Source organism: Lygodium microphyllum, chromosome 5 (assembly GCF_053477565.2).
Source record: "Lygodium microphyllum isolate KBCC chromosome 5, Lygodium_microphyllum_v1.1.10, whole genome shotgun sequence".
In the NCBI taxonomy this organism is placed as follows: Eukaryota; Viridiplantae; Streptophyta; class Polypodiopsida; order Schizaeales; family Lygodiaceae; genus Lygodium; species Lygodium microphyllum.
The window spans coordinates 54170063-54314241 of NC_141139.1; the positions used below are offsets into that span (position 1 = coordinate 54170063).

Below are 144179 nucleotides of genomic sequence, written 5' to 3' on the forward strand. Positions count from 1 at the left end.
TAGACTTGAACATCATTTTAGAAAATTAATGTAAGAGTATGCCTTATGGACAAAGGAATTGATGTTCTACTCCCCCTTATTTCTCTCTCTTATTGAACCAAGTGCAATGTTAGCTCTACTCTCACATCTAATTGGTTGTAAAGTGACATTTCTTAGGTGAAGATTAGACTACTATTAAGGATGGCCTATTTATGCTTCCCTTGTAAAGTAAAACTCAAAATTTCATTTTCAACTAAACTCGATATATCCCAAGGGGAGATTGAGCAATAATATTTTAATCAACTACTAAATGACTCATCTAGGTTATAAAGGATATTAATGAACTCCCCTAGATTTATGGAGACACCTTAGATCCTAACAATGAAGACATCAAACAAAAAACCAATGAGTTTTTTTTTTTTTTTGAAAGGGGGGGAGGGGGGAACAAGAGTGGCCAAGGAAGAAAAGGGAGTCGAGGAGGGGAGGAGACGAAATGGTGGAGAGAGAGGGAGAGAGAGAAATGAATGAAATGATATATTAATGCCTACAAAAGGCCAAAATGACCTATGAGACCATGAGTTACAATCATGTGTATGATGGTACAACTGTCTGGGAAAAATATGTAGCACAATGCAAAATAAGAAAGGAAACCAACTATGGCTCTATCTAGTAACAATGAGCTCCAAATGATACAATCTCATGTGAGTATGGAGAGCCTAGCTCTAGCTTGAGCAGTAATCCCCTGTATTCGCCTATGAAGGTGTTGTCGATGTCTGTGTCGAGGCCTAGGACATCTGGATCGGCTAAGTTGAATGGCTTGATCAATCAATACTCCTTGTCTCTGTGTGGATTGTGGCGATGGGAGAGGCTCTTGTGTGGACTGTGGTTATAACTGTATTGAAGTCTTCTGAGTCTCCTTTGCAAAGAAGTCTCTGAGCTGCCTCTACGAAGGGCCTCGGTGTCCTGGAGCAGTTGTACTCCTGAGGCGCATGTCATGAAGTCGTCGTATCTCAAGAAGAAATAGACCAAGGCATCGCTGATCGGTTAAATCCATGACTCTTGATAGTGGTCCAAATTCATCTCTAAAGAAACTGTGGAAACAACCACGGACCCCATAATATGCTGGGCAGCAATATATATAATGCTCCTCTGTCTCTGGCTCTAATTGGCATATCTAACATATGTGCTCCTCTGGTGGGATGGATCTATATCTGTCGGTCTCAATCTCTAACTGATGTGAGGAGATACGCAACTGGCCAATAGTACATCTGATCCCATGGGAAATCAAGAGATGGTGCATCAAGGGAGTAATGGAAGGGTAACTTGTCCATACTAAAGCCATGCAGCTCAAACCAAGCCGACATCTATACATACCAACATGAAGTATCACCCTCTCTAGCAAGTTGCCTAGAGGACTCAAGGGACAATCGTACATATTTGTGTTTGGGTAAGTCCCATAGACTATGTATGTATGCGATCGATCGGGTGAGGGCTTTTACCACAATCGATGTAGCTGCTAGCTCGGCTATGATAATCTCATGTGGCACTAAGGCCTTACATCTTATCATCCTAGATATCATGGACACTAGGGGTTTCTCCATCGACCTCCATCCATCATAAGTGCGCCCTGATCTACTACGGTGGTCAAGACTGGGCCCCCATATTTGTACTCCATAAAGTAGTGTGGATGTGACCAATGTATCGAAGAGCCATAGCTTGGTGCGAGGTTCTTGGAATTGCACCTGTGAGCACATCCTCTCCGAACCACCTAGTACTGTGTATCCGCGAGTCAATCTAGTGTCTGCTGCCTCTTGAATGGAAAAGGTGGACCCTATGAATAAGACTCCCATGTATGTATAAAAAACCACATACTCCAATTTCTCAGATCCATATGTAAATTTAGGTGCTGATCTCCTGACCCACTGTGGTGTAATATTAAATACCATCTCCTTGGTTTTACCAAGGTTCATTGAAAGCCCATTGTCCCAAGTATAGGAGTGTAATGCATCCAAGTGTCTCTATAGACCCTCTCGAGAGTCAGCTATCAATACAATGTCATCTACATACAATAGGAGAGAGAGAGAGAGAGAGAGAGAGAGAGAAAAAAAATCGAAAAGTTAGTGTATTCTTTGGTTTATTTGATAAGACATTGGGACAAATGCAACTACAACTTTGAAAGACATCACAAGTGGAAAAAAGAAAAAAGAGTCTTCTTATTGTGCTAGGGTTAAATCAAAAGAAAAAAGAGAAGCCTCCTCATAATTACCAAGGTTAAACCCAATTGGATTAAAAAGAGAACCCAATGTACATAATATTGAAAGCATGGTTTTTAAGTTCAAACATAAATCAAACTAGTGTATTTTGAAGACTTATTATACCCACTTCTTAAAGGCTTATTATATTTTGGGATACACAATCCTCTCATCTAAGTGCAAAATATCCAAACACTTGGTGAATGATTGTTTCAAAGATGTGGTCCTCTTCCAATTTGAAACATCGAAACCTAAATATTTGACTTTTGGTAGTGTTGGCAAAAATCATTAATAAAGTCTAGATCTTTAAGTTAGGATCATAATCCTTAACACAATGAATATCGAGAGACTTGACACATCACTTTTGAGAGGAAGATAGCTTGCACTTTTAGATGGTGAAAATTAATATTCTCATACTCCATTGATCTTTACCCTTGGGGTGGTTTTACTTTTGCTATAGAATAATTCACTTTGTTAAGACCCCAAAAAGGCAAGGCATATGATGCACTTAAAATGGGAAGAGAACTTCTGACCTAACTAAAAATTGCAAGTCTGCATAAATATTTACTCAATATCAATGCACTCATTGTACAAGCAACATAGATGTACTTCAAAATAATTGGCCAAATTGTCTAATTGAGCAGTTCATGCTTCTTTGTTATGTAAATAAGTTTCCACAGTCAGTAAATTATCCAGCATATCTCTAATTTCTTGGACTCTGCTCATAATTGCATGGAAGTTTCCTCCAGCCACCTATCGTTGTCTTCTTGTTCCATTGACACAAGCCCAACCATCAAGGTTCAGTACTCGAACATTCTCCAAGTACTCGCCATACTTCTCTTGAACTTGCTCCACCTGCAAAGGTTTGAGAACATTAATGTAGTGGCAGCTCATGTATGCTTCATAAAAACATGCACATGGACAGACATTTGCACATGCAATGCATGCATGTATCTACACACATGCACAAAATGTGCACAGGCATACATTCAGTGATGCACATTAAGCAGAAGGACTGTGCATAAAGGGGTATGCACTGTTACCTGGCTTTCCAATATTCCTGAAAGAGCAAGCACCCCACCACGCTTCACATAGCCCAGAAGGCACGGTGAAAGTTCCAGAAGAGGATTTAGAAGAATGTTTGCAACAACTATATCAAAACCTGCATTTTCCAGTCCTGAAAGATTGGTTTTACTACTGTCAGCCAGGAACACCTGAAACACATCTGGTCCAAAGCCATTCAGTGAGGCATTCTGCTTGGCAGAGGAAACTGCAACAGGATCAATATCCACACCGACAGCCCGGCTCGCTCCAAGCTGCATATCAGCTCACAACTGTTGAGTCCTTATAACCAATTTCCCATAAAAATCAGCCATGCATCACGTGTTCCAAGTTGTATCAATTCAAATGCCGACCTTTAAACCAGAGATGGCCAAAATCCCTGATCCTATTCCATAATCCAAGATTGACTCACCACCCTTCACCACAGTAGCTACGCAATGCAGGCATAACCTTGTTGTTGCATGGTCACCGGTACCAAAGGCAAGTCCTGGATCCAAAATAATGTTTGTGGCTGAAGAATCCTGCAACATGGAAATCCCCACTAAGCAGCTTTTTCTTATGGTACTAGTTAGCCAGGCAGCTACATATGTAAATGCTGAAAGCCACTCTACATGGATGTCCCTACCTAAAGCTTGGGGTCTCTTACTTGAAGAGAATATTTAACTTTATGGAGATTCAGAAACTATTCCTCCACTCATGTCATGGACATCTCACATTTACAGATTTCCACAATTTAAATCCAATGAGGAGTGCAGCTTAACCAAAGTCTACGTGACAACAGAATTACTCTATGATCTACTTCAACAACAGAGTTTCAAATCCAATGTAGGCAGAGTATAGCCTTCAGACGCTGTGCACATGTGACTTGCATAAGCAGCATGCACAGAAGATTGTGCAAAATGATGCACTGTTGACCACTGGCTATGTAATGTGGAAAGATTAGACTCACTGGCCCTATAAATACCATAATATATTCAAACCATGCAAACAAATATATTGTCAAGATGTCACCAAAAAAAAAAAAAAAAAAATCCTAGAAACGTGTGTAAGATAACATACAGGTGGAGTACTCCATTTTGGAATAATCCATAAATTTTCTGTGATTTTCAGTGGTTGGAATTGATCCTGCAAGAATGGCAAAGTGTGTCATATTGATAGAATCATAACTGCCAGTAAAATAGAGCAGCCATACTTCAAATTTCAGTAAGACTAAAGCAGCCATAAATTTTCTGTAATTTTCAGTGGTTGGAATTGATCCTGCAAGAATGGCAAAGTGTATCATATTCATAGAATCATAACTCCCAGTAAAATAAAGCAGCCATACTTCAAATTTCAGTAAGACTAAAGCAATCTTGGTTGACGGCATAGAATCCAGAAGCAAACCAAAGTTTGGTCGCCCAATCAGGAGATATTTTGTGTCCATATTTATAAAGTGCAGGCAGCAACAACTAGAAATTGATTTATTCTGCCTGATGTGAAAAGTTGTCTTCCACCATCTGGCACTTTTTGTGTAAATTTCAAAATCTTATTTCCAATCTCAGCAAACCAAGGAGTTGTAGAAGTGCCTCCAATGTTCTGCATATCTTTTGTAAAACCGCTGCTCTTTCTGTTGTCTGACAGAGAAAATCCTTAAATTCAAAGGCTCTCCTTTATCCTATCAGGGTGGGTTATTGTGTGAGTGGGTGAGCTCTAGTGTGCAAGTGAACTAGTGTACAAGTGTATGTAGGCTAGTGTCTAGTGTGCTAGTGAGAGGGGTGGAGTACGAGGGTTAGGGTCTAGTGTGTATGACCTAGTGTGTGAGTGCTAGGTTCGTGTGTGTGTGTGGTAGTGAGTGATTTAGTGCATGCACTACAGTGAGTTGTGTTAGGGTGAGTGGGATTGGAGAGGTGGAGTTTGTGAATCCTAGTGCAGGAGTGTGTGTTAAGGCCTAATGTGTGAGTGCAACTATTAGCTAAGCCTATAGGGGGAAAGATAGAATTACACAGTGAATATACACAACATAGTGCTCCTTATTGATCTGGGTAGCTCGAGGGAATCATTTGGGAAACACTTGATGAAGCTCTGCACAGTGAGAACACGGGTATTTGTATTATGATAAATTAGGTGGTTAAGGCTGTTCCAGAATCTCAGCCAACTGAGGAAGTGGGAATAAGCTCAAGCCCTTCACCCCATGGTGTACAAAAGCCAAGTGTAAACTTTTCCAGGCAAGACTGTTCAAAGAGAAGAGAAAGACACTGCAGAAAATTGCATGTGTGATCACAACTTGAAGAATTGCAGAAGAATACTATGAGCTCCCAGGATTCAAGAACTGCTTAATAAACCCGGGTTTCTTGCAAACCAAGCAGGATTGGATATGATCAAGTCCCCAGCCTGAAAGGTCCAAGCAGTGAGAGTGACTTTTAATCATCTGCCTGCAACTTTTGAGAATGACTCAATTGGATATGGGAAAAGCGCTCATCACACCATGAAAAAGACTCATTGATCCAACTGTATGCAGAAATTGCAGAAATATATAGCATACAGCCTTGAACATACAAATTAAAAAGATGAGACTTCTCTGATCCATCTCAACAAAAGACAAACCATAGATATAGAGTACTGATCTAACATTGCTTGTGGATCTTGATGAAAAAGGAAGACATCAAGTTGGGACTTCGGGAGGAGATAGAAGTGCTTCTAAAGGGAAAAGAAACACTTCTAAGTATTTTATAGTTGACTTAGACTAATAAAATAAGCTCACAGGCTGATACAACTGAAATTATATGGATGGATACAACAAAGAGATCATACGACAGATCTCAAGGATTCAAAGCTAAAAGATTGGACATTCGTGGATAGGATAGGGGCTTTCAAAACGGTGCAGCAATGAAAGCTCTCCTCTTTACATGAAATAACAGTGATCAGAGATTATCACAGCCTCCAGGAGTTCAAGAATGTCACATTGCAAAATGGAATTGCTTCAGGCAATGGCTTCTCTAATCAAAGTTCAGAGTCAAAGGTTCAAAGATCCTCTTCTGATTAGATGACTGCATGCACAGAAATTGCACATCCTACAGCCACAAAGGGTCTCCTCCACCACAAGTGCATCCAAGGACAGCTCTATCACAATCCTGGCTGTAAGTCGTGCTCATGGACTGATACACCAACATCCAGCTGCAACACCATCTGCAAGATCTCCTGCTGCCGGTCATTCTCTCTCAGAATTCCTCCTCCCTCTCTCCTTTTCCCTCCTACAATCTCATCCTCTCCTCCTGTAGGCACAATTCCCTTGAGTTTGGATGGTCATCCAAGATGCATGCTAAGCCTGCTCCTCCAACTGAGGTTCTTCCAACCCTACACTTAATGCCTTGCTTTTACTCCTAACCACCAGCAGACACTAAGTAACATCTATAAACACGTTTTCTCTGTGGGGCGAAGTGTCCATATCAGCAGCCTGCTGGTGGAACTATTATAAACATAGCTGCAGTGAAGACTGATGTTGGCAATTTTAAATCCTCCTTTCTCCTTCAGAGACTCCATTTTGAGCAAGGGCAGCAATGCAGTAAATCTGCCTTATCTTTGTCTTTCCAAAGAAAAGAACCTACTAGAGAATTATTTTCTTGTTAAGGTCCAATTCAGTCTCTAGACCAGCCAATTAGAGGCAAATAGAACAAGGAAGCAGGGAAAAGGAAACTGTTAATGAATTTAAGTTGCGCATGGAGGACCCAAATACTAGTCTGTCCAAGCCTTCAACTCAAATCACTCCATCACCCTACTGTTTTTGTCAGTCATAATGTTCATAGTGACTTGTGCCAGTTGGTTGTGAAGCCATCCATGATAGCAAACAAGTGCAACCTACAGCCAAAACTTTTGAGATATTGAGCTGAGAGGTCTGTTAAAAAAGAGGGAAAGTTGTCAAAAAATCCCTACTGAGCTAGTTGTTTGCCTTTAATCTGAAGACCATCAATGTGACCACCATTCTTTGCCAAGGCTTTGAGCTGAGAGGGCAGCCTTTCCAAGCAGATCTTTCAGTCCTAAATTTTGAGGAAAGAAAAGCATTAATAGAAATATATACAGGCAGAATATCAGTCATTGCAGATCTTTCAGTCCTAAATTTTGAGCTGAGAGGGGAGCCTTTCCAAGCAGATCTTTCAGTCCTAAATTTTGAGGAAAGAAAAGCATTAATAGAAATATATACAGGCAGAATATCAGTCATTGCAGGTTGATCACTCTGATACCCTTGGTCTTGTGTGAGGCTGAAGCAGTTACTCCCAGACCTGATTCCCAACACACATGATTTTTCCAAAATGGCATGCATCCTGATGTTCTTCACCTTCAATAAAGCAGCAAAGAATCAGACAGCTAAGTATCAAGATCAGTAGATGCTTTATAAAAGGCATCCTCACAGCCCAGCATTGATTTTCCCATGTGATCTCACCTACTCTTTCCTCGCTGAGACTATGCTATGGCTCAAACTTTTTTCAATGTAATACCTGTTTTATTTGTGATTGAGACACAATCCTGTTATGAGCTGCAGGTGACGAGAGACCTAAACCATGAAGATCATGCCAACACTGCTCTAGAAACCCATAGACCTTCCCCATTCAAGCAACTCGCATCACAAAAATCCGTGTCACATTCAGCAAGTCACACACTTGAAAACTTTCCTGATTTCTAGGATACAACAAATACCAATTTGAGCTGCATAAGTCAAGTGCAAAAGAATGTGGTGAACTAGAGGACGAATATTTTGATCTGATTGATGATCACAATTTGTGTTGAACCCAAATTAATCGATGGCAACTCTCAAGAAGAATTGAGGCTGTCACTATAGTTGAGCATCTGAAAATAGAGTGGCATACAAAAGGAGAAACATCTTTAGTGTGTACCTTCACTTGTTCTTCCCAATTCTGATGTTCAATTTTCTTTAACTCGTATGGAAGCTCCTCCTGAAGCTCCAATGTGTTGAAAGAAAATGCTAAACTTTCCTCCACATTTTGAGTAGGTGGAAACAAGGCTGTTATCTTGCACTGCATATAACCAACTACCATTGACTGACCCAACAAATATTAAAGAACAACATATGAAATAAACATTTAAAATTTTATAAACAAGTGCAATAATCAGTAAATAGCACATAACTGAATATCTACCACATGTACAACAGCTTGCAGACTCTTGCCTTCTAAAAGGAGATGTTGAAGTACATGAAATCTGAGTAGACAGCATGTTCAATGGCAAGTGCTTGAGCTGATTTCTAGATAACACGAGCAAATATCTGTGTTTGTAGGTGTGTGGAAGCTCAATCCACAACTAAGAGGTATTGCTAACCGCCATGAAAGCACCAAAATCAGCTAGAGACAGCAGCCAATGTGGAGGTTCTATTGAGGTTCACACACCTTAAAATATGGGACTACAAGTGGCCTATGGCATTGAAAGAGCAATAAGAGCCCCCTAAAAGATGCTTTTGTTGCAAAATTAGAAGATGCTAGAAGACTACCAGATTGCAAGGTTGTCCCAGTATGTCTGTTTAAACAAATCCCATACCCCATTTCGGTCCTTTTCAGGCAACCAAAAGACCACTGATGCCTTTTCACTTGGCCTAAGCATGCCATATCTGTAAGACAACATGTAAAGGTCACATGACCAAACAAGTAGAAATTCATTGTGGGTGCATGGGAGGCAAACCTCAAGAACACCCAGTTGACTAGTAGTTCATCACTCTAACATGTTATATATAACTGCAGAAGAGCTGTGAGCTTCCTATTAACTGCTGCTTCATGCTCTTCTCACCAGCTCCCTTGCCCATAATCTGCTTCCTCTTCTCCTGATCAGCTGCTCATAATCTTCCATTCCCACCCTTATGTAACTGGCTAACCTGTTCAACTCAACCTGCTGATATTCTCCTTTGTTCCTCACAAGTTATCTTCTCTTCTTGCTTTTATCTTCTACTACATTTAGTCTAACTGCTCTATCATCCATTCCTCCTATCATCTCTTGTACTACTGAGCAGAATAGAATTGATCTCATCCAGAACACTTCACTGGCCATTATATAGTGAACCTAGCTCGTCTTCTTTTTAATCATGTATACAATCTGTGGAAGAAGGTACACACACAGCAGTGAAGAGCTCCTGCCCATCACCACTGACCTGCCACTGCCCCCCCCCCCCCCCCCCCGCCTCTTGTGCCAGTCACCGTTGACCTGCCACCGCACCCCCCGCGACCCACCCGTTTCGCCGCCTGTCCCTCCCCGCGGCGCGCTGTGCCTCCCCCCCCCCCGCCAGACCTTGCCATCGAGCTGCCTCCCCCCCGCGCTGTCTCCCCCCACCCTGCGGCTTCTGTCTGCCGCTCCAGGCCCACCACCCTCTTCGCCCCCCCCCCCCCCCCCAATCTGACGCCCCAGTCCCCCCCCCCCCCCGGCTGTCCCCCGTCTCCTTCACCCTGCAGCTCCAGGCCCCTCACCCACACGGCTCCAGTCTGACAACATCATTCATGGCGCCCAGTGCTTCCATCATCGGCAGAAAACAAACCCCCCCCCCCCCCCCCCCAGCAGTTCAATAGTGTGACTGGCACGTTCTCAGTAGGGACGCGCGATGGAAACCTCTGGTCAGACGGCAGCACATTCTGCAAGTGCCCCCGCCCCCTCGCCCCCCCCCCCCCCCCCCAGTCAAACACCTTGCGCGTTGTCCTCTTTGAGGAACAACTCTTAGCAGTCCATACCACAAAGCTAGAGCTAAGAGAAATAGAGATCTTCGATCAGGTCGTAGGACACTCTTCATCCAGGGCCCAACTTAAGGATTGGCTTCACTCCACACTGCGCATTGGCACTGCACAGATTGTGGAGGCGGTTCTCATGGGGCAAGGGATCTTCATGGTACGACTCACCTCGGCAAACGCAACCCGTGAGCTAGTAGCCAGTTCACCCTATGCTTCCACGAAGGGGATCATCTACATGGTTCCCTGGTACACTGGCTTCACAGTGGAGGCATTCGCACTCCATAACAGTTTCCTCAAACATCCAGTCGCCCTACTCTTCCCTGGACTGGCGGTAGAGTATCGCCAGCTAGTGGAGGACTTTGGACGGCTCTTCAGCATTGTCCTTCCCGCCTCCTTCACGGATGCAGCGACAACAGCAAGAGTCTCGAAGGTATGGGTGGCATTGAAAGAGACAAAGAATATACCACAATTTTTGGAGATTTTGTGACTGGGCAGTCAAGGCAGTGCCTGCGTTGCCATGAGTTTGGGCCTCAAGCAGTAGATTGTACGCGCTTCGGAACCAAGCTGGCTTCGCAGACAAGCCCACAGGTGGACAAGGATGGCTTCACACAGGTCCAGAGATGACAAAGAGGGAGACGGCAGGGGGGCCGCAGCAGGAAGCAGGAGGGCGACAGCCACGGTAGCAGGAAGCAGGAGGGCGAGCATCCCTTCCGGCAAAACACCACGCGGTGACCCCCTCCTCGCCCCACCCGGCACGACCACAAGCCTACGCATCCATCCTCCACGGAGGCATCACAAGCCACCTCCCTCGAGGACCCAAATTCCCCACCCCCTCCCTACGGTTGCCCCCCCGACGCTAGTCCACAGTCAACCCCCCCCCCCCCCCCTCTAGAGCTACCAGTCCCCCCCGCCCACAACCGCCGTGTGTCCCCCAACCATCCCACCACCCCTTGAGTCTCCCCCTCCCCACCATCAGCCCCACCGACCAACCCCCCTAATCCCCACCCATTCTCTCTCTCTCTCTCTCTCTCCCCCCCCCTCCCCCACAGGAGGGGAGGAGCCCCATACGCCGACATCCTCCACTCACCGACAATCGAGTCTCCCCTCCCCCCCCCCCACAGCCACCAACTCATCCGTCCATGCTGCTCGTCACACTTTCCCAAGACAGGCGCAACTGCTACCACAGGAGTTTTTTCGCAGTGGGCCATGGTCTTACCTAAGAGTTGCGGAGCGCGGAGAGTTCCCATGTCATACAGACATGTATTTTTTAAACCTCACTTAACATGTGGATTAATTTTTAATCACATGATTAAGTAAATGTTGCACATGTGAGGTGCAACTGGGGTTAAACTAAATTTACGAGCCCAAGACTCCAAGAAATCACGGGATGTTAAAGGCAAAAGTTACTAAAAGTTATGCCGCACAAGTACTTGGTGGTATCGGGTGCCAGTTGTTAGCCTAGGTCATTCATTTGGCCATAAGTGTTAGTTGGTGACATTAGAGAAGTGGCGTTTAATGGTACCTAACGTCAATTTAATGGTCAAAGTTGGCACAGAGACACTCAGAAATGGGAGTTGCCTAGCCAATTTAATTATTGGCCAGTCAGATTATTTTTCAAGGCACCGAAATAATTATTAGATTAATTTTCAGTATTTAAAGATAAAAAAGTAATATTTAATTATGAAAAATGCTGGAAAAACCATTTGAGAAAGTTACCGCTTTTCAAAATTACCCATGCAAGACTAAAAAACGTCTTTAGAGACTCGAGAGAGGCATTTTTATGAATCAGCTTGCAAGAGAGGGGGAGGAGATGCTATTGGTCTGATTTACAGCCATTGGAGGACCTTTTGAGGCAGCCAAGGGCAGGAGAAGACCAATCAACAACAGGTGACAGCATCTAGAGGCTGTTGAGACAGAGCAACAACAGTAAATGACTCATTTTCTTCAGTTCTTGCATCTACAAGCTGTTGTGGCAAGGCAGTAGTTGCATTTGACTGATTTTCAGTCATTCTTCGCGACAAAACTCTGAATTTTCTCTCTCTACAACTTTCTCTCTCATCTCCCAGCCATTTCACAGCCTTGCTCCGAAAATCTCAGCATTTGGACCCTTGGAGATTGAGAAATTGCAAATTTCTCTATTGTAAACCCTAATTTACAATAAAAATTAGGATTTAGCAGCAGCCTTGGGAAGCATGCCAAAAATTGGAAGCTCCAAGACTTGGATTCGACAAGGCTGAAGGTGAATTTCAACTAAATTCAGGTGGAGGACTAGCCAACCATTGAATCTGGGGCATTTCCATCGTCTATGAAGTAGGTGAAGGCCAATTAAGTGCCCGAATCAAGGGGCAAAATAGATTGAAGACTTGCTGGTCACTTTGAACAGCAAGAGGTTTTTGGATTGAGAAGGGGATCAGGAGAATCCCATTGTAAATCAACTTCTTCTTCAATAAAGCTAAAGAAATACCGAAAGGGGCCCCAATTTTAGGGCCAATCGGATGTGCATTCTCCAACATCAATAGGTAAATTTGTATTTTCAGATTTGCATTTATTGTTTGTTGCTGTAATTAAGTTGTAATCAGGGATTTACAACCCATCCACAGAAGGAAGGCTAGTTACATGGTTCCATTGCCGGGATACCACTCAATTCCTTGATTAGGTGGGCCCAAGGCACTTGATTGCAAGCCAAAACTTTGTGCTAGTGCTGATTTTTACTCTCAGCTGAGAAATTACAACAATATGTCTTCATACAGTGAGATGGATTCAAGCAATGATGATACCTCTCAATATGAACGTTCACATGGGAATGAAGAAAATGCAATGCCTGACCTTGGACAAGGCTCAAACCATAGACAACAAGCTGAAAATGTTGTTGTTGGGCAAGATGCACGGCCTTCAGGGCATAAGGAGGTTGATGACCAGCAAAGTGAAGAGGAATTTGATCACCAGTTCAAGATTCGGATGAGGACAACAGCAAATCTCTTTGCTGAATTGGCAAAGGATCCTCAATTTAACCAATTTTTGAATGCTTCAAAGAAGGACAATAAAGGCAAGAATGACCTTCGACAAGGCTCAGACCATGGACAACAAGCTGAAAATGTTCTTGTTGGACAAGATGCACGGCCTTCAAGGCATAAGGAGGCTGATGACCAGCAAAGTGAAGAGGAATTTGATGACCAGTTCAAGAATCGGATGAGGACAGTAGCAAATCTCTTTGCTGGATTGGCAAAGAATCCTCAATTTACCCGATTTTTGAATGCTCCAAAGAAGAACAACAAAGGCAAGAAGAAGAAGACGTCTTCCACACCTTCGGGACAACAAGATGCACCAAAGATAATGCCAAACCCTTCATTTGAAGCTCCCAAAGATGCTAATGAAATAAAACAGTTGGTACCTACGGGGCAAGGAATGCAAGTGCAAGGCCATCATGAAAGTGTCTATCCAATGGATTATGGACAGCCGGGCATGCATACTATGATGGAGCAGCCAAGATATTTTGGTGGAAGCACGATTTTTCATCCTATGGTTGGACAAGGACCGCATACGGGAATGTATGGCACAAATCCTATGGTATGCAGCAACCAATGCATGGTGTGCAAGGTCCAATGTATTCGCGTATGGATGGAAATATGCAAAACCCTATATATGGCAGCATTGGCTTGATGTCTGGGGCACAAAGTAGCATGTTTGGTACTGCATCTGCACCCTCGAATGCTTATGGGGCTCAAGGAATGAATGTTGGTCATGTAAATGCTCCATTTGGCATTGGTTTGGATATAAATTCAGCAAATGCACCCTTTTTGTAACAACCAGTGTATGACAACTTGACGTCCAAAGAGGTAGCAAAAGACTATAATGAGGGTGGAAAGGGAGTGAAGTTTGAGTCCTTGAGCGATGTACAAGATAGGCTGAAAGCTTTGACTTTCATTCAGCAGTTTGATGCAGCCTATTCAGAGGGAAACTTCACGGAATCCTCAAAGATTCGAAAGGCAGCCAATTTCTTGAAATGGAATGCATTACAATGGTGGTCCACTCTTTCGATGCAAGATAGAGTACCGTCAACGTGGGTACAATTCAAGCAAATGTTTGCATCGAATTGGTTGACTAGTACCTTTGAGGTGGACATCATGACAACTTGGAATAAGTTGGATGCTAAGGAATGTAAGAATTTGGAGCAATATAATAAGAAGTTTTGGGATGCATTGTTGCCTATTACATCATTGCCCCATACCCCTTCATGAGCAAGTGGAAAAATATGTTTGTGGATTGCCCAAAGGAATCAAGGATTTTTGCATTAAATCCACCGTGTCTAGCATGTCTTAGCTTATAGAGACTGCTACTACAGCCGATGCTTTGCTGCGTAGGAAGGATTCGAGCTTCCTAGAGAGTGGGGAGAAGCCGAATAAAAAGTTGTTTAAGGCTGAGAAAAGGGGCAGATCTGAAAATCAGCCTGAAAAGAGGCCAAAACAATGAAGAAAGGGCTCGAAAACATTGGCACAACGTAGGGAATTAATGGCTGCAAATAAATGTTTTATTTGTGAACAAGAGGGTCACATTGCAAGGCATTGTCCTAATAGGCAGCAAGCTAGAAAATCAGAAAATCAGGGAGATTCTAAAGGGAAGAAGCCCAAAGCATCGATGGGATTGGTGCCCGATGTTATTAGTGATCAGCCCAATGATGCTACTGAGTTGTGCAAAGCATGGGGCAAATTTAGGGATCAGCATGCATTGATTTTCTTTGCTAATGGTACACGAGCCAACACCATCTTTGTTGACATGACCGCCCATCTAGGCATCAAGGAGGATGAGATGGGACCCATGGGGAAAGTTGGAATGGCATGTAAAGGCCATGCAGAGCCCGTCACACCACTCATTGGAAAACTTCGATTGCATATACAAGGATATGTGGACAACGAAGAGTTTTTCATTGATCCACTTGAGGGTTGTGATATATTGCTTGGTATGCCATAGTGTCACTGTATGCATGCAGTGATTGATTCTCGTGCAAAAAAGATCACTATTCAGCATAAGGGAAAGGTACTCACACTTGATGTAAAGTTGAAAGGTGAATCTGTCCTTGTTGTATCTACAACAACCATTTCCAAAGTAATGAAAAATCATCTTTCAGCGTATTTGATTTTTATTAAGGATAAAGATGATAGTGAGAATGTTGGAAACATGTCTAAGTTAGAGAAGGATCGCATGTCATTTCTGAAAATGTATGCCGATTGCTTCTCTTAGTCACTTTCAAGGTAGCTACCGCCTGAAAGGCTAGAAGATCATGGCATAGATATTATCCCTGGAAGTAGTTCACCTAATAAGCCACCCTACAGAGTCAGAGCAGCCCAACAGGAGGAGATTATGAGTCAGATAAATGAGCTGTTAGAAAAGGGGTTGATTCAGCCCAGCTCATCTCCTTTTTGTTCTCCAGTGCTTTTGGTGCAGAAATAGGATGGTTCATGGAGTATGTGCATTGATTATCGTGCTTTGAATAAGATCACAATAAAGAATCGCTTTTCGATTCCTCGAATCGATGATGTTATGGATAGATTGTAAGGGGCAGCCATATTTAGCCGTATAGATTTGAAAGTTAGATATCATTAGATACGCATTAGACCAGAAGATGTGTCTAAGACAGCTTTTAGGACATCTTTTGGATTGTATGAGTTTCTTGTTATGCCTTTTGGACTTACAAATGCTCCTACCACTTTTAATCGGATGATGGATCGTATCTTCAAGCCACATAGAGGATGATTGTCTATTCAAAGAATGAGGAAGAGCATAGAAAACATGAACTGCATGACCATAAGCTAGTTATCAATGACAAGAAAAGTGAATTCTTTTTGCATGAAATCCACTTTTTGGGGCATATTGTATTGGCTAATAGTATTTGCATGGACCCTGTAAAGGTTGAAGCAATATGATCATGGCCACCTTTGAGGAATATGCATGAGATCCGCAGCTTCTTGGGTTTATATTCTTACTACACGAAGTATGTACGTGGATTTGCTGAAATTGCATCTCCATTGCATATCTTGCAAAAGAAGGATATGCCATTTAGATGGACAGCAGTGGAAATTTCAGCATTTGAAAAGTTGAAGAAAAAGATAACTTCAGATCCTGTGCTTGTGTTGCCTGATCTAAGGAAGTCATTCATAGTTCAATGTGATACATGTGGTAACAAACATTGGGACCGTTCTTATGCAAGATGGCCGAATTGTGGCTTATGAGAGCCGAATTCTCCACGGTGCAGAACAGAATTTGCATCTCTATGAGAAAGGCTCTTCATGCACTCTCCACGTGGAAACATTATTTGTTGGGGGCTGATTTTACAATGCAGACAGACTATTAAACTTTAAGGTACTTTCTAACGTAGACAAAGTTGTCAGAGAAGCATATATGAGATGGGCAAATTTTCTCTCTATTTTTCATTTTCAAATTATACATATTGATGGTAAAAACAATGTTGTGGCTGATGCACTATCACGTAAGCCACAAATTTCAGCTGTCAACATGGTTTATCACATTGAGTTGGATGCCATGAAATAGCAATATGCTGCTAATTCAAACTTTGCTAATGTTTATGATCAGCTTTGCAATGGCCAAAGGCATGGACACTTTGTGTAAGAGATGGATTTCTGATGATGCATGGACGACTATGTGTCACAAAGCAGTTAAGGCCTAGAGTTATCACTGAAAGTCATGTTCCTCAGTATGCATGACACAAAGGTATTGATACCACGGTCAAGGTAGTTGAGCATTTCTTTTATTGGCCAGCTTTGAGGCATGATGTAGAACAGTTTGTTAAGACATGCATCGTATGCCAGAAGGTAAAGCATAATAGGCAAAAGATGATAGGTTTGTTGGAGCCCTTGCCTATTCCAAATAAGCCTTGGCAAAGCATTGCAATTGACTTTATTTTTGAGCTTCCTAAGACACCTACAAGGAATGATGGGATATAGACTATCATTTGCAGGTTTAGCAAACAAGCCTATTTCATTCCGGTGAGGAAGAAAATAAAGACTGATCATATGGCACGATTGTTTTTGCAGCACATCTTTAAGTATCATGGTATGCCAGAGTCAATCATTAGTGATCAAGACCCCGGATGACCAGTTTATTTTGAAAGGGCCTGTTTGAGAATATGGATACCACGTTGAAATTCTCATCATCCTTCCATCCATAGACAGATGGTCAGTCTGAGGAAGCAAATTCCACAGTGTTAGATCTTTTGAGATGCTATGTTTCAAACCACAAGACACAATGGAAGCACTATTTACCCTTGGTTGAGTTTGCTTACAACAACACAGTGCATAGTTCTACGGGCAAACCTCCATTTGAGGTGATTGAGGGTGGTAAGAAGGTACCACCTATTCCGCAAACTAGGGATAAGATATTTGAGACTGATCATTATGTGGAAAACTTGGATATAGCCTATGCAATGATAAAATATGCACTTCAGAGACCGCAAGAAAAGCAAAAGAGAGCAGCTAATCACTACAAACGTGCTTTGCAATTTACAGAGGGTGATTATCTATTGCTGTGTTTTGAAAAGGCAAGGCTAAAAAAGATGAAAGTAAAAGAAAGATTGTATCCGAAGTTGAGTATGAGATACTATGGGTCCTTCTAAGTGTTGAAGAAGATCAGCGATGTGGCATATCGGCTGAAATTACCTCCACATTGGTAGATACACAATGCCTTTCATGTCAGTTTGTTGAGGCCTTTTCATGGTGATGTGCCAGAGGATATGTCTGCTGGAATTCAGCATGAGGTTAAGGAGCTAGATGAGATTTTGGTACCTGAGCAGATTTTGGCACATAAGGAAAGAAAGGTCAAAGGTAAAGTTTCTAGGAGATACTTAGTGAATTTTTAAATTTATTCACCAATGGATGCCAAATGGATGGAAGAGGATGGCTTGGCAGACCATCCTCAATTGTTGCAACTTTACCTAGATGCCTTTCAGTTAGAGCCGACTTTAGTTCGGGCTTCGTCAAGTTCAACAGAGCAAGGGTCCGGAGTATTGCCAGATGCTCGAGGGGGAGATAGCATTTCCCCTCCTCCAGTTATGGACAGCTCTCGTATGCAGTGGATCTCGGATATATTCAGCATGCATCCAAGGTACTGCGCTGACAGTATGTTAGCCATGAGATCGCTACTTAGTGTACTAGTCACTATGAGATGTATGCAGATGAGTATGATTTTCACCCAGGCACTGGAGCTATACTTTTACATCACCTTATGATCAATTTAGCATGAATTTTGCCTCAATTTTGAGATAAAAATTATGATCAATTTCAGCTCAATTTTTTATCAGCTTGAGAACCGTTTATGGTCACCTTCTGGATCAGTTGTGCATCAGTTTTTACACTGATAGATTGTCAGTTTTTGCAATGAGTTTGTGATCAGTTTGGGCTACATTTGTAGCAGTTTGTGATCAGTTCTCAGATCAGTAAGTGATCAATTTATGATCAGATTATGCTCAGTTTTCAATGGTTTACATCTAGTTCCATGAACAACAACGTATGGTATGATGCCATTGATGTTTTTACTACTGCTGCCCTATCTCAACAGCCTATAGATGCCCTGCCTCAGACCAGCAGCCTCTCCTCCCTCTCTCTTGCAGTTTGAATTTATAAAAATGCCTCTCTCCAGCCTCTAAAGACGTTTTTCAGTCTTGCATGGGCATTTTTGACAAGTGGCAACCTTTCCAAATGGTTTTTCCAACATTTTTCATAATTAAATATTAATTTTCAGCCTTTAAATACTGAAAATTAATCCAAGTGTCTTTGCACCATCTTTGACCATCAGATTGGCATTAGGTACCATTAAACGCCAATTCTCTAGTGTCATCAACTAACACATATTGCCTGAGCATAATTCATAAACTGATCACTTGCTAATCTGAGAACTGATTACAAACTGCTACAAATTGACCCCAAATTGATCACAAACTCATTGCAAAAACTAACCAACCACAATCAGTGCAAAAACTGATGCACAACTAATCCAAAAAGTGACCATAAACAATTCTCAAGCTCATCAAAAATTGAGCTAAAATTGATCAAAATTTTCGTCTCAAAATTCAGGCAAAACTCATGCTAAATTGATCATAAGCTGATGCAAAAGTATAGTTCTAGTGCCCCGGTGAAACTCATACTCATCTGCATACATCTCATACTGACTAGTACACTAAGTAGTAATCTCATAGCAAACATACTGTTAGCGCAGTACCTAAAATGCATGTTGAATACATCCAAGATCCACTACATACGAGAACTGTCCATAACTAGAGGAGGTGAAGTGCTACCTCCCCCTTGAGCATCAAGCAATACTCCGGACCCTTGCTCTATTGAACCTGATAGATCCTGAACTAAAGTCGGCTCTAACTGAAAGGCATCTAGATAAAGCTACAACAACTAAGGATGGTTTGCCAAGTCATCCTCTTTCATCCATTTGGCATAAATTTGTGAATAATTCTGAAATTTCACCAAGTATCTCTTGGAAACTTTACCTTTGACCTTTCTTTTCTTATGAGCCAAAATCTACTCAGGAACCAAAATCTCATCTAGCTCCTCAACCTCAGGCTGAATTTCAGCAGACATATCCTCTGGCACATCATCATGAAAAGGCCTCAACACACTGACATGAAAGGTATTGTGTATCCGCCAATGTGGAGGTAATTTCAGCTGATATGCCACATCACTGATCTTCTCCAACACTTAGAAGAGCCCATAGTATCTCATACTCAACTTTGGATACAATCTTACTCTTACTTTCATCTTTTTCAGTCTTCCCTTTCCAAAACGCAGCAATAGATAATCACCCTCTACAAACTGCAAAGCACTTCTGTGGCAATTAACTGCCCTCTTCTGCTTTTCTTGCGATCTCTGAAGTGCGTATTTTATCTTTGCATAGGATACATCTAAGTTTTCCACATAACGATCAGCCTCAAACATCTTATCCTTAGTTTGCAGAATAGGTGGTACCTTCTTGCCACCCTCAACCACCTCAAATGGAGGTTTGCCCGTAGAACTATGCACTGTGCTGTTGTAAGCAAACTCAACCAAGGGCAAATACTGCTTCCATTGTGTCTTGTGGTTTGAAACATAGCACCTCAAAAGATCTAACACTCTGGAATTTGCTTCCTCAGACTGACCATCTGTCTGCGGATGGAAGGATGATGAGAACTTTAGTGTGATACCCATATTCTCAAACAAGCCCTTCCAAAATAAACTGGTCATCCGGGGGTCTTGATCACTAATGATCGACTCTGACATACCATGATACTCAAAGATGTGCTGCAAAAACAATCGTGCCATATGATCAGCCTTTATTTTCTTCCTTATCGAAATGAAATGGGCTTGTTTGCTAAACCTGCAAATGATAGTCCATATCCCATAATTCCCTGTAGGTATCTTGGAAAGCTCAAAAATAAAGTCCATTGCAATGCTCTACCAAGGCCTATCTGGAATAGGTAAGGATTGCAATAAACCCGGCATCTTTTGCCTGTCATGCTTTACCATCTAGCATACGATGAATATCTTAGCAAGCTGTTCTACATCATGCCTCAAAGCTGGCCAATAAAAGAAATGCTCACCATGGCATTAATACCTCTGTGTCCTGTATATGGAGGAACATGACTTTTAAAGATAACTCTAGGCCTTAATTGCTTTGTGACAGCATCATCATTGAACTCATCAAAGGAACAGACAAATCATTATGCAAATATATATTTTATAGAAATCAGCTATGGACGAGAATGATCCCTATTTTCTATCGATTGTTGATTTGGGTCATATGGGCGGGGCAGGATCTCTTCAAGTCCTCCCCTTCCCCCTGATGGAGCAAAGAAAAGTCTTAATATGAAACTATCTTATCAGAAAAGGCTATGCTTTCCCTTGATAAGATAAAAACCAATGATAAACTACCCTCGCTCACTAACAACATCGGGCACCAATCCCGTTGATGTTTTGGGCTTCTTTTCTTTAGAATCTCCTTGATTTTCTGATTTTCTAGCTTGTTGTCTATTAAGACAGTCCCTTGCAATGTGACCCTCTTGTTCACAAATAAAACATTTATTTGCAACAATCAATTCCCTACGTTGTGCCAATGTTTTCAAGCCCTTTCTTTCTTGTTTTAGCCTCTTTTCAAGCTAATTTTCAAATCTGCTCCTTTTCTTAGCCTCAAACAACTTTTTATTCAACTTCTCCCCACTCTCTAGGAAGCTCGAATCCTTCCCACGCAGCAAAGCATCAGCTGTATTAGCAGTCTCTATAAGTTGAGACATGCTAGACACGGTGGATTTAATGCAAAAATCCCTAATTCCTTTGGGCGGCCCACAAATATATTTTTCTACTTGCTCATGAAGGGGTATGGGGCAATAAGAAGTAATAGGCAGCAATGCATCCCAAAACTTCTTATTATATTGCTCCAAATTCTTACATTCCTTAGCATCCAGCTTATTCCAAGCTGTCATGATGTCCACCTCAAAGGTACTTGTCAACCAATTCGATGCACACATTTGCTTGAATTGTACCCACGTTGACAGTGCTCTACCTTACATCCAAAGAGTGAACCACCACTTTAATGCATTCCCTTTCAAGAAAGTGGTTGCCTTTCAAATCTTTGAGAACTCCGTGAAGTTTTCCCCTGAATAGGCTGCATCAAATTGCTGAATGTGCAACCGGTCTATGACTCACATAAAGCGGTAGTTCCTTCAACTAACACCTGGACTTTACATACACACACATAAACAGAGACCTCTCTCCCTCGCTCAACACCACATTGGCCCCGAAGACCAGCGCTCCTCTTTGTATTTCTTTATCAATTAAAAGATAGAAAATTACAAAAATGGTAATGTTCCAAAACACATAACCCGTGAACAGTTGGTTTTCATCTCTTCTTAGTAAATCCCAACTGCATAGGAACAATACAACATGTCCAGATCAACATCCCCTACTGTCCAACATGTGCAGAATTCATTGTTCTTATTGTCCAACACACTGTTCTTACTGTTCAGCATGTGCAGAGTTTACTGTTCTTATTCAACACGAGCAGAGTTCACTGTTCTTACGATTCAACATGTGCAGAGTTCACTGTTCTTATTCAGCATGAGCAAAGTTCACTGTTCTTATGATTCATCATGTGCAGAGAAAACACAGAATTGTACCTTCGATGGAATCAATCCATCATGCAAAGCATTTCTTCTGAGAATAGAGAGAGAGGTGATCAGAGGGAGCAAGCTCTACCTCCGTGCTCAAGTCAGAGACGTAGAAGTACTCTCCATGGCTGGTTTTCTTGCAGCAATCTACCCTCAGCTTCTCCAAACTTCATTCTCCCATCTGCCCCTTATGTCTATTACGTTTTTTTTTAATGCTCTCTCTCTCTCTCTTTTGGAAATTTGTGCCATATGGCATACATGTAACAATTTTCCGTTTAAACCTTCCAGTCTAAAATTCTCCATGATCGGTGCAAAATTTGACCTCGCACAGACCAGAGAATTAATCCTCGTGTAAAAACGAAGACAATGACGCGAACAGATTCTGGGGCCCAAAAATAGTAACCCCCTAAATTTTAGGGATGGTGACCCCTGCATTCCTCGAGTTGTTATGTGTAACTTTTATCATTGCGACCACATCAAAAGTGTAATGTGGCTCAATTACAGTGACTTTTATTCCGTGAGCATTCTCACATGTGCATCTTCTATCTTGGCCAGGCTCATTGTCCTGCACCATCTCCAGTGGCTAAGCACACAGTCCCAAACCACTGGCATTCTATTCTTCAGTGCCCATTCAATATGGAACTGGTCCTAAGGCTCAGACAAACCATTAGTCCAATTTGTCCCAATGGCTGCCTCTTCTGGCCATGCAAAGATCCCACTTATTCCAAGAGAACTCTGGGGATAAAAGGCAACAGCAACAAAAGAAAAGAAAAATAAAATATTTATATAAGTAAATAAAAAAAGCAACTGTAAAAAGTATCACCACCTGCTGACAAAATGAAAGTCAAAGCTTTCAGCCTATCTTGTACACCGCTGAAGGACTCAAACTTCACTCTTTTTCCACCCTCATCATAGTCTTTTGCTACCCCTTTGGATGTCAAGTTGTCATACACTGGCTACTGCAAAAAGGGTGCATTTGCTGAATTTACATCAAAACCAACGCCAAACGGAGCATTTGCATGACCAACATTCATTCCTTGAACCCCATAAGCATTCGAGGGTGCAGATGCAGTACCAAACATGCTACTTTGTGCCCCAGACATCACAAACATGCTACTTTGTGCCCCAGACATCAAGCCAATGCTGCTATACATAGGGCTTTGCATATTTCCAGCCATACCCGAATACATTGGGCCTTGCACTCCATGCATTGGTTGTTGCATACCATAGGGGTTTGTGCCATACATTCTCGTATGTGGTCCTTGTCCAACCATAGCATGAAAAATCATGCTTCCATCAAAATATCCTGGCTGCCCCATCATAGTATGCACGCCTGGCTATCCAAAATCCATTCGATTAGCACTTCCGTGATGGCCTTGCATGTGCATTCCTTGCCCCGTAGGTACCAACTATTTTATTTCATTCGCATCTTTGGGAGCTTCAATAAGGGTTTGGCATTATCTTTGGTGCATCTTGCTATCCCGAAGGTGTAGAAGACGTCTTCTTTTTCTTGCCTTTGCTATCATTCTATGGAGCATTCAAAAATCAGGTAAATTGAGGATCCTTTGCCAATTCAGCAAAGAGATTTGTTGTTGTCCTCATCCGATTCTTGAACTGGTCATCAAATTCCTTTTCACTTTGCTAGTCATCAGCCTCCTTATGCCCTGAAGGCCATGCATCTTGCCCAACAGTAACATTTTCAGCTTGCTATCCATAATCTAAGCCTTGTCCAAGGTCAGCAGGTATTGCATTTTCCTTCATTCCCATGTGAACGTTCTTACTAAGAGACATCATCATTGCTTGAGTCCATCTCATTGTATGAAGACATATTGCTGTAATTTCTCAACTGAGAGTAAAAACCAGCACTAGCACAAAGCTTTGGCTTGCAATCACGTGCCTCGGGCCCACCAAATCAAGGAATTGAGTGGTATCCCGGCAATGGAACCATATAACCAGCCTCCCTTCCATGGATGGGTGGTAAATCCCTAATTACAACTTAATTACAACAGCAAACAATTAGTGCAAATCTGAAAATACAAATTTACCTACTGATCTTGGACAATGCACCCTCGATTGGCCCCAAAATTGGTGCCCCTTTCGGTATTGTTTTAGCTTTATTGAAAATGCTGATTTACAATGGGATTCTCCCAATCCATTTCGGTATTCCAACTCCCCTTGCTATTCAAAATCACCAGCAAGTCTTATGTAACCAGCCTTCCTTCCGTGGATGGGTGGTAAATCCCTAGTTACAACTTAATTACAGCAAAAAACAATTAATGCAAATCTGAAAATACAAATTTACCTACTGATCTTGGACAATGCACACCTGATTGGCCCCAAAATTGGCGCCCCTTTCGGTATTTCTTTAGCTTTATTGAAAAAACCCACTTCATAGACGATGGAAATGCCCCAAACTCAATGGATAGCTAGTTCTCCACCTGAATTTAGCTAAAATTCACCTTCAGCCTTGAAAAATCCAAGTCTTGGAACTTCCAATTTCTAGCATGGGCATTTTTGACAAGTGGCAACCTTCTCAAATGGTTTTTCCAATATTTTTCATAATTAAATATTAATTTTTAGCCTTTAAATACTAAAAATTAATCTAATAATTATTTCGGTGCCCTGAAAAATAATTTGTCTGGCCAATAATTAAATTGGCTAGACAACTTCCATTCCCGAATGTCTCTACGTCATCTTTGACCATCAGATTGGTGTTAGGTACCATTAAACGTCACTTCTCTAATGTCACCAAGTGCCGCTTATGGCCAAATGGATGACCTAGGCCAACAACTAGCACCAGATACCACCAAGTACCTTTGCGGCATAACTTATAATAACTTTTTCCTTTGACATCCCGTGATTTCTTTAGGTCCTGCGCTCATAAATTTACTTTAACCCCAGTTGCACCGCACATGTGCAACATTTACTTAATCATGTGATTCAAAATTAATCCATATTTTAAGTGAGGTTTCAAAAATACATGTTTTCATGACAACAATCCTAACTCAACATTGAGTCCATCCATTAAGCCTACCTTGCATATAACAGTACGTTTAAGGTGTATGGAAATTATGAAGACAAGAGAATGTTTGCTGATTACCTTGGTCCAAAATTGTCGCTTTTCTTTATCCCAAGCGAGTGGTCCAATTTCCGAATCCTACCAGACATACATTAAAGCAAAAGCATAGTTACCACCCAAAGAACTATATACTTCAAACCATGTTAGTCTATGTTTCTTTTGATGATCATCACATATTATAATTTCATGTCAAATAAATTAGACAAGCTTGGGAAGAAAATAAGAACCAATACAAACAAAAATCACACATATCAACCTTGGCTATGCACTTCATAGTTCAAATCATTCCAAAAAAGACTCATTGTCGCTGAATTGACATTCAATATTACCATACTGCCACTTACTAAATTCTGATTTTAGCTAATACTGAAAAGGTTAAGGCCTGCTGTCTTCAAGAATATGGCCATCAGTCTCATCCTGAGTAGACCATTAGGGAGGGTTGACCTCTGTTTATCACTGATCAAGTCATGGTGTATGCCCTATAAGGCCTATAAGCCTCCATCTCTGAATGTGCAGGGGCAACTCTATGAAGGTTTGCCAGTGTCAAAGATCTCCAAACAAAGCTATCTAAGGTAAACAAGGTATTTTCTCTATAATGTGGCCATCCATGTCTCTGGTTAAATGGTTAAAAAGAGGGTCTAGAAGAGGGCCAAATATACTCCTCTCTAGGCTTAATGATAGCCACTAAAATCTGTACTCAAAGGCTCTCCTCATGCCTACAGCCCTACTGTAGTAGGAAATCCTTCTCACACAAGGTTCCTACAGCCCTAACAACTGTGGTATAAAGATAATGAGCTTTTTCCAAGGCTCCTATTTTGGAAGAAATCCCCCAATAATAAGCTCACCAATGCTTTGCTTTGGCAATTGGGTCTAATAATGCTGCAGCTTCCTTTAAACCTCAACTGAATTATGTGTAAGATGCTTGTCTCCTAAATGCACAACACAAAAGAGAGAAGTGAATCCAATGGTGGAATTAATTCTCTTAAACAAGATATTCCAGCTGTAGTATGAAGTGTACAAGCGTAAAGGCTGTGAATTTACACTGCGTCCTCAGCCCATCCCTCTGAGAGACAAAGGCCCCAGTGGACAGCACTCTACTCCTTAAGCATCTATTGTATTGCATACCTCTCATAGTCAATTTTTTCATTGAGTTGATTCTTTCATCCTCATTCCATCTATGAGTTCATTTGTTAGCAACTCCAAGCTCTATCCAACACCAAATCAGAGCAACAAACCCCATGAAACCTTCTGAACAAAATGCGACTAGGCACTATTAGCAATCATAGTCATGATTGAGCCATATTCTAATTCAGTGAGGAAAATTGGGAGCTCTATCGAGGTCCACTCATTTTGGCCACTTATCCAACCATAGAGCCAAATGGGGTTCACCCCTTAGCCTAGGAGGTAGCAAGAAACCAAGTCATGACCACATCCCAAGGGCCGTTGTCAAGTGCTTTCGTGTAAACTGAAACCCCCTAGGAAAACATTAGATGGGCAGGATTTTTTTAGTTTAGTTATTTGCGAAACTATTTGTTTTGTTGTTTTGTAGCTAGATTTTTTGTATTTGTCTAGAGCAGGACTTGTTTGAGTTGTTATTTTGGATTTGTTGAGCTTGAAAACTTGATAGCCTTGGTCGAGATTGGTGATTTTTTGGGCAGATTGGAGTAAGACTTTCATGGTACCTACTAGGCATTCTAAAATAGGTATATTTTCTTGCCAATATCTTTGTACATCATGAGGATTCTTGGATTCACGAGCACTTCATGAACATTACACTTGTCAAATACACTACACTCGGGAGTCAACTCTTGATTTTTTCAATTACTTCCATGCTATGGGTTGGGTAGATGCACTCTTTGCACCATCGTTGAGCACTAGCATGGCATGATGCCCACTGTAGCTATATGTAGTAAATCTTCGATGCACACGCACTTGAGAGGCACCTTCCATTTTGCACGCACAAGAGTTGGGGTATACATCACCAAATTAGGAACCTCAAGATGAGTGGGAAAGGTGATTGGGTGAGTTTAAGGATTGTGAAGGATGCCTACAATTGTAAGATGGGTTGCTAATTGGTCAACATTATGAGGACCATATTATTTTGAGTAATTATGAGATTTTGGGTGAGGTGAAGCAGAGTACTACATTTTTTCTTTGTGAGTGATGAGAGTGAGGTTAATGATCGTAATTTAACCAAGGAATTGCATTTTCATTTTGCATAACACATGGGCACTTGTAGGTAAGCTAGACACCAATTCTTCAATGCATCCATATCTTTGTGTGTAGCATTGCTTGTATGATTGCATGGCATGGATCCAATTGTGCACTTCTTCTCAAAGTCATGTGTAATTGAGCACGAAGTTTATTTTCATAGCATATTTTTTCTAGAACACAATGCATGAACAAAAACAGATATATTTAAACAAAATATAAGTTTCCAAAGACTCAAAGGGTGTGTACACTTCAATGGAGTTTATAGAAGAATGCTTTTGGAAAAAAATAAAGGAGGTTCCAAATTGGTTTGAGTACACATATCATACCCGAAAAAATGTTCATATGGGTACATACGATAACCCATTGTTAAGGTTGTCATATGATTTGAAAGTTATAGTCAATCACTCGATTTTTGTGGATATATCAAGCAATAATATTCTTCATATAAAAGTCAAATGGAAACTATACGAGTTGTGCTGACTGAAGGGACGAGATGTATGAGATGTCATGAGCCATGTGAGAAGGGCTTCATGAAGATATTGATTTCATCAACAAGGGATGGGTTATGTGGTCATGTACACTAGCGAATTATCTATCATGAAAGGCTTTTATATGATTCAAGAGCCTATCATAAAAAAGTGAGAAGTACATGTTCCTCGTGTTCCTGAGACTCTTGAGTTTTGTTACATGAAGAGATGGTATCTACAAGAGGTTTGTTGACATGTTCTGCAGACTAGTCGCCGTGCATCAAGCCCTGTGGAGACGACATGGTTGTGAAAGGATAAGTGATCGTAGTGAGGTTGGCAAGGTGGCTTGTCATGATTTGGGCCGGGGTGGTCATACAAGGGGAGGGGTTTTCAAGCTCCATTACCACATCTCATAGCCCTCTCTTGTGCCTCTATGCAATATCGACTACAGAATTTCGGAGAAATTTTTTGAGAAGGCCACAAGCCAATCAAAAGGAAGATGGTGAGATGAAATCATTTGTTGCAATTGCAGATCTTACCAATAACAAAGCCAACAAAGATAGAGTCGACTTCATGAACGTGCAAACTGAATGTGATATTAAGGAGAGGAAGTTTTGTTTTGAAGAAGCGAAAGGCCAAAGGATGGGCGTCATGAGTAAGAGTCAACTGCGTGAACAATGTTGTGATGATATCTTCGCAGCGATTTTGTCACCTTTTGCTAGTTAGTGTAAAGATGGCAAGAAGTCAATCTCAAACTAAAGCTGCACAGAGGATTGAAGAGTTTAGCAATGCATTTGGAACATGCAGGGTTCAGCCATGCTGTCAACTTCTCTCTGCATGATTGACACGCTCACTATAGCCACGAACTACTGTTTCAGCAGTGTGACATGAGTCCAGCAAGCTAACACGAACTACTGTTTCAGCAATGTGACATGAGTCCAGAAAGCTAACACGCTGGAATACATGCAGGAGAGAGAACTGCAGATATAGTGCTCATGCTAATGTAGAGATCGTATTATATACATGGCAGCTACGGCATCAGCATGACGGATAACCAAGAAGATTTGTGGAGAGATCGACATGTTGAAGGCCGCCTGGATTGCTGAGAAGAGACCGACTGATCAGAAGGATGCGTGTAGAGGAGAATGATAGCTAGTGCATGGGAAGGACTGCACATCATAGCAACTACATCGTCGCATGAGGGTGATCAAGGGACGCTATCATTGTCAGAGGAAGAAGAGAGAAGACATCGTTTGAAACCAGCAGAGAGAAGGTCGCAGCACGCACTGATTGTGCAGACTGACGGAAGTAATTTGGCCCGAGAGAAGGTCGCAGCACGCACTGATTGTGCAGACTGACGGAAGTAATTTGGCCTGAGCTCATGTGCTGAGCCTGCATTTACGAATTAAGCAAAAAACGTTTTGAAAGGAAGAACCATAAGATTGGCGCAGGCAGTGACGAATCCATCAACTTTCAAATCAAAAAAGCCTGAGGCTTTTGGCCAAACGTGAAAAGGAAGGAAAAGTTTCAAAAAAAGATTAAAAACGTAGTGGAAAAGCTTCATGCTTTCACATATACCATATAAAGAGAAGAAACTAGGAGTTAAGGGCCTTCTCTTGCTTATGTTTTTGGACCTGTTGTGAGAAGAGGAAGGTCACACCTAAAATCCTGAAGAGTTTATGATGCGTCAAAGCCTTAGCGAGCATAATGTATCACAAAGATAGAAATTTGAGGTATAGAGAATGTGTGTGCTTAACTCTAAATACATAGAAGTGTTTTCCACTTATGGAAGTGTCTTGATTGTATCACAAAGATAGAAACTTGAGGTATAGAGAATAAGTGTGTGCTTCTCTAAATACATAGAAGTGTTTTTTACTTATGAAAGTGTCTTAATCGTTTCCTAAATCGAAACATGTTTTAAGAAAAATGTGGAATGAGCTTGTTTATGACTCAAACTTAAAGTTCTTGCTTATTTGTATTGTGGTTGTAGAAGTTTTTTCTTTGTGTGCGCTCTTTGTGTGTTTCAAGCTACAAGCGGCATTGTCATCGTTTATTTGAGGATAGGGTTGCTGGTGTTCAGTATTGTACTGTTGAAGCTTCTAGTTGAGTTTAGCTCCCAAACAAAGTCATTTACTTTACTGGCACACCTTGTCGTCTTGTGTTCGAGTTGTGTGAGAGGATTCTCTTCGAATACCACTCGTGAAACACCGTCATTCCATACCATCAGCCCACACCATCCAACTGTACGGATGCGTGGCCTATGGGCCAAGAGTCCAAGAGTGGTGATCGCACAACAATGTGAGCAATAGGGCCTTGAGTCCTATAAATAGGACTCAACTGCCATAACCCTAAGCTGCCCTTCGAACATTCGCACTATTTTACTTCATGACCATTGTAACCAATACATTAGTGCCCATCCAAATGTCCAAGGATGAAACACCCACCATCTCCTCTAGTGGTTTCCTCGTATCCCCCATCCTTGTCAAAGGGGAACGATCTTGGAGAAGCATTTGTGAATGCCCTAGCCCTTGTTTTAGAGGGGGATTTCTAGGATCGTGAGGAGATTCTTTAAGGATTGAAATCTACTTTGGGCCTTTCTTTCACATGCTAGCCTCTTTTCTTCATCATTGAGCTACCATCTCCTACCACTTGCATACACATCCCATGGCCCTTTGTCTTTGTTCCTCTTTTTTGGCAAGTTATAGAACCTTTAATAGCTCGTTCCTATTGTCTCTTAAATGGGTCAGCCTTGGCTCATCCCTTCCCAACTAGACATCACTAGGGTGATCCATTTGAGGCCTCCCCACTCCCATTGTCCTATGGTGACCTCCTGTTGGTTTAGGCTTTCATTTGGAGAGAGGTTCTTACTCCCCAGCCAATGGCACTCTTCCTACCACCCTCGGATCCATTCCTTCTCCTTTGGCCTTCCACCACATCTAAGATTTGAGAGGGGGTGTTAGCAGCCGTGAGTGTCATGTAGGGTAATCTTCTACTTGTGAGCCTCAATCTCAATTAAGCAAGGACATCAGGAGCTTTGAGTGTATTCATCTGTCAATTTATTTGTCCCAAACATTTAAGGTGGAGATTCATCCCTACATTTGTCATCAGGGAGCCTATTTCTCTCATTCATGGGCAAGCATTTGTTGCCATGGATAGGGCATATTTTGCCTCGCAGATAGGCAGCATTTAGTGCATTGCATTTCGAATTTTTGGCACTTTAAGTGGTCCAACATGCATTAAAAGCAGATCAGCCAGTTTCAGCACTTATGCCCATTTATGGCAGCCTTGTCACTCTCTACATTCATTCAGTGGTTCATTAACTTTCTGTACCAGCCCTCATCATCCTCATCTTCATCTCCTACCTCTGTTTGGCACCCTCATTGACACTCCAAGCTGCATGTAGAGGCTGACTGAGAGCCTTGTATCCTTCAGATTTCTGTCAATTTTGTTCCTTTAGCTCACTGTGCTCTTTCTGTCTCCTTCTTCTCTTCCACTCCATGTTCATTGTTCCTTTCTACTATAGTCTCACAGACATTGTCCTAGAGGATTTGGTCACTACCCTAAAGGATGTTAGGTCAATCTTGCCTGTTTATAGGCCTCACCTGTTAGTTGGCTGGCATCACTTCGATCATTGTCTTCTTTTGCCTCCCACCTTCTCTCTCCAAGCACCCTCATTGCAGCTATAGCCCGCCGCATGTGCAAGGGCTGAGCCTTGTATCAGCTTCCTTTCATACATGACCTTTAACAAAGATAATCAGCGAGAATCATTTCTATTTGAAAGGTCCATCACATTTTGCATTGATTGCAGGGTTCCATTGTTCTTAGTTGGATACACTTTGCCTCCATAAAATGCTCAAAAGACCAATTGGAGGGATGATATGGGAATGGTAAGCTCGCACTAAGTGAAAGGGAGGACTTGGAGGGATTACATGGAAATGATAACTCCCATTGAGGGGAAGTGAGGGATAACTTCCACTACAGCCTCTACCAATGTATGCCCTTTTTTTGACACATGATCGAATAGTCGAGCAATCAGTAAGGCATGGAAACTAGAATGTGATTGCAACATCATCCCCTTTGTAGGAATAAAATCCCCCCCACCCCCTGGAAAAAAGAAAACGAACAACCCCCCGAACAATCTGTCAAAAAAGGAAATTGCTATACAAAGATAAAGTGGGCTATGGAAGTGCAACTCATCAAGGAACTATGCCCTTCCCAATTGCACCCTAGAACATCCCTAGACCCTTAAAACAAAATTAGGGACATGACTATGACCATGATGCTTAAAAGATTGATTATGTCCTCGAGAAGGCAAAGAGTGGACAGATATTGCATTTCAGAGAGGGTTGGGACACCCTTCAACATCTATAAACAAACGGGCTGCCTACCATTCAGCCTTATCCTTTTGTGCACGTTTCTCACTCTACCGTGCAAATTTCAACCATCACCCACCTACCTTACTAAGAATGCTCTTGAGACAAATGGTATTACAACTGCAAAAGCCTACCTCAATATAAAATGTATTAATGTTACTGATGCAACTAAGTCTATGAAAGATAACACATCACCTATCATTCGAGGATTGACCCACGCGATAACTTCAAAGTCTTATCATACACAAGCTACCTCCTCTTGTCCCAAGAATCCCTCCATGGAGAAGGAAAAGAAGAAAGTCAAATAATTGGCTATCTCCATGGTAGTTGAATCTCCAAAGATACTTTTAGCAAAGGAAAACGATGCCAAAAGAGACTTCAAGCTTGGAGGGAAGACCGTTAATTTTAACATTTTCTATGGTAAGAGAGATGCTCAAAAGGCAATGGCTTTTACTAGACAAATTTATGTTGCTTTTGGTGGCAAAGATTATATAGAAAAATCAAAGATTAGAATGGTTAAAATCCCACTTTAAATCGGTGGCTCACAGTTATTCAAGAAGAGAGGAAACCTTAGTCTTGAAAAGAGTTTAAGGAGATGTTCAACAAGAAGTTTCTACTTTCATCCTTTGAGCCCGATGTACAATAAGAATAGGATGAAACATTTATCAACAAGTTTGCAACTATTTCTTTGAAATTTACATCTCTTAATAAAGTTCCTTCCAATATGGAGATCAGAATTTTTATCCATCAATTGCATCCAATGGTACGGTGAGCTGTCAAGATGACAAAGCCTGATACTTTGAAAAAGGCTCAAGATGCGGTCATAGAAGTTGAAAGACTACATATACCATGGATACTTGGTAAAGCCTCAAAAAAAGAACCACAAAGAAAAAAGACCAAGATGTTTGACCAAAAGAAGTTAGATAAACAAGAAGCAAAGCATAAGGATAGAGGTACACCACCTCTGCCATCCAAAAAGAAGCTAACATATCAACAGTTAATACAATATACAAGAGAAGGGCGATGTTTCTCTTGTGGAGAAAAAGGACACATGGCTGGTCAATGTCACAACAAGGTAAAGAATGAAAACCAATCCCAAAAAACACCTCAAGCAACTATTGTGCCTAAGAAATCCTTGCAATTGGACAAAACTCTGTCAAAAAAAATGAAGCTTTTTATGGCTTGGGATAAAATTGCTAAGCAGCCCGTTCTCATTTATTTTGATACAAGGGCTACCTATCATTGTATCCATCCTCACATAGTTGAAGCTCTACATCTACCAAAGGAGAGGTTTGAAACACCAAAAATGTGAAGTGCTGCTTTTCAAGTAATAGAGTCTCAAGTTACTTCCATTTTTGGGAAACTACGAATTGAGATAAGAGATTACATAGATCATGAGAGTTTTGTCATGGGACATCTTGGTCATTATGATGTTGCATTAGGAATTCTTTAAAATAGATGAATAGATCCAATCATTGATTAGAATCAAAATAAATTTAGATTTCCTTTCAAGGGTAAAAATGTATCTTTTGATTGGATAGTGGAAGGAAACTCTATTCATATCTTATCCCGTATCCAAATTTGTACAGGGATGAAAAAGTCTATTTCCTTGTACTTGATTTTTGTCAAAGATTCTAACAAAGAGTCTAGAATTGAAGAGTCCATCTCAGATATGAACAAGGAGCGAATGAGTTTCTTAAAGAAGTATGAAGATTGTTTTGCAGACACTTTACCTAATGAGTTACCACCAGAGAGACCAAAAGATCACTTACCTCATTCCTAAGAGCTCACCTCCAAATAGGCCACCATATTGTGTAATCCAACACAAGAAGAGGAGATTATAAGGTAGGAGAAAAAGCTCTTAGAGAAGGGTCTAATAAGACCCATTTCCTCACATTTTTGCTCTCCAACCCTCTTAGTACAAAAGAAATATGGATCTTGACACTTGTGTGGACTATAAGGCCCTCAACAACATTACAATTCAAAATAGCTTTCCCATTCCGAGAATTAATGATATCTTTGATAGGTTAGATATATCCAAAATATTCAATCGGACTAACTTGAAGAGCGGCTACCATCAGATCAGAATTGCTCCCCAAGATATTCATAAAATAGTATTCATGATAACTTTTGGTTTGTATGAGTTTTTTGCGCTATCATCTGGTCTCACCAACACTCTTTGCAACCTTTAATAGAATGATAGAAAGAATCTTTAGAGCATACCAAAAGTTTACACAAACTTTCTTTGATGATATTTTGATTTATTCAAAAGATAAAGAAAAGTGTAAGCAACACTTGAAAATGGTCTTTCAAGAACTCCATAACACAAACTTTATGCGAATGGCAAAAAGAGTAAATTTTTCCTAAAAAAGATTCACTACTTGGGCCAAATTGTATCCAAAGATGGAATTCGATTGGATCCTAAAAAAAGTCAAGGCTATTGTAGAATGGCCAGAATTGACCAGTGTTCGTAAATTTCGAAGCTTCTTGGGATTATGCTCTTATTATAGGAGATTCATTAAATGGTTTGCAATGGTTGCTAGACCATTGTATGATTTGGCCAAGAAAGCAATGGCATTCTAATGAACCAAACTAGATAAGGAAGTTTTTGAAGCTCTAAAGTTCTATATCAATAAAGAATCTATTTTGATTACACCTAATTTATCAAATCCTTTCATTGTGGAATGTGATGCTTCAAGAAACTACATTGATATAGTCTTACATCAAGAATGGCATACAGTTGCTTATGCAAGCAGAAGGTTGCAAAATGCAAAAAAAAAGCTATTACCTATGAAAAGGAGTTCATGGCTATCATTCAAGCTATAAAAGATTGGAGATATTATCTTTTAGATGGAGAAAATCTCATCAAGACAAACCAAGACAATCTGAGAAATTTTCTCAACCAACCACAGATTTCTAAGAAGCATATTCAATGGACCAATTATTTAGCTCAATTTTAACTTCCAGATATTACATATTCCTAAGAAGCAAAACAAGGTAGTTAATGCCCTGTCAAGAAGACCTCGAATTCATGAAATGCCCATGATTCACCATACAAATTTCACTAGTATGAGAGACATATATGCTTCTAATGAAGACTCTAAAATCATTTGGGAGAGTTTACAACTTGGTAAAAGAATGGACTCTTATAATATGAAAGATGGATTTCTTTTTATGGAGAATAAGTTGTGGGTTACTAAAGACAAGTGAGCTCGCATCAAGAAATCATGGGCCATTTCAAGTCACTGAAAAGACAAATGATGTTTGTTACATGTTACAACTTCCATAGCATTGGAGAATTCACAATGTTTTTTGTCAAGGAGAGGACTGGGAGAGAGAAAGAGAAGAGAGAGAACTGCAAAAGAGAGTGACGAGGAGAAAGAAAGACAAAAAAGAAAGAAAGGAAGCCATGAAAGCTAAAGAGAGAGAGGGGAGAGAAGATGAAGGAGACTTGTTATTATAATCTGATGGAAAAATGTCAAGTCCCTTACATCTTATATACCTGCCAGTGTAGCAGGTAATTTTCCTCCATTATTTTATTTCCGTATTTCCCATCTCTTACATTCCATCCCCACCCAAAGGTTTTTGCCCTTAAAAACAAAATGGACACTTATTACGAAACAAGGCAGGGCAGTCCAAAGTACTACTCTGCTACATGATTACAAGGGGTTATTCAATAAATCATGTGGGGGTTATGTATGTATGTTGGGTCATGGATACAATATGATGTATGGGCATGATTGGAAAATAAGAAAAATCCAATTTTGACCCATATTCAATGAGGAATTGATGTCAGATGGGAGAGGATCGAGGTGCAGCTGAAGTGCAGTAGACAGTGTGAGAGTGAGAGACAGAGTTGAGCACGACACCCAATGCAATAGTACTGAATAGAGTGTAAGCTGAAAGTACAAATGATAACCCTTATACCTTAGAGTTATAAGGGGTTGTTCACACCCGAACACAGTAAGTGCCCGTAAGTGTGCACCACAAGCACATACAAAATAGTACACATAATCTGGGGGAAAAAACCTCTCCTACCGAGAGTAAAAAGTGCCCCAGTGTCCTAGTGATCACCCGCACACTCCCATATGAGCGTAGGCGTAAGTAAGGCGTATGAGATACCCAACAAACCCCCCTGGAGTGAAGAGTGATCAAGTGTACAAGGATCATCCGCCACCAAAGGGCGTCAAATTCAAAGCATCGCGAAATGCTTCAAATTTGTCTCGTGGAAGAGCTTTGGTGAAGATGTCTGCCACATTGCTGGTGGTAGGACAGTAGACAAGGCTGATATCACCTGCATGTAGCCTCTCTCTGACAAAGTGGTAGTGAATCTCTATGTGTTTCGTGCGAGCATGAAACACAGGGTTCCGTGCCACTGCAATGGCACTCTGACTATCAGTATATAAAGGAGTAGGCTCCGTAACAGATACATCCAAATCAGCAAGTAAGCGTCTAAGCCATACGCACTCAACTGCAGTAGTGAAGGCTGCCTTGTACTCAGCTTCACATGACGACGTGGCAACAGTGGATTGTTTCTTGCTAAGCCAAGAAATGCATGACGAGCCAAGAAAGAAACAATTGCCACTAGTGGAGTGACGAGTATCAAAATCACCAGCCCAATCAGAGTCACTGTAAGCATGTAACTGCAGTGGTCTTCCCTTGGCATAAAGCAATCCAAGAGCTCTAGTACCCTGCAAGTAACGAAACACACGCTTCACAGCTTGCCAATGCGACATACGAGGCTGATGCATGTACCTGCTCAAAACTGAAACGGCAAACTGTATGTCTGGCCGAGTGTGGCATAGATAGATGAGACATCCCACTGCTGGAGCATAAGTATGGATATCAAACAAATCACTGTCATCATGTAATGACAGTTTGAGCCCAGGTTCCATGGGTGTACAAACTGGCTTGCAATCCTGTAAGCCAAACTTCTCAAGAAGTTGCCCAATGTACCTTGACTGACATAATCCAATGCCTCTAGCATCATGTACAAACTGGATGCCCAAGTAATAGTGCAAAATACTCAAGTCAGACATGTCAAAAGTTTGCTGTAAATTATTTTTGAATGCTGAAATCTGATCAGCACGTGTTCCAGTGAGCAAAAGGTCGTCTACATATAGACACAAAATCAGCATGGATCCCCCCTCTTTATGTACATAAAGGGTAGACTCAGATGGGCTGTTTACAAACCCCTGACTAAGCAAGAAAGCATCTATCTTTGCGTACCAAGCTCGTGGAGCTTGTTTCAAACCATATAGAGCTTTTTTCAGCTTGCATACTAAATTTTCTGAGCCTTCAACTGCAAAACCAATGGGCTGCTGTACATACACTTCTTCCTGAAGTTCCCCATGTAAGAATGCAGTCTTTATATCCAGCTGATGCACTTTCCAACCAAAATGTGCAGCCAAGGCAATCATAGACCGAATGGTCGTCATACGGGAGGTAGGAGCAAAGGTCTCCTCATAGTCAATGCCCTTTTTCTGTGCGTAGCCTTTAGCTACCAGCCGTGCCTTGTACTTATCTATGGATCCATCTGCATTCCTTTTCAATTTGTAGACCCATTTCGTACCAATGGCACGCTTGCCAACTGGCAAAGACACCAAATCCCAAGTATAATTCTTATGAATAGAATCCAATTCAGCTTGCATGGCTGCCATCCAATGCACACTATGTCGTGCATCCTCAAAACATTCAGGCTCCTCATTATCATGAGTACATGCTGCCATAACAAACTCCATGGAATGTGCTGAATCATGCAGTCGAGTTTGCCTTCGAGTACGACCAGCCAAGGGTGTTTCCAAATGACTATCTCTCATAGTCTGCGTGTACCATCTAGGCACCTGTCTTGCTTCCTGACTGTGTAGAAGTTCCTGCTGAATTTCAGTTTCAGCAATGTGCTGATTTACTGCATGTTCCATAGGAGCAGCTGGCTGAACATTAGGTTCATTTGCTGAAGTACCAGCTGAATCACCAAATGTGATGGGCAGCAGCCCTTCAAAGACATCACGGGCAGCCTGATATGTATCAAAACCAGCCAAGGATAATTCTGATTTTTCATCAAATACAACATCCCTGCTGACAAAAACCTTCTTGGTCACGGGATCATAGAGTCTGTAGCCTTTGCTTTCGCTGCTATATCCCATAAAGATGCATTTTACAGCCTTGTTGTCCAACTTCTTTCGAAGTACCTGTGGAATATGGGCATATGCAAGACACCCAAAAGTACGGAAGTGGCCAACAGAAGGTTTGCGGCTGTGCCAAGCCTCAAAAGGTGTGACGGTTTTCAAGGCCGTGGTAGGGCATCTGTTCAAAATGTGGCAAGCGCACACGACGGCTTCCATCCAAAAACTATGAGGCAAACTCTTTGCCTTCAGCATACATCTGGCCATCTCCATGAGTGACCGATTTTTCCTCTCTGCTACCCCATTCTGCTGTGGAGTATATGCAGTAGTGTACTGATGGATAATGCCCTTCTGCTGCAAATAAGAATTCAGCATAGAGGACATGTATTCCCCCCCTCGGTCCGAACGGAGAGTCTTAATCTTGCAACCAGACTGAGTTTCCACAAGTGCACTGAAAGCCAAAAATGCATCATACACTTCTGACTTCTTTTTCAAGCAGTAGACCCAGCACAAACGTGTAAAGTCATCAATAAATGTTACAAAATAGTAACAACCACCCAATGACTGTGTCTGCATGGGCCCACAAACATCCGAATGCACAAGCTGCAATCTGGCTGTTGCTCTAAAAGCAACATCACGGGGAAAAGAGAAACGATGCATTTTCCCCAAAATGCAACCCTCGCATAAATGCTCAGGAGGTCTCTCCAAGAGAGGTAACCCATCCAACATCTGAGTACGCTGTAATAGCATCAAGCTGCCATAGTTTACATGCCCCAAACGAGCATGCCATAACTCTGCCTCTAACATAGCAGGAGTAAGAGTGGATGTCAAATATGCAGACTGATCTACCGAAAGAGCATCCAACTCATATAACCCATGACACAAAGAACCTGTCAAGACCAATGTCATGTGTTCCTTGTCACGGACCATGCAACGGTCATCATCAAAGGTGACCTGCAAACCACAACGTGCCATAGAAGAAATGGAAAGCAGATTCTTCTTAATGCCAGGCACATACAAAGCATCCTGTAGGCGGAGAATAGAGCCATCAATGGCTGTAAGCTGAATCTCCCCAATACCACGAACAGGGTATGATGCATTATTAGCACACTGAACAGACTTCCCAACGGGAGGTGCACCAAGAGAAGCAAACAAATCTCTACGAGATGTGATATGCCGTGAAGCACCACTGTCAAAGAACCAAGTGTCAGCATCTTCTGTAGAGCTAAATGCTCTATCAGCCCAAGAGACATCATAACTGCAAGTGTAAAAACAATAGTCCCTGTCTGCAACAAAGGACGCGGACTCACTAGCAGTGAAAGGAGCTGCAGAAACAGACATCCCTGACTCCTTCTTCTTCTCTTTGGCGATGCGCTTCCTGCACTCAGTGATGTAGTGGCCAGGCTTCTTGCAGTAATGGCATTTTCCTTTCTTGGCTTGCGTGCCCCCCTGTTTCTGACTTGTCTGTGAAGTGTTACTACTACCAGAACTCTGCGAAGCATTTTTCCCTTGGCTGTTTTTACCCTTCTGCCTTGACATAAAAGCCTGCTCCGAGGCTATACCATCCACACCACTGTTCCGTCTAGTTTGTTCCTCCTCTAGAAGCAAACTGACAAGCTGAATGAAAGTGATGGGCTCTTTCGAAATCCTCATAGTGAGGTTCAAGGCAGTATGAAAAGCCAAGTAAGAGGGAGGCAGTGAATTCAATGTCGTAGAAATCAGCTGCGCATCTGAGTAGTACTCATCCACATTCATGAGTTGCTCCCGCAAGTCCTGAATTTTGTTGAGATGATCCTGCATAGAATCACCCTCATTCATCTTTAGAGTCTCTAGCTCTTTCTTCAAGAAAGAGATGCGAGTCTCATTCTTTCCTGCAAACATCTGCTCCAATATCAACCAAGCTTCTTGTGAAGAAGCTGCTGAACGAATATGAGGAATGATAGAACGCTGAACTGCCAATGCAATCAGCGACATAGCCTGTGCATCCCGTGTATCCCAAGTTTTCTGAGCTGCAGTTCTTGGGGGAAGTGGCTGAGCGGGCTGAGGTGGAGGGGGCTGAGGTTGCCCTCTTGCACGTCCTCCTGGAGGAGGAGTAGCGGGAGCCACAACTCCCGGTCGTGCTTCCTCTCCACTGACATAATCCCACAAATTTTTTGCCACTAATACATTCTTCATCATGAAAGACCAAAGGGAATAATTGTTCCCGTCCAATCGGTCTTCCTTGGACACATAGGTGAATACATCTCCTCCCTGATTTGCCATTATTTCCCAAAAGGCAATTGAGCAATGTCAATGCAGTACGGGCTGGAAATCTGCAAATTTCCAGAAATTGCAGCAAACACAAGTCTGCAATTAATGTGCAAAGGGTACTCTGTCACAAAAACTGTCACTGATGCACGCTTTCCAAGGTGCAATTAGTGCTCAGCAGCACTAAAACATCAAAAGCCCCAAAATTTTCTGCCCAAAATTTCTGTCACAAATGTCTGTTACAAAAGCCCCAAAATGTGCATTCAATGTGTCACAGACAGACACAGCACGTTTCCCAATGTGCAAACAGTGCAGTGCAACACTGTTATGAATAAATCCCCAAAATTTTGCCAAAATCTCTGTCAAAAACAGTCGGTCTGTGACTGTATCAGCAGTTTAAATGCATCTGTCCTCCAAATACACAAAAGCCCCAAAATTTTCTGACCATTCAGTCAGAAATTTGCATGAAATTTACTTTTCCAGTAAATCTGTGCCAACTGCGTGTGAACCGCCGCTTCCAGAATTTTATTCTGGGCTGAAATAATAAAATTTTTGAAAATTTTACCTGGTCGTGTGGCAGAGTACTGACGTGGAGCAGGTCGTCTGACGGGCGGGCGGACTGGCTGACGTGGAGCTTTACAACGGCGGTAGGCAGATTGGCGGGCTGCGCGAATCTGAAGCGGGCAGGCAGGTCGCGAGTTGTGCGTGGTCAAAAACGGCGAGGTAAGACTGTCGCGAGCAGGCGTTGACTCCGCCTGCACGAAACAGGGCCCTGGCGGACTGGTGGAGCTGCTCGCGAGCTGACGAGCGACTGCTGACGGGCAGCTGCTGACGTGGACGACTGTAGTGAGAAGCCTGCGCTGACAAACGTCAGCACCTGCAGCTGACGCGACACGCCTGCTGGTGGCGCGCTGGGACAGGGCAGTGTTGCGCGCCGACTGTTGGAGCTGCGCGCAGGGCAGATGCAGAACAGAGGTGGCTCGAGTGCGGTCAGGACTGCACGTTGCAAGCAGAAGCTGAGCTCAGAGCTGAGCTCTGATACCAAATGTCAGATGGGAGAGGATCGAGGTGCAGCTGAAGTGCAGTAGACAGTGTGAGAGTGAGAGACAGAGTTGAGCACGACACCCAATGCAATAGTACTGAATAGAGTGTAAGCTGAAAGTACAAATGATAACCCTTATACCTTAGAGTTATAAGGGGCTGTTCACACCCGAACACAGTAAGTGCCCGTAAGTGTGCACCACAAGCACATACAAAATAGTACACATAATCTGGGGGAAAAAACCTCTCCTACCGAGAGTAAAAAGTGCCCCAGTGTCCTAGTGATCACCCACACACTCCCATATGAGCGTAGGCGTAAGTAAGGCGTGTGAGATACCCAACAATTGAGTGCTGCAAACAGTGGACAGCATGCTACAGGACCTTGCTGTAGTAAATCTGAAATAACTTTTGCTAGGTAACTTCGATCGGGGTGTTTGACACATAGAAACGGAGCTTACCTTGAGTACTTTCAACCCATATATGGCATTAAATGTTTTCCATAATTCAGAATCAAAGCTGGTTGAAAACAGAGAGCTGTGCACAAGATAAACACATAGTTGTATTCACAGACAACATATCACTCAAATACTTCTAGTCCAAGCCCAAGTTGTCCACCAAGCAAGCTATATGGCTCGACTTCCTAGCCAAGTTTGGCTTGGAGATCAAACACAAGCCATGCTCCACAAAAAAAATAGTTGATATGCTAAGTCGCAAGGCCGATTTAAAGGCCATCAGTATGGTCAATAGCAACTTCCATGAATTAGTAAAAGAGGCCTTGGAACATGATGAAGAAATGCATAAGATTATAGAATAAGTGAGAGCTAAAAGGATGCATCATGGCATGTATACCCTCAAGGAGGGAATTTTGTTTGTAGACAAGAGATTGTACATTCCCAACAGTGTGGAGTTGAAGAAAGTCATACTACATGATGGGAAATTAGGGCGACTCAAGAGGCCTCTTCAAGGGGCAATCCTTGCCATCTAATCAAGTATTCCATTATTGATCTTGAGCGCAGCTTCTTTTCCCTTTGACGTATGACTGCCTCTAGAATGTATTGGATAATACCCTCTTCATCCATAGGAGGGAGCTCTTCTAAATAATCCACTGATGATCCAATGAAAGGTTTGAGTTGACTCACATGAAAAACATTGTGAATCTTGGTGGAAGGAGGCAATTCCAACAACTAATAAGCCAAGTCATCCACTCGCTTAATAATTCGATAGGACCCATAGAACTTGTGAGCTAACTTCTTGTTGGAGCCATCCTTAAGAGTGGCATGCCTAGACTTAGGTACTTTCAGCAAAACCAAATCCCCTTTTTGAAACTCAAAGTCCCGTCTTTTCCCATCAGCATAAAGCTTCATTTGATCTTAAGCTCTCTTTGAGTTCAACTTACATTGCTGAAGTAGAGCCTGCATCCTGTCCAATTCTTCCTTGCTTTGAGGATTGATCTTGTCATTGAAGATGAAGAGTATTAAGACTCTTTGATCTTATCCAAGCATCCATGGAGATAGTACAAATAGTGGCAGCAGCATGCGAGTCATTCTTGTCACCCATATCTACACGTACATGACTACCGGGGTCAAAAGGAAAGGTGTCTGCAGGGTCAAAGAACTCTTCCTGCCCAATTTTTTCATCAGCCTCATCATTTTCAGCAGTGATTACAAAGGCACTTGCATCCTCATGGTCATCCTCCGAGTCTTCAAAGACCAACATACTTTGGACTCTTGCCTTTGCATTTCTATAAGCACATTTGAAAGCATGTTCAGCTGTGTACTTTTCCCCACACTTGAAACAAAGTCCTTTTTCTTTCCTTTCTCTTTGTACAAATCCATGGGAATGGATCGTTGACCACCAAAAGCAGAGACATTCTTGTTCTTGCTGTCCCCTTGTTTATTCTCAGTCCTGCCATTGTATACTGCCCTGAAATTATTGGTTTGTCTTGAGGCATTGAAGGTGGGATACGTGGGAACTCTAGGGGGTGCTAAATGGCATATTTCCACCACCATAATTGACCCCAAACTGGCCCTACTTTATAGCAACTCTTTGTTGTCCAAAATTGGACTGTGTAGGCTCTCTAGGCTACCCAAAAGATGGTTGAGACAAGCCTCTTTGCTGTCCATATTGTGACTGAACTGAAGTATCCCTACAATACTTACGGGAGTATCTTTCAACCAATTCAATAGCCTTGAACAAATCGGAAGGTAACTACGCTGAAACATCAACCGATAACTGAGAATCCAAGCCATATATACTTATGCAGCTTTGCATCATCACTTATGGACTCAACATACGTCGAAAGATTAAAAAATTGATTTGTGCAGTTCCGAACTATCAAGCCACGCTGCTCTAAGCTGTACCACTACCAGGCAAGCTTTTCTTTCTCTATGGGAGACACAAAAACTTGAACCATAAGAGCTTTAAATGCATCCCAAGTATCAACTTGCTGATTTTCTCTCTTAATGTACTGCCACCACGTAAAAGTAAATCCTTCTAAGTGGATCTTTTGGCCATCATTTCTTAGCAAAATATCAAAGTAGTCTTCAAGCCTTGAAAGCCATTCTTCCAATTCAATTGGAAAATAGGATTGGCCATTAAAATTGGAGAAGATAATCTTATCACTCAACTCTCATTTACGAGGAGTGGCCTAACCAAACTATCCCAACTGAAATTGATCATTTTGAGTGCCAAAAATGATACTATTATGAGAGTGATTCCTACCAAAAGTCTATTGAAACCTTGTTGAAGGCATGGGGATTGATGGAAGCTGAGAATTTCCCCGTAATGCATTCCCCAATGGGTCCTCTTGCCTCTGAGAAGGCTCGCCAAGCTCAAAGCTACTATTGGGAATGCCCATTCTTCCTAAAATGCCCTGAGAATTCGTATTAACTGATGGGAAGGTGGTTCTTTCAAAATGTACATGTGACCAATCTTCTTGCTTTTTTCCCTTCAATTGAATCTCCAACCACTTAAAGAAATTGGCATTAAGTGTGTCCATGTTGGCTCTCATTTGACACATTTCCTTCATCATCTCAGCATGATTTTCTGTGTTTGCTACTATGCTTGCAAGTACAGCCTCCTATCTTGCCAAAATAGCCTCATGTCTTTGATTATGCCTTATCTCATGCTTGCATAGAGTATCATTAAGAGCACTGAGGCTTCCAATGTCATGAGGATACTCCTCGTAATCCGTTTCATGGTTGTTCTCAGTCCTTGGTTCTCGTGCATCCTTGATTTGTTGCTGAACATCTTCATTGGCCTTGGTTTTTCCCCTATTCCCTGCCATGGTTAGGTGCAGTCCCGTTAAACCACCTGTCATTGTTTTGCCCGTAACTTGAGCTAGGAAGCTTCAATTGACCTGCCTTTTGGTTCAAATGGAAGCCAAGGATGCCCTCTTCGAGCTGAGCATAAGCATGCGCTCCCAGATTTTATACAGAAAATTCTGTAATAGGAAAAGTACTGCTGTGCTGTGCAGTCCAGCACCCTATCTACACCTGTAGGAGGTCTATTTTGACCTGTAAGTATCTTGTAGAGTCCAAATAGAGCTCCCAAACTGATCAAAGCCCTTAGTAGGACCTGTGGGCACTCTGCAAGACCTGCACCTCAATTCTTGGGAGTAGGTATACTTCTGTAAATGCAAGCAAATGGCTTACAACACCCTGTGGGGATCAAGAAAGGGGTTGCAAGGGATCAACTTGTCAATGCATGACTGAAGGGGAAGTATCTCTTCTTGTTCATCTATTTCAGGTGGATCTTTTATTACAGGTTTCAATGATGGAGGCTCTTCATAAAGCTTCAAAAGATGGATATGAAAAGTGTAAGAGATGGAGAATACGGGAGAAAATACGAAAATAAAATAATGGAGAAAAAAAACCTACTACACTGGCGGGTATATAAGATGTAGAACTTAACATTTTTCCATCAGATTATAATAACAAGTCTCCTTCATCTTCTCTCCCTCTCTCCAGCTTTCATGGCTTCCTTTTAATTACTCATCTTTTGGATCCAGTCACTAGATATGTCTCCCTTGCCTAGAAGGCAGAGAACATTGACAGCCCTTTCCTAAGATAGCTGATTGTAAAGCAGAGTATGGTTCATGAAGCTAATTGGAACTACTTCACTGATTTTGTTATCTACTTCACTGATTTTGTTATAAGGGGAAAACTCAAGTGTAGGGATTGGGATTAACTCATCCTCAGTTCTAAAACTCTAGGTTCCTTTCAAATTTTCTTGTATTGGTTCAAGGTGGATCTTGAACCCAGTTTGACAGCACTGATGTATTGTACGGTGAGTTAATACAAATCCTTGGTGCAAGAATCAGTCTAGGAGAGATTCTGGAATAGAAGAGAGGTGAGACCTTTCAAACATCTTCATACCATGATTCAAAATCTTCCAATATCAGAAGGTGTTTTAACATTCTATAGTCTTTATGATGGATATGGGTGCACGAAATCAGAAAGCTCTCAAAGGGCATAGTCTAGTATCAACTCAAAGTACAACTAAATACCTCAAATATTCTAATGGCTGATTAGACACAGTAATGTCACCTTTTGCAAAGCTGTGGCTAGTTGCTCTGGACCATAGACTCTTGAAATAATGATTCAAGTATCACCACTTCACTTGGTTAAAATGAAGTTTACTGTAACAATGATTTAACTATTACCACTCTGCTTGTTTAAAAAGAAGTTTTCTGCAACTTGAGGAAAAGCAGATTCGCCCCTGTAATTGTCAAATGTAGTATGGAATAATGTTGTTGGATCCCTTTCTTTTAATGGCAAGTAACGAAAACATTCACAGAAAATTCAGAAAAGAGTATGATTGTCATGCAAACATACCTTTTCACCACTGTTTTTGTTGGAATTGACATCTTCAATACTCACAGAGGAAGCACCAAAACTCATCAAGGCTTCCATCAAGTCCTCCTATCAAAATGTAACCAAAGAAAATGGTTATAGTAATATGAAGCTATCATGCCACTAGACATGCACGAGTGGAGACTCTTATTGACATCTCAGAGACAACAATACCTTCAGCACACATAAATGTCCAAACACCTTGGCACACAACCAAACATATCACTAAAATTATAAAATTTCATTCACACTTGACAACAGCTCAACTACTTATCCAATGTTGATTGTGACAAATTCTGCAAATAACGTAGCCTGCTAGCTAGAAGTAGGGCAGTCTGGATTGATTTCTGTGAATTCTCTAATTAAGGTGGGTATGGCAGACAATAAAGAGCATGACCAAGAAAAATCACATGAAATACCTGAAATTTTGGCTTCATTCCCAAGAGAAATTTTGATAAACTCTAGCTCCCATGTTCTTCTTTTATAATAGCCTTTACTTTTCTCTCACATAATTCTTTCTTCTTGTTTAATGTTTGGCATGGCCTCCTTGCCTCACACAGTTTTATATAATTGGAATTGTAGTCCATCATACAGTACTCCCCCACCTTCCTTCAATCATTCATTGCACACAAAGAAATCAGAAGAAATATTAGACTTTTATATTCCCTTCTTGTGCTATTTTAGTTTCTGCTTAAGGTTACCAAATTTGGCAATTCCACTCTCCTCCCTTCTACACAATATCTTGTAATACATAATTTGAACAATTTTCTTTTTTTCTCTCTCCTACTTTTTGAAATTGTATAATGCAAGTGTGTTTCATCTTTCAGTTGCCATGAAATCCAACCAAACCAATTGAGTGAAGGCAAACCTCGGAGGTCTCCAAACAATGAATCGCACTTTGACAAGTGAAAACCTCAATTCTTCCCACTTTACCATCTCCCTGACTGAAGGGAGAGCACTGACAACGGTGAGTGTTCAAGTGTGTGGAGATATTTACTCCAACTCCATTTTGGTCACTCCCACTCGTGACTTGGGAACTCTGCTTTTTAGCACAAAAACCTATATAGAGTGGCAATCATCGGTCGTGCCCCTCCCCCTTATGTGGGATATTATTTTAGTGATTTTGTAACAATGTAGTAATATTCTCTTGAAAAAAAATAAAAATATGATGCATGCTTGGATTCTTTTGTGCTTTGTACTGTCTTTTCTTTTTCTCTCTCACTGGGGCAGATTCACCTTTAAGTGGGAGGTTGTTGAGGGTAAAGGCACCTCCGCCTAGCCGCCCGTATATTACTACACTAACAGTACCTGTAGCACTTTGCTCTTTAGCAAGTCTTGTCTACTGCATCATTGAGTAGGAGTATTAAGTGTCAGTGTGTTTTTTATTTTGAATTTTCTACCATGGTTTCCAAATCCAAAGCACATCCCCATCTTTTCACCACCGAAAGAGATACGTTGCTGGTCATGAGTGGTGTTGAAGTTTGGTCTTGAGTTATCTTGCAACAAAACCATATCAAGCTGGTCATTGAGCTGGTGTAGCTGCATTCAGCACCTCCACATCATCAGGATGCAATCCGCAACATGCCTATCTGCATTACTTGTTGCAATGGTCTCCATGAAGGCTTATCACATCGTGAGGACTTGGGCCCTCCTTTTGCTCACAAGGGTTTAGCACATTGTATGTCTCTTATTGCCTTATGCATAGAAATATGATAGTCAATTCAGATTGATCTTTGTCACCCAAAATGGCAAGGTAGCACAAGAAGTGCCTAGGGGTAGACAAACAAACCCCAACATTATAAGGAGAAAAAATCAATGACTACAAGCTTCAGTTGAGTGACCACTCTTGCCACAATAGTTGCACCAAGCGGTCCATGTTGAGCTAAGAAATGCATTACAAACTTTTAACATTCAATTAGCTCTTCAAAACAGCCCCAAAATAGTAAACTACCAAACTTCCATTGGCAGTGTCCCATAAGCCAAACCCTAATTTGGGGGGGTCTACATCTATAAATAGAAGGCTGCCCACCACTTAACCTCCATCCTTGTTTTTGTAGATTTCTCCATTAGTTGGCGCCATCATCCACTGCTGTCTATGCCCCTCAATTGGCAAATACCTTAGTTCATGATGCAACCAGCCATCACCCAACTCCTGTACGCAGCCTATTTTCAGCCCATCAGGAGTAGACTGCAGCAATCACCTGCATCTACAGGCTGCAATTTATAGTGTAGGTCATTCCCAAATAGTTGACGTCATCCAGGCTGCATTTTCAGCATATTGCTGCTGCTGCCCACATGATTCTACCCCTTTTCTGCCTGTTGACCATCTTCCAGAGCTACTTGCTGCGATTTGGGATCCATTCAAAGTATGACACTCTCCAGCTCATCTCTACCTTGGTCCTTTTAGAAACATAGTCAAGAGTTAGAGGTTTTGTACACTTACTTAGCGTGTATACTGCTTTGAGCACCGTATTCATTTTTTATTCATTCTTCAATGTTCACTATCTTTGAGTTACTCTTCACCTTTGTGTTCTCCAATTATCACTTTGTGTTCTGTCATACACTTGTGTTATCTTTGGTGCTCCAATATTTCTTTACAGCCTGTACTTCCACCTTTGGAGAAGCAACACTAGTGTATCAAACTTGTAAAGAGAGGGGGGGAGGAAGAAGAAGATAATGATATCTCTTGAATGACGTAGTGGAATAAAGAAGACTCTAGAATCTCAAATAATGTTGCCGCTCCTTACAACCTTTATTTGCCTTCAAAGAATGAGGATCTTTAGCTCTTGGGAGCACCTCTACTTTGATACCATGTAAAGAAATGATAGAATTTGCAGGCAAGAACACAAAGTGTGAACGGCAAATATTGTGACACAAAACTCAAAAACTCAAAGAATGAAATAATGCATCATGTACAATGTTGATACAACGGAGCAGCCTAAAGATTCAATGTCTCTAGGACTGGTATTGAGGTAAGTAGAGTCAATTAAACATAGCAGCCAGAAACGTTTAGAAACGAAACGTCAGAAACGTGTTTCGTAAGTTTCTTTCAAGAGGAGGTAAAATAAGAAACGCGGGTTTTTTTTATATAGGGATTTTTAATAGTTTTGACTGGGGAAAGAGGTTCTAAACCTCTATGGAACTCTCTCTTAAACAAAGAATGGCTAATTGAGCTTGAGTGATAATAGAGTCAATTGAGAATAATACATTATACGTTACATATCCATGATCCATTAGAACTCAAACATTATGATTCATATATATCATACAAAGAAAATTAAAATTAACATGTAAATAGCCTATCTATAATATGGATTGAGTGATTCTCATTTCAAAACAAACTGACAAAATGTCAAAATCGAGAATGAATCATAATATATCATAAATAACTCATAAATGAGACTAAAGTCGCATTCAAATCTCAAGACAAGAATAGATACTAGATTGACAAAGTCCAATAACTAAACAAAATCATTAAAAAATCAGTCTCTCGTTCAAAATCTTGAGCCCTCACGAATCATTACAAATCATCATCATCATGTTTAACATTGCCCAATAGTTTTTGTTAAAAAACCATGTTTTGGATTCCAACTCACCAAAAAAATAAAAATAAATAAAAATGCCCACGTTTTTTACTCTTAGAAATGTTTCGTACTTCAAGAAACATTTCGTAAGTTTCAAATTCAAAGAAACGCGTTTCTTAGCTTCTATGCAATTAAATGACATTGATCAAGCCTTGAAGATGATTGTACTCTCCTAGCCAATTAGACGACAAGACCTATGGATGAGGATGCTATGTCGAGGGAGAGAAAACACAATCCTCTAGGTAGGGGAATGTTGGAGAAGACACTAGATGATGAATAGTAGCAAAGGTAGAGGAATGTGGTCCTCAAGAGCTGTAAGTGATAAAGATTGTTGGTTTTCACTCACGCCTACACTCACAGAGGAGTGTCAATGATCTTCAGTAGGACACTTGGGCACTTTTTACTCTCCGTATGAGAGGTTTTTTTCCCTAGATTTATTCCCTTTATTTTATGTGCCTATGTTACACAGTTTTTGGCACTTATCGTGTATCACACACTTCAGGTATGAACACCCTCTTACAACCCTAACATTTAAGGATTGTACTTTGTACTTGCACCTCACACTTCAGATAATTGCATTGGGTGTCGTGCTCTCACACTCTACACTGTCTACTCCACTATCAACTGAGCTTCGATCCCTTCATGTTCTCACAGTTGGTATCACAACTATGTTCAGCTTAGTCTTCTCTCTCTGCTTTAAATGCTACATGTTGAAGAATGCTCATGTAGCAAGTGCCACTTGGACAGTGTCCCTTGTGGAGAAATTATTCACTTGCCCAAGCGCCCTAGTACAAAAATGATGAAAACATGCAATGCATAGGAGGAATGTCCGACTTTGTGTGGTGTCGAGAACCATAAGGATATATACCTCTACTCGATCTCCGGAGGTGGCTCCATGCTGACTAAGAGACAAAGAAGATCCACCCTGTAATCTGAGAAGACCACCTGAAAGGAGACCTTTGAAGATAGCCAGGAGATTGGATAAGCTATAGAACCCGAAACTCAACCTCGAGAGAGAAGCCACTAGCTCCGTGACTCCATGCTGGAAGGAATACAAAGACCTAGCTACCAAGTCACTGCTGAAGATCCAAGGGCCCCGATAAAGGTAGATCCTCTACATCCTGGGTATGAGTAGAGGAAATGATTGCTCAAAGGAGAGCCACTCCTCGAAAGTGAAAGGTGGTGGTGTGTGAAGAACTTCATGGTACATAGGGTCCCTCTCTGAATCGGAAGGAGTAGAAGTAGGAGCCCCCTCTAAAGCCGAAGAACTAGAAGTCCCCCTCTGAGGGAAAAGTAAGAAAATCCCCCTCTGAATCCCAGTCTGAGAGAGAAAGGGAATCCAACCACTCATGACTCACGGACTACGAAGCATTTGATGACGAAGGAAGCACCGCCAGTTGTGCCAAAGAAGGTATCTAGGGCTCGAAAGAAGTCGAAAAGCACCCAAAAGTGGCCTCTCGAACCTGAGTGAAAGAGGGTGGAGAAGGAGACTCGGGATGAGCCAAGGATGGTGAACAGTCACAGGCTCTTAGGAGAGTGGACTGTGGAGAAGATATGGGCCGTGGAAGCCACTGTACCACCCAGAAGTAGGTGGGGGAAACCTCCGCGCAGTGGGGTGGTCTCCAAGAGGGCTTATCACCTCGTAAGGTCTTAGAGCCTCCGTGTGCTCAAAAGGACTTAGTGCGCCTTGGGTGTGGCTTACTGCCTTGAGCATAATACTCTAGTAGCCAATGTAGAACGATCTATGTGGCCCAAAAAGGAGAGGTGGCACAAGGAGTGCCTGGTGAAAGACGCATATACTTCGGAGGGGTGGGGAGCAAAGATTGATGTCAACAATCTTCGGTGGGATGACCGTTTGTACCGCAGTAGAAGCACCCAATAGAAGGGCAATCTGTCGGTGGAGACGCCATCGTACCGGTCTGGTAAACTGAATAAGGAAGGATGGGAGGGAGAAAAAAGATATCTTCCAATGCATAGCACTAAAACGTGGTAGTAAACTGTCGCAATAAAACGCAGCAATAAAACGCTGCAATAAAACGTCGCAATAGAATGCAATAGTAGAATGCCGCAATAAAACGCCGCAGTAGAACGCAGCAATAGAATATCGCAGTAGAACGCCATAGTAAAACGCCACAGTAGAACGCAACAATAGATTGGTGCAGTAAAATGCATCAGTAAAACGCAGCAGCAGAACGCCGCAATAGAATGCCACAGTAAAACGCGGCACCAAAACGCAACAGTAGGGGAGATGGAGACGGTATCAGGAGCCTTGAACGCAAGCTAGAAAGCAACAAACGCAAGAGGGAGCAGTCGCTAGTTAGAGTGATGCTGCAGTGGAAGAAGAAGAGAAGTAAATGCCGAACCCACCACAGATAGGTCTTTGCCTTCACTGGAGTGGAGAATCTTTGCCACTGTTTGAGAAGATCCAGCTCTGATACCATGTCAAAAGATGACATACCAATGAGACAGTAGGGTTTGCGGGGAGGAACATAGAGTGAACTCTACAAACATGGAGAAGAGAAGAGAAGAGAGAAGAAACTCTGATGAATGGAATGATGAAGTTCTGAATCATGGAGTGAATGTGATACAAGGAAACAAGGGTGCCATAGCACAAGGAAGATAATAAAGACAACCACGAACCACGAACCCCAATGTCCTCCTAAAGGGGTGTGAGGGCGGTGGAGAGGCTGGAGAGAAGAGGTGACAGACTGAATAAATCAGCCATGAGGAATGAATGAGAGAGTGACCTATAAATAGGCACAATCAATCTAGGATGGCGCCCCTTTTTGGGGCTACAAACCCTAAACACAAAACGCAAAAACGCAAAAAGCGCAAACTGTGGGTGAAGGGTGAAGGGTTTCTCAACACCACCTTGCTTCCGCCAGTCAATCACCCACCTGCACTAGAGTCGATGTGCCAACCTGCACCAAAGTCGCAACCCTAGCCTCGACCTGCAGTCTACGCCACACAGCCCCATCAGTTGCACCACCTCCACAGGCGTCAATTACCAACATCTGCCCGACAGTCATCAGCACAACTCCATAAGCTATGCTGCCTTGCAACCTAGGCTCTGCGCCTCGCCTAGCTCCTGCACCCGCTTGCCCCTGTGCCTTGACCTACCCCTACACATGTATGCTCCAGATTGCTGCCAGTCCCCAACGCGCCACCAGCACAAGTCGTCGCCTCCACATTGATCTCCAATTACTGCTTGTCAACTCAAAATCGGAGATACAAGTTTTTTTATTATTTTTTAATTCAGATTCACTTCTAGGGAAGGGGCTTTTACCCAAGTAGGCACTATCCAGCTTCAATATGTGTCTGGGACACGATTACTGCAAAGATTTCTTAGCGAGTCAGTCAGGAATTTTGGGGCTTTTGGATATTGAGCAAACATTGGTACATATAGTACAGCTCCACTCTAAAATAGACTGATTTTGAGCATTTTGGGACAATAAATTTTGGGGGAATACATGTCCTCTATGCTGAATTCTTTTCCGAAGCAAAAGGGCATTATTCATCAATACACTATTGCTTATACTCCACAACAGATGTATGCTGAAAGCAAAGAGCTTACCACACAGTTTTTGGATGGAAGCAATTATGTGTGCTTGCCATGTCTTGAATAGATGCCCTACCAAAGCATTAAAGAACGTCACGCCTTTTGAGGCTTGAAACAGCCAGAAACCTTCTGTTGGGCATTTTTGTACTTTTGGGTGTCTTGCATATGCACACATTCCCAAGGTACTCAGAAAAAAGTTGGATAACAAGGCTGTGAAATGCATTTTTGTGGGGTACAGCAATGAGAGCAAAGGATATAGATTATATGATCCCGTCTCTAAAAAGGTATTAGTTAGTAGAGATGTGGTTTTCGATGAAAAATCAGAATTATCCCTTGCTGGTTTTAACACATATCAAGCTGCCAGTGATGTATGTGAAGGGCTGCAACCCATTTCATTTGGCGATACAATTGGAGTTTCGACAAGTGAACTTAATGTTCAACCGCTTGCTCCATTGGATAATGCAGAAAATCAGCCCATGGCTGATCTAAATATTCAGCAAGGTGCTGAATCTGAAATTCGGCAAGAGCTTATACACAGTCAGGAGGCTAGACAAATGCCTAGATGGTATTTTCAGACTATGAAAGATAGTCATTTGGATGCTCCTATTGCTGGCCGTACTAGAGGGCAAGCTTGTATGCATGATGGTGCACATACCATGGAGTTTGTAATGGCAGCACATACAATTGATGATGAGGAGCCTAAATGTTTTGAGGATGCACAACATAGTGTGCATTGGATGGCAGCTATGCAAGCTGAGTTTGATTCCATCATAAAGAATCAAACATGGGATTTAGTGCCTTTGTCTATTGGGAAGAAAGCCATTGGAACAAAATGGATCTATAAGAAGCTGAAAAGGAATGCAGATGGATCCATTGAGAAATATAGAGCCAGGCTTGTAGCCAAGGGCTATGCACAGAAGAATAGCATTGACTACGAGGAGACATTTGCTCCTACCTCCCACATGACTACCATTAGGTCTATGGTTGCTTTGGCTGCCCATTATGGATGGACTGTGCATCAGCTAGATATAAAGACTGCATTTTTACATGGGAAACTTCATGAAGAAGTGTACGCACACCAGCCCATTGGTTTTGCAGTTGAGGGATCCGAACACTTGGTCTATAAGCTGAAAAAGGCTTTATATGGCTTGAAACAAGCTCCTCGAACTTGGTATGCAAAGATTGGGCCCATTGATTTTGCAGTTGAGGGATTCGAACACTTGGTCTATAAGCTGAAAAAGGCTTTATATGGCTTGAAACAAGCTCCTCGAGCTTGGTATGCAAAGATTGATACATTTTTACTCAGCCAAGGTTTTGTAAACAACTCATCAGAGTCTACCCTTTACATATGTAAAGAGGGGGGATCCTTGCTTATCATTTGTCTATATGTTGATGATCTTTTGTTTACAAGGACACATGTTGATCAGATTTCAGCATTCAAACAAAATTCAGCAAACTTTTGAGATGTCAGATTTGGGGTCTTTGCACTATTACTTGGGCATTTGGTTTCATGATGCTGGAGGCCTTGGTTTATCACAGTCGAGATATAATGGTAAACTTCTTAAGAGGTTTGGCTTACAGGATTGCAAGCCAGTCTGTAAACCAATGGAACCTAGACTAAAGTTGTCATTGCATGATGACAATGACTTGTTTGATATCCACACATATGCTCCAACAGTTGGATGCCTTATCTACCTATGCAACACTAGGCTAGACATACAGTTTGCAGTTTCAACCCTGAGCAAATATATGCATCAACCACACGTCACATTGGCAAGTTGTCAAGTGTGTTTTCCGTTACTTGCAGGATACTAGGACTCTTGGATTGCTTTATACCAAGGGGGGACCACTGCACTTACATGCTTACAATGATTCTGATTGGGCTGGTAATTATGATTCTCGTTACTCCACTAATGGCAATTATTTCTTTCTTGGCTCATCTTGCATTTCTTGGCTTAGCAATAAACAATGCACTGTTGCCACATCATCATATGAAGCTGAATACAAGGCAGCTTTCACTACCACAATTGAATGCGTATGGCTTAGATGCTTGCTAGCTGATCTGGATGTATTCATCACGAAGCCTACTCCTTTGTTCACTAACAAACAAAGTGCCATTGCAGTGGCACGAGACCCAATGTTTCATGCACGCACGAAACATATTGAGATCCATTATTACTTTGTCAGAGAGAGGCTACACGCTCGAGATATCAACCTTGTCTATTGTCCTACCACCAGTAATGTAGCAGACATCTTCACCAAAGCTCTTCCTCATGATAAATTTGAAGCATTTCGCAATTCTTTAAATTTAATCTCCTTTGGTGGTGGATGACCCTTGTATTTTGATCACTCTTCACTCCAGGGTGGTTTGTAGGGTTTCACTCACACCTACACTCACAAAGAAGTCTCGGTGATCTTCAGTAGGACACTTGGGCACTTTTTACTCTCCGTAAGAGAGGTTTTTTCCCCCCAGATTTATTCCCTTTATTTTATGTGCCTATGTTACACAGTTTTGGGCACTTATCGTATTTCACACACTTTGGGTGTAAACACCCTCTTACAATCCTAAGGTTTAAGAGTTATACTTTGTACTTGCACCTTACACTTCAGATAATTCCATTGGGTGTCGTGCTCTCACACTCTACACTGTCTACTCCACTCTCAACTGAGCTTTGATCCCTTTCTCTTCTCACAAAGATGATGCGATCTCTTTGAAATGATAGTTGCTATCAAGACAACTACTAGGTGTAAGAAATACTCATGCCCAAACGATAAATATAAGTGTACGAAAAAACACAAAGTGATAATGGAAGAAAACAAAGGTGAACCATAACTCAAAGACAATGAACACAGAAGAATGAACAATGAATAGATACAATGATCAATGTAGGTTAACACACTATGTAGAGTAAATACAAAAACTTGAACTTCCATATTTCTAAAGGACTCGGGCGGATAGATCAGCTAGAGAGTGTGTCATACTCTTCAATGCTAAGCAGGTCCTAAAACACAGCAGCTAGCCTCCTTATGTGATTACCAACTACAAAGATGGATTTGTGTTTGGATCAGGCTGAATAAGGCAGTGGTAACTCGGAAATTTTGGATAGTAGGCAGAGAACGATCAAAATGATGAAGGCGACAGCTGGACTGCAAAACACAGCCTTCTAGCTGCCCCCGGAAGACTAGTGATTGTTGTAAATTGCACAAACAGGTTGGGGAGGAGTTGTATGCAGCAAATGCAGCTTTCTGAGGCCCAAAGGATGATGGTGTTGAGCTAAAAATGCATTAGCTTCACTTAAACAGCCCCAAAACATGCTTAATTAAGGATGAAACATTGTTTATTTAAAAATAAATGCGTTTCTAGAGAGTGTCTGTATCCAATAAGCGCAAACCCACTTAGGAGGTCCCAAACTTTCTATAAATAGGTACGCTGCCCTCCATTCATCATTAGTCTCATTTTTGCAAGTTTCAAGCGTTATCAACTTGCTGCCCACATCCTATTTGTGGGGGACGTTGCAGTCCAAGCTGTCCATCCCAGTCTTCACTCATCTGGCACCGATTTCCAGCCCTCCATCATCATATTGCTGTTGTTTCCAGCCAGGCGACTGCTGTTGTCCATCATCCAGCTGTCATACAACCTGCAACGTCAACATATTGCTATGTTTGCAAGCTCCTGCCGCCCTACAAACTCTCTCTCTCCTCTCAGCTGTTGCTGCAGATTTTCTCTCTCCTCAGCCTGCGTTTGCTGTTTTCTCTCTCCTTGGCCTGTCACTACTGTTTTCTCTCTCCTCCCAGTTGCGTTCATTGTTTCCTCTATCCTCATTTGCGTTTTTAGTCTTTCTCTCCTCACTTACGTTTTTAGTCTTTCTCTCTCCTACACTACCGTCTACATCAGATTCAACCTTCCTTAGCTATGTTTGTTGGTATTTGACACTCGATGACTACCTTGCTGCGATTCGGGATCCGTTCGAAGTACGACACACTCTCCAGCTCACTACCCCCGCCCTGATTCTTGAGATACAGGAATTATTATTCAGGGCTGAAGGTGATTTTCAGCTGAAATCGGGTGGAGGACGAGGCAACCATCAAATTTGGGGCATTTCCATCAAGTTTAGATTGTGAAGAGGATTGGGAGAATCGCATTGTAAATCAATTTCTACTTCAATAAAGCTAAGGAGATACTAAAAGGACGCCAATTTTGGGGCCAACCAAGTGTTCATTGTCCAAAGATTAGTAGGTAAACTTATATTTTTCAGTTTTGCAATAAATGCTTAGTGTTATAATTAAGTTGTAATCACAGAATTACCATCCATCCATAGTGAGTTTTCTTTGGATAAAATTTCGCAAATTTGGCTATAAAACAAGTCCAAAATGCAAAATTTTGGATATAAGTTATGCAAAAAATTAGCACTTATTGCTAAGTATGGCTATAAGCAAAGTTCATAACAGTATTTTATCGCCAAAACTCACCTATATTGCAATGCAAAGAGGCATAGTAAATCAAAACAATTCTGATGGTCCTCAGACCAAAACTCACCTATATTGCAATGCAAAGAGGCATAGTAAATCAAAACAATTCTGATGGTCCTCAGACCATGTATGTCTTTCCCACTAAAAATGAATTGCGTGTGTTTTTAACATGACATAAGGACATAAGTACCTAAGTATATGTGTACATGCTTTGTGTATACATACGCACAACTTATCTAGCATAATAAGTTTAAATAATAAATGAGATTGGATTGCCAAATCTTCAAGCATATTTTTTAGTAAGGGCTCCAAAAAAATGCATTGCCCATCCACTAAAGAAAGGCTGGTTTCAACTAACATCATACGTATATTACTAGCCAGTCCTACCTAGGTTGAAGATTTGTTTTTTTGTTCCTGCCTTGGTGAGTATTAGCATAGAGACATAGAAGGTATCTTCTCTCCCAAGATGGGATCTTAGGCATACTTACTCTTGTCATCTATCCTTATTTCCTTTTAGTTGAGGTGTGTCTATCATTTAAACATCATTTACAACACTGCTAGTTTGTTTATTTTTTCATTCAAGTGGACAATTATATTGGTTGTTGTGCCTTCACATTCTTAATTGGCATAGGAGCTATCTCCCAAGGCCAAGTTTCAAGCATGCCTATGATTCAGGTCAACATTGGAGCCATCATGCGAGATTGAGTACAAGCACATCTTGGACTACCTTGGTCACTAACTCTTCCCTTGCTCTTCCGATTGGGGAGTGTCAAGTCTTCTTTCTTCATCCATTAGATCCATTTGCACAGTGGACTGCTATCTTGGCACTTCTCATTAGCATGGAGCCCTCTATAGCTCCGAAAATTGAGATTCTATCTTGCCTACGCTAGTTGGTCAACAGAAGAGCCCTCACTCAAGATCGAGTATGGGCATGTCCCACACATACCTACATCATCAACTTCAGTCTTCATCATGGTTCTTGGCACCACTAGAAGTCTAATATCAACTTCCTCTTCCTCCTTCGACATCGACATCCATGGTTGAGAGGGGATCCCTACTCTTTCTTGGTATTCTACACGTTTTAGCATTTGTCTTCAACATCAATCTCCCTTTCCTTTCTTGGTATTCTACACATTTCAGCATTTGTCTTGACATCGACAATATGGAGACCTTCTCAACAGTATCAAGACCTTTGTAGGTCCTCGTGGGCCATTTGTGCACCCGGAAAGCACCCTTTGTATGATGCCTTGGCCTCTTTGGGGTGACCCTTTGAGCTCCCGATCTAAGATAACCATCACCTCAGTAGTCTTGATTGGCCATTGGGGTATTGAGCTAAAATATGCATTATAAATTGATTAGCTCTTTAAAGCAACCCCAAAACACGTAAATTACCTTAAGTTTCAAAGTTCTCTTTCTTCTCTATTTGTGTTTGTGTTTTTACATTTCACGTTTCACGTTTCGCATTTGTGTTTGTGTTTGAGTTCTCTATGTTTCAGTCACAGTCATACACTCAATGTTTTCTTTTGCAAATCCTAGTATATCTCCACACATACTTTGGCAATTCTCAAGGAAAGTTAGGTGCTTTTGTATTTTGGGGTTGTGTTAGAGAGCTAATGAAGGTTCTAAGTTTATAATGCACATTTTAGCTTAACATGGGAGAGATACTTTCAAAAAGGCAGCTGCTCAAGAGGAACAAAAGAAGCTAAAGGAAGAAAACAAGAATCTCACGTACAAACAAATGGGCCATACTGCCAAGAGTTGCCCCAAGAAGCCTCGCTCAAAGGACAAAACATCCAAGGCAAAAGTCAAACCCATGGAAGGGCTGCACGTTTGACCATCACAACTTCTATCCTCAAGCTAGGACCTTTAGGAGATGTGGACTCTTCTTGCTTGAGGCGACATGATCTTGTGCTTGTGCAAGTGATGGTCGGGGGGTGCTTCATGAATGGTGGAGCATCCAAGAATTTCATCCAAGTCAAGTCTTTCAAAAAATATCATCTTCATTTAGTACTCACTAATGTGGCCAACCTATGGAGAAGGCTTTTCGAGCTAAGAACACCAAATCTGAGAAATACCATGTAAAGGGGCAAGTGGAGAATGTGTCTGAAAAAACGGACAGCACCCCGGCTTGGACTGCAGCAGGCAGCGGCCCCCTCCATCGACGGACAGTGGCAGCCCCCCTCGTCCTGGGAACACAACGCGCCCCCCCCCTGGCCGTGACGTCAACACCCCCCCTGTGATCAAAGAGAGAGAGTGAGAGAGAGAAGTAGGAGGAGGAGAAGAGGAAGAGGGAGAGAGAGAAGAGAAGAAGAAGAAGAAGAAGAAGAAGAAGAAGAAGAAGAAGAAGAGGGAGGGAGAGAGGAGAGAGAAGGAGAAGAAGAGGGAGAGATAGAAGGAGAAAGGAGGGGAAGAAGAGCAAGAGAGAAGAGGAGAAGAAGAAGAAGAGGAAGGGAGAGAAAGAAGAGAGAAGAGAGGGAGAGGGAGAGAAGAGAGAAGGAGAAGAAGAGAAGGAGAAGAGAGAAGAGAGAGAAGAGGGAGAGAAGAGAGAGAAGGAGAAGAAGAGAAGAAGAAGAAGAAGAGAGAGAGAGAGGAGATGAAGAGAAGAAGCTTGAGAGTCATGAGAGATGCGGGAGCTACGAGAGCCGACAGAAGCTCAAGCGGGAATTAACACCCCAGTCCCATGGCACTAAACGAGGTTCTTTTATAAAATTATGATGGATTTTACATGGTTTTTCGCACACATAAAATAATAGGTTTTACTCACGACGTAATCAAGGGAAGTATTGTGGATGTCTTGCATTCAAAGGAGATATGCTGGAATCATAACATTTAGATAAAACGAAAATGAAGGAAAGGTTTCATTACCTCACATTGCATATAGTTTAATCTTAAATTGCGTTAAGTTAAACACCAATAATCTTGTAGAGAAAGGTATTGGAACCTAATGTCCTCGTTGATTCTCAAAAGTAGAGTGATGTCTCTTCTTGCAACAAAGGAATAAACGTTGATGGGAACTGTTGCAATTCGTAGCAAGAAGCTTAGAGAAACTCCCATGCATCATTGAAAACCGTACCTAGGGAGCCAAGTCATGAAATAAATCTACCTCCTAGCTAGCGTATGTTAAAGGTTACTAAGTATGGAATACCAAGGTACTCGATCTAACTAGGCTTCACCTTGTGAGGTGCATAGGTAAATAAGCTTGTCAAGACCCTAGACCATGAGAGGAGGCACTACTTCCAATCCAAAACAAGGACAATTGAATTATCGTATGGGTAGCTACAATGTATTCTAGGAAAAATACAAACTTGTCTTGCATTGACAAGTTGAGCAGAGACAAAGCCTCTAAGTCCTAGAGAAATCTAAGCCGAATACCTACCAAGGAAGGAAAGTTCCCAAGGGGGAGAGTAAACAAGAGTGTTCACTCATCATAGACTCTTATGGTGTGTCTCAAGGAGGAGTAAGCTGTATTCTCAAAAGGAATACAATGACTGTTGTTTCCAATACTTGGATGATAGCCTTTGGATGCTTGAAGTAATGTTCTAGATGTAAGTAAAGAGAATAAACTGTATCTTGGGAAGAGTATAGTGGTTGTTGTTACCTCAATTGCTTGGTTTCTGCCTTTGGGATGCCTGGTTTATTTTGGAAGCCATGTTATAAGTTTATGTGAGGGAGTAAGTTGTGGAAGAAGGATGGATTGAGCAAGTTATTGCTGATATGAAAAATGACATTTTTTCTAAGTAAATGATGTTAGGTTGGTCGTTTCAGCTTTGGTTGATTCCCTAAAGGATAAGGAATGGTTGTGGTTTTGGATGAATATCCAAGTGATTATATTTTCATGGCAGGAACTGTAAGGATAAATTGCCATGGGAACAAAAGGGATGTTTCCCTAGAAAATGTTATTGGGCTAGTTGCTTCAGCTGTGGATGATTTCCTAAAGGGATAATTAAGGAAGGATTGCGCTAGCTACCCCCCGCGAACCGCCAAACCCTAACCAAGGGGGTTATGAATCTGCGCCGGGAATGTGGACCGAACCCGCCGCGAGAGGTCTCTCCGTGGAAATTACTTGGCATAGGAGGACGCTTGGGTGCCAAGGGGGGCTCTAGCCGTAAATCCCAATGCCTTCGGATCCTACACAAGTGTTCTACGTGACTCGAGATGGGATCTCAAGGCCTTGATACTAGTTACAAGGCAGAATCTTGGTAGGATAAACCTTCGGGTTTTTATTGCCAAGAGACAGAAGGATTTTGTACGGAGACAGAAAGGGACACTTAATTCTCCTGTATGGGCGGGAGACAAACATTAATCTAAAGATAAGTTAAGGAAGTGTTTAATCTTGTTATCTTGTCTTCGTGTCTGTGCCCTAAATTACGTGAAAGAACCTGTGATTAACGGGTTAATTAAGGAAGCTGCTTTTATGCGTCAAACATAATGTGGTAGGTAATTAGATAACTAAAACAACCCCCTGAGGGAAGCATGGTGGACCCTACGGCAAGGTGGTCTCAGTTAGCCAGGAGCTTTCCTCAATGAAATTTATTTGATGCGAACGTTAGTTAAACAAGGACCTTAGAACTTGTAAGTTGAAACCCTGATTCATACCGTTTTAGGGGACCGGAATGGGACTATGCCCTACGGGCAGAGAGGTCGAGCGATGCCTCCCTCTCGTTTCCCATTCTCTTTGAACCAAGTGCGGTATGAGTCTGCTTGGGTCCAATTGTATCTACGCAAAGTGGAGCGGCTGCGGCTGTCGACCGATGCTAGAAGGCTATTAGGAAGACTCGACTGCTAGGAACCCGGACTTCAGGTCGATCCTAGTGGGAACGGCCGAATAAGTTCCGTTGCGAGACAGACTCGAGAGACCCTAGTTGGCAAACCCCGTGTCATTCCTTGGGAGTACCGGGCGGCGTCTTCTAGATTGATCTCTCGATGGGCTGCTAAGACGTATCCCGCAATTTGAGGGACTGGGCACGTTACAATTATCAAGCTCAAGTAGCATTATTTATCATCTCCAAGCAAAGTGGGTAGTGTCTTGAGGATATGAAATTTTATTGCTTTGCTTAGCATTTTCCTAAAAGTTATCAAATGTGCTAATGTGACTTGCACATGTGAGATGCAAGTTAATTATTTCACAATATGGAACCTAGAACCTCGAAATATCAGTTGGTGCCAAAGGTTGTAATAGGTTATGCTTGTCACATACTAAGTGGTATCCACTATCAGATTTGGGCTTAGACCAATTTATTGGCCACTAATGTCAATGGTGATATTAGAGAATAGGCATTAATTAACGAATTAATGCCAATCTAGGAGTCAATAACTACTCAAGAACACTTGGGAAACAAATTGGCCTTGCCAATTTAATTATTGAGTGGTGGGATTATTTTTCTAGACAGTAAAATAATTATTAATTTAATTTCAAATTTACTATTCTAAAAATTAATTGAATAAGCTGGATAATGCTGAAAAATAGGATAGAAGGCTGCCACTTGGCAAAACTTCCCCATGCAAGTGGAAAAAAACGTTTTTGGGGTTGGTGGAAGCCTATTCTAGCTAGTGTGAGAAAGAAGGAGAGAGAGCAAGGAGATGCTGTTGATGTGATTTATTAAAACTAGCCTTCCTTTTGGGAGAGGGTGGTAAAACCTGATGAAGCACTTAATTACCGCAATTAACAAATAAACATAAATAAAAATACGCACTTTACCATAACATTCTTCGACATTGGACACCCTGTTAGTCAAATGTGCAAGGTTGTTTAGCACATGTGATCCACATCATAGTTATTTCATGGTAGCAAGCCAAGGACCCCAAGGATGTAGTGGCTATCAAAGGCAAAAGTTGTGATAAGTTATGCCAACTGGGCTTAAGGGGTCAATTGGTGTCAATTTTGGCCCTAGTACAACTGTTTGGCCAATAAGTGCCAGTGGTGACACTAAGGACTAGCATTAATTAATTAATTAATACCGGAGTCTAAGAGTCAATAAAGGTTAGGGACCACTCGAGGTTGCAAATGGCCTAGCCAATTTAATTATGGATGGGTACATCTAATTTTAGGCAGGGACAAAAGGACTGAAATTTATTTTCAAGATGATTTAATTTTGAAAATTAATTAGACTAGATAATACTTAAAAATGGGTTTAAAAGGCTACCACTTGGCAAAAATGCACATGCAAACTGAGAAAACGTTTTTGGGGACTAGGTCTCAGTCATTCAGTTATTTGCTATAGAAGGCAGCCATCCAGAGACCTCAGCAAGCAGAGAACAGCAGGAAGACACCTTCTAGGGGCTCGCAACAGCATTGTTGATCACATGACAACATTTTGGAGGTGCCTTGCTATAGGTGGCGGTATTAAATGCAAGCTGGAGCAAGCACATTTTAGGGTTTTCTCAAGAAGAAAATCAAATCTCTCTCTCATATTGGCTTTCTGAAAAGATCTCAACCATTCTCAGCAGATATCAGTCAAGTTTGGTGAATAAGAGGATGATTTCTGCTGTAAACTCTAAAATTTTGTAAAAATTAGGGTTTGACAGCCACCTTGGGACCCATACCAACAGGAGTAGACATCATGCACTAAAACCAACACCTGATATGCGTGAAATTGACAGGTATTTTAAAATGCCAAGTCATCTAATGTAAATTGGGGCAGCATTTGGTTAGTTGGTGGTTCGATTTGTGCAATTCTCAAGTGAAAATCAAGGGGCAATTGGTTCAACTTGCTTGCTGATTGCATATACAACGAGGGGCTTTTGGATCAACAAGGGAGATTGTGGAATCTCAACTTATACCGAAAGGGGCGCCAATTTTAGGGCCAAGTGAGTTTCTATTGTCCAAGATTGTAAAGGTAATGTGTTCATTTTAGTTTATGCTCTGTTATTAATTGTTGTAATTAAGTGCTTAATCAAGTTTTACCACCCTATCCAAGGAGGAAAGTTGGGTTCATCCCTGGTGCATTAAATGCTGTCACCCGATTTCTAAGGTCTCTTAGCAACTATCGCTTGCAACAAATGGCCTCCCACAGCTCCTAAAACTGATCAACAACTCCTTTCCTCTCTCTCTCTCTCTCTATCTCTCAGCCAATCCAATCCATTGAATGAGACTCTCCTAGCCCCAAACAGCCTTCTCTCCCATTCCATGGGCAATTTTGCCAAGTGGCAGCCTTAATCCCATTTTTCAGCAATTTCGAGCCAATTAATTAATCTGTAAAATTAACTAATTCTGAAAATTAATTTTTGTCCTTTTGACCCTGCCCAAAATTAAATGTGCCCATCCACAATTTAATTGGCTAGGCCATTTACAACCTCAAGTGATCCCCAACATTCATTGACCCTTGGACACACAAACTAATTAATTAGTGCATAGCCCCTAGTATCACCACTGACACTTAATGGCCAATTAACTATCCTAGGGCCAAAACTAACACCATCTGACATCCAAAACCCAATTGGCATAACATGTCACAACTTTTGCCATTGGCACCCGTTACTTTCTCGGGGTCCTTAGCCTGTTACCATGAAATAACTGCCATGTGCATCACATGTGTCTTACAATTGCACATTTGATTGTTATATTAATCAAATGTTACTAGCAAAAGCAAAGCATCTCAAAAATTTTACACCACTAGTTTTCCAAGAAGCAATACCGGGTAGGCTATCCTGAATCATACAGTTTAATAATGCTATGGTATGGCTAAAGAGAAGGATTTAAATTATAACTCTACTATAAGACAAAGGCTAAAAACTGTAACTCTACTATAAGGATTTCTATTGGTGTACATTCCTTATTTAAGATGTTACCTACAAATGATTACGAATCTAGATGAGTCACAAAAGCGTATTTGGTATGCAAAGGGGTTATATGCATCATGCAAGATTGCTATAAACTACTTACTTTGGATTTGAACCTAGAATGCCAATGAAAAATACACTCCCATGAAGGATTATGCTTCCTCTCAAAACTATTTGCATGATTTTGTTTCATCATCACAAGAGCCATGCTATTTGGTACACGCCTAATAATGGTTAGTAAAACTCTCATTGATGATCACATGGTTTGCAACTCTTTAAGTTTGGTCTCATGATTGTCCCAGAATGATTTATCTTCTATCCTTTACCAACTAAAGCTCAAAAAGTACACATATGGTATGATCACCCAGATGGCAGTACCATAAATTGGCCTTAATTCTTGGATGTTATGATTTAGCTACTATGCTTATATAGGCCAATGCTCAGAATGTATAATCGCATTGTGTCCTTCATAAATGAGGTTACCTCCTCATGCCTCAACTCTGTGAAAGGATCGAATTGCTACCATACACTAGTCAATTGTCCAATGGATATACCATTTAAATTTGCTTCTACCATATCGAGTTGGCCAACAATATGTCTACTAAACATTCTTCTCATGAAGAAGTTTATCTTTACTATCAAAGATGACTTCAGAACATTCTACCTCCATCATAATAGCTACTTTTTATGCAGTGTTCTTTTAAATGTCCACGGGACTCTGGTCGGTGACTTGCAGCACTCTAATTTTTGTATCAATGTATCCCTTTGATGACTACACTAATGTAACTACTAAGCTTGCATAAGCTGAGGCTTATAAGGCATAGTCACATTATATCCTCTTGGAAGAAGCTAGGGTACCTCCTCATGCCATGCATCTAGGTGAAAAGATTGCATAGTTACCATACACTAGTAGACAAGTTTCCTTTCTACCATGTGGAGCTAGTGTAAGATGTCTACTAGATGTACTCATAATGAACAGCAAGCAATCCTTTGAAAAATTGTCTTCGATACACGCTTTAATCTAGATGTCTTTTGAGTAAAACTTGCAATCGGTTGCCCTCTTGGTAATGCCATATTCTATTCACAATAGGGAGATGTGGACAAGACAAGCTTGACATTTATACAAGAGTTTGATTCTCTTTTCTTGGATGAGTTACCTCATGAGTAGCCCCCATCACAACCAAAAGATTTCAAGATTTACTTTCACCTATGGAATTTCCTTCAAAGGCACCCTACCTGATGAGCAAGGAGTTTGAGGAGCTTTGGCCACATATTAAGGACTTTTTGGAACTGGGACTGATCAGGTCAGCTCTAGCCTGTTCAGTGCTCCAATCTTGTTAGTTAAAAAGGATGGAAGCTCGTGCCTATGTGTGGATTACAAGGCACTCAATAAGCTCACCATCAAAAACAAGTTTCTCTTGCAACGAATAGATGAGTTATTGAATCAGTTAGCAAGCTCAGTGATTTTCAATAGACTGGATTTGAAGTCAGTTACCAAAGTTACCAACAAACTCGGATTGCTCCAAACAATATCCCAAACAAGGCATTTTGGACTCTATTTGGATTGTTCGAGTTTATAGTGCTACCCTTTGGGTTGCCCCATGCACCTACTTACTTTTCTAGACTCATGGCTTGGGTGTTGCAACCTCTTGGAAAGTGTGTTATTGCACCTAGGCATCACACACATGGACATGCTCATACGCTAGGTGGGGATGGGACAGGCAGAGAATTCCAATCGTACAATGATTACCATGCTTTGTTGCTATCGTCAGGATCATCAGGCTGCATGGGAGGAATGTCTGCCATTGGTTGAGCATGAAATCGATGATATGGTCCACAACTATATCAAACAGACCCCATTTGAGATAGTTTACTGGGGGCTACCTTCAATTGTGCTTTGGAGACCTCTACTAGGAACTATGTGGCAAATCAGTTGATAGTGAATATGGATCAATTGTTGGAGTAGGTTTGTGAGAATATCCAACAAGCACAACAACAGTAAAAGGAGGTTGACAAACGTTGGTACTTCTTCTGTTCATGCCAAGTTGCAAGGAGCAGCAAGAAAGTCTATAGAGTGCGCACAAGATCAAAGGGGAGCCAAAGTGTATGTGGCTTGATCAAGGTGAAGGTTGCTTGAGGTGGATCAAGACAGAGTGAAGAGTTGTCCCAAATGACAGTTAGGTGACTTCGTGTTGGACAAAGCATGGGCTTGAGGAGCTAATGATCACTGTCCTGGTCACTTGAGTTTTTTGCAATTGTGTATGGCATGTTATTCTAGACACTGATAACTGGGCAAACAACTCTGGTTTACAATGGGACATACATATGGCATCAGCAGTTGCCTTTCAAGAAACTTCATGTGCATTACCCTAATAAATTTTAAAAAGTAGTGCTCCTCTAAAATTGCCCTTTTTGAAATTCTAGGCAAGACTTCAACTTTGAGAACTTGTATATTATGTAGCTCTAATTTAAAACGATCATGACTTGAATCTTTGAGGAGCTACTTTGAGTTAAATAGATAGATAGAGCGTTTAAAACTCACGGAATTGAACGCACAGCTATGTCGCCGCCACAGTTGATGGTCGCTGAGACGGTCGGTATAAGGTAATCATCCCTGTATGCGCTCTGCATCTCATCGCAATCCTCAGAACCTCGCGACGATGATAAAGTCGACATTGAAGGGGTAGAGGAAGAAAGGGTGCTTTTTGGTCCCGGTCTGAATGGTTTCAGCGTACACAGACGAGTCCAGCTCAGTAGCTGCTGAGAACGGGGAGGAGGGGCAGGCGGGAAATGTCCATGGCTGCTGCTGCGCGAGGAGAAGAGGCGGTGAAGAACTCTGAAGAAAACAGGCTGATGCATTCTCGTCATTCTTTGTCCAGGAAGATGGTGGATTCTCGCCATCTGCTGCACAAGATGGCGAGAGTTCACAAACAAACAGAGGTTAATGTAAACCGATTTGCAAAAATTTTGACAAAACATCTTTGAATTTTGAAAAACGGGGTTTAGAACCTTGGAACCTTAGAAAAATCTATCTATTATTTTATTTTATATATTATTTAGAGGTTTGCCTTGGGAATCCCGAACTGACCATAATACTCCCAAGCTTGTCTAACAGAAGGAGTTTGCCCTGGGGATCCCAACCAACCATAAAACTCCCAACTTCCAAGCCTATGTGGCACAAGGAATAGAAATAAAGAGAGCTTTTTCTTGAAGGGTGAATGGGAGTTATAGTATAATATAGATTGTTAGATGTTTAATTTTCATGCTCCTCCTGGATTTACCTAAGGATGCATGTGTCTAATGGTTGCCTCCTAGTGTGCATGACTAGCTTGTCTCCTTAGGTGCAAGATCCTAGTGCACTTACCCTATGTGTATGTGATACCCTTTGTGGCCTAATGAGCCCTAGTTCCTGTGTGCAAATGGTCCCTTGTGCCAAAATGCACCATCCCTAGCATGCATGTGTTGACTTCCCTATTTACCAATGTGCCAAGTTTCTTATGTACACGAGCACACATGAATGTACTATACTAAGCCTTTGTGCACAAGTATGTACATGTGAGGGGGTATGTGAGTAAGTGTGCTTTAGAAGAGTGTGCAAGAGTGCTTTAGCCACATGTGCACAAGTGCAATCCTCCCTACTTAGTATACACAAGTTCTAAAAGTTGTACCTATCATAGTGCAAATCCTACTTAGTATGGACAAATCCTAAAAAGTGTACCTATGTGTATGTGCACGAATGCAATGCATGAGTGTCAAAGGTACTATGCATCCACGTGCTTAAAGGTATAGGCTACCTTCTTGACCATGAGCACAAGTGCTTGTGATTGAACACTACCTAGTATAGGTAGCCTATTGGTGTGAGCTAACCCTAAGGAAGTGTGTGTATGTGAAAAGGTGTTCTGCACAAGTGCTAAGTGCAAGAGTGCTTGTGGACCAAGCCTTATGTGTGCAAGTGTTGACTTGCACATTGTGGACAAGCAATACGCCAATGTGTTCAAGAGTGCAAGTGTTGACTTGCACATTGTGGACAAGCAATACGCCAATGTGTGCTTGAGTTAGCCCTGGTCATTGTGCATGAGTGTGAATAGGTGTTCTTTGTGAACTAGTGCATGTGTATGCAATCCAGTGTTGGTCTATATGTGCACGTATGTGTTAGTGTGCATGATCATGTGTTTGCTTTAGTGTGCACACATGCATGTGTATGGCTACATATGTGTGCGAGTGTGTGTGCATGTGTGCAAGAGAGCTTAAGGATCAATTTTCATGTGCATGAGTATGGACAAGTGCGCAAGTACAAGTCCAACTAACTTGAATTCATAAGTGCTACAAAGTTTATGTGCATGAATCGGATGTTATCTAAGCGTGCGACTTGGATTGCCAACCTACATGTGCATGAGTTTTGTTACTACTCGACAAACTCAAGTTTGTGGTATGATGTACATGAGTCATGTACACAGTCAAATATATGACATGGGCATGTGTACATCATGGTTGTGTGCATGAATAAGATGATGATTGTGTGTCCAAGCACTCGAATGGAGGCTTGTGCACAAATGTTAAGAGCATGGGATGGTGGCATACATGAGCTAAATTCTAGTATGTAAATGGTGAAGGGATGAGTGCACGAGTGGTTTAGGAGTCAAGTACATTAATTCTATTATAAGCAATTGTAGAAATGCTATCTTAGGTGTGTGTTCTAGTGCGCAAAGCGTTATGTACTAGATCACAATCAAGTGCTTGCTCAACAACACACCTACTTGATTGTGATCCAATACATAATTAAGAGCTCATACTTGATGTTGAGGACGGCATTGGTGATGTTGATGTTTAGGATGACCCTCTTTGATGGTTCCAAACTTGTAGTAAGAACTTCCTCTTGCTCATGAAGCCCACCTTATCTTCTTTGACACACCTTTTCACCTCTTTGCCTATATGATTTTTCCAAAACACAATATGCTTTTCTAAACTTTTTCTTTTCAAAAGACACCTTTTGGCCTCTTTACTAATGTGGTCTTACCAAAGCACAATATGATTTTCTACAATTTTCTTTTTCAAAACATTGTCTTCTTTTTCTAGTTCTAAACAAATATGCAAAATGAAACCCTCCTTATATCTCTTCACATGCATTTGAAGACAGACATACATTTTGTTATATACTCATAGCAAGGCCATTTGCCTCCTACTCCTTTAGTCCATAGGACATCCATTGCATGCCTCAAATGACATCCTAAATATGGATCCTTATAGGATTTTAAAAGTTTAAATAATTGAATGTCTCTCTTTCACAAAGATCCAAAGATACCCAAGTTTCAATTTTCCTTTTAATTTTGTTAAGTTTCATAGCTTTTTTGTAATTTAATCCTATTCTAATGCGATTAAACCTTACAAAGGTGAATAGACTTTTCTTTCGCAATCGGTAAACTTTTTTTTCTATCTATCCTCAAGTGTTTCAGACTTAGCACACGATGACGACCTCTTATTCTACTATGTTGTGATAGTGCGAGTGATCTCATGGTTGAACTTTTCTTAGTCTCAACAAGAAGACCATAATGTTGTGCTTCAAGTGTGAAACATGTGAGACTTAAGGACAAACTCTGATTCCTTCAAAAATGTCAAACCGTATATATTTATGGCTACCTCTCACGTAACCTCTACTCGCACTCTACTCACTAACCCTTCCTATGTGAGAAAAGATAAATGTAAACCAATATCAAGTTGTAGCAAGCAACAACTTACCTCTTCATTGTAGTCTTGCTCCAAGGCTCGTCATATACTCCATGATCCACATGTAGCTCCTCAAATCATCCATGTACTTGCCACCAACTTCACCAAAATGCAAAGAGGACAATGTGGAGAAGGAGGGGAGAATATGTGCAAGAAGAGCTTCACTCACATCCCTCACTCCCTCTCTCTCAATCTCACATACACCCTCTACTTCACCTCTCACCACGAAGGGATGGAGGTAAAGAAAGAAGATTAGATGGAGCTTCACCTCTCAAGTCCCTCACTCCTTCTCACGCTCACTCTCTCGCAAGCATGCAAAAGAGAAGCAAAAAACAAGGAGACCCAAGTTTGCACACGCATCAAAAGCTTGCTCTACTTTTTTTCATCACTAATATACAAGATTTTTAGGGTTTTCAACACTTGGAGGATCCCACCCATTTCGACCAATCCTTCCCCAATTGGAATAGTTCCACACACCTAGGAGTCAAACACCATTTCCATGGTTGACCTTTTCACCACTCGACCTTCAACCCGTGAATCGAGCAGTGCCCTTCTTAGGTTAATCCGTGGTGCAAACTTGGAGATGATCCACCCGTGCAAAATATCCTTTCCTTAATTAATTCATTTAAGAATCAAGCACAGTCAAGGCAATCAACCCTAATATCCTATTCCAAGAAAACATTCATTTATCCTCATGGAAATTTGTCATCACAGACCCTCGCCATGAATTTACCATCAATCACAAGCATTTTAGTTGGTTAGTTCAAAAGTTAGTTAGCCAATTACTAAGCTAGTAAGATTACTAACTAAAGACTAACTAAGGTAAAAACTAACTAACATTTATAACTAATAAATTTTACTTAATTAAAAATATATGTTTAAAAAAACTAAGAGTCGTAAATCTGATATTTTTCTCGAATTGACAAGGACCGTAGCCACCCCCTTCACAGAAGTTACAACATGAACGAGAGTTATGAGCCATATTAATCACTACTGTTAATATGTATAGTATGGATGGTCCAAAAATATTAGATTTTTGGGTAAAAACTAGCACATTTTAGATATTTTAGATATTATCCTAAAAAGATATGGAGATTTCTAGAACTGAATGTCATTTAAAAGAAAAGATAAGTGATGTTTTAGTTAGTTTTTGAGATTTTATAAAAAGAAAAAATAAAGAGAGTGATTGGCAAAATCACGCATGCTGGGATTGCAGTCTACAGGCAGTAGACATCCCTTCAAATAGGGAAAGAAAGAAGGAGCGATCTGAAAGATTTCTAACCAAGTGTCTTTGAGGATTTACCCCCTTTCGGAGCCAATGGAATCATCAGATTTATGATTTGATCATCATATCACTGATTTTTCCAAGATCCCCTCCACAAAGAGCTCCTCTTATTAGCCAAAACCCTTCTTTTCCAATTCGCTATAAATATGAGGCATGGGAGGCACAAGAAAACATAAGGAGACTCTGAGAGGCTGCGAGAGAGAGGTAAATAGAAGGATACCCTTTCAAGAGATTTTGAGAAGTAGTTGGAGAGAGAGAGAGAGAGAGAGAGAGAGAGAGAGAGAGAGAGGAGTTATCTCGAGAGGCTGCGAGGGAGAGAGTTAGCTCAAATTTTCTCTATCTCAGTCTTCAACTAAGCCATCTTCTCTTACACTCTCCTAACTCGAATCTATTCCGCCTTCTTTATTTCTCGAATCTACTTGCGGACGATGGCCTCCAAGGAAAGAATGTCGCGTGCGGATGGCAATCCTATAACCAACAATGAAGCTTCAGGCGAAGGTATCACTGTCAATCCAACTGCGGTACCAGTCGTAAGTAATGTATTTTCAAATTGATAGATGCTTGTTTTGATTTTCATATGAGATACGTTAGGCCCCATACTAATGAGCCCATGCAAAAGCATAAATTTATTGATGGGCTTAATCCTAAAGTTCATCAACATGTTAGCCTACAACGGCCACCTACACTGGCCGATGCTAAAACACATGCTAGATCGTGGGAGGAAGTGCAACTTAGCCAACAACAATGGAGGGACTTATTTAAAGAACCTCGAATGGAATATCCAAGCACTTCAACTGGGTTACCTAAGAATGTGTCTTATGTGACCGTTACTTTAAATCCATCGGTAAGTGTAGGTTCCAATGTATCAAGTGTACCTTTAAATCTATACACTTCTATTCCAGCCTATATGATGCTGACAGGAATGCCTCCTATGCCTCAATCTCAGTCCCCTCTTGATGAAGCAAAAGTAGTTGATATTATTAGGAAAGTTGAAGGAGGAATTTATGAGTGCAGTGCAGACACCTTTGAAAGAAATTTATTCGATAACAATACAGTCTTCTAGTGCACAACAATCCTCGAGCAACTCAACTCCAAATCCACCTAGATCTAATATTTGGTGTGGTAAGTGTTATGGCCATACTATGATGCATGAGTATAGGTCATCGAAAATGATAAATTTCATCTCACATATTCAAAATATAGAGCTTGCAAAGTGCATGTATCAAGGGAAGTTAATTGCACCTAGTTGCATATGGCTTATTCGTTGATAGAGCAATTACATGAAAGAATTAGTAAGGGGTTATGAATGGCATAATCGTAAAAAGAATGAAATTAAAAATTGTGCATACAAGTGTTAAACAAATTTTACATAGAATCACTCTTTGATCCCAAGGGGGAGAGCAAATATGCGACGGAAATGTTATCACGACTATTCTTGCATTGTTTGAGAAGAATACAATTGGTTTTTTTTTGGTTGGATGACCAAACAACATCCTAAATGCTTTTACATTTAACTGGTTGTTTCTTTGTTGTTTGGATGATTATTCCAAGTGCTTGTGATTTATGGTGAATGCATGGAAAGGGTCTATGATGACAAGTTGCCATGGGGATAAAGGAATGTTTTCCTCGAAGATGATATTAGGGTTGAATGCCTTATTGTGCTTAATTCTTAAAGGATTTAATTAAGGAAGGATATATTGCACGGGTGGATCACCTCCATGATTGCACCACGGATTAACTCGAAGAGGGCACTAGTCGATTCGTAGGCCGAAGGTCGAGTAGTGAAAAGGCCAACTACGAGAATGATGTTTCGCTCCTAGACACCTTGTGGGTTAGGTGGAGCTCTAGACACCCCTTGCTAGGTCTAGAATGGAGTTGAAGACCTCCGTGGCCCCCAATGTTTGGGCATGTTGGGAGATCCTATTTTAGATAAAGGATAGAATTTGTGGTGCCATGTGATTTGGACCAGTTACTTCTGCTGGACAGAAGTGGTACATAATTTCTCATGTATGGGCAGGAGACAAAGATTAACTTGAGGATAAGTTAAGGAACTTGTTTGTCAATAGATTGCTTGCTCTGTATTTGTGTCTATGATGTAAATTACATGAACAAACCTTGTTCACTAAAAGGCTTAATTAAAGAAGCTGATTTTAAATGTCACAAATAAATGTGATAGGACTTAATTAGATAACTAACGAATGCCTATTGAGAGAAGTGGGTGGGCAGAACCCTTGACGGGTCCATTCTATAGTAGGGTGGTCCGAAAGAACTAGGAGGCTTCTCACAATGTTTTACCGACAACCAACCCTTAGAAATTGTTAGGATAGAACCCCGATTCGTGCCGTTTTAGGGGATCGGAATGGGAGTATGCCCTATGCGCAGAGAGGTTGAGCATCGCATCCCTCTCGTTTCCCATTCTCTTTGAACCAAGTGCGGTATGGATCTACTTCGAATTGGGTATCTCTGCATAAAGTAGGATGTCCAGAATCCGATGCTAGAATACTGTCAGGAGACCTTGACCCCTAGGAGCCCAAATTTCAGGTCGATCCTAGTGGGTTCTCGACCGCGAATGTTCCATTGCGAGGCGGACTTGAGAAACCCTAGGTGACAAACCCCGTAACATTCCATGGGAATGCTGGGCAGCGTTGCTTAGAGTCGTCTCTCGATAGACCACTAAAAGTGTGCCTAGATAGGGGCTCGTTACACTAATGCATGCTTTACCTTGCATTTATGAGCCTTTCTAAGATGAAAATCACATGGAGCACTTTACTTTAATGTTGTGAGTCCATAAAAGTAAATATAACTTGCACAAGAGTGAGTTGAAATCTCATTTTAATACAAGTTCAAACACAATGTCATTTTGAAAAATACAAGTATCCTAAAAATAATCTTGATGAATCTCAAGTTTTAATTGGTGTGTCCTTTAAGGCAACTTCTAGCACTTGCACTTTGTCTTCCTTTGGTTTGTTCTTCAAAAAATTGTGGTTAATAGTATATGAGAATGACTATAAGAAAATCTTAGAATACTATTATCTTCCCAAATGCAAATGATGAGATAGAGGTACATTCAGTAATGCCTATTAAATTACCATGTGGATAGAGAGGGTTATTGTTGTATTTTGCATGAGTTGTGTATGTGTGAATATCATCTAGCAATGACCATATTGCTCTTCAAGGATCTTGAAATACACTTAGCTGGAATCCTTTCATACACCTACTACCATTGTATTGAAACCAAGAGATATCATTCTCACATTATTAGCAACCCTAGATATAGAAATGGAAAAGTATCATTGGCATTCTTATAAGAATCACCACAATATTGCAAGATTTGCTCCATTGGTACACATCTTCACTGCGCATAGTTTAAAGCCAATCGATCATGCGAAAGTACCCTTTCATTTGTGTCTATAGGCACTCATATACAAGAGTCTTTACATAATATATAAAGCCATGTTTTGGGAGTGTAGGTTGGTTGTGTATTTTTAAGGCATGTTAAGAGTTAGCTACAGACACACTTAACATTGATGCTTTTCTCAATGTGATTAAAGCTTAAGATGTTAGATTGTTTAGAGCAATAGAAAGTATTGTTTAGAGCAATAGAAAGTAGTCATGTTGGATTGTTTAGAGCAACAGAAAAGTAGTCATGTTGAGGAAGTGCCTAAAATGGATGCAAAAAATGAAGTTCCTCAAACAAAGGATAGTCATGCCAAGGAAATGCCTGAAATGGATGGGAAAAATGAAGTAGAAACTACTTTACTTGTGGCTAGGACTGCTATGGTTGAAATAGTTGAGATTGTTGTTGTTGCTAGATGGATACTAGTAGTTGATATGGCTATTGATGTTGGTTCAATTGATGGCAATGGGTATCAAAGATAACATGATGGCAAGGTTTATTAGCCATAAGAGGATCCAAAGACTCCTCTATGTGAGGCTTGACGAGCCATTATCTTACATATCAATGGTTTTCTAATTACATCAGTCAACAAGAGGAATACAAAATCAATTCCATGTTACTGGTATGAGCTAAAATTTATAAATATGGATATTGGCTTGGTTTTTGGTTACATCCAAGATGCTTTCCACAAGAAAAAGAAGTCAATTTGTTAAAGAGTTACTTTTGATCACATTAAAAGTACTATTTGCACAAGTCGGCTACACAAAAAAGAATACTTTTCAAAGACTTCGATGTACACCAACTTTATATAATAAATAATCAAAGTTTTGGAAGCATTTATTAGATTATGTGACATCAAATGCTAGCATGGTGGATGACAATAAATCCAAATCATTGTGTAAACAAGAATGAATTTATAAAAACAAGGTTGAATGTTAACTCCCTAAGGTTTAGTCTTGAAATTTCACTCACTCTCTTTGAATCAAGTGTGGTGCTAGTCCACTCTTGGTCTTGATCAGTTGCAAAGTGACTACCGATATTACTCCCCCATGCAATACATTAGAGTCGGTACATTTTAGGTGTAAGTGAAGTATTATGCACTTTTCATTGTTAATTTGATAATGAAACCACCTCAAGATATATGATTGGAAATACATATGATCATAATGGCATAAAACTTGGCCATTATGTGTACAGAGGGTGCATGGCTGTAGTTGGGGGAGAGGCAGAAGTGGTAGTGTTGTAGGATGGTCTATGGCACCACCTTGCCTTCCAACATGGCCAAGCTGCCCGATGCAGTTGCGGGACCCCATCGAGAATAGCATGAAGGCGTGGGGGACGCTACTTGCCTTCCCCACCCCACCCTCGGAGTGTTGAGGTCGAAATTCTACTGCATCAAGGCCCCAATACCTCTTATCATGGTGTCATGTAATGACTGGCATAGTTAGCACAGTCCCTGCAGGGACTATAATCTTCCCAAGCTGCACGTCTGTGGGTGCCTTCCTTATCACAGTGACCATAGGAGGGTGTAACCGCAGTGCCTCGTTCAACACCATGGCTATTTGCAAACAAGCAAAGGCACACGACACCTTCAGCTGATGGAAAGTTGTAGAACCACCTTGTGAACCAAACATCATCTGAGGATCAAGCATGGCAAACTTAATAAACTTTTAAGTAGCAATTTATCACCTCCAGCTAAAGAATGCTGACAATTAATAGCTTGGATAAGAAAGTCCTTTTTCAAATTCAAAAGTGCTCCCACGATGAGACACTTGGCACATCCACACAAAACTCTAATTTCTCTTCAGAGGCATACTTCACCTCCTACCATTTGTTATCTACGGTGATCCAGACAGTCACTATATCATTTGCAATTAACTTGGAGATTGAACTTGGGTGAAGCAAGATCCATAGAGAACTAATTAGACTTTCTTCATAACTTTGTTGGCAGAGCCAAAGGTGGAGGTTTGACAATAAAGTGCAAGAAATATTCCAACATATGCAGCCTACTTCCTTTCCAGATTCTATAAATAGAGCCATTAGAGCTCGCAAATATTTTAAGCTTGGTGGAAGTGCCAGTCAGAGATATTAGCGTACGACTCATTGAATGATTTGCCTACACATGGATCCTTGTTATCTATGAAAACGATTGGAGATGAACGTGCTGTGATTACTCACAATTTTCAGGCAATTCATCGACTCAGCTGATGGAGGCTCCATCCCACAAATAGCATGCACTTCCTCTCTTACCCACTCCCGCCATTCAGGATTGCTTGCCAACAAATACAGAAACGTCCATGCTAACAATGTTGATGTGGTCTCATGCCTGACAAAGAAGAAGGTCTTACACTCATCAATAATATCATTGATCCCCATAGGTTTTTTTGACTTTCCTACAGTTGTCCAGCATTTGCAGCTATTAAAAGCCTAAGAAGATAGTTACTAGGCATGCTTCCAATTCTGCTTGCTTCGATTTGCTTCTCAACAAGCTGCCTAAGTATATAGACTATCTTCATGTTCAACTTCCACTGATGGCGATTAAATGTAGTTGCTAAACATATTCTCAAACATGCACATATATGTTTTAATTACTGGTATCATATTGAATTTGCACATGATATATTGCCCTCAACTACTTGAGGCTATCCAGTCACATGAACTCTACACTATCATTAAGTTGCTCCTTATCAAAAAAGGGGCACAAGATTCTTGACCTAGAACCAGGGATGTAGACGGTGCGTGATACCTTATTGATAATAATCTATTGTTCATGCTGCAGCTCAATTGCCTTCTACAAACACTACAAGGGAATGGTGCAATAGCAACGGCCATTTGTGATGTAAAAAAGCGGTGTCATTAAAAGTGACGCATATAGCGATGCTAATAGACGCTAATAGCAATGTCAGTCTAAGAAAAAAAGTTTCGAAAACAAAATCGTGACATTTGCAAAAACATTTGCGAGAAAGAATGAAAGAGAGAACGAGAGAGCTTAAAGCTTTGTGAGAGAGAGAGAGAGAGAGAGAGAGAGAGAGAGAGAGAGAGGGAGAGAGAGAGAGAGAGAGAGGGAGCTCATCACCACCATCATTGCCACCGCCGCTATACACAAAGAAGAAAGAGAAGTGTGCAAGGGAGAAGAGAGGGAAGGTGCAAATAGGAGGTATAAAGGGTTTCATCTTTAGGCCTTTGAGGTAGGTACATTACCTCTTCTTGCTTTATTTTTGTGTTCTCTTCTTTTATTTTTTTGTTTTTCTTTGCAAAGAGATCTACAGAAAGAGAGGGAGGGAGGGAGGGAAGGAGAAGAAGGAAGGGAGAGGAAGAGAGAAAGAAGGGGAGAAAGGAAACAAATAGAAAGAGGAAGAGAGAAATGAGAGTGACAGGAGGGAGAGAGGAGGATGAGTGAGAGAAACAACGAGGGAGAAAGAGGGGAGAGAAACAAAGAGAGAGGAAACAAAGAAAGAAAAATAGAGAGAGAAAGAGAAATGGAGAGAGGGAGAGGGAAGGAAGAGAGGAGGAGGTATAAAAGAAGGGTGAGGTAAAGAGAGGAAGGAGAGTAAAAAGAAGAGAGAGAGAGAGGGAGAAAGAGAGATAGAGAGAAAAAAATAGAGAGTGAGAGAGAAATAGGAAAACAATGAGAGAATGAGAGAGAAGGAAAAGAAAGAAAAGTACAGGGAGATGGGGAGAGAGAGAGAAAGAGAGAGAGAGAGGGGTGACATTGCTTTCATTTTCTTTGTTTTTTAGATTTTTTATTTTCTATCTTTGATTGTGTCTGCAACGAGATGTGTTTAGTGAGAGTGGGGAGGGAAGGAGGGAGAGAAGTAGAGAGTGAAGAAGGGAGAGAGATCAATGCAAGAGAGAACAACTACAAAGGAGAAGGAGGGAACCCATGAAGGAGAAGAAGAAGAAGGAGAGAAGCATGAAAGAATTCTTCTTTGAGCTTTAAGGTAAGTGCATTCTCTCTTCTCTCTTTCTTTTTCTCTTTTCTTTACTTCTCTCTTTCTTTTTGTTGATGAAGAGATGCATAGAGAGAAGAAGAGAGAGAGATCAACACAAGGGGAAAGAGAGAGAGAGAGAGAGGCCATTGCCACGGCCATTTTCATCACCATCCACAAAAAGAGAGGGGACAACTGTACCCAAAGGAGAAGGAGGGAACCCATGAAGGAGAATAAGAAGAAAGAGAAAAGTGCGAAAGGATTCTTCTTCAAGCTTTGATGTAAGTGCATTCTCCCTTCTCTCTTTCTTATTATTTATGAAGAGATTCATAGAGAGAGAGAGAGAGAGATAAAGAAAAGAGGAGAAAATAGAGAGAAAACACACACACACACACACACACACAGGCTATGGCAAGTGAAGATGGCTCGAGACCTCGATATGGGGATATAATAAGAAATCATACTAAGGTGAAATTGGGAGACTGCCTTTGGGTCCGAAGAAGCCACAGAGAGTAGGCCGAACCATACTTGAAGTAGATGAAAGATAAAAGAGTCCAAGAGCTAATAAATGGAGAGAACTTGATAAAAAAAGAACTAAGGAGCCAAGAAAAGAAGAAACATGTGAAAACAGATGAAGAATTTTGATCAAACGAAGATGATAAAGAAGAAAAGGGAGAGGATGAGCTCAGCCTAGATCTTGGAATACCTCATCCCCAATAAGAAGGAGCCGATTTCTGCTATCTCGACTACTACATTGAAGACTACTACCAAGAAGGCTATCCTGATGACTAATACCTTTATAACTAATATTCTCCTTAGGAGATGGATACTACTACCCTAAATATTTCCCCATCAACTACTACCTAGAAGGAGAATACCTCTACACTGACTACCCCTATCCCAAAGAATTCCAATCTGAAGGAGTCCAAGAAGAGGAAGAAATGATGGAGTATTATGTGAAGGGAAAAGGATGGAGAATGGAATTGTGTTCAAAGGTAGAATGTATTATGATGGAGTATTATGTGAAGGGAAAAGGATGGAGAATGGAATTGTGTTCAAAGGTAGAATGTATTATGATGGAGTTAGGATATAAGAAAGAAGACAAAGATATGTGGAAATGTTAGAAGGATGAACCCTTGCACCACATCTTGCAGCTAAAGAAATGGAGTTTGAGAAGGGGGAGGATGAGCTTGATTCTTTTGATCTTGAAACACCTCCATCCATTGAGATTGAGGGTGAGGTTAGGTCGATGGCCCCCTTGTGAGGCACGAGATGCCTTTGATGAAGGGTGAGGCCAAGAAAGAAGATGACTTAGATGTAGGTAAAAACAAGAAGGAAGAAGTAGAGCTCAGAGGCACTACTACTCTCTATATAAGTGTTTCTGGCTCCAACGCCATGGTATAACTCTTACAAATGTCCAAATGCTCCTCCAAAAAGACTTGAACAAGTTTGGAATAAGTTGGAGTGAGCAGAAGATCAATGGGACTTATTCATACCTCAGGGTCCTGACTGCAATGAAAGCTTGAAGTGAAGCTCTTCTTCTTGGGCCTAAGCAAGTGATAAAAAAGCTCATTAAGTAATCCTTTTTTGAATTGATTATATCTAGCTTTTGGAATCATAGGATTCCTTTTTTTTTTTGAAAATCTGATGTACAATTTTGAGACATTAGGTATAGGTGACATTGGCAAATGAATTATACAATAATATTTAGTGCATGTAGCTAGAAGGGTTGTAGGGCTGCATGCACTACTACCTATTCCCCCCCCCCTTTGCAATCGTTGCTATTTGCATCAAAATTTTACTTTGCAACCATTGCTATTAGCATCTCTATTAGCATCGCTAACCTAATTTACGATGCTAATATGTCGGTGCATATAGCGACGCTAATAGAGACACAAATAGTGACGCAAATAACGACAAATTTATCGTATCGCTAATATATAGCGACACGAATAGCGATGATGGAGTAAATTTTTCCATGAATAGTTCCATCACTTTAAATGTCGCTATTGGGTTTATATGTTGTAGTGAAAGTTGCTTCCGAATATAGTGTGGGCAATGATATCTCCGATTAAGTTTTGAAATTCATCAAATGCATCAATCCCTTCCCCTTTGTCCACGCAGCTCTCCCATTGCTCCATCATAGCAGTAGTGCAAGCATCCATAGTTGGAACCATAACACTGCACACAACAAGATGATGAGCAAAAGTGCCATGTGAATTGTAAGCTTGACCCTTAAAAAGTCCATTGAGCCACATCAGTGGGGGCCATATTGCCTACTTAGAATAAGAATATCATGAGGCAGCATGGCTGTGTGAGACTTGGAGCTTGATCCTTAGAATGCCCTAGCAGTCCTCTTGTAAGTGATAGAGACTTGATTCATGCTTGCGCAGTTTTGCAAACCTAATAAGCTGTTATTTATGTGCATTTGGATGCAAGCAAAAAGTAAAAGCCACACGCAAGGACCTTACCTTTACCTTCTTGAGAAAAAAGGATGGAGTCATTATGCATTGACGTTGTGCCCATTGACCGTCGTCTAAGTTTATAAGGCCATTGCCAATCAAGTCATCAATATCATGCCTTCTCCCTGGCTTTGGATAATACCCAAACAACTTGGTTGACAAAACTTCTCTAACTTGATCAAGTTTTGTAAGAAAAACTCAGGGTTGTGGTCCAAGCCAAAATACAAAGAAGTCACCTGCTCAGCAAAAGCACAACACAAGACATGGCAAGATGTGAAAGCTGGCCAATTGACATGTTTGTTGTATCGGTTGATTACATAAGCACTGTTAGAAATTTCTCAACTGATGTGTATACTGTTAAGATAGTAGACAACCAGTGTCAGAAAATTTTCAGGAGAAATTACCACAATTGACATTTTAGAAGACTTCCCTCTACAAAATGCAATTGAGGGAATTCCTCAGGACCTAATCAGTTCAATGTATTGATTAGTTGTCCTCGGTTCACAATACAACAACACGAGGCTCTTTTTCTCTCATCAATTCAATGCAATGAGAGATTTCGATCAATTGCCTAAGGTAGGAGGACTTATCTTAGCTTCATTACGATCAATCAGTACAAGAAACCTTGAATTGAGCAATTACAGAGACTCAAGAATGGGAATTGAATGATAATGGAATAAGTTGAAGCTAGAAGACTCGTCATAGAGCTTGGAGTAGTGGTGGAGGTAATGGAGGGTGCAGTGGATGATGTTGTGGGAAAGCTCGGGCATGGGGCTCACACATGTAGCTTGGAAGAGGGGGACCACGTGGGGGGCAAAAGGGCATGCATTAGATGCCATGGGCCTCGAAGGCTCGCTTGATGCGGAGGGGCCATGGCCATTAGAAGGCAAGAAGGAGCTTCCAAGCAGCATAGAAGAAGGCCATAGCAACCAAGACCAACACAAAAGAGAAGGCGGCCTCCCTCATCTCATTTGCTTCCATATTATTATAAGTACTCCATAGATCAAGCAACTGGAGATACACCATGTTGATCGTCTTGCCCCCCCTGATAACCTTATAGTGAAGGCCCCCATCCCCTTGTTGTTGCCCTTGGGGGCCGTTATAGTGACAAGTGTCAAACTGTCAAGTAAGTCCAAACTTCAAAGTATCCACACTCTATATATTAGAGTTAGGTCACACGATAGTGAGTAGTGTTACCTTGGTGGCAACTAGTACTAATGAAATTGCACCCGACAACCACTAAAAATTTAAGGTCACACCAGCGCCAATGGAGGTAGGTTGTTATTCATATATCCACATCAACATATACACAAACCAGTTGTTCCTTGTTGGCAAAAGAAGTAAACATTGCCTTTTTCTCTCTCAAAACCTACAATCTTCTCTATCAAAATCTACAATCATCTTTGTCAAAACCTGTAATCCTCTCTTTCTCTCTCTTTCTTTCAAAAGATTACATTTCATATATGCACAAGAGCTCTCTCTGAGGAATGGCACGAAGAAACCCAAGAAGGACTAGTTGATGAAGAACACTCAAAGTTATTAGGAAAAATTTGACATAACGGTAATATTCCTAGGCAAAAAAAAATCTTTGCTATAACATTGTTGTTGCACTTTTAAATCCTAACAACCCATACATAAGTTGAAAGCTCTTGAAAAATAGGTTCTAAAAATGCAATCTTTGATAAGTTTGGAGTTTACTTGAGAAAATTTTAATGTGCCCCTATTTTTTGAGGGAATAATTTACTCAAACAAGCACAACTTGTATAGTTAAGAAAATAGATGGTCCTGACCCTATGGAGATAAGGCAATATCTTACAATTATTGTCTCCAATTGGCTTGGCAAAATAGATTGTATGAATCTTATAATAACCTCACTCTTGGAGCGAAACACAAATATTGAGGGTATTGGTGTCAAGGATATGTGGTTCAAAATACTTTGGCTAGGAGTCCTAGGCCCTGATATATCCAAAGCTATGATGTAAACTATTGTGTGTCAATATTATACAACTTCAAAATTTTGATCTCTCTGAACTATACAGTCTCGAAGAACCCAGATTTTTTCAGGTATGTTGTATTAAAGATCATGAAGCTACTCTATGTTATCATAAGTCTATGGGCTGCCTACTATTTCAAACTATAAGCAAGTGGGGGAGAGAGATTTTCAGAGAGCTAAGTGTCAAGAATTGCATGGTGGAGGGACTTGCTTGAGCTACTGCACCAAACACACATTGTATGCACAAGAGGAAGCTCACTCAAGAACACAAGAAGAGAGATGTAGGACAAATTTTTTTTGTTTGTTGGTTTCTTCTTATTTTTCCACACACAATACAATGTATACAAAGTATAGATAAGATATAACATAAAGGAAAGTGGCCTACTAAGTCAAATAGTGCATAATTGACTATAGTAGTCGACTATTGCTATATCTGTGCCAGTTGTAGGTAGGTGTAACTAAATATAATTAGTGATAAGTCAATAGCCATGTGAGTTTCATAATGACCACCGACATGCTAAGTGTAGACGTGTGGATCCATCTAGCCAGGCAGTCCATCATCAATGTCCGCAGCACGTGTTGAGCTTGCCATCTCAACACTCCCCCTCAAGCTCAACTCTATCTCTACAACTCCAAGTAAGCTTCGAAACTTTCAAAGCTTCTCTGCACCCAATGCCTTTGTGAAAATTTAAGCTATCTAATCCTGTGTGTTGACATTGATATATACCAAGTCAATCTCTCTCACAAAATGGTAGTGCACCTCAATGTGTTTTGTCCTAGCATGGAACGTTGGGTTCCTAGCTAGCTGTATGTTGCTCATGTTGTCATAGTGAATGACAATTGGACCATCTTCCTGCACATCCAAATCACCTAATAACTTTTGTAGCCATACCACTTCACATGTTGCCATAGCAACACCTCTATACTCAGCCTTTGTACTCCATAAAGCAACTATAGGTTAATTTTTATTGCTCCATGTAATTGCAATACTACGAAGAGAAAACATAAATCCACTGGTAGATCTTTTGTTTAACATGCTGCCTACAGCTGTACATATATGTGGGATGCTCTAAATTTTCATAACCTACTGTCTGCACTGGTATCTGACGAAGGAAATTCGGTATGGCAGCCTCTATACTATGCCAAACTCCCTTCTGCCACAAAGTGAATGAGTTAAGGGAACCACCTAGTCATGGAAGAGCGGACTAGGACGCTATGCAAGAGGGAGAGAAGCTTGAGAGAGAGAGAGAGAGAGAGAGAGAGAGAGAGAGAGAGAGAGAGAGAGAGAGAGAGAGAGAGAGAGAGAGAGAGAGAGAGAGAGAGAGAGAGAGAGAGAGAGAGAACTACAAAAAATAGATGAATCAATAAAACTTAAGAGGGCATAAGAGATGGAGAACCCTCAAGACATAACCAATATACACAATATGGACACCAATAGCATGGGCTTATTACACTGTAGAGCATGCATAAGCTATAGTAAGGGAATGAACTGCATAAGCTTATGAGAGAGAATGGGGAAGGCTCAATAGGGCTGAAGAAGGCCTCTTGGCTCTCTCTTGCAAATTACAAATGAGAGTGTTTAGGGAGGAGATTAAGATAGAATAGGAATTAACACCACCAAAGCTGCATTAAGGCGGTTCCACCAATGTGGAAGCTCCATCTAGATATTTTGTTGACCAATTTTGTACTTAATCAAGTTCCATCATAGGTGATTTGTCTCCATTCTCCCCCCCATAGCTTGAGTCCAAGAGCTCTCATATAAAAAAATATAGAGAATCTTCATAAAATAAGATCATATCTAGCAATAATGAAGAGAGAGTAGTCAGAATTCATACATCACTACTACAATTAAGGATGATTTGAGGGTGATTTAGGAGGGGAATTCTAATGGTTTATTAGCTTGAGAGAGAGGAGAAGAGAAGGGAAAGGGTTGAGAGTCTAATGAATGATGTTTTATGGAAGTGTTAAGTGTGGGGAAGAAAGTGTGGGTGTGTATAAAATTGGGAGGTGGTCTCCACCGTAGTTGGAAAAAGTTGGCATCCACCATTTTGGCCATATCTCTCGACTCCTAGCTCCAAAAATTTATAAAAAAAATACCAGCCAAAACTTTAGCTCACGTGCTACATCTTTTATGTTGAAAATTTTTTTTGAATCGGAGTAGAAGTATTTTTAAAAAATCTTACAAAATCATGTGCCTGATTTTTCTTCCACTAATGCTTCCAAGAAGGGTCCCATTTGTTTGAATTATCATAAGGCTCCAAAGCCATGACATTATGAGCCTCACGTGTCCTTTGGATGGCTCCAAATCTATTTCATGTCTTTTCTTTTTGTATTACGCATTTTCCCTTCACCTTCCTCCATTGATCTTTACTCTTCACCCCCCCTTGGTAAACCGGTCCATGAAATATTTCCATCCAGTAATTTCTTGGATTTTCCAAGAGGTTGTTCCCACCCTCTTCTTTATTTCAAACCTCCAAATGTACAAAAAATCAACAAAGTGTTAGACAAATATTTTTTTGTGATTTTCTCGAATCAATATCCAAACACCTATACATCCTTACTTGCCTCATAAAAAAGTCTATAATGTAAAGTGGACTTCACATACATCAATATGTGTCTAACTGCATCCAAATGAGGCTTTGTAAACATCTGCATAAATTGACTGACAAGGCCAACATCATAGCTCAAGTCTATCCTTGTGATAGTCAAGTAAATTAGACTCCCTACTATCCTCCTGAACATAGTAGGGTTTTCTATCACATTCCGAATGTTAGCACTCAACTTCACATTTTGCTCCAATGGTATTGAAAGAGGCTTACATGCTGTCATACCATACTTGGATAACATATCCAAGCTATATTGCCTTTGGGATAGCCATATACTATCATCACATCTGATCACCTCAATACCAAGAAAGTATCTCAGCTTACCCAAATCCTTCATCTTAAACTTTTTCTTTAAGAAGTCCTTAACTTCACCAATCCCATTGTCACTGTCACATGCAATAATCAAGTCATCCACATAGATGACTATGATGACCAAACCTGCATCTTCCCTTCTCACATAAAGTGAGTGATTAACATCAGAAATATAAAAGCCAATATTAACAAGATACTCTCTGATCTTGCCAGACCATGCTCTAGGTGCTTGCTTCAGCCCATAAAACGCCTTCTTTAACTTGCACACATATGTGGGATGCTCTGAATTCTCATAACCTACTAGTTGCTCCATATCACCTCTTCTTACAATTCACCATGCAAGAAGGCATTCTTAACATCCATTTGCTACAAACTCCAACCTTTGACTCTATTGCCAAGGCAATCATGCATCTAATAGTTGCCATCCTAGCAATTGGGACGAATGTCTCTTCAAAATCTATACCGTATGTCCAACTTCAGGTCGTGCCATGTGCCAAAAGTTCCTGCTCCTTGTCTCTCGTACCAATTGAAACAACGCACCCTTGACAGTGGGCGGAGAATATCGCTAACCAATGCTCAGGGGTTCTAGCATTGTTAGCCAGTGGGTTGCTATGTAGTGGAAGCTCACGCTCAACTGCCAAGACCCATGGACTGCTTATTGTTTCAAGCATTTCAAGCAAGCTCTCATAGCTATCTCTCACCTAACCAACGTGCCCTCGATCCTCTCAGGGTGTGGTGAGCTTACCTTGATGTCAAAATAAGTTGCCTCCTCTCTCGCACATGCCGGTAGCTCCACGATCCTAGATGCTAGCTCAAGCATCCTCAAGCCTCCTCCATCTCCAAGCTCCATCCACCATAGCCGCGCGCACGAGAAAAGAGAAGAAGAGAGAAGAGAAGATGGTGAAGAGCTTCACCCTCTTGATTCCTCACTCCCACACACTCACTCACTCCCTCACTTTCTCACACTCCCTCTCTCAAGAGCACACACACAAGCAAGGTGAACAGAAGAAGAGAAGAAGAGAAGAAGAGAGGGCTCTTGTTAGCCACACACCAAATAATGAGCTTCCATTTACTTTTTGAGCTTTATATACAAGCCTTGAAATCCCATGGGCACCCATCCCTTTTTACATAACTGGCCATTGTGGCAAGGTCCCTTTTTCTAATTCCCTCTTCTTGCTTCATGCCCTAGGCCTATACCCGTCTATTCTTTTACAAATGATACAGGAGGGAGCCTGGCGCTCTTTTACAAGAGTAGATGTCAAGTGGATAATGGAGCCTTTGAAGTTGGTGGTTTGCCACATTTTGTAGTACCTGAAAGGAGAAGGTGCGGTGCTCTACCTAAGGGGAGTGTCTACCTTACTGTGTGGTGCATTGTGCTTGTGCTAGTGGAATGGGAAGCTCGGTCTAACCACAGGTAGGCCTGGGTGATGTCCCACACTTGAGGACCCCGTTCGTGCAGTAGGGAGGTGCGGTGTGTGTAGCGTAGGGTGACAGGTCTTGTCGAGAATCTGCCAATCACACCCTATGAATGCCCCTTTGTATGGAACAACTAGGCTAGGAAGGTGCAGTTCATTCTAGGAAGAGAGACAGATCCCATAGGCATAGTGATGTAGTGTGCTACCAAGCAATCCTATATAATGATGTACTTGACTATCACTTTCATATGATAATAATGCAATAGTACTTGTCTTTTTCTGTCAAGTCCGTGTGTCATTGTCAGTCCTACACAAGATTGTGTTTATGAGTTCAAGTCTCAATCTTGAAACCTAATTCACTTGTGTAATAGTTGTCTTCTTTGTCAATGTCAACATGAGTAGTATCTTCATCTTCCATCCTCCATAGCTTTCGCCTATGCCATGCTCTATATCCCGCATCTTTAACATGGTATCAGAGCTCAGTCGGGCATGGCCTAGCTCATTTCACTCCTCTCTCAGCTCCTCTTCACTCAAGTTAGCTCAATTCCAGCTCAGTCCCAGCTAATGAGCTCATTTCTGAACTCTATCTCCACTTGACCTGTGGCAGCCATAGCCAAACCTGCACCCTGCCTCCTTGGAGCTTCTAGATCTCCCTCCACAATCAATATCTTAACCCGCTTTCTTCTGGAGATACATTCCTTGGCTCAGTGCGCTGCCTCCTACCACTTCAAACACCAACATTGACCAACCATAGCTCCAGCATTGCAAGATTTCGTGGTCGCTGTTCAAATCTGCGCTGTTCCCTGTCGTACTGCTGGATCTCCACGCACAAGCCGCGATACATCATGCGCCTATAGGGCTTCTTTAGCCCTTGACATAGGCTATCTAATCACCGAGTTTCAGCCCCAATGATTGCGCCTATCTCCTGCTTCAGACGAAAACACAGACGTTTGCCTCAGAAACCCTAACAGAGACTCCATAGCTACTTTGTGTCAAACTTCTCTTCCACTTCATTTCTCTCTCTTGCCACTTAAAGCAAGTCTAAGCCACTCTAATCAGAATCCTCCAGCAAGATTTCAACATCCAACAAGCAATCTTTGAAGATCTTGAAGACTTGGAAGGTTTGAAGCATTCAAGGACAAGCATTGTGAGATCCCACTACTTGTGTCCCTTAACACATTTGGTTGCTGATCAATCTCAGTCAAGTGAAGCCATTGTGAAACTCAGAAGATTTGGAGATTCTTGAAGTTTTTGAAAAGACCTCAAGATCAAGTTCTAGATTGAAGGACACGCATCAAGAACTATCATCAAGTTCAACCATAGTCTCTTTTGATACTACATAGTGTGTTTTCACACTGACATTGGTTGTGTCTTTTGACACATTAGATTTCAACTCTCTTGCTGGTTATTCTCAGTCATTTGCTACTGATTTCCTGTCACGGGAATGACCAATATGAAGATTTCTATGTGGATACACTTCATGAAGAGTTACACGAACTGTGTTGCTCATCTACACTACATGGAAGCTTTTTTTGATCTACTTGCAGAGAGACATGGAGCTGCTCACACTAAAGTGCAATCAATGATTCCATCTAAACTTTTTGAAGATACTCCAGCTACCTTGGCCATCATGAAGAATGAGATGTCTTTGCTTGAGGGGGACAAAGACATGGACATGAAGACTGAAGCTGCAAGCAAAGTCCATGGGGAACCAGACCAAGAAGACCATAAGATCAAAGAGCAAAGGAAGAAGGACAAAAAGAAGATCTGCCATGAAGACCAAATGATCACATCATTCAAAGCTGAAGAACCAAAGATGAAAGACAAAAGATTTTCCATGCTGACAAAGAGAAAGCATATGCTGAAAAAGACCACAAGGGCCTATCGGTCCTTGTCTCTCATTTTCTGTTTTAAAAGCATTGTACCTGCCTTAATGTTCCTTTCATAAGCTTGTAAAAACTCCTCATGTAGCCTTGTACTACAGCCTCTGTACACTTTGTGAGGCCCCTGTTACAGCCTCTGGATGTCCACCATGTTTATGGTACCCACACTTAGCCTTTTCTGTGATAGCCTTTGGTGTTTTGCCATGTTTGTGGTATGTCCACACTTTGCAGGTACTGCTCTCACTAAAGCCTCTACACACTTTGTACTTGCAGGTTATGATTGAGGAGGGGTGTTGAGAATCTGCCAATCACACCCTATGAATGCCCCTTTGTATGGAACAACTAGGCTAGGAAGGTGCAGTTTATTCTAGGAAGAGAGACAGATCCCATAGGCATAGTGATGTAGTGTGCTACCAAGCAATCCTATATAATGATGTACTTGACTATCACTTTCATATGATGATAATGCAATAGTACTTGTCTCTTTCTGTCAAGTCCGTGTGTCATTGTCAGTCCTACACAAGATTGTGTTTATGAGTTCAAGTCTCAATCTTGAAACCTAATTCACTTGTGTAATAGTTGTCTTCTTTGTCAATGTCAACATGAGTAGTATCTTCATCTTCCATCCTCCATAGCTTCTGCCTATGCCATGCTCTAGATCCCACATCTTTAACATGTCTAACCATAGGCGAGTGTTACCTCCCTAGGTATGTCTTGTCCTTGATGTGCCCTAAGCGTGAAGTGGGGGGTCAAAAAGGGGCTAGGAGTTTAGGAGTGGAGCTAGCCAACCAAAGCCATTGGACACACCTAACTTGAGGACCCCTAGGTGCAGTGATCGTGTCCTATTTGTGTCTTCATGTGAGTCTTTCTTTCCATGTCTCTTTCTTTTTGTGATGTGTTTTCTTGCCTTCCTTTCTTTCTTTTATTTTTCTTTTCTTTTATTTTTATTTTTCTCTTTTTTATTTTTTTAAAAAAATTAAGCCACGATGACAGACAATTTCTAACTTTCATCGTCCGAGTGAAGTGGAGAAGGGCGCCGGATAGATTTGCTAAAAAACTGCCAGCTCTGCATATATCCCTTGAGATTCATGCGAACATGGAGTGAAGTGGTGGAGAGGAAGGGGTGGTTACATCGGGTGAACTAGCTATCATTCATATATTCAAGAAGAGCTAGGCAAAAAGAAGGTAGAAGGCTAGCTCTCATCATCAAGCATGTCATGGCGCAGCTATCGATGGCGTTAGGATCAAAAAAGAGGGGTGGGAGGCCATGTTCTTGTAGGGTAGGGTCTTGCTTAAGTAAGAGTTTAAGAAGCCCAAGGTAGTTACAGGTGATTATGAAGGTTGGATTAGGGCAAGAGGAAAAGTCGGCGAGGAAGCGGGTCATGGAAATGTCTAGGCTTTCAAAGGTGAAGGTGAGAGCTTGTTCAAAAGAGGCACAGTTAGGATTATAGATAATGGGGAAGTCATAGCGTCCATGGAGGGTAGGGTCAAAATCCACTCCTACCCTACAAGGGTACGCCATAAATGTAGGGTTGTTCCTCTCGTAGAGTAAGGTGTTGCAAAAGGCCATCCAAGCGAGCATGCTAATGTCGCACACTCGTCTCCTCCACATGGGCTGGCAGTTATAGCCTTGTACAGAATGTGGCACTTCAAAGACCTTATTCTGCCAAAAGTCTGTCTCTTCGGTCCCCCAGAGAGTGCGATTCTTTTCTCTCTCTTCCAACCATTGCTGGCCTAGTTGGCTTCCAATCACAATCACTTCCTCCACTACTTTAAGTGGCACAACTCTCCTTAGGCTATTGGGCAGAAGGAAGCTAAATGAGAAGGGTTCTTTGTCCCTTTCCTGTCGCTCCCAAACTATTAATTTAGTGTGAAAACCTGCTGGAAGGTCATCTGGGCATGGTGGTAGGGGTGTAGATGGTTGCACGACTGGCTTCCAATCGCAATCAGTTCCTCCACTACTTTAAGTGGCACGACTCTCCTCAGGCTGTTGGGCGGAAGGAAGCTAAATGAGAAGGGTTTTTTGTCCCTTTCCTGTCACTCCCAAACTATTAATTCAGCATGGAGACCTGCTGGAAGGTCATCTAGGCATGGTGGTAGGGGTGCGGATGGTTGCATGATCGGCTTGGCTCTCATTTGTTTGTTGGTTTCTTCCACTAGTTTCTTTCTCCTTTCCCTGAGGGTAGCTTGTCTTTCCGCAAATGTGTCAATTGATGGTTGCTCTTGGGAATGTGGCAAGGGGGGTTGTGGGATCACCTCTTCTTTAAATCTACCCATATCAAATTGGAGTTCAACTTCATCCCTCTATCAGTCTGCTTGCTGTGTTTCCTTTTCAAAGCCTAGTGCATCAACCTCATGGGGGGTTAGGCCAGCCATCAATAAGTACTTCCGTTGATCATCAAGGCTCAGCCCCACGACATCGGGTTGGGGTGGCATGTGCAATCTTGCCTGCAGGGCCCTGGAGGCTATGCTTAGTTTCTTTTTTGCCACCTCAAGGGACTCCCCTTCCTCTGAGTGGGTGGTATCCATTAGTGTATTCAAGAAGGCTTTCTGTTGAGTGTTGAAGGATACTTGGGCGGCCTCTGCTCTGCTCTCTGCGAGGATTTTCTCTTTTTCCACGAGAGCCAGGCGACATGCCAAGGTCTTCATCCTCCCTTCATTCTGTCCCACCCATTCTTTGGCTCTCTTCTTCATTTTCTCCATGCCTTTCCCCTGCCTTTGCACCAGAGCTATGAGTCTTTGCTCCTGGTTTTTCAATTTTTTGCTCATTCTCTCCTGCTCTTTTATTTCTAAGTTCAACTTCACAGTCATGGTCTCCATCTCCTTGTGATGTTGTTCTTCCTCTTGCTTCCTTTTCTCTTCTTTGGTGACAAACTCCTCCATGCCTCGTTCGATCTGATCAGTCTTTACGGTTAGCTCTTCATGTTGCATGATCAAGAGTTTATACTCCCTTTGCATTTTTACCAACTCTTGATTCTCATCTTCCAGCCGCTGCCTCCAACTTTCCTCCCTGTCGTCCTTAGCCTTCAGCTCCTATTTGAGATCAAAGATCTCCTTTTGTTACATGGCTATTTGTCAGGTCTTTTCAAGCTGAAAAGCAGCTACTAACTCTTTTTCCGCAGCTAACTCGACCACATGTATCTTCCTCTCCTCTTTAGCTTTCTCTAGTTGAGAGAGCAATTCAGCAACATATTCGTCATAGTTAGCTGGTGGCGTCATCGTTGTGTGGATCGAGTGGTTGAGGCCTCCGCTTTTTGGCGTTTTGGATCTTGTGTAGATTCAACATCTATGGCCGGCCTCTTTTGCCTCGTGGCCGTGTTTCCATGCTCTTCCCTTGGGCTAATTATTTATTGATGAAATATTGCATCCATGCCACAAAGTTTGAGATGTTGGCACTAGTGGGGATGCTTGGGGTGAGGGTGGCTACTTCGGTGGTAGGCACTAGGAGGGTTGGGATAGGATGGATGGGGGCTTTACCCTTGCCTTCAGTGACGGCTGGCGGTATGACCTCTGGCACCTGAGTGCTTGAGCCTGACCCCTCCTACCTGGGTGGCTCAAAGCTCCTAGGTCATTTGCCCTGCTTTGTTACTCTATAGGCCGATGTATGGCTTCGGCCATGTCTTCCTCCTCCTTCCTTCTCGGCTCCTCCTCTTCCTCAGTAGCCCTTCTCTCCCTCTCTTCTTCTGCTTTCCTAGATTCTTCCTCCAATTTATTTGCTTCTTCTTTTTCTTTCTTGTTCCTCTCTTTGGCCTCCTGTTTTGACACCTTCTTGGCTTTCTTGGCTTCTTCCTTGGACTTTTCTTCTTCCTATTTCTTCTTCTTCTCCCTCTCTTCCACCTCTTTGAGGGATTCCCTTTTTACTCTCTCTAAGTCCTCCTCCTTTTTGCGGCCTTCATCCTACTTTTTCTTTTGTGTCTTCCTCTTCTTAGGTTTCTTTGCTTGCTTTTTGCTTGATTGTTCCTTCTGTTCTCCCCCTTTTTTGCCACTTTCAGTCCTGCCCGCTAGACAACTCTTGGTCTTGGTGAGGGGGCGATCTATCGGGCGTTTCTCCTTCTCCTTCATTTGCATCCTATGGCTCTTTTATTGCCTCCTGGACGAGGGCAGTCAAAACACTTCCATAGTCGATGAAAGAGGCTTTGGATGAGGCTTTCTTCCTCTCAGTGCTTTTGGAGGCTGGGGACTCCCCACTTGCTGGCTTGCTCCCCAAGGCTAGTGCTTTTGCTGCGTGGTCTATGGTCTTGCACACATAGCCATTTCAGTTAACCTCATCCAGGGTGCGAGCTGCCATGTTCTCCAGCACATGCACACTGATCTGGTGCATGAGGGAATTGTAGCGCTGGTTGGAGAACAGTGAGTGTACCATTTTTGCTTGCATGCGGGCTTCAACATCATGGATATCCTGGATGTTGATGTCGTCATTGTTCAGCACCTCTTCCCTCTTCATCTTAAGCATGGCATGGATGTATCTTTTCTGCTTCTTCTCCACCTTAGGCTCTAGCCCCAATGCCTTCTCCTCCAAGGCTGGGTTCAAGGGTACCTATACTCGTTTGGCCTTCTCCCCCCTTCCCACTATTATAGTTCCACATTCCTGATCTGGGTTGTAATTTCTGAGGAATTCCATACACTTTGTGTGGTCAGGATCTTGTGCAAACTTCTCAAGGTACTTAGTGAGGTTGCACTGCTCTACGAACCTCTTGGCTGCTTCCTCCTTGGCCACTACTTCTTCGATGTTATGGATGGTTCGAAAATTTAGTTGGTTGTAGGCATGGCTTTCCAAGGAGATGCTGTATTGGGTCCTCTCCTCTTCCGTGAAGGGGAGTCGGTGGGCACGGTCTTGTTGCGACATCTTTCATTCCTCGTATTGGGTCCTCTCCTCTTCCATAAAGGGGAGTTGGTGGGCATAGTCTTGTTGTGACATCTTTTGTTCCTACCATGAACCATAATTCCCATTAGTGCTTTCAATAATAATAATTTACTGAAAAGAAAGACTTTATGTTTGTTGAATGAAAGCATTAAGATCCAACATAGATTCTTCCCTTCAGACTTTTTGCCTTTTATTTCAAAGCTTTTGTGACATTCCTCCTACATCACCAGTTTCTGGTGTGTTTATGCGTTTGCTTGATCTTGATTGGTTTTAATTTGATTCACCTTACCCCCTCCCCTTCTAGATTGAGAAGAATCCTTCCTAGGATTGAAGGTTAGGAGGTCAAGGGCATTCATCATTCAGATATAAGGGTTACTTGCACATGAGCCAAGTATAGAATTTTAGGTTATACTCCAGCTAAGTCTCGCGGTCCAGATCGAAGGGTCTGATACTTGTGTGTGTGATGTAAGTGAGGAAATCATTGGAATCGACACGGCTAGCGATGTATAGCTCTTCTTCGGTTAGGAGACGATCAAGATATGGGTATCCTTTGACATTCTCTTCCATGGGTTGGCCACAAAGAGTGGTTAACACTCTATATGAGGTGGGTGCGACATATGTTGAGTCATGCTCCGATGTCCTGATTGCACGGTACTACTTAGTGTTGGTCATGATTTGACATCCTTCGAGTTCCCACTGCAATCACACAGTGTACCGGTTTCGTAAAAATGGGGAGTCGATGTCAGCTAATGCTTTCAACTCATCGACTTCTTTGTCAGTGATGGAAGAAGTCACATGCTTATCGTAGGATGTAATGAGGTGTTGTTTGATGGTTTGTTCTCTTGATATCTCAGTGCATAGCAACTCAGTAGAGCTGAGTGGGGTGTTTTGACAAATGCGAATTCGAATGTTTCCCAGGAACAAGGCATCGTGCGAACTTCTATTGCTAAAGGCTCTTGCAATAGGCCTAAGTCCAAGCGGTCATAACTTAGAGCCAGCAACATGAATGTGGCATCTAAGCATCTAAGACAAGCAATAATGCCATCCCCTGTGTCTTCGGCTAGGGCTGTGGCTAGAGTTAAGAATGATTTCCGCTTTTAGGAGGGTTTAAGGCATGTAGGTGGCTGGGGTTTGTTTGATGGGGCTAGAAGGCTTGGCGGCAGATGATGGCAGTTGCCCATGAAGCAGTGGTTGAGCCTCTTGGATGAGCATTGGAGTAATAGTTGCTACAGATGGGGTGCTACACTGGGATTGGGTTTGGCAAGTCTTATTGGCACTAGTAGGGGTTGAAGTGTATAAAGGCATTTGTGGTTTGGACCGATAGGCTTGCTCAACTCTTTTGGGCTTATGCATGGGTGAGCTTTTAGGAGGCGAGTCATGTAAGTGTTGCGGCTTCTGGTTTTGAGGTTCTATGGGGCTCAGGGTGATCAAGCTTGAGGGTGGCATGTGAGTAGTACCTTGGGCCATTCGGACCTTAGGGATCCATATCCATGCATTTCCCTCATAGTAGCCTTGCATGTGCAAGAGGGCTTTAGGAACCCATTTTGGCTTGATCATGCTTCGATTTTTGTAACTGCGTCTCGGCCTCCTAGGTTTGGAGTTTCTTGTGTTATGAGGACATGAGCGTCTACTCCTAGGCGGAGGTTGTTTTGTAACTGCGTCTCGGCCTCCTAGGTTTGGAGTTTCTTGTGTTATGAGGACATGAGCGTCTACTCCTAGGCGGAGGTTGCGGTTGTTTAGGCCTCCATTGCATAGACTTGGCTACGAGTATTTCTACCGGTGGCCTTGCAGACTTTGATGAGGTCGTGTAGCCCTTGCTAAAGGCTATAACAATGCAGATGTTGCCTATGGAGAGGTGGATGCACTGTGACTCATAGTCGACATTGTAGTGAGTTTGCTTCTTGAAGGTTCGCCCTAGCAACGACTCCATGCCTGCATCTTTAGTGTTTGGTAACACGTAAATGATCATTTGTATAGTCTCAGACTCGATAGCAATAGCGGCTCTGCACTTGTCGAGAAGTGCGTTTGAGTGGCCCCCATATGGGCTTAATTTGGCATTAGTGGGTTGTAGTGGTGGTTTACCAAGTTGGGTCCAATGATCGTGAGTTAAGACATTGAAGTCTGCTTCCTCGTCGATCAAGGCATTGAAAGCACATGTTTGCTTGGCAGTGATCGTGATGTGGAGGTATGCGGATTCTACGGCTTCCTCATCCTCATCATCAATTTTCGTGATTGTAGCGATTCGTACTTTGACAAGGGGTTTTAACATTGGTGGCTCATGCAGCGGATGTGTGGGAGGGTAGTACTTCTTAATGCGACTGTCGTTGAAGAAGCCTATGCCCTCCCTGTCTAGAGTCTCGAGCTCAATGTTGCCAATTCGGTTGATTACATGAACTTTGAAAGGCCCAAGACCTCTAAACTTCATTTTTTGCTTGTGTCCTTTAACTGAGTACAGGAGCACTAAGTTGCCCTATTCAAAGTTGCGCTGCTTGACATGCTTGTCAAACCAGCTCTTGCATCATGCCTTCTCGCATATGAACGCACGAGTGGCCAGAAGGAGAGTTTCTGAGAGGTGTTCAAGTTCAACCAGGCATTGCGTCCATGCCTCCTTCCCTTCCCATCGTTCTTGAAGTGCTATTCTTAGGCTAGGAACAAAGAACTCTACTGGTAGAATTGCCTCAGTCCTATAGGTCAACCTAAAGGGAGTCTATGAGGATCTTATTTGTGGATTCTGCTTGTCCGTTTGCCTGAGGATAGTATGGAGAGGATTTTTGATGGATAATTAGAAAGGTGGATAGAAGATGCGCTATCACTTCATTAATGAAGTACGTGCCATGGTCACTGACTAGTTCGATGGAACAGTCGAATCCTGAGATCACTTGCTTCCATAAGAACTTGGCAGTCGTTCTAGCATCATTCTTTCGTGTCGCTCTCACTTTTTCCAATTTCATTAGGTAGTCTATGGGCCACAATGATATATTTGGCCTATGAATACTATGTCGTAGGACTAATGGGTCCTATGAAGTCGATCCCCCATTTTTCAAAGGGTTGTCGTGCAATGATTGGGGTCAACTCCATTTGATCCTTGCGAATTGGGACCTTTGTCTACTGACACTTGTCACAATGCTTAACGAATTGTACTGTGTCATAAAAAAGCTTGGGCCACTATAGTTGAGACTATAGCACCTTGCAGGCTGTCATGTCTCCGCTAAAGTGCCCTCCAACAATTTCCTTGTGCACCTCTGTGAGCACATTGTGCATCTCATGCTCACATATGCATCTACGCAACAACACATCTTGCCCTAGCCTATATAGTTGGCATGCTATCAACTGATAGGGTTGGATTTTGAGGATAAGTCGCCTAAGTCGGGCTTTTTCTATCGGTTACTCAGGCAGTCCGTTCTCCAGCACTTGGATGATGTCATCTACCCAATATGGTGTTAGATCAGCCTTGAATAAATCTCTCTCGCTGGAAAGGTTAAACAGATGGGTGTCTGGCAATTCATCGGTAATGCCTTGTCTAGCGGCCTCTCTCGTGGGGATGTGTGACATGTGGTCAGCCATATAGTTCTATTTCCCTTCCGTACAACCACGGAGAAGTCAAATTCTAAAAGCAGAAGGAGCCATCGAGCTATGCATCCTGTAGCGCAGGGTTTGTTTACTAGATATAACAAGGCTTGATGGTCCACAAAGAAAGTAAAAAGGCATAGCCAATAGATAATGCCAAAACTTCTTTATAGCAAATACCATGGCTAAACCCTCTCTCTCAATCATCGAGTAATTCATTTCAATCTCAGTGAGTTGTTTGCTAGCAAAGCTCACTGGATAGTCGAGGTTGTGTTCACCAAGTTGGCACAACACTGCCCCCACGATGAATTTCAAAGCATCAATATGCACATGGAAGGTAATGGTCCAATCTGGGGCTCGTAGAATCGATGCAGTAGTCAGAGCATTTTTCAATTCCTCATATGCTAATTGGCATGCTTCAGTCCACTCAAAGATGATCAACAGCTTGTACAAAGGTTTGGCAATCAATGCAAGTTCAACACAAATCATCGATAGTATCCCATGTGGCCTAAGAAGCATTGAACTCCCTTATAGTTGATTGGGGGCAGAAGATCAACAATAACCCTAACTTTTGAGAAGTCAGTGGCAATGCTGTTCTTTGACACCATGTGCCCTAGGATGCATCCATGTTTCACCCAGAATTGGCACTTTAAGGGGTTCAGGGAGAGACAATATAGGTGACATCGCTCAAAGATTGCTCGGAGTTTAAGTGTTCTCTCTAGGTTGAGTGAACACACAAGTCATCCACGAAGACTTCCAATTCCTTGCGAAGCATGTCTTTAAATATGGTGCATATGAGGTGTTGAAAGGTGGCTAGTGAATTAGTCAACCCGAAGGGCATGACTATGTAAGTAAAGACGCCCCACTCAGTGGCAAAGGCAGTCTTATACCTGTCGGCAGGATGCACTTGCACTTGATTGTATCCAGAGAAGCCATCCAGAAAGCTGTAGGCCTCTTTTCCCCCCACTCTTTCGAGCATGTGCTCGATGTACGGCAATGGGTAGTTATCTCTCTTAGTGGCAGTGTTCACCTTCTTGTAATTGACACACACTCTAATCCTTCTATTTTTCTTCATTACTATGACTATGGGTGACACCTAGTCTGTGTGCTCAATTTCGTAAATGAATCTTGCTCTCATTAGCTTGTCAATATCCTCTTTAACTACATGAGCGTATTTTGGATTCATCGGATACAGTCGTCGCTGATTGACCAGCGTTGCGTCTGGCATCATGGGTATGTTATGAGTCACTACACTTGTATCTACCCTCTTAAGCTCTTCTAAGGACCAAGCGAACACATTTATATACTCTCGCAAGAGAGCAACAAGACTCGTCTCCTCTTCCTCAGTCAAGTCATCGATAATAAAGACCAATCGGGGTGTCTCCCCTTCCTGTGCTAGGATCACCTCCTTGACCTTGGCCGGTCCCTCGATGGATTCACTTATTTGCCCTTGGCGTTTGGCACCCAACATGATTACTACCCTGTAATCCTTCTTGAATTTTGTAAATCTCTTCAAGAGATCTTGCAGCTTTCTTTGCTCTTCTGTTTGTGTCCCTAGGCTGTTTTGCCCTTTCTTCCTTCAACCGTCTACGCCTCAGGTGGACGGGTAGGTCCCCCTTGGTGCGTCTGGTCTTGGATGGTCTAGGTATTTCTAGGTTGCTACCTAAGCTTACTTCCAACTCAAAATCGAACTCGCCATTTTCACTAGAAGAGGTGGTTTCTCCTGGTGGTTGCAGCTCAGAGGGTGACTGTGTTTTAAGCACTGGTGTCGTACTTGGTTGGGTTAGGCCTGCTTGTTCAAAATCTATGGCTCCTATGTGTTCCAACCAAGTGTGGCCACAATCCATGCGCATGAACCCTTGCTCTATCTTAAAGACACTCTTTTTCTGTGGCATGGAGTCCACTCATATCTGTTCTATTTCTTGTCCCTCAGTGTCGTATTCCACCATGTCTATCTCACCCTCACTTTTGTCACTGAAAGAATGACAGTCTTCGTACTCATCATTGGATTCATCTTCATTCAACTGCTCATCGTCTCCTAGCTTTTGGTATATCTATTGTCTCTGATCGGGGACTAGGGCCCAATTATACATGAGGTTTAAGTCATGCACCTTGGTCCATTGCCACCTTGGTTCGTCTAATAGATCTTGGAGTGGCTTGAAGTTTGCTGCTAGATTGCCAGCTAGCTGGCTAGTCAAATACTCCAGAATCTCTTGGAGTTCCCTCTTGTTATTTGGCACTTGGAATGTGATATGTTTAGGTCGCCCACGAAGGGTTCCTGCTATCATGTAGATTGGTACAGAGGGTGTATCTTTTGACTTGCCAACTGTCTTGATGGCTTGCTCGTATGCCTCATGATTTGAGAATGGCAAGTCGATCATAGCAAGGACATGCATCCAGTCTCGCTCATCCTCTGAGCATGGGATATACTTGGTTAAGGTCCCATAGGACTTCTTGACTTGAGTGTTACCTTTAAGCATCACGGAGATGGCATCCAAGTCGACTAGTGAGGTCTTCCAAGTGTCCATCTCTACCCTCATAGGTTCTGTTCTATTGCCAAGGAAGATTAAGCCGTTACTCCAATCTTCAATGACTCTGGCATTGCGGGTCGGCCTAATAGGATATCATATTCCACTCCCTTCATGACTATAAAGTCAACTGAGAACTGGACGCTTGTAATTTTTACCAGCGAATTTTTAAGTACCCTAAATGCTTTCACTCTCATACCGTTTGCTAGTGTGACATTGAACCTGGCGGTCTCGACAGGCGAATTTTTCCAAGTCTGAAGCACTGCGTGGCTCAGTACACTAACCCCCACTCCTATGTCTAACATGCAAGGACTTAGGCACAGAGTGGAGCATTAGACTTGGTATTTGTGTCTCTGCATCATGGTCATGTAGGTCTGTAGTAGCTTGCTCTCATGATCCTTCAACCCACTACTTTAGGCCTTTGCATAGGGTGGAATGCTACCTAAGTACGTCTCCCAGGCTCAGCGTCACAAGGGTGGTCACTAACATGGTAAGGAGGTCATTGGCTGCTCATCTTTCTCCTATTTAGGATTGTCCTAGCCAATGGTTGTGACTGATTTGTTGGCCTGTAGCGTTAAGACTTTGCCTAAGCGATACCACTTGCGGCGAAGTCACATCTTTTGATTTTGGTTGAGGGGGTGAGATTGGCGTGCTTATGCTAGAGAGATCTTTGATCTCATCCTCCAAGATGGACTCAGCATCTTTTATCCATTCCTTCACTTTCTCGATAGCCTCTAGGTTGGCACTTTGGATGTGGGTATTCCTCTACCTTAGCACTTCCCTTTTCAGCCGTCTCAGGAGCTGAGGTTTAACCTTCTTTCCAGCAGGTAGAGTCATAGCACTCTTAGTTTTCAGCATGATCTTAGCTTCTTGCTTCGTCTGTGCTCGGGTCATGACATGCAATGGGATAGGTGTGGCCTCCCCATCAAGATTCTCGATGCCAAACAGGCCCAATGGGACAGGTGGCACATTGGCTAAACTTGAGGATGGTTTTTGCTTGGGACAGTCAATGAAGAGATGAGTGATTCTGCACTCAGGGCACCTTAGGTCTGCCTTGTCTCTATTTGGTTGCTCCCTTTTAGGACAACGAGATGAGACGTGCCCTGGATGACTGCAAGTCCAACATATGATTGGATCCTACATCTGCCCTTCGAGGCCTCTACCTTGGCCTCTTCCTAACGCCATCACACCGATACTGGTCGATAGTCCATAAGGACTGCGTTAACCTCATTATCGTGCGAGACGTATGGGTATATGTAAGTCTCTTCCTCATTTGGTTCCTCCATGTAGTGGACTAGAGCATCACTTGATGGATGGGTCACGTAGCGACCAGGTGCTCTAGCTATGCCTATAGGGTTTATGTCCATTCTAGGAACAACTGGTTTAACGTCATTAGGTGCAGGAAGGGCCAATGGGACTCCCCTTTCAAAGAATTATTGGGGTCTGCTCGCTAGATATGGCTGGCCGTATGGTTGTGAGTATGGAAGTCTTCTAGGTAATCTGCAATGCGCGATGTCATGACTGAATCTATCGCAATTAGTGCAAGGTCGTGACCTAGGGTCTTGACACTCGGTCGACAAGTGGTTTCCGCCACAGTACACACATTGGACGTGTGGGCGTGTTGGTCATCTCAACATATCATGCAGTTTGACTATCTCCATTTTTACCTCAGCTAAGTCTTAGTTTGTCTCAATGGCTTTCCCTTTGTCTTGGGCTGATGGACCTGATTGTTCACTAGAGGCTGATGCTCTCTCTGAACTCCGTGAATTGGTCTCTTCTGAATTCGAGCTCCTGGAGCTTATCTCTTTCAGCTAGTTGTCTACTCGAATGGCCTCTTCAAACACCCTACCTAGCGAGTCTCGCTACAAGCTCAAGTTGCCTGCTAAGGCCTTATACAGCTCCTAACTCCGTATTCCACTGATAAACATGGTGGACACCGCTCTTTTGGTAGGTCATTCGCCCATGGGGATTCTCTTGAAGAGGCTCCTCACGTGGGTGACATAGTCGCAGATGTCCTCTTTCTCTTTCTGCTTGACATTCATCAAACTTACTAGCAGATTGTTAGAGTATCTGGGCTCGGAGAATCTCTTGATGAAGAGGTCTTTGAGGCCGTTAAAATCCGCTCGTTCTCTGGTATCTAGACTCGTATACCAAGTCCTACCCTTGTCGCCTAAGCAAAGCCCAAATGCTTGAGAGCATTGAGTCAAGTCGGTGAGGCCATTGGCCTCGCAGACTTGCTCGAATTGCTCTACAAAGCTATATGAATCGTTGTGGGGTTGGTATTTGTCAAGTTGCTTTGCAACAATTGGGATTTTAGACTGGCCCTTAGAGCCTTGGTTTGCTCCAAATCCTGCTAGTAATGATGTTGCTAGTGCTGCAGCACTTTGCTCCGCTGCTGTATTGTTGAGCAGTCGCTTCATGAGAAGCTCACTTAATGTCAAGTCTCCTTCCAGGGGCTCTCTCATGATCGGTCCGATTCCCACCTGCTAGGTTCAGCACCCGCTGTACCTCATGTAATTCTACGTTTTGCCTTAAGCTCCTAGCACACTAGTCTTGGTTGTATTTCACTGTGCCTTGTAGCACCTTGTGGGCTAGCTTCCGTTCCTCTTCCAAGTCTATTATGATGGCCTCTGCCATTTTGTCGCGGTGCTCATACCGAGCGTGCGCATCGTAGCTGCTCACTAGTTGTTGAATTGTCTCTAGAAAAACTCCTAAGTCGAGTTCCTCATTCGGCCTGCGGTCTGAGCTTTCCTCTGTCATGATCACATTTTTGTGCTCCACCAAGCTGTCGATCAAGTTGAGCAAGTTGGGCAAATCCACTTCTCTAGCGCCGCTTGCTTGGTCCTACTCTGTGCTTTGGTCGTCCGTCTATGTCTTGGGATCTTCTTCTATTGGTGGGTTCCTTGAGGTGTTTATCTGAGTGAGTTCCTTGACTTATTGCATCCAATCCTCAATTTATCTCTACTCAGTGTGTGTGTGTTCTTTCTCGTGCACTTGTGCTCAATCAGGCTTTCAAGTGTCCTTAAGTGTACTTCAAGTATGAAAAACAAGTATCTAAGCGGCTTATGCACTCTCACTTCGTTTTAGGCCTAGTAGACTTGTTGATCCACTTCTGGCCGTCTTGTCAGGTTTTAGGGTTTCTCACTGCCTTGTCTTACCTGTTTTAGGTTTGTTCAAGGACTTTGGCTCAGTTGGTTGTCGCTAGGACTCTGGGTCTCGCAATAGCCTACTCGAGCTGCTAAGTAGCTGCGTCCTATAAATTTGCCTATTCCCTACACCAGAATCGAGTTTTGTGCGTCGAGAGGGCTCACGAAGGTTTACGCGGTCGAACTCTAGCCGAGGGTCTGGTCTAATTTCTTGAAAATTTGGAAAAATCCCAACTCGGCCCAACTCGTCCGAATTGTAGGGGCCGAGTGATGGATTTGGATGGCCGAGGGCCGAATGAAAATTGTGGGCCGAGTGTGTCGCTCGGAGGGCTGAGTTGTTGTGCCCGAGGGCCGAATGGGAAGCTCGGATAGGGTGACTTGGACGATTCGGACAAGCTAAAGAGATTCACTTGTACGGGTCGAGGGGGTCTATTCGGACGGGCCGAGGCATGTGGGTCGAGGGTCGAGTTTTTATATGGCCGAGTGAATTTTTGGCCGAGTTGGTTCATTTAGATGGACCGAGGGCCGAATGGGGTAGATTGGCCAAGGGCCTAGTGATATGCTCGGATGGGCAGAATTGACTAGTGGACTGAGTTGGCCAAGGGCCAATTCTGGGGGACTCAGCCTAGGAACCGGCCACTCGGACGGGCCGAATGGTGCGCGATGAGGACAGCGAACGCACTTATTTTCTCAAATCTTATGGCACATGCAATCATATCACACAAGAGCTGTCAGATTAGTACCAAGGCATAAGGGGAAGGGCTCGATATACCTGGAACATGTGGTAGACTCCCTGGTGACAAGATCGAATCGAATCTCCAAGAGCTCTATCTCTCTCTCTCTCTCTCTCACTCAGGGTATGAAATGAGATCTTCCTTGGCCTTTTGGCTCTTAAACCCCTTCCCGGGTAAGGTTTTGATGTCCCCAATCACTCACTTGTCAACATTAAACATCACAAGCACTCTTTTCATCCTACCTATCTCAAGCTCCATTTCGGGGATGAATCACTTACTTCGATGCTCGATATGAGGCGCGCAAGTGCTCAAGCTTGAATTCGTGGTCCTAGCAATGGAACCAAAATGTAGTGAGAGCTCATGCTCAACCGCCAAGACCCACGGACCACTTATTATTTTAAGCATTTCAAGCGAGCTCTCATGGCTATCTCTCACCTAACCAATGCGCCGTCGATCCTCTCGGGGTGTAGTGAGCTTACCTTGATGCAAAATGAGTTGCCACCTCTCTCACACATGCTGGTAGCTCCACGATCCTAAATGCTAACTCAAGCATCCTCAAGCCTCCTCCATCTCCAAGCTTCATCCACCATAGCCGCGTGCGCGAGAAAAGAGAAGAGGAGAATAGAGAAGAGGAGATGGTGAAGAGCTTCACCCTCTTGATCCCTCACTTCCACACACTCACTCACTCCCTCACTTTCTCACACTCCCTCTCTCAAGAGCACACACACAAGCAAGGTGAAGAGAAGAAGAGAAGAAGAGAGGACTCTTGTTAGCCAGACACCAAAGAATGAGCTTCCATTTACTTTTTGAACTTTATATACAAGCCCTAAAATCCCATGGGCACCCATCCCTTTTTACATGACCGGCCATTGTGGCAAGGTTCCTTTTTCTGATTCCCTCTTCTTGCTTCATGCCCTAAGCCTATACCCATCTATTCTTTTACAAATGGCACAGGAGGGAGCCTGGCGCTCTTTTACAAGAGTTTTTAGAGTTTTTTGAGGCGTCTTTAATTTAAAATTTTGATTTTTGCCTCAGCTTAGCTTTAGGGGCCGCCTCTATACCTTTGCTATTTTTCCATCTTTTTTTCACTTTTTCCTTCATTTTTTTGCCATCTCAAATTGAGGTTAGCAATTGGATAAACAGAAGATTGTCAGTGCACCAAGCATCCCACGTATCTTGCTGTTGAGCATCCACGAACAAATTCCAAGTCTTTTCCTTCTTGTTTTCGTGAACCTCCACTGACCATGACTCCTAAAGCTTCTTCACGATCTCCCACTTGATGATGTCTGGAAACTTCTCAATGAATGCCAAATCTTTCATAGATGGTCATTCTTTCTGTTTCTACCCTTCACTTTGTTCCCAAATAATTTGCCACCAAGATGCACACTCTGTTGCTTCGACAGGAAGAGGAAATAGTCCACTACATAGAGCTTGCATCATGATGGTAATATGTTTCTGCCATTGTGGGATGAACTTCTTGTGGAAAGTGGCTTTGGAAATAAGAATATCAAACTCTTCAATGAAAGAAGGAACTTTGCAAGCATTTATTGAATTCTCCTCTTCTTGGCAATGTCATTTCCTTCATTTTTAGCCTCTTCTGATGCTTGTTGATGGCAAGTTTCCCCAACTGCGCACAAAAAACATGGAGTCCCCAGAGAGACACAAAGGAAAGGGGTTTCTACTACAAGAAAATCTACCTTGTAACATCAACAAGCTTTTGTTTCATTTTTTTGATAACCAAAACAAGAAAAATAACAAATCTTCACACAGCATCATAGTAGATATCTCCCACAGATTTGATAGAATCAAGCATAATCTTCAATATCTTCACATAATCCATCAGTAAAACAAGAAACATAAAATAATACACCATTTTGGAATGAAAATAAATCACATAGTATTCATCTTCATTGTCTTCATAGTTTTTTCTCTCAGTCTCTCATAGTAGATACTTTCTTTTTAGGCATAGAATTGAGTTTCTCTCACTTCTCTCTCTCACATACTCTTGCTCTCTTAATAATACATCATAGCCTTACTAAAGTACTCAAGAATGGCACTTAATTATACTTCTTAGGTCGTGGATGCACCTCCCAAGAAGTATGGGAGGTATGAAAGGACACCAGAGCCACTACAGTGTCTCTTCATAGCTCACTACTATCACTGTCACTTCAGTCTTCTCTTCAGTGTTCAATAGTTGCTTCTTCCATTTGTTTTAGCTCTTTTGAACTTAGATTCATCCTTTTCAAAAGTTAGAAATTTTTTTCAAAGTCACACATACATTCTTCAAAACACTTACAGAAGATCTACAGAAGAGAACAGAACAAGAACAGAGCAGAGACAGAGGTTCTACAGAAGGTCTACAGAGGGTTACAAAAGGTCATCAGAGAACAATAGATCCTCATAAATCATACCAAAACCATTCAAAATGATAAAAAATTATTCAATAAGCTTTCAAAAGACCTCAACCTTCATCAATCATCAATCCATGCTTCATACAGAAGAAAATCAGAACAAAACAAAAGCTAAATAAAAGGTATCAGAACCAATCAGTACCTCAACAGAACATCATAGAGCATCATATTTCTACTGAGAATGTAACATTCCCTCCCCTTTTTATTTTTTTCAAAAATTTTTCCCTCTCCCCCCCGACAATACATTGGTGATGGGACCTAAAACGGACCGGCACTGGCTCATGCACTAGCCGGACCTCTATCATGCACTCAACAACCCCACGGCCTCGCGGCTAGGAGCGTTGATGACACATACATCATCTTCCTAAACATCTTGCGTTTGTATCACGTCTTGTAGTCCAACTCTAACCCAACTAACACTCCTCAGAGAGAGTCCCAACACATTGCCAAATAGCACGAAGTACAAACATAGGAGGTTCTCCCACAGCTGACTGCTGCTACCTCACTGCGACTCTCCTACATCTTGGGGATTGGCCCCTCGATGCGTCCCTCAACATAAAACACAATATCGCACATATTTCCACTCAAGGTACCAATTGATCGTATCCAGGAATGTACCATTTTCCTCACTTTCTTTCCCCTAGGACCCAATGCCTAGCCTACAACTTGGAACAACCTTACTCACTCAACGTTGGTCACGATCTAGAGAATACAGGTGCTATGCATTTATACACTCTACCCCCTCACCCGTTTAGGTTGTGCATTATTGATCGGTTTAGGGTTCATTTCCATGTTTTTTGTTGTATGAAAAGCAATAAAAACTCACTAAAACATAAAGGTAGGGCTGAACTGAGGCTAAACCTCATACTTCAGACCCCCCATACATTCACAGACATGAATCTTATTTTCCCTTAATTTTCGGCACTCAAAATCCATTTTTTCCTTATTTTTTTTCATTTTCTCTATTTTTCTTGTATTCTTCGTAATATTAAATAACTGAAAATACAAGATGAGTTGTGGGCTGTGGCTGCAGCAAAAACATAAATTTAGTTGGTGTGTCTTATTATATTTTTTATTTATATATAAAAAACACTCAAATTTTCCCTATTTCGCATGTTTTACGGGTTTTACACCATTACTTTCAATCATAACACTTATGATTTTCTGATTTTCTGAGCATAAACTAATCAAACTCATAGCAAACAACAACATAATGCATAATCATCCCATGGGAACAAATACTCATGAAGCAAATTGCATAAAACATCAATTTCCTTTGTAAAAATGGAATTACCGTTCTTTGCGGGTTGCGGGTTTTTATTTGCCATGTCTCGGGACTGATTTCTAGCAGCCAATAATGCTCATGACAGTCCACAATCAGCAATCTTCATTCCTCTTAAACCACAGAGCAATCCGGTCTTCATTGGACAAGCATCCGTCATCCATTCTTCTTCTTCTTCTTCACCACATGAATCTGCCCTTAGAAGAGAGAGAGGGAGGAGAGAGAAAGACTAAAATCAGAGATCTTCATAGAGACCACCATTTGACGGGCGAGAGGCGGCGATAAGACCAGCATCTAGAGGGGAAGCAAGGGCAATGATCAGTGGGGTGGGTTGTTTGCAGAGGCTGGAGGTTGAGGATCTCCCATGATGGCCCAATTTTCGGGCGCATTCTGCTCACGTTTTTCCCTTCTCTCTCTTCCACGATTTGTTGCTAACTCAAACTCAAATGTTGGGATAAAATGCCCCCTAGCCCCCAAAGGTCACCACTCCTTTGGCCAAACTTTTGTCCACCTCTTCGTATCTTGCCCGGTTTCTTGGCTCCTTCCCCTTCCGGACTCCGAATTGAGCTCTGAAAAATCCTAGGCGTCCGGCTTGACAACTTGCATTGGCTGGTAACTCTTGTCAACCTGCACGACAGTCTGAAAAATTATGAAAAATCAACAAGTGTCACTCGGGCGCCTTTAAAGCACTTTGACGCTTAAAATCGTCCTAGATTGAACCGCTGCCTTCGACGTTGAATATTTTTCCCTTGATATTCGTAATTTTTAGCTATTTTTAAGCACTTCTCGGCATCAAAATTCTGCTCTCATTGGCAACCACGGGATAGGGTGACTCAGCCCGTCGAATCCCACAATATATCTGCACAAAACAGCCAAAGGAAGCATCAAGCTGATACAAAAGAGGTACATACTAAACACTGCACAATGCTCACCCTACCCCCTGACAGAACCAAGGTAGGACATCCACAAGGAGTAGGCCTAGCATAATCTGATAAAAGGTCCGAAGCTAGTCACTAACCAACCGCTCCAACATGGCCAAACTAAAAAGAACTATCAAAGAGGTTGCCTGAAGTGGTGGTCTGAACTACCTACCTAACTAAGGACAACACAACTAGGAGTTCCTACTAGGCGAGGACTCCTATAGCCTGATCAATAAGTATTTTCTTTTAGCATATTTTTTCTTTTAGGGTTTTTATTCTTCCATACTCGGGTATGTAAAAAGGAGGGAGCTGAGCGTAGTGACCCAAGGAGAACATGGCATCGGCCTCAGGACCTGTCTCGGTACCCAAGAACCTACCAAGCCCTCGCAAGGCGACACTTAATCCTTTTTTGATGCTCACTTTTATTTTCGCTCCAACCTTCCTTAATTTTTTTTTCTAGCAAGATGTCACCCCTAGGAAGACAAGGCATCGGCCCTAGGTCTGGTTCGTCCCCAGAAACCTATCAGGCCTTCGCAAGGCAATGATCAACTGCTTATAAATTTTCATTTCCTTTCTTTTCTTTGATAGGGGTTAGAACCCCTTTTTACACACCTTTGTATTTATTTATTATCTTTTGGGATATTCAGGGTTTCTTTTCCTTTATCATCTTTATTTTTCTTCTTTGACAGGCTTCTCTAACTGCCTCATAACTAACAAGAAATCCTAGAATGGCTGCCTAGCAGGCTAGCAGAATAGGGTCACTAGGACTTCCATCTAAAACATGTCTTTCAATGCTTGACAATGTCTTTACAGGAGGCAACAACTACCCAGACCTCCCTCAAACATACTGAACCTAAACCTTGAGACTGCATGCCTTGGACACCGGTCCCCAATAAGAAACGAAAACCCCCCCTTAACAAGTACACGAACACATATAGCATAAAAACCATAGTACTTATAAAGGAAAGATATCACCTGGATAGGGCCACAAGAAGCTTCCACGCAACAAAAGGCTCCTTCCAAGCTCTTCTTTTGAACCTGTCTAGCACAAAACTAAAACAAGAAACCATTAACCGTACCTGCACTAAACAGACAACTGGCCCTCTTGGGCTAATGAAATAAAGCACTTCACCACACAAAAAAAAATCGGCCCTCTTGGCCTAACAAAGTGAAACAGTAACACCTCGCAAAATGGGCCCTCTTGGCCTAATGAAATAAAACAAAGTAGCACCTACACATCCTTCCCTAGAATAGCACAAATATACAATAATAGGCCCCCTCCCAAGGAGGAAAAACAGGCTCGTAGCCCTAAACTAAATGCATAAGGTTATGACCCATCCCTCCTGCATATATAGCAAGAGGTGTACGCAGAAATGTTGTCTAATTAACCTTTGGGTCCAAGATAATAACGGTAGATTGGTCTCGGCTACTCTTTGCATCACCCATATCAACCATCGTCTGCCATATATTGCATGCTCTGATAACATACCCCACAAGCGATCGGGTCCTGTTTCATCATTGATAACAACATCCAAACTAGGACCACAATTAAAGAAGAGGTCTTCCTCATAAGCAAGATTTGCCAAAGAATCCGCAAACTGATTCCAGTAACGTGGAAATAGCTGAAAAGACACTCTCTCAAACTCCTCAAATAGGGTCATTGCAGTCCGATGATACATACAGAGAATGGGATTCCACACTGTGTATATCCCATCTAGCTGATTCAGGATCAACTGGGAATCCCCTTTTACTAATAACTGATGAATACCACCTTGTTTGGCAATATACAGTCCCATAATCAAGGCTTTATACTCTGCCATATTGTTAGTGAATCCTACCCCGAGATAAGCAGCTAACTTCATCATAACTTTACGTCGGGGATCTTGGATTACTACTCCAATACTTCCTTTTTTATTAGGGCCCCTGGACGCTCCGTCAAAATATAATGTATACGTCCACAATGGGTTTACACAGCCTGCCATCACGAACCCCTCTATTCGTAGCTATGATAATCAAAGTTTAGCATGTTAAGAGGATGAACTGACGGCTCCATCCCACCTTCTTCATTGAACTCAACAAGGATACTCGTCAATAGTCATAAGCAGTGATGGCAAAAGACTTTTATCTCCCACACAAAGGTTCCGTCTTCTTGCTCAATCACCTTGTATCCTTTGCTCCACCAGATAAGTTTCCCATGATGGTATCTCTGCTCCAGATATGGGTGCTCGAAATAAGGGATTAACCGACCCATCAACCAACTTTAAGCTCTTTTCCGTAGGTCTCAGATCATTCCTAGCATGGACCTGCAATGCATTTCTCTGTATTAGCATTCTTAGAAATAATAAGATTTAATCTTATTAAGATTAACCTTATTTTTAAACTCTACTCCCTGTAGATCAGCTAATAGGGCCGTAGACCTATTTTTCCCCAACCTAACAATCTTTTAGGGGCCATCCCATTTGGGTTCCAGCTTCCCTGGAAACAGCTCCCTATGCACATCATAATAGAGGACTAATTGTCATTTTTTAAAGGTATATTTCTTCGCGCTGAGGTCATGCAACTGCTTCATTCGATGTTTAGCTACCTCTTGGTGTAGTAAGCTCAGCAACTTCAGCTCATCCAGGTGGGCTATGGTCGTGAAACGTTCAAAAAGGGAATCCTTATCTCCCAAAAATGGTTAATTGCAAACCATATGGTCGAAAATTCGATTTCAAGGGGTAATGCACATTCTTCCCCATAAACCAATTTAAATGGAGTATGGCTAGTAGCTCGCTTGAACGTGGTATTATATGCCCATACTGCCACATACAGCTTCTTGTCCCAGTCTCGTTTCTTCTCAGAGACTATCTTAGACAAGATCCCCATAAGGTGTTTATTAGTACTTTCAACTTGCCCATTCGCTTGTGGATTATAAGGAGTCGTTTTATTGTGCTTGATTTGCCAAGCTTCTGTCAAGCTTTTGATCACTTTGTTCAGGAAATGGGTTCCACGGTCCGACACTAATTCCCTCAGCGGACCAAAGGGGCAGATAATCTGCTCTAACAGGAAACTTGTAGTCTCTTTTGCATTGTCTTGCCTCGCCGCCCGCGCTTCTGACCATTTTGTGAAATAATCAGTGGCTACTATAATATACCTCTTCTGGGTAGTAGACAACGGGGTGATAGGACCCACAAAATCAATGCCCCACTTCTCGAATGGAAGGATAGCCATGATAGGCATAAGTGGACGTTTCCTATTCTCTCTACTGTCATGCCTTTGACAGGTATCACATTTCTTTACATACTCAAAAGAATATTGGAAGATAGATGGCCACCAATATCCATCTCTTAAAGCTTTCTGCGCCGTCAACCATCTTGTGAAGTGCCCCCCACATACAGAGTCATGACACTCCTCCAAGATAAAAGGAACCTCGTCAGGCATCACACATCAGCGGTAGATATCATCAACACCTTGCCGATATAGTGTCCCTACGATCAAGGAAAACTTCAAAGCCTGTTGTTTGATTTTCCTCTTTTCAGACTTTGACAAACCAGCTCCCGTCTCTCCTGTTGATAGATAGTGTGTAATAGCAGCATACCAAGATGGGATAGAACCTGTATCAATTTTAAACATTTCCTCAATATCACTTCCTTAAGCCAAAATCTCTTTCGGCTCCCCGAAATCCACAAGGCATTCCACGATACCCTGCAACCTCGGTGGCTTACTCTTAATCTCATAGTCGAACTCCTGCAAAGTGATTAACCACTTTGCCAAACGATTAGGCGGTTGTAGCTTGTTCATAAGCAATCTAAGTCCTTCCGCCTTCGTATAGAATACTACATTTTCATAGAGGATGTAGTGCCTAAATTTCTTAGTCCCAAAGACCATCGCAAGACACAACTTCTCCATGTAGGTATAATTGATCTCCGAAATGCCCAATTTCCGACTAGCAAAAGCTATCAGATGATACCACTTTTTCTTCCAAATTTGGGCTAGACAGTAGCTGATACTATGCATAGTGGCTGCTGAAAATATATAGAACACCTCGCCTCTTTTAGGTGCTTTTAAAACGGGTGCTTTCACTAGCTCCTATTTCACATCCTCAAATGATACTTTGCAAGCATCACTCCATGCAAATAGATAGTTATAGGATAATAAATTCGTTAGTGGCAAGGTTCTTTCTGCCAAGGCATTGATGAACCTTCAATAATACCCTATCGACGACAGAGAGTTATGAATCTCCTTTGGAGTGCGTGGTGGACTCATAGCAACTATAACCTTGATATTTTCAGGGTCAGTTGCTATCCCTACTGAACTGACCACATGGCCTAGCAATAGCCCATAAGGTACTCCAAAGACACACTTCTGTGGGTTAAGAGCTATACAAAATTGTCTGCACCGCTCAAAGCACTTTCTCAAAATAACCAACATCCTTTCCCTTACAATGGTTGCCCCTAGGTCATTAATAAATACCTTCAACTCATTTGGGGAGATGTCACCAAAGGTCTTGTTCACTGTTCGTTGCCACGGTCCAGGTGCATTGCATAAACCAAAGGCCATCACATGGTACACAAAAATACCAAAGACAGTAATAAAAGTTGTTTTCAACTTGTCCTCTTCTACAATTGCCATCTGGTTGTATCCTGCAAAGCAATCCATAAACGAATATATCTCCCTACCTGCTAATTGATCCAAAATCTGGTCAATAAATGGCAACGGGTAGTAATCTTTAACTGTCTACTTATTCAGCTCTCTAAAATCCACACATAATCGGGTCTGGTTGTTTTTCTTCTTTCTAATAACAACAGGTGAACACCATTCTATGTGTTGTACAGGGAAGATCAAACCAGCTTTTCTTAACTTCTGCAACTCTTTAAACAGCCCGTCCCTCAATTCAAAAGGCATACACCTTACCTTCTGACGCACAGGATGACTGCCTTCTTTTACAGGAATAGTATGAACAGCCAGGCTAGGAGGAATGCCTCTCAGCTCATCATAACTCCAAGCAAAGATATCGCGGAATTCTTGAATCAAGGACACATAGTCCTCCCTTTCTGCTGAATTGAGCATGGAACCTAATTTAATTGGCTGCGAATCATTCGGCATGCCAAGGTCTAACTCAATCACATTCGCATCTCTTATCCTATCTTGAGGCTCTATCTACTCATTTAGAGTAAGCATCGACTATTACTCGATTAGCACCTCGACCTAGAATCACTCGACCGGCGGGTATATCGACTTGACAGTCTGTTCGTAAGATCCAAGGCCTACCTAGCAAAACCTGATAGTTAGGATGTCTTGTAAATCTGATCACCCTAAAGTCCAAGAAACATTCTACACTTGCAACTATAACATAGACCTTAGTAATGCAACCTTCTGGTTGTCTTAGACTATCATCAGCCATTCTCAGAAGGGTGGAGCTGTCTTTCTGAATGCCTAGACCCAGCCTTTCCATCAACTTTGAACTCATGATGTTGACGGAGGATCCAGTGTCTACAATGGCATGTTCCACTAATATTCCATCTACATAAGCTAGAACCCTAGGGAAATTCTTTTCAGCATGGTCAAACCAATCTTCCCCTACTCGTGCTATGCCCAGAGGTTCCACAATATACACGATACACAGGATCTTCTTAAATTCCTTGCGTACTCTTGGAGATAATTTGATCAATTGCAAGAGATTCACATCTGGTTTAACTTCGCAAAGAGAACTTGCTAAATCAAAGTCATGATAAGTAGCCAAAGCTCTCTTTTCTCGCCAAACCATCCTCTTTTTTGGTCTTTGGACCGGTTTTGGTGCTTCTTTCTTAGCTCTTGCCTTCTTTCTTGGCACTTCCTCATCCTTCTTAGGGTCGCCTTTTCTGTCAACAGGCTTTAGCAGTCCCCCTTCTATGCTAGGATTTTGGACTTGCGTCCCCTTATCCCCTTGTTTAGGGTTTGCCTCGACCGGTTTTTCCTTATCTTTGTTAACCTCTTTAGCCTTTTGGCCTCTTGTCACGGCTCTTAAGTTAGAGGTTTCAGCATCATGGACTCGTACAGCCTCAATAAGGCTGACCCCGTTGCCTTGTGACAACTCTTCTATAGTTGTTTTTCCCCTCTGTAATATTTGCCTAGGTGCATCATTCTGCTGCAAGTTATTTCCTTGTGGTCTATGATTCACTGGGCCTGGTTGTTTACTCCCTTGTTGGAGAGAACTAATCTTACTCCAACAGGTAGCGGCTAAATGACCAGACTTCCCACAAATGTCACATTTCACATTTGGACAATTCCTGGGGAAGTGCTGTCCACCACACCATTTACAACTGAATCTAGAGGGTCCACCCTCTTCAGGGCGTTGACTCCCTATCAAATTTTGTTGCTTCTTTAAGAAATTAATGTCGAAGGTTATTTGTCGATATTGCTCGGAGATCATATTAGTATAATGCTTCATCAAGTCCTTAACTTCGCCAAGGACATTAGATGCACTGGACTCATAGCCTCGATCATCAACCCATCGTTCCATTGGCCTAACGATCTGATTTGGCATTGGCTGTTGACCCATAGGGACAACATTAGAACTTGAAACTTGGCCTTCAACATTTGGTGGAGCCAACTGACTTGCCATGGGCATAGTCACATTGGGAGGAGCCGGTAGTAAAGGTACATTTGAAACCACACTCGCTCTCCCAATAGGGTTAGTCATAGGCATCCCTTGACTTCCATTCGTCAATGATAGATTGCCACTAGGTACTAAACCCCCATTAACATTCATTCGAGAGGAGTAGGCCGTTTGTAATCATGCTTCTACTCCCTCTGCCCGCGTAATAGTGGTATCTATATCTGCTAAGGCCACACTACTCAATTGTACTTGGATATTAAAGTCCAACCCATGCAAAAAGCATTGCAATTGGGCAGCTGGTGGAATGGGAATGTAAGTTTGCAACTTACAGAATACTTCCTTCAACTTCTTGGCATATGCTTTTACATTCTCATGAGGATCTTGACGTGTTACATTCAAGACCCGCAACCAATATTGGCCACCTCTTTTAGGGGCATATTCCGCTCGGAAAGCTGCATAGAATTGATCAATGGTGGTTATGGTTCCAAACTCTATGGTGTGATACCAAACCGCAGGCCTTCCTTTTAACGTCATATTGAAGAACATCATGAGATGTCCCTCATCTTGGATGCGATAATTGAATATCAGTCTTTGAAATTCACAAATGTGAAACTCTGCATCCTCTTCCGCTAACCCATTAAAAATGGGCAAGGGCCTCCTAAGGTTGGTAAATCCGGCGTCCCTGTAGAAATCGCAATAGGCTGTGCCATGGTGATAATCGGATTAGCAATAGGAGCTTGAAGTGATGGATTCACACCCCCACTTAAAGTGGGTAGACTTGGTGGAGAAGAGGAAGAACTTATGCTTCCTCCTGCCCCTAATGGAATAGGTGGAGCAGTTAAGTGACCAAGACCACTGCTTCGTATACGTACTGGACTACTCCTTTGAGGAGAATAACGGCTTACGATCTCTAACCGCCGTCTAGCCCTCTCAGCACATTCTGCTTTCTGGATTTCGGCTTGACAGTCCTTATCAGAGGACATAAACCAACTTCCTTTTGGTCCCTAGAAACCCTAAATTTGAAAACCACCACTTATAAGTGGCTCCCGACAAACGCACCACTAATGGGATCTAAAACGGGCCGGCACTGGCTCATGCACTAGCCGGACCTCTATCATGCACTCAACAACCCCACGGCCTCACGGCCAGGAGCGTTGATGACACATACATCATCTTCCTAAACATCTTGCATTTGTATCACGTCTCGTAGTCCAACTCTAACCCAACTAACACTCCTCAAAGGGAGTCCCAACACATTGCCAAATAGCATGAAGTACAAACATAGGAGGTCCTCCCACGGCTGATTGTCGCTACCTCACTGCGACTCTCCTACATCTTGGGGATTGGTCCCTCGATGCATCACTCAACATAAAACACAATATCGCACATATTTCCACTCAAGGTACCAATTGATCGTATCCAGGAATGTACCATTTTCCTCACTTTCTTTCCCCTAGGACCCAATGCCTAGCCTACAGCTTGGAACAACCTTACTCACTCAACGTTAGTCACGATCTAGAGTATACATGTGCTATGCATCCAGGAGGTATTGTCTGATACCTTTTATCATTTTATGCTTCATGCAAATTGTGAATGTCCATGTGCTCCAACAAAGAACAATCAGCATTGTGCTTAGTGCAAAAGTATTCTTTCAATAATTTCTCTGACGCCTAATTGCTACATTGCACGAACCTAGCACCGAGGAGACCTCGTGCTACTAGATCCTTATTTTAAATTAACGACCGATCTAAATGGTATGCATAAAAACCAGCAAGCTTTTCATCATTTCATTCATCATTTAAACACCTTTTATACACTCTACCCCCTCACCCGTTTAGGTTGTGCATTATTGATCGGTTTAGGGTTCATTTCCATGTTTTTTGCTGTATGAAAAGCAATAAAAACTCACTAAAACATAAAGGTAGGGCTGAACTAAGGCTAAACCTCATACTTCAGACCCCCCATACATTCACAAACATGAATCTTATTTTTCCTTAATTTTCGGCACTCAAAATCCATTTTCCTCTTATTTTTTTCCATTTTCTCTATTTTTCTTGTATTCTTCGCAATATTAAATAACTGAAAATATAAGATGAGTTGTGGGCTGTGGCTGCAGCAAAAACACAAATTTAGTTGGTGTGTCTTATTATATTTTCCATTTATATATCAAAAACACCCAATTTTCCCCTATTTCGCGTGTTTTACGGGTTTTACACCATTACTTTCTATCACAACACTTATGATTTTCTGATTTTCTGAGCATAAACTAATCAAACTCATAGCAAACAACAACATAATGCATAATCATCCCATGGGAACAAATAATCATGAAGCAAATTGCATAAAACATCAATTTCCTTTGTAAAAATGGAATTACCGTTCTTTGCAGGTTGCGGGTTTTTTATTTGCCATGTCTCGGGACTGATTTCCAGTAGGCATTAATGCTCATGACAGTCTACAATTAGCAATCTTCATTCCTCTTGAACCACGGAGCAATCCGGTCTTCATTGGACAAGCATCTGTCATCCATTCTTCTTCTTCTTCTTCACCACATGAATCTGCCCCTAGAAGAGAGAGAGGGAGGAGAGAGAAAGACTGAAATCAGAGATCTTCATAGAGACCACCATTTGACAGGTGAGAGGCGGCGATAAGACCAGCATCCAGAGGGGAAGCAAGGGCAATGATCAGTGGGGTGGGTTGTTTGCAGGCTGGAGGTTGAGGATCTCACTTTTACAACAAAGGGTTGTCCATCAAAGGCTCTATGGTTGTGAAACTCAATGAACTAGACAGATTGTCAAGTAAGTCGCAACCGTTGAGGGCCGCGCAAGACAAAAGGACCTAGAAGCAACTTGCTAAATCGACCCTGTGAAACCTTAACCCAAGGGGGAGAGCGAACTTTAGGATAGTTGATTCATGCTAAGCATGTTGCTGGAACTGTTGAAATGGTTTTAACGAAGGTTGGTCTTGTTAAAGATGGATTGTTGACCCAAGTTATGCTTGGTTGTTTGGAAAGGTTGTAAAAGTATTTTGATACATCCAAGTTAAATTCTGGTTGTACACGCAAGAGGTTGTGTATTCAACTGTTTGTTGATGTGGTTTTGGATGCTAATCTAAGTTGTTTGTGATTGATGATTGCATGGCTGGGTCTGAGTGACTGATTGCCATGGAAATAAAAGGGATGTTTTCCCTAGTAATTGTTATTAAGCTGGTTGCTTCAGCTGTGGTTGATTTCCTAAAGGGATAACTAAGGAAGGATGGCGCTAGCTACCCCTGTGAACCGCCAAACCCTAACCAAGGGGGTTGTGAATCTGCGCCTGGAATGTGGACCGAACTCGCCGCGAGAGGTCTCTCCATGGAAATTACTTGGCTAGAAGGACGCTTGGCTACCCCAGTGGGGGCTCTGGCCGTAAGTCTCAATGCCACCGGGCCCTACACAAGTGTTCTACATGACTCGAGATGGGATCTTGAGGCCCTGATACTAGTTACAAGGCGGAATCTTGGTAGGATAAAACCTTCGGGGTTGTTGCTGGGGAGATGGAAGGATTTTTTCTGCGGAGGCAGAAAGAAGCACTTAATTCTCCTGTATAGGCAGGAGACACACATTAATCCGAAGATAAGTTAAGGAAGTGTTTGATCTTGTTTTATCTTGTCTTCGTGTCTGTGGCCTAAATTATGTAAAGGAACCTGTGATTAATGGATTAATTAATGAAGCTGCCTTTATATGTCAAACATAATGTGGTAGGTAATTAGATAACTAAAACAACCCTCGAGGGAAGTGTGGTGGATGGACCGATGGGTCTATCCTACGGAAGGGTAGTCTCGGTTAGCCGAGAGCTTTTCTCAAAGGAAATGTTAACGAGAAATGTTAGGAAACGTTAGACTTCAGGTCAATCCTAATGGGAACGGCCGGATAAGTTCCGTTGCGGGGGCAGACTCGAGAGACCCTAGTTGGCAAACCCCGTGTCATTCCTTGAGAGTGCCGGGCGGTGTCTTCTAGATATATCTCTCGATGGACTGCTAAGACGTGTCCCGCAATTTGAGGAGCGGGCACGTTATAGAGAATCATCATGAGCTTCCAAAACATAATCAATATAATCCAAAACACTCTCAAACACTTCCAAAAACAACCAAACATCACTCAAAATCCATCAAAAATCAACCATTCAGACCTCAAAAATAACAAAAATCAATTAAAAATTAAGTCTTTTTTCACTCTCAACACAGGCACATCTAATATTTTGGTATATGATATTCAATTAGTTTGCAAATGTAAGGTATGATGGATACACACTTTTCTTACCGTTCGCTCAAAGTTTGAGATCGTTTGATCAATGATCTCTGATTGGAACTTGCCAAAGCATCGTACATGTTCTATAGAGATAAGCGACACTTTCGTCTGATTGCCAGCTTGCATTGAGAGCAAGGACACGGGACATGCTAATTAAGATATGCCTCGCGATCTTGGACATCATGACCATCATTGTTTTCCATTTGGTCTATGTTACATGGCAAACAATAGGTTTTTGTTCCCCTCATTTATGATCTTCCTTTCTTTTAATCTCTACTCCTCTTTCTCTCCCTTTCCCTTTATTTGTTTGCCTCCCTCCATCTCTCTTTATCCGTTCTTTTTCTCTCCATGTCCCTCTGTCTTTATCTATTCCCCTTTTTATTTCTCTCCCCATTGTAATAAAGCATAAATGCCTTAGTCTAGGGTAAGTATAAAAGGTGGAGGTGTAATATGTGAATCATCTTTTTGCCATTTTACAAACATTACTTGTTTGAGGTCCCAACCTCCCACCATTCAAGAGGGTGAATACTCTTGGCCACCATAGCTTGGGCTATATACCTTGCTACAGCCACTCATCATTTGATTCTCAGCCAACATTGGTAATATCATTTCAAGCCTAGCCACCTTGGCTATGGTTTCTTGGCATTTTATGTCTATTATAACAGCAAAGTGCCAACATTTCCCACTGTTTATGCCTCTAAACATGGTGGAAATTTTGTACAAAGACAGGGACAAACTTTCAAAAATGTGGCTGAGCCAAGAGGTACTTTTTCAAGAGCTGAAAATGCTCCTAAACTGCCCCAAAATAGTTCTAATAGCAACTTCCTCATGACAAGCTTAGGAAAATGCATGCAAAAGGATCATGCTTCAAATGTGGGGAGAAGTGGTCACAAGATCATAAGTTGAAGTGTAAAGCTAAGAATTCAAAATCCAATATAGTGATCACTCAAGAAGCAGAAGTTGAAGAAAAAGAAGATCGAGAGGAAAATTTACTGCATGTTGATGCAAACCCAATGGTTGAAGAGATTCATGATGAAGAGAATGCCACCAACGAAGAATTCTATGATTCCATGGATGGATTTCCTTTTGATCCAAGTGGTAATCATGATTCTCATGCTTCCTTGTATACCATCTCACATGATGCATGGACCAGTTGTAAAGGGGAAAATACACTTAGACTCAAAGGTTTCATTAATGGCAAGGTTGCACATATTCTAGTGGACACGGGCAGCACTCATAGCTTTGTCAACACCAAATCTTTGAATAGGCTGAAGTTGCTACCCATTGATATGGACTTTTCCTTGCGGATACAAGTTGCTAATGGTGCATATGAGTCTAGTAAATAAGTGTGTCCATGTACTTCAATTGAGTTATCCCCCTCTTGCATTATAAAAGTAGACTTGATCACTTTGGATATGGGGCCTATTGACATTGTCATTGGATGTAATTGGCTAAAAACACTTGGCAAATTCACCTTAGACTTGGAGCAAATGAAAATGGGATTTAATTGGCAAGGACATCACATAGAGTTGAAAGGCATAGACCACAAACAAATAGAACTCATTTCCATGAAGAGGAATACAAGGATTTATTTCAGCAGCCATTATCTTTACCTCCAAAGCGAGAGGTTGACCATCCTATTGATTTGTTGCCCAACACAAAGCCCATCAACAAACCTCCCTATCGCTTGCCCAAGTTTGAAAGGGAAGAGGTGGAGCAACAAACCTCCCTATCGCTTGTCCAAGTTTGAAAGGGAAGAGGTGGAGCGACAAGTCAAAAAATTGCTGCAAATGGGTTTAATTCAACATAGTCAATCACCGTTTGCCTCTCCCATGCTCTTAGTAAAAATGAAGGATGGATCATTTTGCATGTGTATTGATTATCAGGATTTGAACAAGTCAAGGATCAAGAATAGGTATCATATTCCCCAAATTAATGATCTTTTGGATGAACTTAAAGATGCCAAGGTCTTCACCAAAATAGATATTCAATCAGATTATCATCAAATTCGAATGAAGGAAGGAGATGAGTTTAAAATAGCCTTTAGGACTGAAAGAGGGTTATACCACTTCTTGGTTATGCCATTTGGGCTTCCCAATGCACTCGCTACTTTTCAAGCCCTCATGAATAAAATATTGCAGCCCTTCTTGTTCAAAACAATCCTTGTTTTCTTTGATGATATCTTAATCTATAGCAAATCCAAGGATAAGCATTTGAAGCATATGAGAGAGGTTTTTGACACATTACGAAGATACACACTCTTTTCCAAGATGACGAAGTGTTCTTTCATGAAAGATGAAGTTGAATACTTAGGTCATGTTGTGGAAGAACAAGGGATTAGAGTGGACCCCAATAAGGTAAAATGTGTTAAAGAATGACCTACTCCTACGAATGCAACCTCTTTTCTTAGGATTCCTGGGGTTATCATCATTCTATAGAAGGTTCATCAAGAATTATGCTCATGTGGCGGCTCCATTGATGGATAGGCTAAAAAAGAAATCTTTCTTTTGGGACTCCATCATGGATCAAAGTTTCAATGAGCTGAAATCTCTTCTAATTTCAGCACCCATTCTTATATTCGGATTTCTCTAACGAGTTTATCATATGTGCAGATGCTAGTGGAAGAGGAATTGGGGCTGTTTTATGTCAAGATCATGGAGTCATAGCTTATGAGAGTCGAAAGCTTGATGACAAGGAGCGTCAACTACATGTTTATGAGTAAGAGATGTTAGCAATATTGCATGCTATCAAAAAGTGGCATCATTATATCTATGGCAGCCATTTTAAGATCAAAAGCGATCATTGTGTGTTGAAATACTTTCTTTCACAACCAAATTTATCTCCCAAGCAACGAAGATGGTTAGCTACTCTTCAAGGATATGACTTTGAAATATCTTATATGACTGGAAAAGACAATGTGGTGGCAGATGCCTTATCAAGAATGTGGGCATGTTCCATTTCTACCATTTCAACCATGCATAAGGATTGGATCCATGATATTCAAGAGGAGTATTTGCTTGATGAGCAAGTATCAAAGATGATGAAAGAATTGTAGCAAGGCAAAGGAGAAGAGTATCCAAGTTTCAAATGGCACAATGGTCTCTTATGGTATCGCGGTAGAGTATTCTTGACATCACAAACTTCTTTCAAAGATCGTATCTTGCATGAGATGCACTCTTCACCTTTAACGGGGCACCATGGGTTGTTCAAAACATTTGACAATATCCATAAGAGTTTCTATTGGAATTAGGGCATTTGGAGGGATGTTAAGGATTATGTTATGCAATGTCTTCCATGTCAACAAAATAAAAATTCCTCTCTTCTACAGAGTGATTTACTTCAGCGACTTCCTATTCCTCAAGGCAAGTGGACTGATATTACAATGGATTTTATTGTGGGATTACCTATAACAAAGCATGGGTGGAATAGCATTTATGTGGTAGTGGACCGGTTGACTAAATCAGCTCATTTTAACCCTAGCAAGGCTCAATTTACAGCAAAGCAAGTGGCTGAACAGTTCATGGAATGTGTTTTTAAGCTTCATGGTATGCCATTGAAGATAGTATCCGATTGTGATACTAAGTTCATGGGAAGTTTTTGGAGGAGTTTATTCACTTCTATGGGAACAATTTTGATTCCTAGTACAGCATATCATCCCCAAACCGATGTCCAAACGGAGCATGCCAATAAATGGTTGGAAGTCTATCTTCGTCATTTTTGCCATGACACTCAAGATTTGTGGGATCATTGGTTACATCTTGCTGAACTCTATTATAATAACACTTATCATATGAGCATTGGCATGTAGCCATTTGAAGTGCTTTATGGATACAAAGTACAAATACCTTCAGCCCTTTTTCATGAAGACGTGAATCCACAAGTCAAGGATGAAGTTGAGAAAATGGAAGCTCTTTTTGTAATACCTCCCCCCCCCGTACCTCCCCCAATGAGAATCCCCCCTTTTTTAAAAATTTTTAAAATTTTAATTCAAATTTATTTTACCTCTTCCTCTCTCTCCCCGCCGACAGCATGTCGGGGAGAGAGAGAGGGAGAGGGATTTAAGAGAGTGAGAGGGGGCCATGCAGCCCCCCGGGTGGAGGGGTGGCGGCCATTAAACAGCCATCTCCCCCCCCTCATATACCACCCCTCCCCACTATAAAGGGGAGCCCCCCCTCGTGGGACTGAAACCCCCCCTTGTCGGGAAAAAAAAAAAGGGTTAAAGAAGCTTCTTGAGAAGCTTCCTAGAAGCTTCTTCAAAGTGCCTTCTTAAGGGTGCTTCACCCGCAGATCATGTAAAGGGGCACAGTTGTCTGTTAAGGGAGTTCCTTGCGGGAAGGGAAAGCTGCCAAGTTGTAGGGAATTTCAGCACACTCTCCACCTGCACTAACCTCGATTGTGATGGCCCCAAAGTGCCACACGAGAGGAGCACACGCTACAGTAAGAGGGCCACATGTAGGAGTCCCCACTCGGAGTGCGAAAGCCGATAATACCCCTCTTGCGGAAGTTCAGGTTCCATCAAATTCACCTTCTTCATTTCTGCATGATATGGGTGTAATAAGTATAAACTCGCATAGGGTAGTCTTAATCGTATTGAAAATTTACTATGATTGAATGCTTTGTTTTAAAAAAGATCATAGGAATGTTCGGGAAAGTTTTAAATCGCATCACACGGTACTTATAATTCCCGCACCCTCTATGTGAAAGGTTGTGTATTTAGAAATAGTTTGATGGCACGAGTATTGATGGTTGTAGGAGAGGGTTTGAAAATGATAAACCCCTCCCTATTTGGCTAAATCACATAGAGTACATCTACATTGGTTGCTCTCACTTTAAAAAAAATATTTTTAAAATCGAAAGGGACTTTATACCTCCCCCTTCTATGCGGATAGATATGAAATTAATTCCCCCATATAAACTTGATTACTAGGCTTGAGATAAGCCTTTGATTTTATGAATGTAAAGGATGATTGTTTGTCTTGGAAAGAGGGGTGCAATCCCAAGTTAAATATGAGAGAGAATTTTGGAACCACAAAGTGAGAGATAAAGACTTGAATTGGTAGATAAAAGAAGGAATTTTTGATGATGATGATTCTTATGCATGTATGGAACCCATGGACTAATAATGATGACTCCACCAATTAAACCTCTACTCTAATATCAATGTTGTTGAAGAGATCTTTAAACCACAAATTGATAACCCAATTGCACAAATTAAAATTGCACACAAGAGGAGAATAGAGAGGAGAGAGAGAGGAGAGGAGAAGAGTGAAGTAGTAGGCTAGTTGTTGTTCACATTGAAGGAGGAAAAGAAGACCTAGGAGGAGTCAAATAATAAATTGAAGGGAGTTCATCTCTTCTGGGTACACAACCAACATGTATGCTCTCATATGATCTCTATTCTTCCTTACCCATATTTGTTTGGGACTATCTCAAAGGCACACTTTTATTTTTTGTGGTTCTTCTCACCATGTAGGCCACTCGACTTGAAAGAGACTCCTCAATCAAGTAGGACACTGTGGATTGTTTGCCCTTAGCTTAGAGTACTTGAGATCTTGAACTACCTACAAACCCTAACCCAAAGAAAAAGGGGAAACAAGCAACCTAGCTTGCCAAGCCCTTGGAATCTCGCCAAGTCGCGAACGATCCAGGATCAAATACTGGGAGCATTCGGGAAGAAGGAATCACACCTTAACAATTGGTCGTACGAATGACCTCTGAAATGATCGTGATTGTACACTTAGGTACATTGCTTGAACTTCTTTGCTCAAGGAATTAATTCAAGGCAAAACACTTAATGCTTCAGGTTAAAAGCCTGGAGGGAGAGGCAGGTTCAGTTACCTCTGACTGCTTGCTTGGCCCTATCCAAGGGGGTTGATTAGCCACGCCGGGTACATGGACCAAACCCACCGCGAGAGGTCTCTCTGTGGGTGCTACTTGGAGCGGGAGGACGCTTGGGTGCCAGGGGAGGCTCTGGCTGTAAATTCCTTGCCTCCGGATCCCACACAAGAGGCCAATGTGACTCGAGATGGGATCTCGAGGCCCGTGTACTAGTCTATAGGCAAAACTTAGATCAGCAATCCTATTGATTTCTCGGTTAGCCTTCGGCCATGATACTTGATGTATTCCGGGACTATGATAAATAAAGATCAGATATTTGAAAAAGGAACTTGCTTGACTTTTTTTTTTGTGTCAGTGCCTAAGTTACGTGAAGGAACTTGTGTTTAAATTAATTAATTAAGGAAGCTACCTTTTCATGTCAAACATAATGTGGTAGGTAATTAAATAACTAAGCAACCCAAGGAAAGTGCGGTGGATGTGACTTGGGTCCGTCCTACGGAAGGGTGGTCTCGGTTAGCTAGGAACTTTCCTCAAGAGACGTTATAACGAGATTGCGAAGACCTAGAGTCAGTAAAATTAGAATCCTGATTTATGTTGTTTTAGGGGAGCGAAATGGGACTATGCCTTATGGGCAGAGAGGTTGAGCTTCGCATCCCTCTTGTTTCCCATTCTCCATGAACCAAGTGCAGCATAAATCCACTTCGACTCTGTTTTTCCTATGCAAAGTGGTTCATTTGGAGCTCAATGCTAGCTACTGCCTAGAGACTTGGCTGATAGGAAAGAAACCTTGACTTCAGGTCGAACCTAAGTGGGAACGGCCGGATACTTCCGCTTCGGGGCAGATTCGAGAAGAACTAATCGCAAACCCTGTGACATTCCTTGTGAGTGCCAAGTGGCACTTTCTAGACTCCCCTCCCGATGGACTACTAAGACGTGTCCCACAAGTGGTCAAATGGACACATTACAGTTGGTATCAGAGCGAACCAACGAGATCTAAAGATTATAACGGAACCTAATGGAGGAAAATAAAGGGAATAAGGGGATAAACAGGGGAGGGTGAGTAGAATAGAGCAGTGTTTTCTATTGAAAACATTTCTTTACTCACTTATGGATGCTGGGTTGCAGAGTCACGAAGCATGGAGCAAGTTCTGGTGTTCCAGGTCATGTTCATGACTGTAATGCATGCTTCAAATGATCGTTAGAGGCTTGGCATGATGAATATTTTGGACCGCATCTATAATCATTTGCCCTTGTATGCGGAGCAGAGATGGACGGGAGACTTAGGAATATATTACATAGCAGCCCATCGACTCGCGTACCTTCGGACCAACTTGAAGAGAATCAAGTGGATGGAGAATTTAAAGATCGTGAAGCTGTTCATCTTTGTCGAAGCTCGCGTAAATGCAGCTTTGCACGTTAGTGGTCGGCAAGTTAAGCGAATAAGTATGTCTATGAAGAAGTGACCCGGATGATCTCTGCTGTGACTGAATCAAAGTGGTAGGGTGTTATGAGAAGAATGGGTGTCAAAGGAAGGGATACCCCAAGCTTCTTATGACTTACCATTTCCTGAAAATCCATGATCCCACCGTCCCTGTAGCCAATTGTAACACAATCCTATTTTTCCCAAACTAATGTATCAATCAGCCTATCCTACTTATCCAAATAAATGTACTCAAAGGGTTATGCCCTCATGAATAAATAAGACTTTTTACAATTGTCTATCTTGATCATAAATGTTAACTAAGGTGTTAAGTGATTAAATCACTTAGCTAAAAAGCTGTGCTAGTCATATTAACATAATATGGAAATGTATGATAAGATGTTAACATAAGGAATCTTATTGTTCAGACGCAACCCAAAGCGCACGTTCCAAATCTGACTCCTGCACTAAGTCCAGTTGTGGCTCAAGAGAAGAAATTCCTTCTCAAAGAAATTAATCCACCCGAGTTTGATGGCAAGGGAAGAAATGTTCAAGCCGACGCCGAGATCTGGATTGAGTCCATGGAGGACTATTTTGAGGCAGCAGGAACTGCACCTGCTAACCAAGCCATGCAACCCAAAGTGCAGGTTCCAAATCAAACTCCTACACTAAGTCCAGCTGTGGCTCAAGAGAAGAAATTCCTTCTCAAACAAATTAAGCCACCCGAGTTTGATGGCAAGGGAAGAAATGTTTAAGCTGACACCGAGATCTGGATTGAGTCCATGGAGGACTATTTTGAGGTAGCACGAACTGCACCTGCTAACCAAGCCATGCTCGCCAAACTTAAGCTAACAGGCGAAGCGAGACTTTGGTGGAAACAATGGTGTAGAGACCAAGCGATCTCGGAGGGGACAGTCACTTGGGATAAGCTTAAGGAAGCTGTGCGAGGGAGGTATCTGCCACCTGCCTACCGCACACAAAAGATGAATGAATTCTATGACTTGAAGTAGCTAGGATTATCCCTTGAAGCAAATTATTCGAAGTTCGTTTCACTCCTAAAGTATGCACCCCCAATGGATATGACACAGCAGGTGTCAAAATTTTGTATTGGGTTGAATCCACCATAAACACTCTATTGGAATCAATGCGCCAAACGGACCTACAAGATGCACTCATTCGAGCTGCTCTAATAATACAGGAGGTGTAGACCAAACCAAGGAACAACAGGATTTGGCCTTACAAAGATCAAAATAAGGGCATGTCTAAGGCTCAGACTAGGAGAGCACAGGGTCAGAATCAGGGCCAAAGAAAGAAAGCTAGGGTCAATGTTGTCAATAACTTTGTCCCAACACAAAGTAATGATCGCAACCCACGTTGCTTCCATTGCAATGAGCCTGGACACTTCAAGAGGGAGTGTCCCAAGCTTGGTAGAGGACATCGCCAGGGGCAATTCCAAGGTCAAAATAGAGCCACTCATGGCCAAGGAACCACCGTTATGGCTAGAGGGAGAACCTCTAGTGTTTCCAACAATGAACTTGACAATGAAGAAGATCCATCCATGGATGCTGACATTGAGAGGGCAACGATTCACGCCATTCTTCACAAGAAGGGGTCCGAATCGCCAATTCTTGGTGATTCAAACTCCATCAGAATATCAAGGTAAAAGCTTCAAAACCTTGATTGACTGTGGCAGTACACATTCCTTCGTTTCACCAATTTGTGCAAAAAAGATTAGGGATAGCCACAATAGATACACCTACTTTACTTGTGGAATTAGCAAATGGTCGTGAGGTCACTTGTACTAGGCAAACTGCTAAGAAATTCCTACTGGGTGGGAAGCCAACTTTTGTGAGATTCAGGGTAATGAACCTAGGTGTCCACAAATGTTTACTCGGAATGGATTGGCTAATACCTAATGATGCCCACATCCACAGTGGGAAGGGCCAAGTCTCCTTCCGCAATTCTGAAGGGGAACTAGTCACGACTCAAGGTGAGGCTGGTAAGCCAAAAATACAGTTGGCAAAAGCAACACGGATAATAAAAGGTGTTCAAAATGGTCTACCTATCTATTTGATTAAACTGAATAAGCTAGATCAGAATCAGGAATTTGGAGAAGAACCTTCATGGTTAAAGGAATACGCAAACATATTCTCTAAAGATCTGATGGAACTTCCTCCCCAAAGGGAAGTCGATCACGAAATCAAACTTGTGCCGGGAGCTGCACTAATCGCAAAGAGGCCATATAAGATGTCCATCCTGAAAGCTATCGAACTGAAAGAGCAAGCTCAAGCAACTGTTAGATCAAGGCTACATCCGACCTAGCAGTTCTCCATGGGGAGCTCCAATGTTGTTCCAAAAGAAGAAAGATGGAACACTTTGCCTATGCATTGACTACAGAGGGTTGAATCAGGCAAAAATAAATACCCCATTCCAAGAATAGATGAATTACTTGATCATCTTCAAGGGGCGAAGGTCTTCTCAAAGGTAGATCTCAGATTTGGATATTATCAGATACGGATCAAAGAAGAAGACATTCCGAAGACTACATTTAGTACAAGGTATGGACACTTCGAATTCCTAGTGATGTCATTCGGGCTGACAAATGCTCCTGCTACCTTCAACAGGTTAATGCAGGATATCTTTAGGCCCTATCTCGATGACTTCGTTAAGCTCTTTTCTTGTTGAAATCCTTGTTACAATAGTTGTATCTATAGTAACAACATACCCATTCCCGGCAGTCATAAAGTCATTTTCAACACCTATCACATCATCCTCTTCATCTTCCATTAGCTCCTCTTCATCTTCAAACCTTGCTCATGAAAGCATGTTAGCCACATCATTTTCTCTACCTGCAATATGCTGAAAATTAGGGTTCAATGACTTTATATATGCAATCCACGATAACATGGCAATATTAGGAGTTGAGCAATTCACTATCATGCCCAATATAGGTAAACAATCAATCTCTACTGCCACTACATGAGCTCCCATAAAATACTCCCTATCACATTTAAGGGCTATCACTATACCCCAAAGTTCTCTTTTGACTTGAGAATACCGTCGTTGTCGTTCATTGATAACCTTCGCTCCAAACCGAATGGCATACCTATTCCCATCAGCATCATCCTGATCCACTACCCAACCAATGCCAATTGGGCTTATATCCATGGTGAGAATAGTAGGCTGCCCATTCTCATAAATTGCTCTCTTTAGTGTTGGAGCTGAAATCAATAAGCTGTTTAACTTTTGAATTGCCTTTGTATGTTGTTTCCTGCACCAAAACTTTTGCCTTTTTTTGAAGAGCTGATATAAACTTTCAGCCACATGAGCAAAATGTGGAATCCATATCAAGTAAAATACACATGCACCGAAAAATCTTCTCACCTTAGATACATTAGAACTATCACGTGCCTACCTAACAGGTAGCAAATTTAGTGGTCCATCGCCCGGCACTCGCGAGAATGCACAGGGTCTATCATCTAGGTTTTCCAGAGTCCACCCTGTAACGGAAGGTACTAGCCATCCCCACGAGGATCAACCTGCAAGCTCCGGGTCCTAATTTGACAACTGAGGTCTTGATGCATGAACTAGCTCCATCGGAGGTGTCCCACAAGGGCTTCTTGTCCGATTGGAGCGATAGTAGTTACCCCTGGTTCATGGAGTGCAACACTTTTTTCCAACAACTAGTTAGGATTCAGGGAACCTTAACAGAGTTCTGGCACAGCTGCTACACCTTTCCCTTAGGATACTTATTGATCAAGGTTTCAAGACCCGACCCTAGGTAAGTCAATGCTTGGCTCTACCTAATTTCTCCTAATTAATGTTTCATTCAATCTCTTGAAAGAAGCTCCCAGCTTACCGGGACCACCCATTTGTAGGACGGATTCGTCAGGGATCTCGCCCACCCGCTTCCCACAAATGGTTTTCTTTAGTTTTCTTATTACCTAACACATTAAGTTATGACATATAAATGCAGCTTCATTAATTAACCCATTATCATAGATTCATTTGCGTAATTTTACGACACAACACAAAGACAGAGAAAAACAATCTTTTGGCAAAACATATTTATTTATTCTTTTGCAAAAGTTATTTACAATGCTTTTCCCCTTCTGCCTATGCAGAAGATAAAACCTCAGTTCATCGGAAAATCCCTTCTATCTATGCAGAAGAAAGCAAAACCTCCAAGATTTTCGTCCCTTCACTAGTACCAGGGACTCAGGATCCCATCTTGATTTGCGTGAGGGTCAGAAAATTCCTAGGAGCAATCAAGAGATTTAGGGACAGAGCCCCTTGGCACTCCCCCCTCCTCCTGCCTAATGGATTTCTCACCGAGTGACCTCTCGCCATCGGGGCCCGTCCAAAGCTCCTCGTGGCACTATAAAACAATCTCCCTTGGAGTAGGGTTCCACGTCTAGCCGTGGGGGAGGCATAGTGCGATCTTTCCTCTTATTATCCTGATTATATATTTACAATCAGATTTAACTGCTATAAGCACAATTAATCATTCTTGTGCAACCATCAATACATGCACAAATTAAAAAAAAGAAACGGCAGCAAGTGTTTTTAGCATAGGAAGCAACCCCACCCAATTCTAGGGTTTCTCTTTTAAGGTCCCACCTTATTCTTAGGGTTTTCTTCCTACTTGCAACTTTTTTTTCGGATCTACAAGTTATTTCGCGGATGTGAACTCTATTTTATCCTTATGAAAACTTGGTATTTCTCCCTAAAAGATAATATGGGCATTTATATCTATAGCAGGCAATTCATACGCTGCCCTGTCCTAACCCACACTTAGTAGGATTTCAAATGATTTTTCAAGTTTGTTTAGATATTAGAATTTGTATCAACAAATTCTTATCAATGTCCAATAAGTCTTACAGACTTTCGATATTTATTTAATTTTCTGATATTGATAGTTTTAGGGTTGTTGAGTATTTCATAGTTGTTTTTATTTCAACATTCTCGATATTATAGGTAAGATTTTCTCGTTGATTCATATGTGGGTCGACTCATGATATTGACGCTCTCGCTAATATAACCATTAATATTAACATTGTATGTGTTTTCACTAAGAAAATAATTGTTATTTTATTTTTCTCGTATTCTATGGTTTAATCGACGATGTCCGACCATTTGTCGAACTTTCAACATTATCTAGGAAGATCAATTTTCATTTAGCTATGTCATAAATGCAATGCTAATTGTTTTTCTAAAAACTTTATTCTAAGCAATGTAAAAATCATGTGTAAATTTTTTTAAATCTTTCAAACATCGAATTATATTACTACACACCTAATTTATGCGCGTCTAGTATATTTTCCTATACAAATTTCTGTTGATTTAATGCATTGATTATTTCATGATATTATCTAAAGGATTTTCTATAAATTATTATAAGACCCATATGCATCTGTTTATCATTAGCAAAATGAAATAGAGATAGTCACTTTTGGGAAAAAATTATAAAATATTCCCTTCACTAACACTATCTACCTTTTTTTAGTTATTATAATCACACGTGTCATTAATGAAATAACAATAAATATCACGAAATAAACCATAATTATGATATTTTCTTCATGATAGGCATATCATCCTTTTTCAAGTGAAAGAGACTTTTTATTAAATAGTTTATTATTATATTACTTAGGCCATTTTTCTAAGTGATAGTTCATATGCATCTTCTTTAAAATGCATTTATAATCATTTAAAGCCAAATATAGCGATAAGCTTATAAAACATTATTTTTTTTCCAAACCGACGAGATACTACCTCTATTGGGTTTGTAATAACAGGGGTTTCACCAATTCCTACCGCGTCATTTTCTCCATCGATCGCATTTCTTGCTTCTTTTGCTTCAAATGGGCTTCTTGAATTTTTGCGATCTCGTAGAGCCATGGATGTCATGCGAAATTAACGTGGTAGCTCAGAGAGAGTTGGTGGTCGTCTAGAAAAATTTTGCGAGCATTTTGCTTAGCGATATGGTTGTATGGAAGAAAGGCGTAACAGGGGGTAGAGAAAATGGAAATGAGGTAGAAGAGGGGTATTTTCCTTCTTGAAGGCTCAAGCTAAAATGGAAAAGAGATGTAGAGAAAATTTTCCATCATGAGGATGTCTTCCTTCTTGCTTTCTTTGTGAAGGAGAGGGGTTGTATTTATAGCCATGAGGGGGTCGCATGTAGTAGTCACTCATTCTTTTGGCTACTTGTCAAGAGCTAAGTAAGCTTGATAAAAAATGCTTTTTGATTGTCTACTTAATGCCTACTACGAAATCCATACTGATGAACTCCCATTTCATCTGTGGAATGTCAAGTAGCTGGAGCTTACCTGGCATTTTGTCATGCTCAGCTTTCACCCGTTGGCAACTTAGGCATTCAGTAACATATTTGTGTACATCATGCTTCAATCTTTCCCAATAGTAACTTTTCCTAACTGCATTAAGAGTTTTTGCATAGCCAGGGTGTCCTGAGAACGAGGAGTCATGGGCTTTCCATAATATATTCTTTTTCAGCACTTGACTGAGGAGAATGCAGAGCCTTGTCCTGGAATAGACAAGTCCATCATCCACAATGAAATTTTGGTATTTGACTCTGAGCTTAGGATCAGTGTCCTTAACTAGGATTTCTCTAAGCATTAGCTGATACTTAGGATCCTTGTCTGCCTCTTCTTTGGCTAGCTCAATGATTGGATTGCTAGGCATCGATATCATGGTAGCTAAAGTCTCTCCTTTAGATGGCTCTTCCATGATAAGTGCATTCAAAAAAGCTTTACGACTTAATGCATCAGCAACAATCACATTCTCTTTCCCAGGTCTGAACTTGATATTCAGCAATCCACCGATGCTGCCTTATATTGAGGTCTGATTGAGTAAAGATCCATTTGAGACTTTTGTGCTCAGTGACCAAAGTAAACTTGCTTCCAAGTAGATAGTGTTGCCACAATTTGAGAGTATGGATCACAACTAATAGCTTGAGATCATGGGTGGCATAATTCCTCTCATGGATTTTCAGTTTCCTTGAGGAATAGGCTATTGGATGACCTTGCTGCATAAGCACACAACCTAGTGCAAGAGAACTTGTGTCTGTTACGACTTCAAACTCTTGACTTAGGTTAGGTAGCTTTAAGATGGGTACTGTTACCAAACTTTTCTTGAGCTGCTCAAAAGTGGTTTGCTCAATGGGTGTCCACACAATAGCAGTTTGCTTTTTCAGCAAATCAGTGAGAGGTGCAACTATTAGGGCATAATTTTTTATGAAAATTCTATACCATCCAGTCAGTCCTAAGAAGCTTCTCACTTCCTTAATTGTCGTTGGAGGTTGCCACTCTTGAATATCTCTAACTTTGGCTGGATCTACAGAGATTCCTTCAGCAGATACTATGAATCTGAGATATTCCATCTGTCTTTTGAAAAATGCACACTTCTTTTTCTTCGCATAGAGCTTGTGCATCCTCATGGTGTCCAGCACAATGCGCAATTGCAGCTCATGGTCTTTGCCTCTCTTGGAGTATGTTAGGATGTCATCAAAGAAGACTATGACAAACTCATCAAGATAAGGTCAAAAAATGTCCTACATTAATCTATTAAATGTAGCAGGGGCATTAGTTAGACCAAAATACATTACAAGAAATTCAAAATGACCATATCTGGTATTGAAGGTAGTTTTGGGGATATCTTCTTCCTTGATCCTTATTTGGTAGTAACCAAATCGAAGATCAATCTCGGAAAAGATTCTTGCCCCTTGTAGCCTATCAAGTAGCTCATATATTCTTGGTATTGGATATTTATTCTTGATTGTTACCTGGTTTAGACCTCAGTAATCAATGCAAAGGTGGAGAGTTCTGTCCTTTTTCTTTTGAAACAATACTGGGGCTCCCCATGGTGAATTATTGGGTCTGATGTATCCTTGATCTAATAACTGCTTGAGTTTCTCTTTCAGCTCAATTGCTTCAGGGATAGACATTTTATATGGACTCTTAGCAATTGGAGCGGCTCCTGGTTCAAGTCTGATCTTGTGATTGACTTCTCTTCGAGGTGGTAATTCAGTCAGCTCTTTTGGGAAGATGTCATCATATTCTTTTAGCCAATATGGCTCTCCCTAGTCTTGTTTATTCAGCTCAACCTTATTTAATTTTATGAGATACATTGGTAGTCCTTTTCTTAACCCTTTTATTATGCGAGATGATTTGGCTAGTTGAACCTTGGGTTTTCCTGCCTCACCTTGGGTCATCACTGTTTCCCTCTTTAGGTTTTGAAAAGTTGTCTGGCCTTTTTTGCACTAAATGTGTGCGTCATTGGGGATTAATCAGCCCATACCCAATCGACATTCATAGGCCGCTAAATTCATGATCCTAAATCCCATTTCAGAGAGATTGCTTCCTAGGCTAAATGTCACTTTGCAAATTTGCTGAGTAGACATGATTTCTTTTCCATTAGCAAGTTCCACAAGTAACCTAGATATAGGTATTGTGTCTATACCTAATTTCTTGGCACACTTTGGTGACATGAAAGAGTGTGTGCTTCCACAGTCAATCAGAATTTTAAAAGACTTACCCTCATATTTTGCTGGTGTTTGAATCACTGAAAATTGGTGATTTGGGCCTTTCTTATGGAGGGTGGTGTGAACTGATGCCCTCTCCATATCGGCTTCCATAATTGGGTTTCCCTCTTCTTTAAGATCTTTAAGAATTATAGTAGATGCTTTTCCTTTTGCAATTAAAGCTTGGTTTTAACCTCTGTACTGTCCTTGGCGAGGAATCTAGCCAAGCTTTGGGCAATGTCTTTTAAAGTGACCTGGCTCATTATAGTGGAAACACCTAGGTACTCTTGAATTACTTCTCGTAGGTATGAAGTTCTTGATTGCATTTGTTTTGGCCCTCTTTCCTTGACCAAGTGGACGTTGACCTTAGGCTCACTTAACATAGCCCCGTGAAGTCCCTTTGTTTTGATTCTAGAGCTTATTATTCCTTGGCTTTGATTGAATCTCCTGAACAAGAGATGCTGCGTGAATCAAAGCATCTTGCAGATCAGTTGGGTGCATAGATTCAAGGCGCGTGTTTAGAGGAGCATTCAATTCGTGACAAAACTTAGACACCTGCTGAGCAATAGCCATGGAAGGCACATATTTAAGTAGTGAGATAAACTTTGAGTAATATGCATCTAGGCTCATTCCCAGCTGTCTTAAGTTAAAGAACTCATTCATTTTTAGCGTGCGATAAGCTGGTGGCAAATATCGACCACGCATAGCTTCTTTTAACTTTTCCCAGGTGATAGCTGCCTCAGCAAGTCCCTAGTCTTTACAACACATTTTTCACCACAGACGTGCCTTACCGGTCAATTTCAACTTGGTGATCATAGTTTGATTAGCAGGGCTAGTTCCCGTAGTAGTAAAGTAGTCCTCCATGGTCTCAATCCAAATCTATGTCTCGGCTTCAACGTCTTTGCCCTTGCCATCGAATTTCAGTGGCTTAACCTGCTTAAGGAGATACTTCTTCTCTTGAATTTCAGTCAGACTAGCAATAGTTGTATTACCCTAGGTTATCATAAGTTTCACAAATTGGTTTAGTGCTTTAAACTTTTCAGCTTCGTTTCCACATTAACATATCTTACTAGTTTTGTAAAACAATGATGGGCCAAAGAGCACAATATTTTTACAAAATCTAGCCGCTGTTATCTTTTATAATTAGTAGCCATATGTTATGATTTTTACAAGTAAGAAATATTTACAAATGGCAGATGTTTACAAGTAGATATACATCATCATCGATAGGATAGGCTAGATGTAATAATAACACTCATCCCAGAACCATCTTCTTTCGCGATTCACGGGGGATGGATCATATAGGTGATCGAGTATCCTCATCATTTCTCTTCTCCACTCATCATTCGTGGAGTTCAACATGGATGTGTACATTGCTCGAAAAACAAGGAACTGGTTCCAAGCTTCATTGTTCTACTAAAGTTTACCCTTTAACAATCAACACATTGATTATTACTCAGAATAGTTTGTCTTAAAAACCATAGATATTTTTAATTTCAATTATGCTCTGATACCACATGTCACATGCTTACCTAACAGTTCCCTAGTAGCATGTTTTAGTGGTCCATCGGGGACCTATCCTCGATGGCTTTGCCCAGCACTTGCGAGAATGCACAAGGTCTATCATATAGGTTTCCTAAAGTCCACCCCATAACGGAAGGTACTGGCCATTCCCACGGGGATCAACCTGCAAGCTCGGGGTCCTAATTTGACAACTGAGGTCTTGATGTATCAGCTAGCTCCATCAGAGGTGTCCCACAAGGGCTTCTTATCCGATTGGAGCGATGGTAGTTACCCTTGGTTCATGGAGTGCAACGCTTTTTTCCAGCAACTAGTTAGGATTCAGGGAACCTTAACAGAGTTCTGGCATAGCCGCTACACCTTTCCCCTAAGATACTTATTGATCAAGGTTATAAGACCCGACCCTAAGTAAGTCAATGCTCAGCTCTACCTAATTTCTCCTAATTAACGTTTCATTCAATCTCTTGAAAGAAGCTCCCAGCTTACTGGGACCACCCATCTGTAGGACGGATCCGTCAGGGATCTCGGCCACCCACTTCCCATAAATGGTTTTCTTTAGTTTTCTAATTACCTATCATATTACGTTATGGCATATAAATGCAGTTTCATTAATTAACCCATTATCATAGGTTCCTTTGTGTAATTTTATGACACAACACAAAGACAGAGAAAAATAATCTTTTGGCAAAACATATTTATTTATTATTTTGCAAAAGTTATTTACAATGCTTTTCCCCTTCTGCCTATGCAGAAGATAAAACTCAGTTCATCGGAAAATCCCTTCTGTCTATGCAGAAGAAAGCAAACCCTCCAAGATTTTCGTCCCTTCACTAGTACCAAGGACTCCAGGATCCCATCTTGATTTACGTGAGGGTCAGGCAATTCCTAGGAGCAATTGAGAGATTTACAGACAGAGCCCCTTGGCACTCCCCCCTCCTCTTGCCTAATGGATTCCTCACCGAGTGACCTCTCACCATCGGGGCCGATCCAAAGCTCCTCGTGGCAGTACAAAACAATTCCCCTTGGAGTAGGGTTCCGCGTCTAGCCATGGGGGAGGCATAGCGCGATCTTTCCTCTTATTATCCTGATTCTATATTTACAATTAGACTTAACTACTACAAGCACAATTAATCATTCTTATGTAACCATCAATACATGCACAAATAAAACAAAGAAACGGCAGCAAGTGTTTTTAGCATAGAAAGCAACCCCACCAATTCTAGGGTTTCTCTTTTAAGGTCCCGCCTTATTCTTAGGGTTTCACTTCCTACTTGCACATTTTTTTTCGGATCTGCAAGTTATTTCGCGAATGTGAAGTCTATTTTATCCTTATGAAAACTTTGTATTTTCGCCCTAAAAGATAATGTGGGCATTTATACCTATGGCAGACAATTCATGTGTTGCCCTGCCCTAACCCACACTTAGCAGGATTTCAAATGCTTTTCCAAGTTTGTTTAGACATTAGAATTTGTATCGACAAATTCTTATTAATGTCCAATAAGTCTCACAGATTTTTGATATTTATTTAATTTCTTGATACTGATAGTTTCAAGGTTGTCAAGTATTTCATAGTTGTTTTTGCTTCAATATTCTCAATATTCTAGGTAAGATTTTCTCATTGATTCATATGTGGGTTGACTCATGATATTGACGCTCTCGCTAATATAGCCATTAATATTAACATTGTGTGTGTTTTCAGTAAGAAAATAATTGTTATTTTATTTTGCTCGTATTCTATGGTTTAATCAACGATGTCTGACCATTTGTTGAACTTTCAACATTATCTAGGAAGATCAATTTTCATTTAGCTATGTCATAAATGCAATGCTAATTTTTTTTCTGAAAACTTTATTCTAAGCAATGTAAAAATCATAAGTGTAATTTTTCTTTCATCTTTCAAACATCGAATTATATTACTACGCAGCTAATTTATCCGCGTTTAGTAAATATTTTCCTGTACAAATTTCTGTTGATTTAATGCATTGATTATTTCATGATATTTTCTAAATGATTTTTTATAAATTATTATAAGACTCATATGCGTCTTTTTATCATTAGCACAAATAAAGATAGTCACTTTCAGGGGAAAATTATAAAATATTCCCTTTCCTAACACCGTCTACTTTTTTTTAGTTATTATAATCACATGTGTCATTTACAAAATAATAATAAATATTACAAAATAAACCATAATTATGATATTTTCTTCATGATAGGCATATAATCCTTTTTTAAGTGAAAGAGTCTTTTCACTGAATAGTTTATTATTATATTACTTAGGCCATTTTCCTAAGCGGCAGTTCATATGCATCTTCTTTAAAATGCGTTTATAATCGTTTAAAGCCAAATATAGCGATAAGCTTATAAAACATTATTTTTTTTCCAAATCGACGAGATGTTACCTCTATTGGGTTTGTAGTAATGAGGGTTTCGCCAATTCCTACCACGTCATTTTCTCCATGGACTGCATTTCTTGCTTCTTTTGCTTCAAATGGGCTTCTTGAATTTTTGCGACCTCGTGGAGCCATGGATGTCAGGCGAAATTAACGTGGTAGCTCAGGGAAAGTTGGTGGTCATCTATAAAAATTTTGAGAGCATTTTTCTTAGTGATATGGCTGTATGGAAGAAAGGCATAATAGGGGGTAGAGAAAATGGAAATGAGATAGAAGATGGGTATTTTCCTTCTTCAAGGCTCAAGCTAGAATGGAAAAGAGATGTAGAGAAAATTTTCCATCATGAGGAGGTCTTCCTTCTTGCTTTCTTTGTGAAGGAGAGGGGTTGTATTTATAGCCATGAGGGAGACGCATGTAGTAGTCACTCATTCTTTTGGCTACTTGTCAAGAGCTAAGTAAGCTTGATAAAAAATGTTTTTTGATTGCCTACTTGTTGGATGGTGGCATGGGGATGATTTTAAAATGCTTTCTCTTACTCCAGGCATAAAAAAGTCATGATTTTTGGCCTGTTTTTTCAAAAACATCTTTTTTTAAAATCAAAACGACTACATATGGTAGTTTCTGGCCAAGTTACCTCATGACTTATCTAGTTTATAAAGTCATGCCATACTCTTTGATACTCAACTTACTCAATATCATGCTTGTTCTTGCGCGTTCTTTGTCTATCGATTAATGCTTTTGCGATTTGTCTTGTCGTTGCAAAATCAATACGATCTTTGATGCATTAAATGGAACCGGGAATGCTAAATCAAATATAATGTGGGAAATATTATGATCAAGCCATCATAATATTATTTACGAGACGTATTTACTTTTTTGTTGGCTGGGTTCATTGAGGCATGTTCTCGTGTCGGATTGCAGAATTGATTTAATGCAATATTTGATATTACATGAGATCACTTATGTGATAACTCAACGAGTAATTTTTAAAACATTTCAAGCCCAAATTTGTTTTATGAAGTGTTATGGTGGGAATATTACAAAAACATGTCTCCCGCGTCCTGCTTATGGCATCAATCTCTACTGATGATGGCTTTCTCCCATATAGTCCACACATGTGCCCAACAACTAATACTTCATTCACTCCAAAAACTGACTTTTCTCCTGACAGAGTCAAATGCACTTCTTCAAGATGGCTCAAAATCCTATCACAATCAGCAATATGATCATCCACAAATCTTCTACATCCATGCTCATTCAACTCTTCAGTCTTCTCATAGATATCACATCCTTTGATCAGCACATCATCAAGAAAGTGTAAGGTCAACTGAGGAATATACTCCCTCAAAACTTTATGAATAGCATTCATCATATGCGCCACTGAATTGGTTGCTCCCTGTGGAAGCATACACATCCTAACCAATCCAAGTGTTGTCTTCATGGTAGTGATATCCTGGCTTCTAATGTAAGCTGGAAATTATCATATCCTGAATATAAATCTCCCATAGAGTAAATTGCCTTGCCTACAAATGCTTCTGCAAATTCATCCACTATTACGCCTGATCCAACATTCCTTATGGTGACCCTATTAACTGGTTGTAAATCTTGTATAAACCTCAAAGAACCATTCTTCTTTAGAACCACTAAACCATCTATTCAAATATGGAGCTGAAGAGGGCTCCAAAATTTGCATCCTGATCTTCTCATTCAAAAGCTCTAGCAGCTTAGGCAAATATGCTCGAGGTACTGGAATAGGCTTTAAATTCCATGGCACATGAGGTATTGTAAAGATCACCATAGGTGCAACTATGGTCAGATCAACACATCCAATTTCATCTGGTTGAAATGTAAAGGCTTTCCCATGCCTTGCCAACATCTGCAAGAAACAAGCTCTTTTTGCAGGTAAAAGAAAGCTTGTATCACCAATTTTTAGCTTTTGTAAAGTTTCAATTGTAAATTTATATCCTACTCCATGTGGATCTCATAAACTAGGCTATTGAGTCACTTTTTCAGCCAACCCATCACTTTCAAGTGGTACAGGCAAAGCCACATGCTTAACCTTGATTGTAACTGTTTTGTACTTTGTATCCACCCTTGCTTCAACCCTGTTTTGCAACCCATATTGCAGCCCATAACATTCATGCTCAACAAACTGTTGAATGACTTCATACATCTCTAAAGTGTCAACATAAATAACCTCTTTCTTTGCCATGTTTTTAGCATTATTTCAGCCACCACTGTATCAACATCAACTAGCCTTGAAAATAGCCTTGAAATACCTTCATTTGTAGCCATCAAACCATATGTCTTTAGTTCTTTTTCAACCCTATTTACTCCAAAGCAAAGGAAGCAGAAAATGAGGCATTAAGAGAAAAAGCGCAAGGCAGAACAAAGGAAAGACGCCCTACAAAAGAGTAGGCTTGGAGGAAATCTAAAAGCATGGGAACAACCACCAGGAGTCTAAGATACAACCATGGAAACTGCAAGTAGCCAAAAGTAAGAAAGTGCACCTTTAAATATAAAAGCACAGCCAAAACCTCTATAAAACAACACCAGGCTCCCTCCTATGCAATTTGTAACCATGAATGGACAGGAGGACCAAGCTAGAAAGAGAGAAGGATAAATGGGAAAAAGGGCCTAAGCCACGAGCGGCCATGTAAAAAAGGGGATAAGGGGATGACAACCCAAAAGGGATTTAGGATTTTGTATATAAAGTTCAAAAAGTGAATGAGAGCTCATTCTTTGGTGTGTGGCAAAGTGGACTCTTCTTCCATTCTTCTTCTCTTCTCTTGCTTGCTTGTGAGTGCTTGAGGAGGGAGTGTGAGTGAGTGAGGGATCTTGGAGATGAAGCCCTCCCCCATTTCCTCTCTTCTTCTTCTCTTCTCTTCTCTCATCTCGCATGTGGCTATAGAGGATGGAGCTTAAAGAAGGAGGCTTGAGAATGCTTGAGAGTGCATCACGAATCGTGGAGCTATCAGAGTGCTTGAGGAAGCAACTCAATCGGGCGTTAAGATAAGCTCACTACACTCGTAGAGAGAGATCGCACTTTGGCTATGTGAGAGGTAGCCATTAGTGCTCCCTTAAAATACTTGAACAATAAGCGGTCCGTGGGTCTTAGCGGTTGTCGCCTCTACATTTTAATTTTCTTTGCCGGGACAAATAGATTCAAGCTTGAGCGCTTGCGCACTTCAAATCGAGCATCAAAG

General features: G+C 41.6%; 1 protein-coding gene and 1 pseudogene across 3 annotated transcripts; both read right to left on the reverse strand.

Annotated features, from left to right (window-relative positions):
- Positions 1–2621: 2621 nt before the first annotated feature.
- LOC148035834 (ribosomal protein L11 methyltransferase-like protein) lies at positions 2622–68917 on the reverse strand. Of its 3 annotated transcripts, none has more exons than XM_087677847.1 (8): positions 68496–68914; positions 46530–46616; positions 25249–25305; positions 8162–8302; positions 4353–4418; positions 3647–3814; positions 3275–3547; positions 2624–3086 (listed from the first exon to the last, which is right to left on the reverse strand). In XM_087677847.1, exons 1-8 carry the CDS (start codon positions 68838–68840, stop codon positions 2985–2987), a joined length of 1239 nt encoding a protein of 412 aa, XP_087533973.1. In that variant the 5' UTR covers positions 68841–68914; the 3' UTR covers positions 2624–2984. The 3 variants fall into 3 exon arrangements, with proteins under 3 accessions (XP_087533974.1, XP_087533973.1, XP_087533975.1); XM_087677849.1 differs by having other exon boundaries at positions 68482–68618; XM_087677848.1 differs by lacking the exon at positions 25249–25305 and having other exon boundaries at positions 2622–3086; positions 68496–68917.
- An 8560-nt stretch (positions 68918–77477) lies between these two features.
- On the reverse strand, positions 77478–82778 carry LOC148035835 (cytochrome P450 CYP72A616-like; annotated as a pseudogene).
- Between the last annotated feature and the right edge of the window lie 61401 nt (positions 82779–144179).

Coding starts and splice junctions, on each gene's coding strand:
- LOC148035834 (XM_087677847.1), bottom strand. CDS start 68,840: ATGGCGAGAATCCACCATCTTCCTGGACAAAGAATGACGAGAATGCAT. Junction 3,548..3,646: donor TGGCCATCTCTGGTTTAAAG/GTCGGCATTTGA, acceptor GCTGATATGCAG/CTTGGAGCGAGCCGGGCTGT. Junction 3,087..3,274: donor CAGGAATATTGGAAAGCCAG/GTAACAGTGCAT, acceptor AAACCTTTGCAG/GTGGAGCAAGTTCAAGAGAA.